The 143,448-nt window shown below is 48.4% G+C and overlaps 1 protein-coding gene across 1 annotated transcript; it reads left to right on the top strand.

The window, feature by feature from the left end:
- Window positions 1-54,827: 54,827 nt before the first annotated feature.
- SLCO4A1 (solute carrier organic anion transporter family member 4A1) lies at window positions 54,828-116,611 on the top strand. Its single transcript, XM_060230622.1, has 13 exons — window positions 54,828-55,050; window positions 55,252-55,354; window positions 81,067-82,049; window positions 85,631-85,721; window positions 86,528-86,649; window positions 94,162-94,273; window positions 102,420-102,574; window positions 103,641-103,836; window positions 106,738-106,903; window positions 109,563-109,735; window positions 110,865-110,929; window positions 113,383-113,531; window positions 116,328-116,611. Exons 3-13 carry the CDS (start codon window positions 81,230-81,232, stop codon window positions 116,475-116,477), a joined length of 2,199 nt encoding a protein of 732 aa, XP_060086605.1. The 5' UTR covers window positions 54,828-55,050; window positions 55,252-55,354; window positions 81,067-81,229; the 3' UTR covers window positions 116,478-116,611.
- Window positions 116,612-143,448: the final 26,837 nt, after the last annotated feature.

Here is a 143,448-nt window from a genome sequence, read left to right on the forward strand (position 1 = left end):
GCCATGTTGGATCAGGCCAGTGGCCCATCCAGTTCAACACTCTGTATCACACAGTGGCCAAAAAAACCAGTTGCTATTGGGAGGTCCACCAGTGGGGCCAGGACACTAGAAGCCCTCCCACTGTGCCCCTCCCCTTAGCACCAAGAATACAGAGCATCACTGCCCCAGACAGAGAGTTCCAACAATACGCTGGGGCTGATAGCCACTGATGGACCTCTACTCCAGATGCTTATCTAAATCCCCTCTTGAAGCTGCTTATGCTTGCAGCCACCGCCACCTCTTGTGGCACTGAATTCCATGTGTTAAAGCTAACTTCTCCCCCCCACACACACACACACTAACATAGGAACATAAGAGAAGCCATGTTGGATCAGGCCAATGGCGCATCCAGTTCAATACTCTGTGTCACACAGTGGCCAAAAAACCCAGTTGCTATTGGGAGGTCCACTAGTGGAGCCAGGACACGAGAAGCCCTACCACTGTGCCCCCCCAAGCACCAAGAATACAGGGCATCACTGCCCTAGACAGAGAGTTCCAACAATACACTGGGACTAACAGCCACTGATGGACCTGTGCTCCAGATGCTTATCTAAATCCCCTCTAGAACTGCCTATGCTTGCAGCCCCCCCCCCCCCGCCGCCACCTCCTGTGGCACTGAATTCCATGTGCTAAAGTTAACTTCTGCCTCTCCCCCCCCCCCCCCCGCACTGATAACATGCAGAGTCATATGGGAGCATCCAGTTCGGTACCCCCCAAAGGCCAGCGCTCTAGGCGATTGCCTAGCCAGGGCTGGCCCTGCATGCAACGCCAAATGAAAGGACGCCTCGGAGGCTCTGCTTGCACCAGAGCATCTCTTCTTCTCTTCCTTTCTCTTGCCTTCCTCCTCCGCATCCACTCGCCTTCCCCTCCCGCCCTCTCCCCTTTCTCTTTCCCTCCTCCTCCTCCTCCTCCCCCCCCCTCTGGCTTTCCTCTTTAACCCTTTCCTCTCCCCCGCGGCTCCGTCTCACTTTGGCTCCCTCTCGCTGGCCGTCGCCGGCAGCTGGCAAGGTGTGCGCCGGCCCTTCGGCGATTGGCTTGGCCGAGATAAGGCCACCACCTCAGAGGCGCGCGGGGTTGGCTCGATCGGAGATCACTCACGCCAGGGGGGTGGGATTACGGAGCTGAATGAAAGGGAGGGGGCGGAGGAGAGAGAGAGAGAGTGGAAGGGTGGGAAAAAAAACCTGACTGAAGACCAGAGAAGCGGCATCTCCAGGAATCCCTTCCCCAAAAAGCAGGTACCTGCGGGACCGGGAGGGCTGCAATCCGAAATATGGGGGGGAGGGGAGCGGAGGGCGAGGGGGTGTTTGCAAGGAATGCAAATTGAATTCATCGCCGTAGTTTAAAGGGGTTCTTAGGGCTGGGGGGGGGTGTTAAAACGCTCCTGCGCGCGAAGCCACCTGCCTTTCTCCCAGAACAGAAAGGCTACAAGCTGTGACTCTCCCCTCCCATTCCAAGAGGCACGTTGATTCCCAGACCAAGGTAAAGGTGCGCGGTCCAACCGAGGAGCGGCGTGGGGCTCCAAGGCAGGGGAGGAACGGGCAGGTGGATCGCCGGGGTGTGGGGGAGAGCAGGAGATGGAACGCCCTACAAGCCTTCGGGGCGGGGGAAGGGGGGTGCCGGGCGGGAAAGCATCTCTGAGAAAGAGAGGTCTGCCTTCGGGACTGTGGAGAGGAGCGCGGGAAAGCCCCCCCCCCCCCCCCATCCCCAGCGTGTCTTCTTCGGAGCCTCCAAACGCCTGCCCGGCGATGGGGAAACCGCGCTTGTGTGCCTGGGAAGGCCCCGAGTCATAAAGAGGACAGGCCCGGCTATGCAAAACCCCCCAAGGAGGCTGGAAATGATTCAGCACGAAGGGAAGGAGCCGGTACGGTCGGAAATGTGGTCGAGAGGAGACGCAGGCAGAAGCCAGGTTGAGTCTCTCTCTCTGTCTTCCCCTCACCCCGCCCCCATGCTGGTCTGTATTTTGGTGCGCCAAACCGGAGAGCGAGAGGGGTCGAGCCTCCAGGTGGGGCCTGGCGATCCCCCGGAATCACCGCTCGTCTCCAGACTACAGAGATCGGGTCCCCTGGAGAAAATGGAGGCTTTGGTGGAGGGAGGGGGATTCTTTGGTGTGGCATTAGGTCCCAGAGTTTCTCAGGCTCGTGGCTCACGATCGCGTGTGTGTGTTGCCTGGATCCGCGAGGCTTAGATGGTCCGGGGAGAGGCCCGTGGGCTGGAAAGCAACCCCCCCACCACCACCTTTGAGAGTCGTACCCCTTAGCCTTCCTTCTGCGTCTGCTCAGAGAGGGGCGGCTGAGCACCGAGAGGCGTGCGTTGCTGCCGTGCGCCAGGCTCAGAAATAATCATCACCCTTTCGAGAAAAAACAAAACAAAACCAAGAATAGGAGTCGTGCGTTCCCGCAGTCGCTCCAGGGCTGAGACGACAAAAGAAAAATCGCGGAGGGTGGGGGGATTGGATCTCTTGAGAATCCGGCTGCAGACTCGACCCCACCCCTGTCTGTCTGGGGTGGCGAGGGTGGGGGGGGGTATTCAAAAGAGGCCAGTGTTTTCCTTCAGCGGGCGAGGGACTCCGCTTTGGAAGGCACGGCTGTCAAAATCATAAGGAGAGCTGGGTTGGGGAACAGCTGAACACATGAAGCTGCCTTCTACTGAATCAGACCTTCGGTCCATCAGAGTCAGTATTGTCTACTCAGATTGGCAGCGGCTCTCCGGGGGTCTCAAACTGAGGTTTTTCACGCCTATTTGCCTGGACCCCTTTTGGTTGGAGACGCCGGGGATTGAAGCTGGGACCTTCTGCTTCCCAAGCAGATGCTCTACTACTGAGCCACTGTCCCTCCCCTAAGGGGAAGGAGAGAACTAATTCCAAACTGCGAAATGCACTGAGAGCCAATGGCCGGGGATTAGAAGGAGGTCGGCTTTCGAAACGGACAAGGAAATTGACAAAGATAGGGGAGAAATGAAACTGACAAGGAAATTGACAAAGGTCGTGATCGTGAGGATGAATCTGCCCCTACCTCCCCCCCCCCCACGCCGCAAGCTAGGGTTGCCACCAGATCCGCCCTGACCCCTGGAGGGGGATGGGGGTGGGATAGGATTCCCAGATCCAAGCTGGGAATCTCCTGGAGTTTTAGGGATGGAGCCCAAGAAAGACAGGGACCTAATGCCACAGAATCCCCTCTCTAAGGTCTCCATTTTCTCCAGGGGACTCTATCTCTGTAGTCTGGAGCCCAGCCGCGATTCCTGGGGATCCCCAGGCCCCACCTGGAGCCCGGCAACCCCGATCTGAACCACCGTCCTCCGGATGTTGCCTTCCGCTCGTGGGCGGATCCGTCGCCGTGACGCTCCCAACGCATGGCACTGCGGCGGTGGCTGAGGCAGCCAGCCCGCGTGGGAAGCGACGGCGGCTCCTTCTCCGGGGCGATTCTCGGATCGGAAACGCGCCTTCCTCTCTCTGCCTGGTGGAAACTCCAGGGCGGGCGGCGCTGCGCAGCGGGGACACACGCGAGGGTGGCGATTCTCGGGTCGGAAGGGATAGAAGGCGGGAGAGCTTAAGGGCTTAACGGAAGCGTGGCGAGTTGGAAGGAAGAGTTCGTCGACCGGGGGAAGCCGGTGCCTGGCTCTCTCTCGCCTTTCTGCTTGCATGGGGGTTATTGTCGGTCACGCACCTGCCGTCGTTCTCTGCCCCAGCTCTCCCTAATTCAGAGGGGGGCGGGGGAAGCCAGTTTGGTGTAGTGGATAAGTGTGTTGACTCTTATCTGGGAGAACCGGGTTTGATTCCCCACTCATAAGAACATAAGAGAGGCCATGTTGGATCAGGCCAATGGTCCATCCAGTCCATGTTGGATCAGGCCAGTGGTCCATCCAGTCCAACACTCTGGGTCACACAGCGGCCAAAAAACAAAACAAAACCCAAGTGCCATCAGGAAGTTCCACTTTGCCCCCCCCCCCAAGAATACAGAGCATCCCTGCCTCAGACAGAGTTCCAACAATACGCTGTGGCTAATAGCCACTGATGGACCTCTGCTCCAGATGCTTATCCAATCCCCTCTTGAAGCTGTCTATGCTTGCAGCCGCCGCCACCTCCTGTGACAGTGAATTCCACGTGTTAATCACCCTTTGGGTGAAGAAGCACTCCTCCACGAAAGTTCCCTTTAAGCTGCAGAGTCTTGTGAGCAAAAATTCTACGTTGTGAGCTACTGGCATGAAAGCTGTGAGCACAATTTTTCTCATAGGCGGTGTCTTGAAATAGAGTCAAATGGAGCTTTAAGATCGATAAATGCCGCAAATAGTTTTTTTTTTGAAGGTCCACTTGTATATTTATTTATAAGGTGTTGTAGCAGAAGGCAGTGATCAAGAGTAGAATGGCCCTGCCTAAATCCAATTTGTTGTGTGCAATCCAATTAACATAAGAACATAAGAGAAGCCATGTTGGATCAGGCCAATGGCCCATCCAGTCCAACACTCTGTGTCACACAGTGGCCTATACACACACACGCGCTGTGGCTAATAGCCACTGATGGACTTCTGCTCCATATTTTTACCTAACCCCCTCTTGAAGCTGGCTATGCTTGTAGCCGCCGCCACCTCCTGTGGCAGTGAATTCCACATGTTAAGTACTTCCTTCTATCCGTTTTAACCTGACTGCTCAGCAATTTCATTGAATGCCCACAAGTTCTTGTATTGTGAGAAAGGGAGAGAAGTACTTCTTTCTAAGTTACCCACATTTCCAGCTTGGATAGAAGATGTCTGGCATTGAGTTTCCCTATCATGTCTAGCAAGCTTATTGGTCGATAGTTAGCTGGATTAGTACGTTCACCTTTTTTATAAATTGGGACAATGATGGAAGAAGTCCATTCTTTAGGAAGTCTACCAGACCTATCAATATTAGCGAATAGAGTGGCCAGCACAGGTGCCCACCAATCGTTGATATATAAATTTTACTGATGTAATGATGTTTATACTTGTATTCTACGTTTTTGGAATTACCCAATTTTTAATTGTTTTGCTGGTTTGATTATTGTATTATGCTCTTTTTACTTTTAAGTTTACTTGCTACGGCTCTTGTTGCTAATGCAATAAAGCTTATGTTACGTTAAAGTTGTGAGCAACCGGCATTACAATTGTGAGCTATTGCATAAACAAGCGGGCTTCTGGGGTCATCCTTCCTGAGCTAAGACAAAAATGTGTGAGCGGGAGGCTAAAACTCTGCGAGCTAACTCAGCTTAGAGGGAACCCTGTCCTCCACTTGCAGCTGCTGGAATAGCCTTGGGTCGGCCCATAGCTCTGGCGGAGGTTGTCCTTGAAAGGGCAGCTGCTGGGAGAGCTCTCTCAGCCCCACCCGCCTCACAGGTTGTCTGTTGTGGGGGAGGAAGATACAGAAGATTGTGAGCCGCTCTGAGATTCGGAGTGGAGGGCAGGACACAAATCCAATATCTTCTTCTTTATCTTCTTTTTCTTGTGTGGACGCCAGTCTGAAAATCTGGGAGGCAGGCTGTTGCCGAGAAAAGGGAGATCTGGCCAGGGAGAAGCCTTGCCTTGGGGGGCGGAGAGCTTGCTAGAACAGGGGTGTTGAACTCATTTGTTATGAGGGACGGATCTGACATAAATGTGACTTTGTCAGACCAGGCCACGTGTGCCATGAAATGTAATGCCAGTAGGGTTGCCAAGTCCAATTTAAGAAATATCTGGGGACTTTGGGGGTGGAGCCAGGAGTCTTTGGGGGTGGAGCCAGGAGACATTGGGGGCAGAGTCGAGAGCAAGGGTGTGACAAGCATAATTGAACTCCAAGGGAGTTCTGGCCATCACATTTAAAGGGACTGCACAAATTTTTAAATTCCTTCCTTCCATAGGAAATAATGAAGGATAGGGGCACCTTCTTTTGGGGCTCATAGAATTGGTCCCCCTGATCCAATCTTTTTGAAACTTGGGAGGTATTTTGGGGAGAGGCACTAGATGCGATACTGAAAATTTGGTGCCTCTATCTCAAAAAACAGCCCCCCCAAAGCCCCCAATACCCGCGGATCAATTCCCCATCATTCCCTATGGGAATTGTTCATAGAGGTGCATGATGGCTCTGGGGGCGGGGCTTCCCCCGCTGGCCAGCTGGCTGAGGGAGGGGGGAAGCCTGTAAAACCGGGGGATCCCCCTCTGGGACCTGGGGATTGGGAAGCCTAAATGCCAGGTAGCAGAGATATAAACTTTATAAAGGACACAGACAAACACAATGGTTGTTTTTTTAAAAGGTTAGAATAAAACATACTTAAAACATTAGCACTCATTGGTCTTAAAGGTGCTTTCTTTGTATCTCTCCCATGCGATCCAGGGAGCTGGGCAAAGGAAGCTCTGGCTCTTCCCTTCGTTCCTCCCAGGGACTAGGAGCGGGTGAAGCCTCGGCCAGTAGAAGGAAGAGAGGCTTGGGTCAGTAGCTCTGCTGTGCGATTGAGCAAGCCTGGCAAAGCAAGCTGTGATGCAGACAGGACTGGATCTACATGTTTTTTGAGGGGGGGCAAAATTAAAAGATGACACCCCCTTATGGGCCATTCTATATTATGGTCCCATAGAATACAATGGACTCCAAACCCAATTTGACACCCCCCCCTCCATCGGCACCCAGGGCAAGCACCCCCCTCTCTCCCCCTCCCAGATCTGGCCCTGGATGCAGAAGGAAGCAAGAGAGAGTGAGAAGGAAGCAGATGACAGCCAGTTACTTGGGAGCCTGATACAAAGCTCTCCGGGGGCCTGATTCAGCCCCCGGGCAACATGTTAGACACCCCTGTACTAGAAAATTCATATGGAGCCTAGTAGGATGCCTGGCCTGAGTGGCAATTACTCGGGAGGAAGCCCCAAGAAAGTGGATGGCCCCATCTCAGAGTAAACTGGCCTAGGAGAGTGCCCGGGGTACCACAGCGTAAGATGAGATACAGGGCCGGGTCAGTCACTATGGAGCAGAGGTCCATCACTGGCTATTAGCCACTGTGTGTGTGTATTGGCCACTGTGTGACACAGAGTGTTGGACTGGATGGGCCATTGTCCTGATCCAACATGGCTTCTCTTATGTTCTTATGTGACACAGAGTGTTGGACTGGATGGGCCATTGGCCTGATCGTCCTGATCCAACATGGCTTCTCTTATGTTCTTATGTGACACAGAGTGTTGACTGGATGGGCCATTGGCCTGATCCAACATGGCTTCTCTTATGTGACACAGAGTGTTGGACTGGATGGGCCATTGGCCTGATCCAACATGGCTTCTCTTATGTTCTTATGTGACACAGAGTGTTGGACTGGATGGGCCATTGTCCTGATCCAACATGGCTTCTCTTATGTTCTTATGTGACACAGAGTGTTGGACTGGATGGGCCATTGGCCTGATCCAACAGGGCTTCTCTTATTGCATCTTTCATGGGTTTCCACCCATGTCTTCCCTATGAAGAAAGGTTGAAACGCTTGGGGCTCTTTAGCTTGGAGAAACGTCGACTGCGGGGTGACATGAAAGAGGTTTACAAGATTATGCCTGGGAAGGAGAAAGTAGAGAAAGAAGTACGTTTCTCCCTTTCTCACAATACAAGAACTCGTGGGCATTCGATGAAATTGCTGAGCAGTCAGGTTAGAACGGAGAAAAGGAAGTCCTTTTTCACCCAAAGGGTGATTAACATGTGGAATCCACTGCCACAGGAGGTGGAGGCGGCCACAAGCATAGACAGCTTCAAGAGGGGATTGGATAAAAATATGGAGCAGAGGTCCATCAGTGGCTATTAGCCACAGTGTGTGTGTGTCGCCACTGTGTGACACAGAGTGTTGGACTAGATGAGCCATTGGCCTGATCCAACATGGCTTCTCTTATGTTCTTATGTGACACAGAGTGTTGGACTGGATGGGCCATTGGTCTGATCCCACAGGGCTTCTCTTATGTTCTTATGTGACACAGAGTGTTGGACTGGATGGGCCATTGGCCTGATCCCACAGGGCTTCTCTTATGTTCTTATGTGACACCAGAGTGTTGGACTGGATGGGCCATTGGCCTGATCCAACATGGCTTCTCTTATTTTCTTATGTGACACAGAATGTTGGACTGGATGGGGCCATTGGCCTGATCCAACATGGCTTCTCTTATTTTCTTATGTGACACAGAATGTTGGACTGGATGGGCCATTGGCCTGATCCAACATGACTTCTCTTATGTTCTTATGTGAAACAGAGTGTTGGACTGGATGGGCCATTGGCCTGATCCAACAGGGCTTCTCTTATGTTCTTATGTGACACAGAGTGTTGGACTGGATGGGCCACTGGCCTGATCCAACAGGGCTTCTCTTATGTTCTTATGTGACACAGAGTGTTGGACTGGATGGCCCATTGGCCTGATCCAACAGGGCTTCTCTTATGTGACACAGAGTGTTGGACTGGATGGGCCATTGGCCTGAGCCAACATGGCTTCTCTTATGTTCTTATGTGACACAGAGTGCTGGGACTGGATGAGCCATTGGCCTGATCCAACATGGCTTCTCTTATGTTCTTATGTGACCACAGAGTGTTGGACTGGATGGGCCATTGGCTTGATCCAACATGGCTTCTCTTATGTTCTTATGTGGTGGGAAGCAGTGCTCCCTCTAAGCCGAGTTAGTGTGAGCTAACTCAGTTTTTTAGACTCCGGCTCTCACAGTTTGGTCTTAGCTCAGGAAAGATGGCCCTAGAGCAAACTAATGTGTGCCATAGCTCACAAATGGAATACCAGTAGCTCATGAAGTGGCATTTTTTGCTCGCAAAACTCCACAGCTTAGAGGGAGCATTGATGGGAAGTGCCGTCAAGTGACCGCCGACGTATTGGCGACCCTGCGGGTTTTTCAAGGCAAGAGACATTCAGAGGCACTTTGCCTCTGCACCATGACCCTGATGTTCCATGGAAGTCTCCCATCCAAGTACAAGCCAGGGTCGACCCTGCTTGGCTTCCAAGATCCAGCTAGAAGAAGACGGCTGTAGATTTATACCCCGCCCTTCTCTCTGAATCTCAGAGTGGCTTACAATCTCCTTTCTCTTCTTCCCCCCACAGCAGACACCCTGTGAGGTGGGTGGGGCTGAGAGAGCTCTCCCAGAAAACTGCCCTTTCATGGACAGGTCTGCAAGAGCTATGGCTGTCCTAAGGCCATTCCAGCGGTTGCAAGTGGAGGAGTGGGGAATCAAACCTGGGGTAGCCAGGTCAATGCCCATCTGGCCTAGCTGAGTCTGGAGTCTTTTGCAGTCTTAGATCTTTTGCTTCTTCCCCCCCACACCCTGTAATTTGCCTGTCCTTCAGGAGCTACTTTGCAATTTTCATAAAAAAGCAGCTGAAAACCCTTACCACAGGGGTGTCAAACTTGTGGCCCGGGGACTGAATCAGGCCTCCGGAGGGCTCCTATCAGGCCTGTGAGCAACTGGCTGTCATCTGCTTCCTTCTCTCTCTCTCTCTTGCTTCCTTCAGTTATCAGAGACTGTTAAATAAAATATTATTTAGGGTTTGTAGAATCTTTCAGGCTCAAGTGCCGTGTTCTACTGGAGAAAGTTTTTCTTCCAGACGTTTCGTTCTCGGCTGGAAAACGTCTGGAAGAAAAACTTTCTCAGTAGAACATGGCACTTGAGCCTGAAAGATTCTACAAACCCTAATGATGTTACCAGCCGTGAAAACCTGAAATCTTTGATAAAATATTATTTATTTATTTTTATTTATTTTATTACATTTGTATCCCGCCCTCCCCTGACGGGCTCTGGGCGGCTAACGAAAATAGAAACAACGTCGTGCTAAAGTAAAATCACAATAAAGCCATTAAACATTCCATATAATTTTGTACAATTTAAAACAATCCTTCCAGTTTCAGTTTCATACCCTAGAGCAAGGGTGGCCAACGGTAGCTCTCCAGATGTTTTTTTGCCTACAACTCCCATCAGCCCCAGCCATGGGCCATGCTGGCTGGGGCTGATGGGAGTTGTAGGCAAAAAACATCTGGAGAGCTACCGTTGGCCACCCCTGCCCTAGAGTCCGAGATGGCGTGGCTGGTTCTTATCGAGCGCTACATGTAATAATGATTTTAGATGTTGTTTAGCGCTCTACATTTATCATGGGATGGGCTCAAATACTAGTGCTGTGGGATGGTGGAATAGCGGCCACCTCCCCGTTAGATGTTAAATGCCAGCCTAAACAGTTCTGTCTTGCAGGCCTGTGGAATTGTGGCAAGTCCCTCAAGGCCCTGATGTTTTCGGGGAGGGTGTTCCGCAGGTAGGCTTCCCCAACCCTCCCGCCCTGGCGGGGGACCCCAGGATTTCCAGCCTCTTCCCCTGCTCCCCCAAAAAATGGAAGCGGGGGGAGGGGGGAAACGGCGCCAAGGAGCATGGCGAGCCGCCCCATCCCGGAGCGGGTGACGCCGCCGCGCCGCTGCTGCCCCCCTCCCCGCCCACCACAGCTGCTCCTCTGAGATGGGCCCAGGCGGAGCCCATCTCGGAGGAGCAGCCACGGCGAGCGGAGAAGAGGCGGCAGCTGCGCAGTGTCATCGCCCGCCCCCCACCTCCGAGCCAAAACCAGAGAAGGGGAGTGCGGAGGCAGGCCAGGAGCATGGCGAGCCGCGAATCCGGGCCCTTCTAGGACCCAGACTCGTGCTTGCCACGCCCCCGGCCCGCCTCCACCCCCCCCTTTGATTCCACTGCAGCTGCTCCTCCGAGATGGGCCCAGCCTGAGCCCATCTTGGAGGAGGAGCCAAGGCGAGCGGAGAAGAGGCGGCAGCTGCGCAGCAGCATCTCTCGCTTCGAGACGGGGCGGCTCGCCATGCTCCCCGGAGCCGTTTCCCCCCTAGCTCCACCCCAGTGTCTCCTGGCTCCACCCCCAAAGTCCCCAGATATTTCTGGAGTTGGACTTGGCAACCCTATCCGCAGGGCAGGGGCTGCCACCAAAAAGGCTCTTTCTCTAGTGGTGGTCAGTCCAGTTTCTTTTGGCCCAGGGATCATGAGGAGATCATGAAGAGATATTAAAAGAGTGCCAATCTTTTTTGCATATTGCATTTAAACCTTTTAAAAAAACCAAAAATGTTGTGTTTCTCTGTGTCCTTTGTAAAGTTCATGTCTCCAATACGTGGCCTTACATTTTATGATGCACATGGCCCGGCCCGGCATTTATGTCAGATCCAGCCCTCATAACAAATACATTTTGACATCCCTGCCTTAAGGTTGGATCCATACAAGGAAAAGAGCAAGATCCCGGCTGGTAGCATCTTAAAGGCTAATGAGATGTCCAAGCACAGAAGCTTTCCAGCTTATCCTTCCTCAGATAAAAGTCAGAACAGAAAACCCCGAGTCTTTCTATCCCAACCAGAGGGTAGGAGGGGGCGTTGCCAATAAGGGAACTAAGATGCAAAGGTATGGTGCAAAAGGCAATCAGCTACCCTAAGCGTTTCTCCCCTTCAAGCTAGTCAGATTCGACATTGCCAGGACTCTTTTTTCTAGCAGGGGCTCCTCTGCATATTAGGCCACGCCCCCTGTTGTAGCCAATCCTCCAAGAACTTAGAGGGCTCTTAGCACGGGGCCTACTGTAAGCTCCAGAAGGATTGGCTACATCAGGGGGGGCGTGGCCTAATATGCAGAGGAGCCCCTGCTAGAAAAAGAGCCCTGGGGCATTTCACCTTTGCATAGCAACTCCCTTCTTTGCAACAGCCCTGGGCTAGAATGTGGTGCTTGATGACCCACCAAGAGGCCTTTTTTTTGCAGCAGGACCTCCTTTGCCTATTAGGCCACACACCCCTGATGTAGCCAATCCTCCAAGAGCTTACATAAATAAGCTCTCTACTAAGAGTCCTGTAAGCTCCAGGAGGACTGGCTGCATCAGGGGTATGTGGCCTAATAGGCAAAGGAGTTCCTGCTATTAAAAAAAGCCCTGCCCACCAGATACTGCCCCCTCTTTACCTACCGGGCAACTCCCTTCCTCTGTTTCATTCTTACAACCACCCTGAAAGGTGGGTTGACCTGGGAGAGGATGACCAGCTCGAGGTCATCGGGTGGGCTTCCATGGCAGTGTGGGGATTCAGGTCACTCTCCCAGAGAGCCAGTGTGGTGTAGTGGTTAAGTGTGCGGACTCTTATCTGGGTTTGATTCCCCACTCCTCTGCTTGCACCTGCTGGAATGGCCTTGGGTCAGCCATAGTTATCACAGAGCTTGTTCTTGAAAGGGCAGCTTCTGGGAGGGCTCTCTCAGCCCCACTCACCTCACAGGGTGTCTGTTGTGGGGGAGGAAGATAAAGGTGATTGTAAGCCACTCTGATTCAGAGAGAAGGGCAGGGTATGATTCTTCTTCTTCTTCTTCTTCTTCTTCTTCTTCTTCTTCTTCTTCTTCTTTCCTCTAACTCCCAAGAGACATCTTTGCCAATAGGCCAGGGGTGGCCAACAGTAGCTCTCCAGAAGTTTTTTGCCTACAACTTCCATCAGCCCCAGCCAGCATAGCCAATGGCTGGGGCTGATGGGAGTTGTAGGGAGAAAAAAAACATCTGGAGAGCTATCATTGGCCACCCCTGCAATAGGCGACCGAGGCAGCTGCATGGGTCCCAGCACTTGGGTGGGGGCAGCAGTGAACAAGGATGGACAACACGAAATGCTTCTTTATTTAACAAGGAATTGAAAAGTGGGATTTGCTGCCAGAAGACGTAGGGGACAGCCACAGGCTCAGGCAGCTTGAAAAGGGCATTAGACAGATTCACAGTGGAGAGGTCTCTCAGTGGCTACTAGTCATGTGGACTAAAGGGAACCTCCACATTCAGGGGCAATAAACCTCAGAGGAAGGCCTCATCCTCCATGCCCTGTTGTTGGCCCTCCAGAGTAGCTGGTTGGCCACTGTGAGAAACAGGATGGCAAACTAGATGGAGTTATTCAGCGAGGCTCTTATATTCTTATGAAGGTCAGTCAAAGGAACTTCTGTGCTCTGTAGCTGGACCTCCAAAATAATTTGTTGGCCGCTGTGTGAGACAGGATGCTGGACTATATGGAACACTGGTCTGATCCTGCAGAGCTCTTATGAAAGTCTCAGCCCCTATGCCTTGTTGTTGACCCTCCAGAAGAACTGACTGTCCTCTGTGAGAGACTGGATGCTGGACTAGATGGACCACTGGTCTGATCCAACAGGGCTCTTCTGATGTTCTTATGAAGGTCTTGGCCTCTATGCTCTGTAGTTGGATCACCAGAGGAACTGGTTGAGATTATTAGTCTCTCCTGTTATTTCTAGAGGAACTGGTTGGCCACTGTGTGAGACATGATGCTGGACTAGATGGACCACTGGTCTGATCTAGCAGGACTCTTATGTTTGTGCGAAGGCCTTTGTGCCCTGTTGTGGCCCTCCAGAAGAAGTGGTTGGCCAGTGTGTGAGACAGGATGCTAGACTAGATGGACCACTGGTCTGATCCAGCGGGGCTGTTCTTGTGCTCTTACGAAGGCCTCAGGCTCTATGTCCTGTTGTTAGCCATTCAGAGGAACTGGTTGGCCCCTATGTGAGACAGGATGCTAGACTAGATAGACCACTGGTCTGATCCAGCAGGGCTCTTCTGATGTTCTTAGGAAGGCCTTGGCCTCTGTACCCTGTTTTTGGCCCTCCAGCGGAATCGGTTGGCTGCTGTGTGAGACAGGATGCTGGACTAGATGGACCACTGGGTTGATCCAGCAGGATACATATGTTCTTAAACATGGAATGAGGTTTAGCCCTGGTGTGTGCATGTGTGTGTGTGTGTGGGGGGGGTCATAGTGATTCTGGAGCCCCATCCTAAACTTTTGCCTGGGACCTGGAAATTTGGTGAGAGCCAGTTTGGTGTGATGGTTAAGTGCACAGACTCTTATCTGGGAGAACTGGGTTTGATTCCCCACTCCTCCACTTGCAGCTGCTGGAATGGCCTTGGGTCAGCCATAGCTTTCATAGGAGTTGTCCTTGAAAGGGTAGCTGCTGTGAAAGCTCTCTCAGTTGCACCTATCTCACAGGGTGTCTGTTGTGGGGGCGGGGGGGGGGGAAGGTAGAGGAGATTGTGACCTCTCTGAGACTCTAATACCGTTTTCGCACACAGCTAACCTCACAGTCACAATCCTGTTCCCTCCGCAGAGTCTGGTCGGATTTCACACCATCTGCGCCGGAGTTACAGGAAGTGCTGCAGCTTTTGCGTAGCAAACATAAACCGCTAAAACCCAGTTTACATTTGCTACGCAGAAGCTGCGGCACTTCCTGTAACTCCGGCGCAGGTGGTGGGAAATCCGACCGGACGCTGCGGAGGGAACAGGATTGTGACTGCGAGGTAAGCTGTGTGCGAAAACGGTATGAGATTCAGAGTATAGGGCGGGATATAAATCCAATATCTCTTCTTTTTCTAAGACCACTTGTATTAACAGCTATATCTCTCTGGCCCTGCCCAGTGAAACAAGCAATCCCAGAGCACATTCAGCTCTGCATGTGATCAATCTGTGGGCCACCGACTCAAAAGGGAAAGTTTAATCACTCTTTTTTCCCAAACTTCTATGGCGTCCCTCTCCCCGGGTCACAGCCTTTTCTGATTATTACTAATTGTTGCAGGGGAGGCGGGAGTCAGAGATGACTCATAAGAGCCTTCCTTTCTGTTAAGATTGACAGCACAGGAGATCTTCGCCCTGACGTTGGTGGATGGGGAAATGAGTAATTCAGATGCAGTGAGGATAACCGTCAAGGGAGGGCCGGATAACAGCGAGTGGAACATTCAGAGCAATAATTTGCACTCAAGATGCGATGGTCAGGAGGTTAATGGGTACAGCATCTTGGGCGCTAAAAGCGTTCTCTAAAGCACACTGCCGCACGACCTCGCAATCTTTAATTGGGATCTGGGCCAGGCTGTGCATAACACAGTTAAGAGCATTTATTTCATTTTTTTAAAGTAGCTTAGGGCTCCCCCGCCCCCACAATGCATCTGAACCTTTTGGCATCTTTAATTCTGAGCAGGGCTTTGTTGGTAGAAAAAGCCCAGCAGGAACTGATTTGCATATTAGGCCACACCCCCTGACACCAAGTCAGCCGGAACTGCCTTCCTGTGTGCTCCTGCTCAAAAAAAGCCCTGATCCTGAGTATGAATTCTGGGCTGTTGGTAACAAGCGGGTTGGTCAGAGACTGATTTTTGTTGGGTCTGGTTTAGGATGGCTGGACTGATCAGGCAGCTGTCCGTACCTTCACCTAGCAGAGTGCTCCTTCTGAGCTTCAGTGCAGCAGTGTGGCCTAGTCTAATGGTTATTACACTATCTCACAAACTGCAGAGAGAGCCTTGCTTTAAGTTAAGAAACCCATAGTGGTGGATTTATTAAAGAAACAAACTGTAGTGGAGAGAAAGTGTGTCTAAACTTTTCTAGCTAACTGGATGGCTTTGGATTGTAGTAGGCCATCTGCTTAGTTCAAAGCAGGAGGAGAGACACCATGCTGTTCCTCCTGATGCATGCAGGAAGGGGAGGAGAACAAAGAGGAAGGGAGTTCTCTGAGATTGCATTCTACCAATTAGATAGGGTAAGTGATAAAGAGTCAGGAAGGAGACTGACTGATATTGCCCTATCTATTAGCTTGCTCTATGGTGTTTGTAGTCTTGGAGGACACCGCCAGTCTGTTCTTCTAACAATTTGTAGCTTTTCATTAAAGACATAAGAAGAGTCTTGCTGTATCAGAGCAGTGGTCCATCTAGTCCAGCATCTTGTCCCATAAAGTGGGCTGATCAGTTCCCCCTGGAGGTCCAACAACAGGGCATAGAAGCCAAGGCCTTCCCCTGGTGTTGCCTCTTGGTTCTGGGATTCAGAGATTGACTGCCTCTGAACATGGAGGTTTAAAGTCTCTCCCCCCATCTCCCATGGATTAATGGCTAACTGCCAATGCTGAAACTTTAAATATTATAATCTGTTAAAAAGAAAAAAAAACCCCAGCCTATCAGTGTCTGTAAAGTCTTTTTTCTCAAAACGTGTTTTTTAATTGGGGAGGTGTGGGGGGAACGAAGAAGCCATGACAGAATGACTTTCAAAAATGTTGTATGTAAAAGGATTCTATGCATGTTTACTTGGACAAAAGTCCAATCCTGAATCTGCCCTGGAAGCTCGCTGGGTGACCTTGGGCCAGTCACATAGGGGAGGGAGGAATTCCCTCGACGGGGCAGGAACTGGCCTGTAGTGGTCCATCTAGTCCAGTCATGAAATGCTTGTCCAGTCTTCCTTCTCCCAGAAAAGAAGCAACTTACAGCTTTTGGTTGTTGTAGATTTTCTGGGTTATGTGGCCGTGGTCTTGGCATTGTGAGACCTGACGTTTCACCAGCAACTGTGACCGGCATCCACAAAGGTGTAATCCAGAAAACTGGAGTTCACTCTGGGTCAAACTGAGAAGAAATTGGTAGGCAGGTAATTTATATCTACTCAGGCAGGTGGGGTAGGGCTGAGTCATTATCTTGTGGGAGCTTCCCGGGCTGTGACACGCTGATGGAGGAGCTTACTTGGGGGGGTTAAGCTTTTCCATTAGTATGTCACAGCCCAGGAAGCTCCCACAGGATAATGATTCAGCCCTACCCCACCTGCCTGAGTAGATATAAATTACCTGCCTACCAGCTTCTTCTCAATTTGACCCAGAAAGAACTCCAGTTCCCTGGGTTACACCTCTGAGGATGCCAGTCACAGTTGCTGGCAAAATATCAGGTCTCACAATGCCAAGACCATGGCCACATAGCCAAGAAAATCTAAAACAACCAATGGACTCTGGCCGTGAAAGCCTTTGACAACATAACTTACAGCTTGTTTCTCTTGAGCTATGATGAGAAGTGAAGAATGAAACTTCCCAGATCCTTTGTTGGCGCTATGTATGCCCAGGGAAAAGTTCCAAGCCATGGTGTGTTGGCGTCCCAATGTCATTGCGTCTTCCCAAAATGCCTTTCAGGTTAAGAACAGGTTAAGTTCTAGCCCTGGCATGGGGTGGCCCATAAGCTGGCAAAGAAAGAAGGTGGCTTCTTTCCCCTGTATTAGTACAACTCAATATGGTATGTTGGTCATGTTCCTCAGCACTTCCAAGCCAATGAAGTTGGAATGCCGGAAAGACTCCTCTCCCCCATGATTCCTTGCAGGTCACTCACACAGCCATGGTCTGTAAAAGAAGTTCTTTTGGTGTCTTGAGGAAGCTGCCCAACCAGAGCAGGAACTTGGTGGCGGAGCTCCAGATGAGTGGATGGGCCAGATGAGTGGATGTGGCTGTTCTCTTTCCTTCTTGGTTTTGTTGCACTTCTCGGTTTGGGGAGATCTAATCTCCAGTGAACGCACGAAACTGCCTTATACTGAATCGGACTCTTGGTCTGTCGAATTGTCTACTCAGACCGACAGCAGCTCTCCAGCGTCTGAGGCAGAGGTCTTTCACTTCATCTACTACCCCGTCTACTGCCAGGGGGGGTTGAACCAGGACCATCTACATGCCAAACAGAGGCTCTTCCACTGAGCAAGGGTTGCCAATCCCCAGGTGGGGACAGGGGATCCCCTGGTTTGGAAGCCCTCCCCCTGCTTCAGGGTTACGAGAAAGTGTGTGTGGGGGGGAATGTCTGCTGGGCACTCCATAATGCCCTATGGAAACTGATTTCCATAGTGTATTATGGGAAATTGATCTGTGGGTATCTGGGGCTCTGGGGGGACTGTTTTTTGAAATAGAGGCAATAAATTTTCAGCATAGCGTCTGGTGCCTTTCCTCAAACCCCCCCCCCCCCAAGTTTCCAAAAGATTGGACTAGGAGGCCCCCCAAAAAGGTGTCCCTATATTTCATTATTTCCAAATGGAGGGAAGGCATTTAAAAGGACCGTGGTCCCTTTAAATGTGATGGCCAGAACTCCCTTTAAAGTTCAATTGTGCTTATCACACTCTTGCTCCTGGCTCCACCCCCCAAAGTCTCCTGGCTCCACCCCGAAAGTCCCCAGATACTGCTTGAGCTGGACCTTGCAATCATACACTGAGCCATCCCCCCCACCAATACTGTCACTAGAGATACTTTTACGATATGTATATATATATTGCCAAGTCCAATTCAAGAAATATCTGGGGACTTTGGGGGTGGAGCCAGGAGACACTGGGGGCGGAGCCAGGAACAAGGGTGTGACAAGCATAATTGAACTCCAAGAGAGTTCTGGCCATCACATTTAAAGGGACAGCACACCTTTTTAAATGTCTTCCTTCCATAGGAAATAATGAAGGATAGGGGCACCTTCTTTTGGGGCTCATAGAATTGGACCCCCTGGTCCAATCGTTTTGAAACTTGGGGGGTACTTTGGGAAGAGGCACTAGATACTATATTGAAAATTTGGTGCCTCTACCTCAAAAAACAGCTCCCCCAGAGCCCCCGAAACCTCCAGAACAATTCCCCATTATACCCTATGAGAATCGATCACATAGGAAATAATGAAGACGTTTCCCTCCCCCCCCCCCTTTTCTGGCCAGTCTGAAGCAGCGGATCAGCCTCTCAACTCACCATTTGCTGCCAGCTTCTTCACAGAAACACACACAGACACACCATCCTAAATGGAAGCCTTTCAAGTCAAGCCTCTGGAGGTGCAAAGGCACATGGTCCTTTGCAGGCGGGGCTCCCTCTCTCCCCCCCCCTCTCCCGCCAGCCAGCTGATTGGGACCGGAAGGAGCCTGGGAAAGCTGAAGAAAGGCTGCTGCGATTGGGGCTGGGTGGGAAGGGCAGGGCAAGGAAAAAGTTGCTGAGATCGGGGCTGGGTGGGAAGGGCCGCCATTCCCCCCCGCTTTCCAGAGTTTTGGCTAGCGGGAGAAGAAGGCTTCAAATCGGGGGTCACCAGGCAAAGCGGGGGATTTGGGAAGCCTAGTATATGCACACTATTAATACATCATCTTTATGCAATGGAGACACCAGTTGAGAAACGTGTTGGTTTGAAAAAACAAAAAATTAGCCCAAAGAGACAAATTGGGTGTAAAAATAGACTCATGTCTTCGTTTCTCACAAAAAGAGAAACAAAATGGAAATGGGAATTCAAATCAGAACAGACTGTTTCCGAAATCCTTCCTCAGTGAAGCAGCAGGAACAAAACTGGGCTGGGGATGACGGATTGTGGTTCCATGATGTCACTTCTGGGTACGGCACAGTGTCCATGACATTCTAGGAATTCCCCTAATCTCTATGATTTTTACCACAGAGATTGGAGAAATTGTTGGGGTTTACAGATACTTTAGCAGAGTTGTGTGGAGAGAACCACAAAAACAAGCCAGGCAGACGGTTTAGCTTAAGAATAAAGTAGTTTACTTTTACTATGAGGAAAGGGTAGACTGGGATTACTAGAAAACAAAGAAGGATTCATTATCCTATCTAGTCTCTAGACTACATCTTGACTCTTCTTGAGTCCAAAATCTAACCGCATGGAGATCTGAGGGCTTTACACAAAGGGCAATAAAACTGACCAAATGGTTTCCCCCAGACCACCTCCCAAATATATGGATTAGCCAATTAGGGCTTTGCTTCAAAGGTCTCTATACATATCGACACCTAGCCTTGGCGGGAAGTACGTGCAAACATTCTCATTGGCTCTATCTCTCACTGGCTAAGCATCAGCATGCATATACATTCATTTAATTAACTCATGACAACAGGAAGTGAAATTGCAATAGAAAACCCAACAGAAATTCTGCAGAATCTCTGATGTTGTGATGTATTCCATCACTTCCCCCATTCTCTGCCCCCACAATGTTCCTGTTTGGCCACCTTTTGCCCCACACTGGCTCTCTAGCCTGGGCCAGGAAGACGGCACAATTGTGTCATCAGGTACAATAAAGGAAACAATGCATTTGTAAGTACAGCTTGGAGGTTAAGATTCTGGAGCTTCCAGAGGCTCCCAGATTTGCTGAAAATCTCTCTCCTGTACAGACGGGCACAAATCTAACAATATGACATTTTTTTTTTAATTCCCTTCTTCGATAAGCTCAGGATTGTGGATACGGGTGCCCCATTCTCCATTTCACCTTCACAACCATCCTGCAAGCTATTCTAGGCTGAGTGTCAAGGCCAGCCTCATGGTAGAAGGCCCAAGTTTGAATCCCTGCTGTTGCTATGGTGGCTTGCTGGGCAACCTTCAGCCAGTCACACTGACTCAGCCTGATCTACCTCTGGGGCAAGTGATGCTCTGAATTCTTGGTGCTTGCGGGCCTGGGGGGGGGGGCAACAGTGGGAGGGCTTCTAGTGTCCTGGCCCCACTGGTGGACCTCCTGATGGCACCTGGGTTTTTTTGGCCACTGTGTGACACAGAGTGCTGGACTGGGTGGGCCTTTGGCCTGATCCAACATGGCTTCTCTTATGTTCTTAAGGTATAGATAGGGGAGGGACGGTGGCTCAGTGGTAGAGCATCTGCTTGGGAAGCAGAAGGTCCCAGGTTCAATCCCTGGCATCTCCAAAAAAGGGTCCAGGCAAATAGGTGTGAAAAACCTCAGCTTGAGACCCTGGAGAGCCGCTGCCAGTCTGAGAAGACAATACTGACTTTGATGGACCAAGTGCCTGATTCAGTATAAGGCAGCTTCATATGTTCATATGAAACACTCAGTCTAGGGCAGTGATGCTCTGTATTCTTGGTGCTTGGGAGGGGCAACAGTGGGAGGGCTTCTAGTGTCCTGGCCCCACTGGTGGACCTTCTGATGGCACATGGTTTTTTTGGCCACAGTGTGACACAGAGTGTTGGACTGGATGGACCACTGGCCTGATCCAACATGGTTTCTCTTATGTTCTTATGGTATAGATGAAACACAGTCTGGGGCAAGTGATGCTCTATATTCTTGGTGCTTGGGGTGGGGGGGCAACAGTGGGAGGGCTTCTAGTGTCCTGGCCCCACCGATGAACCTCCTGATGGCACCTGGACCTCCTGATGGCCACTGTGTGACACAGAGTGTTGGACTGGATGGGCCATTGGCCTGATCCAACAGGGCTTCTCTTATGTTCTTACGTGACACAGAGTGTTGGACTGGATGGGCCATTGGCCTGATCCAACAGGGCTTCTCTTATGTTCTTACGTGACACAGAGTGTTGGACTGGATGGGCCATTGGTCTGATCCAACATGGCTTCTCTTATGTTCTTATGTGACACAGAGTGTTGGACTGGGTGGGCCATTGGCCTGATCCAACAGGGCTTCTCTTATGTTCTTACGTGACACAGAGTGTTGGACTGGATGGGCCATTGGCCTGATCCAACATGGCTTCTCTTATGTTCTTATGTGACACAGAATGTTGAACTGGATGGGTCATTGGTCTGATCCAACATGGCTTCTCTTATGTGACACAGAGTGTTGGACTGGATGGGCCATTGGCCTGATCCAACATGGCTTCTCTTATGTTCTTATGTGACACAGAGTGTTGGACTGGATGGGCCATTGGCCTGATCCAACATGGCTTCTCTTATGTTCTTATGTGACACAGAGTGTTGGACTGGATGGGCCATTGGCCTGATCCAACAGGGCTTCTCTTATGTTCTTATGTGACACAGAGTGTTGGACTGGATGGGCCATTGGCCTGATCCAACAGGGCTTCTCTTATGTTCTTATGTGACACAGAGTGTTGGACTGGATGGGTCATTGGTCTGATCCAACATGGCTTCTCTTATGTTCTTATGTCACAGGCTTGCCGTGAGGATAAAACGGAAGGGAAGGAGAATGATCTAAGCTGCTTTGGGTCCCTAATGGAGAGGAAGGCAGGGTATAAATGAATGAAATAAATCTGTGAACTCAGGTCTCCCTGGTCCTAGCCTGGATCTCCGGCCACTGCCCTGCACGGCCTCTCCGAAATCCAAACGCTTCCTCCCAGCAAAGCAGCTGCCGTATGTGATTGGGAATTGAGGTCATTTTGGAAAAGCATCATCAGAGTGTGCTGGCAATGGAAACATGCCTAGGGCAATGGAGAAATCACTACCCGGTCTCAGCCTGAGTCCCATGATCTCGACTTGACGTAGCACATGGCTGCTGGCTGCAAGGTCAGGGGGTTGACTGGACAGTCTTGCAGGCAGAAGGGGAGGGGCCGTGGCACAACAGCAGAACATCTGCTGGGCATGCAGAAAGTCCCAGGTTCAATCGCCAGCATCTCCAGTTAGAACAGGGGTGGCCAAACCGCGGCTCGGGAGCCACACCTGGCTCTTTCATACACATTGTGTAGTTCTAGAAGAAGAAGAAGACTGCAGATTTATAGTCCGCCCTTCTTTCTGAATCAGAGTCTCAGAGCAGCTATCAATGTCCTTTATCCTCTTCCCCAATAGGCACCCTGTGAGGTGAGTGGGGTTGAGAGAGCTCTCACAGCAGCTGCCCTTTCAAGGACAGCATCTATGAGAGCTATGGCTGACCCAAGGCTATTCCAGCAGGTGCAAGTGGAGGAGTGGGGAATCAAACTAGGGTTGCCAATCCCCAGGTGGGGGCAGGAGATCCCCTGGTTTGGAGACCCCCCCCCCGCTTCAGGGTCGTCAGAAAGCGGGGGGAGGGGAGGGAAATGTCTGCTGGGAACTCTTATTCCCTAGGGAGATTTTTTCCCATAGAAAATCATGGAGAATTGATCCACAGGTATCTGGGTATCTGGGGCTCGGGGGGGGGCTGTTTTTTGGGGTAGAGATACCAAATTTTCAGTATAGCATCTAGTGCCTCTCCCCAAAATACCCCCAAGCTTCAAAACGATTGGACCAGGGGGTCCAATTCTATGAGCCCCAAAAGAAGGTGCCCCTATCCTTCATGATTTCCTATGGAAGGAAGGAATTGAAAAGGTGTGCCGTCCCTTTAAATGTGATGGCCAGAACTCTCTTTGGAGTTCAATTATGCTTGTCACAGCCTTGATCTTGGCTCCACCACTAAGGTCTCCTGGCTCCACCCCCAAAGTCTCCTGACTCCACCCCCAAAGTCCCCAGATGTTTCTTGAATTGAACTTGGCAACCCTAAATCAAACCCAGTTCTCCCAGAAGAGTCTGCGCACTTAACCACTACACCAAACTGGCTCTAAGCCCACACCCCATCCCAGCAGCTGGCTTCCAGAAGGCATGTCTGTCTTTAAAACACTTTTGCAAGCCAAGCCATCTGGCAGCTTGGAGAATGCACTTAAAGTTAAAGCTGCTTTCTTTCTGCCTCTACCTCCCCTCCATCGATTTGCCTTCCTTCCTTCCCTCAGATACCCGATGTTCATGTTTTGTGGCTCTCAGACATTTGATGTTTATTCTATGTGGCTCCTACCTTGAGTGAGTTTGGCCAACGCAGAATTTAGAAGGACCAGGCAACAAGTGATGCGAAAGACTTCAGCCTGAAACCCTGGAGAACGGCTGCTAATCTGAGCAGACGATACTATGAACATATGAAGCTGCCTTATACTGAATCAGACCCTTGGTACTATGTGCGGAATAACTCTGCTCTTAATGTTGTTTATTTTAACACAAGGAATGCAGGAAATATTCTTCTCTTTCTCCTGCCCCGTGAAATAATAGCACCCTGAGGATGATGAAGCTATTCATATATTGAGAGATTCAGGCGGGTAGCCAGGTTGGTCTGAAGCAGACCTGGTTTTTTTTTGTAGCAGGAGCTCGTTTGCATATTAGGCCACACCTCTCTGCTGTGGCCAATCCTCCAAGAGCTTACAAGTATGTTATTGCAGGGCCTATTGTAAGCTCTTGGAGGATTGGCTACATCAGGGGGGGTGTGGCCTAATATGCAAGGGAGTTCCTGCTACAAAAAAAAGCCCTGGCAATCGAACAGAGCAGGGAATCCAGGGCACCTTTAAGACCAACGAAGTTTAATGCTGGGTAGAAGCTTTCGTGTGCAGAAACACTTCATTAGAAGAAGTGGGCATGCGTATGAAAGCTTATACCCAGGCCTCAGATTCAGCAGGAGCTCACTGGAGCACAGCTTCTCAACCTTTCCGAGAGTTCCACCTCCTTGTCCATTGAATTGTAGGTGCAGCTGCATAACAATCCCTAGATGAGCTCCACCACCTATTTTTCTACAAAATGAGCCCTGCTTATACCTTTAAAAAATGTTGGCCTTAGAGGTGCCACTGGACTCAGCTTGGTGCTTGGGGGTGGTGGTGGTGTAACAAGAGTCCCAAAGCACCTTGAAGATCACTCCTCCACTTGCACCTGCTGGAAGGCCCTTGGGTCAGCCATAGCTCTCGCCAGGCCTCGGATTCCATGGCAGCTCACAGGAGCTCAGCTCCTGAACCTTTCTGAGAGTTCCACCTCCTCCTCCCCACCTTGTCTATTGACTAGTAGGTGCAGCTGCATAACAATCCCTGGATGAGCTCCACCATCTATTTTTCTACAAAATGACTCCTGCTTATACCTTTAAAAAATGTTGGCCTTAAATGTTGGCCACTGGACTCAGCCTTGGTTCTTGGGGGTGGTGGTGGTGTAACAAGAGTCCCAAAGCACCTTGAAGACCAACAAAATTTGTGACAAGGCCTCTTGTGAGTCAGTGTTCACTTCCGTGTGTTCCACTGTTCACTGTTCCACTGCATAAATATTGAAGGAAATAGATAACGTTATTTGTTATACAGAGCAGATGGAAGAAGCAGATGGAATATAAAACCGTGATGTGAATGGCAACATCATTGTTTGGAAGGTCAGCTTGCAACTACGTAAAATTGAATATATTTTGGAATTAATTGCTGTAGAGTCAAATTAATTTTATTTTATCATGGATATTAATTTCCTTAGCCTAACCACTGTGGAAGATTTGTATTAAGAAACTGAAATGGAGAAATTAAAGCACCTGAGAGGGCCGGCTTGGTGTAGTGGTTAAGCGTGTGGACTCTTATCTGGGAGAACGGGGTTTGATTCTTCACTCCTCCACTTACAGCTGCTGGAATGGCCTTGGGTCAGCCAGAGCTCTTGCAGGAATTGTCTTTGAAAGGGCAGCTGCTGTGAGAGCCCTCTCAGTCCCACCCACCTCACAGGGTGTCTGTTGTGGGGGGAGAAGATACTGGAGATTGTAAGCCACTCTGAGTCTCTGATTCAGAGAGAAGGGCAGGGTATAAATCTTGAGCTTGTTTGGAGGTTCTAGCAGGGGAGCGCAGCTATCATGTACCCTTGACCAAAGAACGGTACACGCCTTCTATCTGGGATGGTCGTCCTCTTCCACCGAGCGCGCAGCTTTGGGAGGGACGCACATGGAGCGGTGAGGGAGGTAGGGGACACCCGCCTAGCCAGCCAGATCAGCCGAATCAACCCTGGCGATCAATGGGGTGACAGATGTCGCAGCCAGATTGCCCTCACGTCCGGGTATAAATCTTCAGTCATCATCATCTTCTTCCAGAGACTCTAGAGAGCCAGTTTGGTGTAGTGGTTAAGTGCGTGGACTCTTATCTGGGAGAACCGGGGTTTGATTCCCCACTCCTCCATTTGTACCTGCTGGAATGGCCTTGGGCCAGTCATAGCTCTCGCAGGAGTTGTCCTTGAAAGCGCAGCTGCTGTGAGAGCGCTCTCAGCCTCACCCGCCTCACAGGATGTCTGTTGTGGGGGGAGAAGATATAGGATACTGTAAGCCACTCTTGAGTCTCTGATTCAGAGAGAAGGGCAGGGTATAAATCTGCAGTCATCATCATCATCTTCTTCTTGAGAGGCTAAGAAACTGTCTACATGGGACTTTATTTCCTTTGAATGATTGCCTAGTGTTGGGTTTTGATTTTTGGTATTTGTATTGTATGATTACCAGCACTCCATATTGTTTTGTTATATTACCCTGCTAAACTGAACATAGGATGCCATCTGCATATGAAGGCTCCCTACAAACTTGGGGGGGGGAAATAGTAAAGAGCTGTGGCTCAGTGGAAGAGCCTCTGTTTTGCATGCAGAAAGTCCCAGCTCAAATCCCCGGCATCTGTAGTTCTAAAGGACCAGGCAGGAGGTGGCATGCGAAAGACTTCTCTGCCTGAAACCCTGGAGAGAAGCCGCCGGTCTGAATAGATAATACTGACCTTGATGGACCAAGGGTCTGACTCGGTAGAAGACAGCTTTGTGTGTTTGCTTGGTAAAGCAGATAATAATAATTTTAAAAAATCTTCATTGAAGATGTAGTCATGTCTGCTGCATTGAAATCACAGCTTGACTCACAACATTGCCAAGTGGACACATTCTAGCAATGGGTGTGGCTGAGGCACAATTTGTCTTGCTTCTGTTAACACGATGTTCAAGAACTCATTGAACCGAAGCCACCCTCTCCCCTGCATGCTTCTGGTCTCATTTCACTGTGTCTCAGAAAGGCAGACAGAAGGTCACTCGCAAGAGCCTATTGGGATGTTAGGTGCAGACGCCTACAGCCAGGGCTTTTTTTCTAGCAGGAACTACTTTGCATATTAGGCCACACCCCTTGACGTAGCCAATCCTCCAAGAGTTTACAGGGCTCTTAGTACAGGGCCAACTGCAAGCTCCAGGAGGATTAGCTACATCAGGGAGGTGTGGCCTAATATGCAAAGGAGTTCCCGCTACAAAAGAAGTTCCCTGCCTACAGCGGAGCCCTTGAACTGTCATTCACAAAAGGAGTCTTTTTAAAAGAAGCCTCTCCAGAGTGGAGTGCATTGAAATCACACAAAGCTGTCTTTCCCCACTCCTTGTTTCTCCATTTCTCCTTGTCCCACCCAACATGACCTTTCTTCTGGCACAACTCCAAAGGCAATGGGTTCAGGACAGACAAGGAGGAAATACTCCTTTACCCAATGAGCAATGGCTGTCGGAGGATGTTGTGATGGCCATGAGCATAGATGGCTTGAGAATAGGGCTGCCAAGCCCCCAGTGTGGGCAGGGGTTCTCCCGCCTGGAAGGTTCTCAACTCGCTAGCCCACACTGGGCTGGTGGGGGGATCCTCCCCCGATGTTGCCGGCGAGATGACGTCACCTGCAAGTGACATCATCATGCTGGCGACATCGCTCGCCAGCCGCTCTAGGCATTTCTGGGGAAACTCTATGGTTTTCCCAGACGCTCTAGCAATTTGGGAGGGAAAACTCTATGATACGGGGCCACTGGAGTCTGTGGGGGACTTGGCAACCCTACTCGAGAAGGGATTGAGAGAGATTTATGGAGGAGGGCTCCAACATCAGCTACTAGCTAGGATGAGGAGAGAGAACTTCCATGTTCTGAAACACTAAACCCCTGGACGCCAGTGCCAGGAGGCAACACCAGGGGAAGGCCTTGGCCTCTACCCCCTGTTGTTGGCCTTCCAGGGCAAGTGGCTGGCCACTGTGCAAAAAGCCATGCTTAGACTAGATGAACTACAGGATGCTAGACTTGATGAAACACAGGGAGCCTTCATGTTCTCCTTATGTTCTCAAGCTGTTAGCCTTTAATAAACACCCAGCTGTATAAGGCCACAATCCATTCTCTCCTGAGACCCTGTTTAGTGTAGTAGTTGAGTGTACAGACCAGGGGTGGCCAAACTGCAGCTCAGGAGCACATGTGGCTCTTTCGCACATATTGTGTGGCTCTTGAAGCCCCCACCACCCCATTGGCCAACTTGGAGAAGGCATTTGTCTCTTTAAATCACTTCCAAGCCAAACCAGCTGGTGGCTCAAAGAAGGCATTTAAAGCTGCTTTATTTCTACTTCTCCCTCCCCCATCTATTTGCCTTCTTTTGTTCTTTCCTTCCTTCCTGCTTTCCTCACTCCCTCCCATGCTTCATTGCAGCTCTCCAACATCTGATGTTCATGTCTTGTGGCTCTCAGACATCTGATGTTTATTCGATGTGGCTCTTACGTTAAGCAAGTTTGGCCACCCCTGGTACAGACCCTAATCTGGAAGAACCAGGTTTGATCCCCCACGCTTCCACCTGCAGCTACTGGAGTGACCTTGGGTCAGTCTTCACCCAAAGGGTGATTAACGTGGAATTCACTGCCACAGGAGGTGGTGGCGGCTACAAGCATAGCTAGATTCAAGAGGGGGTTAGATAAAAATATGGAGCAGAGGTCCATCAGTGGCTATTAGCCACAGTGTGTATATATATGTATATAAAAAATTTTGGCCACTGTGTGACACAGAATGTTGGACTGGATGGGCCATTGGCCTGATCCAACATGGCTTCTCTTATGTTCTTATGTGACACAGAGTGTTGGACTGGATGGGCCATTGGCCTGATCCAACATGGCTTCTCTTATGTTCTTATGTGACTCAGAGTGTTGGACTGGATGGGCCATTGGCCTGATCCAACATGGCTTCTCTTATGATCTTATGTTATGGTTCTAGAAAGAGCTACTCTCTCTCTTTCTTTCTCTCTCTCTCTTTCTCTCTCTCCCTCAAGAGCAGTTTTTGTCAGAGTTCTCTCAGCCCCACCTCCCTCACAAGGTGTCTGTTGTGGGGAGTGGAAGGGAAGAGATTGTAAACTACTTTGAGACTCAGAGTGAAGGGCAGGATATAAATCCAATCTCCTCCTCTTCCTCCTCCTCCATCCTCCTTCTCAAAGCAGCTAACTAGATGCTTCTAGAATGAGAGGTTCTACCTCCTGCGAGAACATCATGATGGATGTTAGAACCTAAGAAGAACCCTGCTTCATCAGACGAGTGGTCCATCTTGTCCCACATCCTGCCTCGCGCAGGAACCAATCAGGTTTAGGGCTCTATTCTGCAGCATCCTTTTGAGGAGGAGAGCTATTTCCCTTAAACTTGTCACTAGCGTACTTCTGCCTCTTAATTCTTCTTTGCCCAATTTCTCCCTGAAATCTAACAATCCACCCTCCCAAGCTTTTAGGAATTCGGAATCTGTTTCAAATGCATTCTATTTCGATTTAAAGAGAAAGCTGAAAGAGAGGAGGGTTCGGCAGGGAGGTTCTACAACATTTCAGAATTCCACTCCGCCGTTGCTCAGAGGCAGGCAACCATAAGAACATCCGAATCATAAGAACATCAGAAGAGCAGTGCTGGATCAGACCAACAGTCCATCTAATCTGGCATCCTGTTTTGCACAGTGGCCAAGCAGTTCCCCTGGAGGGCCAACAACAGGGCATAGTAGTTGAGGCCTTCCCCTGATGTTGCCTCCTGGCTCTGGGATTCAGAGGATCAGTGCCTCTAAATGTGGAGGCTCCTCTGTGTTGCATGCAGAAGGTCCCAGGTTCAGTTCCCAACATCTCATGTTAAAAGGCCTTCCTAAGAACATCAGAAGAACCCTGCTGGATCAGACCAGTGGTGCATCTAGTCCAACATCCTGTCTCACACAGTGGCCAACCAGTTCCTCTGGAGGGTCAACAACAGGGCACAGAGGCCAAGGCCTTCATAAGAACATCAGAAGAACCCTGCTGGATCAGACCAGTGGTCCATCTGGTCCAGCATCCTGCCTCACACAGCGGCCAACCAGTTCCTCTGAAGGGCTAACAAGAGGGCATAGGGGCTGAGGCCTTCCTAAGAACATCAGAAGAGCCCTGCTGTATCAGACCAATGGTCCATCTAGTCCAGCATCCTGTCTCACACAGAGGTCAACCAGTTCCTCTGAAGGGACAACAACAGGGCACAGAGGCCAAGGCCTTCATAAGAACATCAGAAGAGCCCTGCTGGATCAGACCAGTGGTCCATCTAGTCCAGCATCCTGTCTCACACAGAGGCCAACCAGTTCCTCTGGAGGGATTCGGCGGTTTAGTGTCTCTGAACGTGCAGGTTCCCCTCAGTCACCATTACTAGTAGCCGCTGACAGACGTCTCCTCCATGAATCTATCTAATCCCCCTTTAAAGCTGTTTCTTCTCGTGGCCGTCACTACATCCTCTGGGAACAAATTGCACATTTCCATCACTCGCTGTGTAAAGTGGTATTTCCTTTTGTCCCTCCTGAACCTCCTGTCCGTCAGCTTCACTGGATGCCCTCAAGTTCTAGTCTTTGGGGAAAAGGAGAAAAAAAAATGTCTCTATGTCCATGCTCTCCACCCCATGCATCATTTTATAAGCCTCTACCGTGTCCCCTCTTAGCTGTTTCTTTTCTAAACTGAAAGTCCCAGAGATTTCAGCCTTTCCTCTGGCATAATATATTTATGCATCAGCGAATCAGTGTTATACACTTGATGCTTAGAAATGACATATATGGTATATATCAGTGGTATTGCACTCATGTATAAAAATCATGCGACAGAATCGCAGAGCTGGAAGGGGCCATACAGGCCATCTAGCCTAACCCCCTGTTCAATGCAGGATCAGCCCTGAGCATCCCTGCTTCTCCAGCTGCTGCTTAAAGACTGCCAGTGAGGGAGCTTAACACCTCCCTAGGTAGCGGTTTCCACTCTTGAACAACTCTTACTGTGGAAAAGTTTTTCCTAACATCCATCTGGTGCCTTCCCACCCTTAATTTAAACCCATTCTTGTGAGTCCTCTCCTCTGCTGCCTATAGGAACAGCTCCCTGCCCTCCTCTAAGTGTTGTTGTTGTTGTTGTTCAGTGGCACAGATGAGTCCGACTCTTTGCGACCCCATGGAGCAAGTCACGCCAGGCCCTCCTGTCTTCCACCATCCTCTGAAGTCTGCTCAAATTCGTGTTTGTTACATCAGTCATGCTGTCCAGCCATCTCATCTTTTGCCGTCCCCTTCTTCTTTTGCCTTCTGTCTTCCCCAGCATCAGGGTCTTCTCCAGCGAGTGCTCCCTTTGGTGGCCAAAGTATTTGAGCTTCAGCTTCAGCATCTGACCTTCCAGGGAACAGTCAGGGTTAATTTCCCTTAGGACTGACTGATTGGATCTTCTTGCAGTCCAAGGGACTCTCAAGATTCTTCTCCAGCACCACAGCTCAAAAGCATCTATTCTTCTCTGCTTGGCCTTCCTTATGGTCCAACTCTCACAGCCGTACATTACTACTGGGAATAACATCACTTTGACTATATGAACTTCTGTTGGCAGGGTGATGTCTCTACTTTATATTAAACTGCTTAGGCTTGCCATAGCTGTCCTCCCAAGGAGCAAACGACTTTTAATTTCATGGCTACAGTCACCATCTGCAGTGATCTTGGATCCCAGAAATGTGAAGTCTGTCACAACTTCCATGTCTTCCCCTTCTGTTTGCCAAGGAGTGTTGGGGCCAGATGCCATGATCTTAGGTTTTTTGATGTTGAGTTTCAATCCTACTTTTGTGCTCTCCTCTAGAGTGTCATCTGCATATCTGAGGTTGTTGATGTTTTTCCCGGCAATCTTAATTCCTGCTTGTGACAGCCCTTCAAATACTTCAAGAGAGCAACCATATCCCCTCTCAACCTCCACTTTTCCAGTCCCTCAGCCTTTCCTCCTAGGACTTAAGAATATAAGAACATTAGAGAAGCCATGCTGGATCAGGCCAGTGGCCCATCCAGTCCAACACTCTGTGTCACACAGTGGCCAAAAAAATCAAGTGCCATCAAGAGGTCCACCAGTGGAGCTAGAAACCCTTCCACTGTGCACCTCCCCTCCCAAGCACAAGAATACAGAGCATCACTGCCCCAGACTGAGTGTTCCAATAATAAGCTGTGGCTAATAGCCAGTCATGGACCTCTGCTCCATATTCTTATCCATTCCCCTCTTGAAGCTGTCTATGTTTGTAGCCGCCACCACCTCCTGTGGCAGTGAATTCCACATGTTAATCACCCGTTGGGTGAAGAAGTACTTCCTGTTGTCAGTTCTAACCCAACTACTCAGCAACTTCATTGAATGCCCACGAGTTCTTGTATTGTGAGAAAGGGAGAAAAGTACTTTTTTCTCTACCTTCTGTATCCCATGCATGGCTTGGTCTCCAGGCCCCTGAGGCATACACATGCGTATGCAAAGGTGGCTGGAAAGCCAATGGCAGAAAGGAAAGGTGGGTTATAGCTCTTTCTACAAATAATTTACCCCCTCACCACTACCAGAGCTACTCGAGCTTCAAGCCAGCATCCCACCAGACTGGGACAGAGCAGAGTGAGAGAATGCTGGAATTCCATGGTCTACAAGATCCTTTGGAGGAAGGATTTGTGATTTCCAAGGAACCCAATCCCCCGTGACAGCTGCCACACAACCTTTGCCGTTTCTCAGGAGCGAGGGCCAAGTTCGCGGCTTTCCCACTGTTGCAAAACGAGCCGCTCAGAACGCCGACAGATGTTTGCATCTGACGATGGAAACATTATATACTTTTATTCTCCCTTTATCTTTGGGAAAAAACACGGCATCCATTTGGCAGCAGTTTTCTGCTCTTTGGCATGGGAAAGGAGGCCTAATCAGTCTCTTTTGTTACAGAAGGAGGCACAACGGGAAGAAGGAAGCTTAACTGACCTGGAGCTTATCTCTGATCAGACGCAAGGCAAGGAATGTTAACTGCCCCTTCCCACATGAGAGAGGTTTACAAGATTATGCATGGGATAGAGAAGGTAGAGAAAGAAGTACTTTTCTCCCTTTCTCACAATACGAGAACTCATGGGCACTCCATGAAATTGCTGAGCAGTTGGGTTAGAATGGAGAAAAGGAAGTCCTTCTTCACCCAAAGGGTGATTAACACATGGAATTCACTGCCACAGGAGGTGGTGGGAGCTACAAACACAGCCAGCTTCAAGAGGGGATTGGATAAACAGATGGAACCAGAGGTCCATCAGTGGCTATTAGCCACAGCATTTTGTTGGAACTCTCCATCTGGGGCAGTGATGCTCAGTATTCTTGGTGCTTGGGGGGACACAGTGGGAGGGCTTCTAGTGTCCTGGCCCCACTGATGGACCTCTTGATGGCACCTTGTTTTCTGGCCACTGTGTGACACAGAGTGTTAGACTGGATGGGCCATTGACCTGATCCAATATGGCTTCTCTTATGTTCTTTTGCTAAATAGGTTTTGGGTGTTTTTTTCTTTCTTTGATACTCCTCTTTTTACCTCATTGGGGCCCGAAACGGCTTACTTTGTTCTCCTCTCCTCCACTTTATCTTCACAACAATCCCGTGAGGCAGGTTAGGCTGAGAGCGGGCGACTGGCTCAAAGTCACCAAGCGCACTTCAATGACAGAGTGGGAACTTGAATCTGGGTCTCCTAGACAGTAGTCTGCCACTAGTAAAAAAAGAAAGGTAAAGGTAGTCCTCTGTGCAAGCACCAGTTGTTTTCGACTCTGGGGTGACGTTGCTTTCACAACGTTTTTCACGGCAGACTTTTTATGGGGTGGTTTGCCATTGCCTTCCCCAGTCATCTACACTTCCCCTCCAGCAAGCTGGGTACTCATTTGACCGACCTCGGAAGCATGGAAGTTTGAGTCAACCTGAGTCGGCTACCTGAACCAGCTTCCGCTGGGATCGAACTCAGGTCATGAGCAGAGGGCTCCAACTGCAGCACTGCAGCTTTACCACTCTGCACGACTAGTACATTAAACTATCTCTGTCAATTATTGCTTTGGGGCTCTTTTAATTTCTCCTTTAAACAGTTTTTTTGCTGATGCTGTGGTGTACAGAAGGCAGGTGTCAGACCCAGAGTCAAGGAAAAGACGGTTGAAGTTCAAGATCTTTATTCCAGCTTCATGGGCATACACACGAGTTGTCGGAACTGACCTCTCTGTCAGTTCCCCCAACTTTTAAAACTTTGCCTTGACCGTTATCTCTCGGCTTGGCTTCGCGAACGAAGATTTAAGAAGGGTGCAATAGTCCACGTTTGCTGCAGGCTCGCTGGTGGCTGACAAGACCAATGTGGGACAGGCAGGTCCGGCCACAGCGGCTGCAGGGAAAAGTCTGATTTAGGGTTGGTCCTGTAGCAGTGCGATTCTTCCTCAATCTCCTTTTGTCCTCAAGACCAGCTATGCGTGCGTTCTCAAAGGAAGAGACAGCCTGGTGGATGGTGTGCCTCCATGCTTTGCGATCTGAGGCTAGGTCAGACCACTGGTGATGGTTGATGTGACAGGTGCTAAGGGATTTCTTCAAGGAGTCCTTGTACCTCTTCTTTGGTGCCCCTCTATTTCGATGGCCGGTGGAGAGTTCGCCATACAGGGCAATCTTGGGAAGGCGGTGGTTTTCCATCCTAGAAATATGCCCTGCCCAGCGCAGCTGCGTCTTCAACAGCAGTGCCTCGATGCTGGTAACCTCTGCCCGCTTGAGGACTTCAGTGTTGGTCACAAAGTCACTCCAGTGGATGTTGAGGATGGTGCGAAGGCAGCGCTGATGAAAGCGCTCGAGGAGTCGCAGGTGATGACGGTATAAAACCCACGATTCGGAGCCGTAGATGAGGGTTGTCATCACAACCGCTTTGTAAACATTGATCTTTGTGCCTTTTTTCAGATGCTTGTTGCTCCACACTCTTTTGTGCAGTCGGCCAAATGCACGGTTTGCCTTTGCCAGCCTGTTGTCAATCTCCTTGTCGATCTTGGCATCTGAGGAGATGATGCACCCCAGGTAGCTGAACTGCTGGACTGTCTTCAGAACTGATTCACCCACAGTGATGCAGGGAGGGTGATAATCTTCCTGGGGTTATAATTCAAGCCAAAGTGCCCCAAGCAAAAGCGGGGGTTTTTGCCGGGTTTTTGCTAAGCTCTCATCACCGCAGATGCCCATTATCAGTTCATGGTTCACATCTCCTCCAGCTCTTTGACCTTGGTTACCTAGCAACTAACCAATTCTCAGACATGCCATCCTCCCTCCAGATAAGCAACAAGTTAGTTATATCAAAGGCGTAGCAGCATAGCATTGAAGCACAGCATAGCATTGTACAATTGAATACACATGACAAGAGGAACAAGATGGAGTGACTCTTGACAGCAGGTCACTAATCACCTCTTCAGATACAGCTAGGATGTGAGTACATTTGTCCTTGTATCTTGGAGAGCAGAGTGAGTTCAGATGCTGAATGACAGTAGCAGGCGAATGGCAATAGCAAGTGTGATTGGATTAGGTGTGATACACAGAGGGGAAGTAGGTGTGGAAAAATCAGCATGGGTAATGAGACAGGAAACCTAGGTCTCGATTCAGTCCAGGAGGATGCATTGTCTTCAGCTTCTTTATCAGTGGCAGTTCAGCCATCTCTCTTTCTAATCTCCCTTTGAAGTTCCTTTGTAAGATAAGGGCTGTTATTAGGTTAGCAACTGGATGTCCTGGAAGGTTTAAATGTTCCCCATTGAAAAATGAGTGGAGGAACATTGCCAATACTGATTTCTGAACACCTACTACCCCTCTGCATATCACATCTAATCCAATCACACCTATTATTGTTATTCACCTGCTAATATCATTTGGCATCTGAAATCACTCCATTCTTCAAGATTTAAGGTAGGGCTGTCAAGTCCAATTTATGAAATATCTGGGGGCATTGGGGGTGGAGCAAGGAGACTTTAGGGGTGGAGCCAGGAGCAAGGTTGTGAGAAGCATAACTGAACTCCAAAGGGAGTTCTGGCCATCACCTTTAAAGGGACTGCACACCTTTTTAATGCCTTCCCTCCATTGGAAATAATAAAGGATAGGGGCACCTTCTTTTGGGGCTTATAGAATTGGACCCCTTGGTCCAATTTTTTTTAAACTTGGGGGGTATTTTGATGTGAGGAGTTGGATGCTATGCTGCAAATATGGTGCTTCTATCTCAAAAAACAGCCCCCCCCAGAGCCCCAGATACCCTCAGATCAATTCTCCATTATTCCCTATGGGAACTGGTCTCTATAGGGAAGAATGGAGTGCCCAGTAGACATTTTCCTCCCCCATCCCTGCTTTCTGATGACCCTGAAGTGGGGGGAGGAAACGACGGATCCCCTGCTCCCACCTGGGGACTTGAAGAAAGCAAAAGCTCTGTGTATAGAATGGGTGATTCCGCACTCACATTGGTCCAAGGCGGGCTTCCGTTTTGGGGTGGAGCAAGCTGGCGAATTTGCACCAGTTGCTCCGCGCCGGCATTTTGCATGGGGCAAACCCGTGATTTGCCCCGCCTCAGTGTAAACCTGAAAAAATAGGTTTACACTGCGGCGGGGCAAATTGCGGGTTTGCCCCGCGCAAAATGCCAGCGCAGAGCAACTAGTGCAAAATCGCCAGCTTGCTCCGCCCCAAAACTCAGGTCGTGAGCAGAGGGCTCTGACTGCAGTATTGTATTGCAGTATTGCAGCAACAATGCGAAACAGGAAGTTCAGACAGGAAGTTATGTCTGTAAACTGATGGTACTTGGAAAATATATATGAATTACCTGAGCAAACAGAAAGCTAATCCAGAATGACTATGAATGTTGTATGAACTTCGTGATAACAGTAAAAGAAATTAATTCTTCAATTTTTGGTAGTCAGTATCTTTATTGGAAATTTGGAAGTATTCATTGGTAAATAAGAGGCATTCTGTACACGGAGCTTTTGCTTTCTTCAAACCTCCTATCCGTGTGACTTTTCTTGTGGTTCCATATTTCCAGCTAAGTCATGGCCCCACCTGGGGATTGGCAACCCTAATATAAGGACAGATGGACTCACATTCCAGCTAGAGCTGAAGAAATGAGCAGTGATTCACGAAAGCTCATTTACCCTGCCACACATGTTGTTAGTTATAATATAATGGGTTCAGTGCATAGAAGAGACAAGGTTGCTGTAATCATAGCTCTTTATTGAGTTACAGCAGGATAACTAGTGGCTAAGAAGACTGCTAAATTGGACCAATGGGGCCAACTACGTACAGTCCTGGGTTTCCACGCTAGGACGCCATAGGATCGTTTGACCAGCAGGGGCCTTCTGATTGGACCAGGGCAGCAGGGATTTGGATCCTACTGCCCATTGTTCTAGAGTTCCCAAACTCATGTTCTTAAGGCTCCAATGAGCCAGGCAAGAACACTGGTAAAGAAAATCCACATGATTTAGGGCTGCCAAGCCCCCAGTCCGGGTGGGGATTCCCCCGCCTGGAGGTTCCCAACCCGCCAGCCCGACATCAGGCCAACAAAGGGAACCTCCGCCTCATCGCTGGTGCAATGATGTCACCTGGAAGTGATGTCATCAAAATGCCATTGAGGGTGTGGGGCCGCTCTAGGCGTTTCCAGGAAAACCCTATGGTGCAGTAGGTTCCATAGATTTTTTACCTCCCAAATGGCTAGAGCATCCAGGGAAACCATAGAGTTTTTCCTGGAAACAGCTAGAGCGGACTCGCACGCGTGCTGCCATTTTGATGACATCACTTCCAGGTGACATCACTGTGTCGGTTGAACAAGAGGATTGCTGCCTTAAGGAATCGAAGTGGATTCACGTTACTACCTGCATCTGGAAATACAAGAGTAGAGCAAGACTTGGTACCTTCTTTTTTTCAAGTTAAGCATCCGGATTGGATATCATTTATGTTTATGAACTTTGGGATGCAGGGGACTTGGCAGCCCTAACATGAATCCACATACACAACATTAGTCTTTAAGGTGCTACTAAGAACATAAGAGAAGCCATGTTAGATCATGCCAATGGCACATCCATTCCAACACTCTGTGTCACACAGTGGCCACAAAAAATTATATATATATACACACACTGTGGCTAATAGCCACTGATGGACCTCTGCTCCATATTTTTATCTAAACCCCTCTTGAAGGTGGCTATGCTTGTGGCCGCCACCACCTCCTGTGGCAGTGAATTCCACATGTTAATCACCCTTTGGTCTTCTGAACTCTTGCTCTTTTCTTCTGCTACAGAAAGGCTAACCTGACCACCCATTTTGACCTGTTACGCAAGCAGTTTTCTTTTAGGCAACGCGCAGAAGTTGTGGTTGAGACAGAGCTCTTTTGAAGAGCATCCGGCATTCTCTGAACCTCAGGCTGCTCACACGCCCGACTTCCTGGCGTTTGTGCCTCCTCTGCTCAGTGCTGGAAGATGCTTTCGTGCCCCGCTATTAGGCAGAGCTGCACATTCTGTGCCATTGCACGAGTCTTCTTCTTCAGACTGCAGCTGCTGAGGCTGCAATCCAAATGGGGCTCGTTTGGGCAGGGGGCTCACAGGAGTGGAGCTCTGGAACCTCTCAATTTCATTGTGCACTTTCTTTCCTCCTCCCACCCCCAATAATTGCTTCAGGGCTCCATTGATCAACCCCCGATTTTTGCTGAACTCTAAGATTTGACAAATGTTCTAATATTTCCCCCCACAAAGAATGGGAAAATAGCCAAAACACAGGGCTGGGTTAACAATTTGGCCAAGTAGGCACTAGCCTATGGGTAAGGCTGCCAAGCCCCAGCTCCGGGTGGGGGTTCTCCTGCCTGGGAGGTTCTCAACTCGCTAGCCCATATTGGGCCAGCGGGGGGAACCTCCCCCAGCGTCGCTGGTGCAATGACGTTACCTGGAAGTGACGTCATAAAAACAGTGGCGCCCATGCGGGGCTGCTCTAGGCATTTCCAGGAAAAAACTATGGTTTTCCTGGTTGCCCTAGCTATTTGGAAGGTAAAAACTCTATGGTGCATAGGTACCATAGAGTTTTTAACCTCCCAAATGGCTAGATCATCTGGGAAAAATCATAGAGTTTCCCCAGAAATGCCTAGAACTGCCCCGCATGGGCACCACCATTTTGATGATGTCACTTCTAGGTGACATCATCGCGTCACGCACGCTCTCCATGTGTGAGAAAGAGTCCCCTGCTATGGGAAGCTGGGGTCTTGGCAACCCTACCTATTGGCCCCCATGCCATTAGGGGCCCTGGGCCAGCTCCCCCCCCCTCCGGTTTTCCCCCTGCTTGCAGCCCTCTCAGCCTGTGTACACAACCAGCAACTGAACTGCTCTTTGCCCGACTTGCCTGGTGCAGCTGCTTATGGCGTTGTCACCAAGTTTGCCTCTCTCTGCCTCTCCCCCACAGCTCTGTCAAAGGGGCTTTTGAGAAGGTGCCTGCAGGCTGCAGCAGGGACTGTGGGTGCTCCAACTCTGAGGTAATTTGTGAGAGGGCCCCCAAGATTTTGACTGCCTAGGGGCCTCCCCAGGGTTTAATCTGGCACTGCCAAAACGTATACGGCAAACAGATGGAAATCTTCCTCGTGCCACTGTGGCCACATAGGAGAAAGTCATTTTAAAAGTATGAGGGGAGTAAGGTTTTGTTGTGACCGTTATCATTCAAGAAGCATTTGAAGGTAGATGCTGAGCTGATAGAATTGAGTGCGCCTTCCGGTGATGTCAGGGGTGTGTGGCATATGCAAATGAGTTGTGCCAATGAGCTCCGGCACCTCTTTTCTACAAAAGGTCGCCTGGGGAAGATCAAGGGGTCTCCCTTCTCTTTTATGGAGACCCAGTTAACATGAAACAGCTTGTGAGTCTGGGAATTCTCCAGAACTGTTAATCAGGCAAGATAGTGTGTGTGTAGGTGGTGGTGGGGGAGATGCTAGCCTCAAATCTGCAGGAGGCCTATCTATATCCTGTATGAGATATCAGGAGTCAAGAGCAGGTCATGCCCTTTCTGAGAATGTGGAGGCTGGGCCAGAGGCTTGAAACTTGCTTACTAGGGCTGACAGAGCTCTAGGTCGGGAAACAACTGGCGGTTTTGTGGATGTAGCCTGGGGAAGGTGGGGTTCGGGGAGGGACCTCAGTAGAGTACAATGGCATATTCTACCCTCAGAAGCAGCCATTGTTTCCAAGGGGAACTGGTCTTGGTAGCGTGGAGATCAATTGTAATAGCAGGAGAGCTCCAGGTGCCCCCTGGCGGTTGGCAGCCCTAATCCAGAGGTCCATCAGTGGCTATTAGCCACAGCGTATTGTTGGAACTCTCTGTCTGGGGCAGTGATGCTCTGTATTCTTGTGCTTGGGGGCGGGGGCACAGTGGAAGGGCTTCTAGCCCCACTGGTGGACCTCTTGATGGCGCTTGGTTTTTTGGCCACTGGGTGACACAGAGTTGTTGGTCTGGATGGGCCATTGGCCTGATCCAACATGGCTTCTCTTATGTTCTTATGTGACACAGAGTTGTTGGTCTGGATGGGCCATTGGCCTGATCCAACATGGCTTCTCTTATGTTCTTATGTGACACAGAGTGTTGGACTGGATGGGCCTTTGGCCTGATCCAACATGGCTTCTCTTATGTTCTTATGTGACACAGAGTGTTGGACTGGATGGGCCACTGGCCTGATCCAACAGGGCTTCTCTTATGTTCTTATGTGACGCAGAGTGTTGGACTGGAGGGGCCACTGGCCTGATCCAACAGGGCTTCTCTTATGTTCTTATGTGACACAGAGTGTTGGACTGGAGGGGCCACTGGCCTGATCCAACATGGCGTCTCTTATGTTCTTATGTGACACAGAGTGTTGGACTGGAGGGGCCACTGGCCTGATCCAACAGGGCTTCTCTTATGTTCTTATGTGACACAGAGTGTTGGACTGGAGGGGCCACTGGCCTGATCCAACATGGCTTCTCTTATGTTCTTATGTGACACAGAGTGTTGGACTGGAGGGGCCACTGGCCTGATCCAACAGGGCTTCTCTTATGTTCTTATGTGACGCAGAGTGTTGGACTGGATGGGCCATTGGCCTGATCCAACATGGCTTCTCTTATGTTCTTAATCCCTGCATAGGATGTCAGGCATCAAGAGTGCAGGTCATGTCCTTCTTGGGAGACTGGAGGGATGGCCAGAGGCTTAAAGGCTACTCCCCTTCCTTGCTTCCCCCCACTATATAGAGAGAAAGAAAGGTAAGGTCAGTATCAGGTGTGTGGCCACATTAATCAGCAGTAGAACCCGAAGAGTTGAGTCCAGTAGCTAGAGCTTTTTTTTTTTTTTGAGCAAGAACTCCTTTGTATATGAGGCCACACACCCGTGATGTAGCCAATCCTCCAAGAGCTTACAGGGCTCTTAGCGCAGGGCCTAGTGTAAGCTCCAGGGGGATTGGCTACACCATGGGGATGCGGCCTAATAGGCAAAGGAGTTCCTGCTACAAAAAAAAAAGCCCTGCCAGTAGCATCTTTCCAAGGTATAAGATGTATCTTATGAAGGGAGCTCTGACCCTCTAAAGCTTATACCTTGGAAACCTTGTTGGTCTCGAAGGTGTTCCTTGATTCAAATCTTTCTCTTCTACTTAGGGTTGCCAGGACTGTGTTGGGAAATACCTGGAGTCTTTGGGGGTGGAGTCAGGAGAGGGTGGGATTTGGGGAGGGGAGGGGACTCAGCATGGCGCAGTGCCCTAGAGTCCGCCCTTCCAAGCAGCCATTTTCTCCAGGGCAGCTGATCTCTGCCAGCTGGAGATCAGTTGGAAAAATGAGAAATCTCCAGGCCTCACCTGGAGGGTGGCAATCCTACCTCTACTGCAAAAAAACGTGACTACTGGCCTAAAACCATCTTCACAGAAGGCATGTTTGAATGTATAAGAGCCGGTTTGGTGTAGTGGTTAAGTGTGCGGACTCTTATCTGGGAGAACCGGGTTTGATTCCCCTCTCCTCCGCTTGCACCTGCTGGAATGGCCTTGGGTTAGCCATAGCTCTGGCAGAGGTTGTCCTTGAAAGGGCAGCTTCTGTGAGAGATCTCTCAGCCCCACCTACCTCAAAGGGTGTCTGTTGTGGGGGACGAAGGTAAAGGAGATTGTGAGCCACTCTGAGACTCTTCAGAGTGGAGGGCGGGATATAAATCCAATATCTTCATCTACCTCACAGGATGTCTGTTGTGGGGGAGGAAGGGAAAGGAGATTGTAGGCCGCTCTCTGTCCTTGAAAGGGCAGCTGCTGTGAGAGCCCTCTCAGCCCCACCCACCTCACAGGGTGTCTGTTGTGGGGGAGGAAGGGAAAGGAGATTGTAGGCCCCTCTCGAAAGGGCAGCTGCTGTGAGAGCCCTCTCCAGCCCCACTCACCTCACAGGGTGTCTGTCGTGGGGGAGGAAGAGAAAGGAGATTGTAGGCCGCTCTCTGTCCTTGAAAGGGCAGCTGCTGTGAGAGTCCTCTCAGCCCCACCTACCTCATAGGGTGTCTGTTGTGGGGAAGGAAGGGAAAGGAGATTGTAGGCCGCTCTCTGTCCTTGAAAGGGCAGCTGCTGTGAGAGCCCTCTCCAGCCCCACCCACCTCACAGGGTGTCTGTTGTGGGGGAGGAATGGAAAGGAGATTGTAGGCCGCTCTCTGTCCTTGAAAGGGCAGCTGCTGGGAGAGCCCTCTCCAGCCCCACCCACCTCACAGGGTGTCTGTTGTGGGGGAGGAAGGGAAAGGAGATTGTAGGCCGCTCTCTGTCCTTGAAAGGGCAGCTGCTGTGAGAGCCCTCTCAGCCCCACCCACCTCACAGGGTGTCTGCTGTGGGGGGAGGAAGATAAAGGAGATTGTGAGCCGCTCTGAGACTCTGATTCAGGGAGAAGGGCGGGGTATAAATCTGCAATTCTTCTTCTTCTATAAAGTGGCGCCACAAGGTGCTTGTATGTGGTTGAACCTGCCAGCCTCCAGCTGAAAATATAATCCCCAGTCCAGTGCCTTTCTGACACCCAGTGGAACCCCTGGGTCCCTTTAAGAGGTGGAGGCCAGAGAAAAGAAAAGATGGCAGTTTCTGTGGCAGCAAAAGAGGAGATAACATTTTGGGAAAGAGTCCATGGAAATCTAGTTATATGAAAAAGCAAGCAGTGACTCATGAAAGCTCATAGTCTCGTCATAAAATGTGATAGTTTTTAAGGTGTCACTAGACACTTCTTGCATGAGAGGGTCAGTTTGGTGTAGTGGTGAAGTGTGCAGACTCTTGTCTGGGAGAACTGGGTTTGATCCCCCACTCCTCCGCTTGCAGCTGCTGGAATGGGTCAGCCATAGCTCTCACACAGCTGTCCTTGCAAGGGCAGCTTCTGTCAGAGCTCTCTCAGCCCCACCTACCTCACCGGATGTCTGTTGTGGGGGAGGAAGGTAAAGGAGATTGTGAGCCGCTCTGAGACTCTGAGATTCGGAGTGGAGGGTGGGATACAAATCCAGCATCTTTTTCTTCAAATCCAAAAGGTATCTTGGTTTTCATCCAGACTCATTGCAACGGGCAATATCAGCTCATCATGGGCACTCAGCCAGAAGAGTTTTCTGTCTGAAACGGATGCAATTAGGTCAAGGAAATGCCTTGGCATCTAGAGCCGGGCAATCAAGGATGAAATCATCGCTGAGCATTGAGACATGCCCAGAATGTACCCGTGGCATCTATACCAGGTGTGTCAAACATGCGGCCCAAGGTTCTGAATCAGGCCACCAAAGGGCTCCTGGACAACTGGCTGTCATCTGCTTCCTTCTCCCTCTCACTTGCTTCCTTCTGCATAACAGCTTGCTTTGCAAGGCTTGCTCAATCACACAGGAGCTGCAGAGCAAAATCTCTATTTTCTCCGTCGGTTGAGACTCCTTTCTTGGGGAGGAGGGGGGGGGACTGCTGTGCAGTCGCACAGCAGAGCTACTGAGCCAAGCCTCTCTTCCTTCTATTGGCTGAGGCTCCTCTTCCTCCTGGTTCAGGAAGGAAGGAAGGAAGGAAGGAAAGAGCCAGAGCTTCCATTGCCCAGTTCCCTGGATCCCATGGGAGAGATACAAAGAAAGCACCTTTAAGACCAAGTGCTAATCTTTTAAGCATGTTTTATGTTAGCCCGGAGGTACAGAGTGGTAAAGCTGCAGTACTGCAGTCCAAGCTCTCTGCTCACAACTTGCGTTCAATCCCAGCGGAAGCTGGGTTCAGGTAGCCGGCTCAAGGTTGACTCAGCCTTCCATCCTCCTGAGGTCAGTCAAAAGAGGACCCAGCTTGCCGGGGGTGGGGGGAGTGTAGAAGACTGGGGAAGGCCAGGCCAACCACCCCATAAAAAGCCTGCCATGAAAATGTTGTGATACAACGGCACCCCCATGGGTCGGAAACGACTGGTGCTTGCACAGATGGACTACCTTTACCTTTTTATTTTGTTTTTAAAAGTCTTTAACTGTGTTTGTCTGTGTCGTTTATAAAGTGTAGACCTCTGCTCCCTAATCTTAAATAGCCCGAACTGACAAAGTCTCATTTATGTCAAATCCGGCCCTCATAACAGATGAGTTCGACACCGCTGCTCTATACCAGGACTCACACCTTCCATCTCCATCCCCTTCTGTTCTCTATTGGCGGTGGAAGGGAAGGTCAGAAGAGCTAAATTCATAATGAGGAGAGGTTTTGCATATTATGGGGAGGATCCTGGGAAGAAATATTGGCCACCAATGCACTGGGGATATATGAATGAAGAAGAGACTGGATTTATATCCCACTAGGGTTGCCAAGTCCAATTCAAGAAATATCTGGGGACTTTGGGGTGGAGCCAAGAGACATTAGGGGTGGAGCCAAGATCAAGGCTGTGACAAGCATAATTGAACTCCAAAAAGAGTTCTGGCCACCACATTTAAAGGGACGGCACACCTTTTCAATGCCTTCCTTCCATAGGAAAGAATGAAGGATAGGGGCACCTTCTTTTGGGGCTCATAGAATTGGACCCCCTGGTCCAATCTGTTTGAAACTTGGGGGGTTTTTTGGGGAGAGGCACTAGATGCTATACTGAAAATTTGGTGCCTGTACCCCAAAAAACAGCCCCCCCAGAGCCCTAGATACCCGCAGATCAATTCTCCATGATTTTCTATGGGAATAAATCTCCATAGGGAATAATAGAGTTCCCAACAGACATTTCCCTCCCCTCCCCCCGCTTTCTGACGACCCTGAAGTGGGGGGAGGGTCTCCAAACCGGGGGATCCCCTGCCCCCACCTGGGGATTGGCAACCCTGTATCCCACCCTTCACTACCTGAAGGAGTCTCAGACCAATTCAATTCTCATTGCTCATTTTCCCCCTGTCCCTTCTGCTGGATTTCGCACAAGCTGTCCCAAGGCACATTTCTGTCTTAGCTCAGGAAACATGGCCCTAGAGTAAATTAATTTATGCAGTTTTCACCTCTTTTCAAGTTCCCTCCTCAGCGAGTAGAAACCGGTTTTCAAAGGATCCTGCCTGCTACAGAAGGAACTTGAAGAGAAGTGGGGCAACTCGCTGCCCCGGGGCAGCTTGTGCAAAATCCAGCAAAAGCACTGCGGGAAAAGTAGCAATGAGACTGGAACAAGGTGAACATAAGAGAAGCCATGTTGGATCAGGCCAATGGCCCATCCAGTCCAACACTCTGTGTCACACAGTGGCCATATATATATATATATATATATATATATATATATATATATATATATATATATATATATATATATATATACACATACACACACACACACACACACACACACTGTGGCTAATAGCCACTGATGGACCTCTGCTCCATATTTTTATCTAACCCCCGCTTGAAGCTGTCTATGCTTGTAGCCGCCACCACCTCCTGTGGCAGTGAATTCCACATGTTAATCACCCTTTGGGTGAAGAAGTACTTCCTTATATCCGTTTTAACCCGACAGCTCAGCAATTTCATCGAATGCCCACGAGTTCTTGTATTGTGAGAAAGGGAGAAAAGGACTTCTTTCTCTACTTTCTCCATGGATAAAATGGATAAAAGGAAGTACTTCGTCACCCAAAGGGTGATTAACCTGTGGAATTCACTGCCACAGGAGGTGGTGGTGGCTACAAGCATGGCCACCTTCAAGAGGGGGTTAGATAAAAATATGGAGCAGAGGTCCCTCAGTGGCTATTAGCCACAGTGTGTGTGTGTATATATATATCTAATTTTCTTGGCCACTGTGTGACAGAGTGTTGGACTGGATGGGCCATTGGCCTGATCTAACATGGCTTCTCTTATGTTCTTAACCATGGCTCTTGAGCTTGCAAACATACAGGTGAAACATCGTTCAGAGCTGCTCACCTGCTTTTGTTTCCCATCTGCTTTAAGTTCAGTGGCCTCCAGAAGCAGAACAATTGCTGTAAATCTGGCTTGACACTTTAGAGCTCATGGCAAACCATAGTTAGTCCCAAACCACGGTTCACAAGTCACTTCTGACCATGGTTTCGGATTCTGTTTTGCTGCTGTTTTTTTTTTTTTTTTTAATGAAGAATTACTGCTTCTCATCTTGGGTTGTAATAGACACTTTTTCCCTGTTTGGTGGAATCATTGAAATACACAGGCCTCATTTTGGGCAGGAGCTCATAGGAGCAGAGATCTGGAACCTCTACATTTTATTGTGCTCTTTCTTTCTCGCTCTCCCCCACTCCCAATCATTGCTTCTGGGCTCCATTGTTCAAACCCGCTGGGGAAATTTTGCTTAACTCTAAGATTTGACAAACTTTCTATCCCCCCCTCCCCCCCCCAAAATGGGGGAATAACTGAAACATATAAAGCAGACAGATAGAAATCTTCCTTGTGCTACTGTGGCCACATAGGAGAAATAATTTTAAAAGTATGAAGGGAGTAAGGTTTTATTAGGACAATTGTAATCCAAGAAGCATGTTAACGTAGATGCTGAGCTGGTGTAATTTAGTACACCTTCCAGTGAGGTCAGGGGGGTGTGGCACATGCAAATGAGTTGGGCTAATGAGCTCTGGCTTCTGGAAATAGGAACTACATCCAGCCTATCTGTCACTTTGCATCTTCCTGCAAAGAACTGAGTTCTGTTTTGCTGGCTGGAAGGAAGGAAGGAAGGAAGGAAGGAAGGAAGGAAGGAAGGAAGGAAGGAAGGAAGGGAGGGAGGAAGGAAGGGAGGAAGGAAGGAAGGGAGGAAGGGAAGGAAGGAGGGAAGGAAGGGAGGAAGGGAAGGAAGGAGGGAAGGAAGGAAGGAAGGAAGGAGGGAAGGAAGGAAGGAGGGAAGGAAGGAAGGAAGGAGGGAAGGAAGGAAGAGGTTTTCAGTCCAGAACAGATGCTGCATCTAATCACCGTAACACTTCTTTCACCTTGGTCTGTCGTGCTGTCTCAACTGAGTCAGCATTGTTATAATTTTTTTATGTTCACCTATTTTGATCTGGTAATTGTTGGAATGATTGCATGTTTCCTCAAAAGCTGATGCTTTGTTTACACGGAGCAGGTGAATCATCACCCTTTCATCTGCTTTCTCCTGGGAAAACAGCCAAAAGGAATGTGATTCAAATTGTCAGTCTTTTAACCATGTTTTCAAATGTCCAAGAAGCTTTCCTATGTCTATGGAACGGAGTCAAACTAACCTAATTGTCTATTCTGACTAGAAGTGGCTCTCCAGGGTCTCAGGCAATAAAGGGTCAAGACCCTCTGAGGTCTTTTAATGCCAGGCTGTCAAACATGTGGCCCAGACCCCCCCCCCCCCGAGTGTTCCTATCAGGCCCCTGAGTGACTGTCATCTGCTTCCTTCTCTCTCTCTTGCTTCCTTCTGCATCATAGCTTGCTTTGTCAGGCTTGCCCAATTGCACAGGAACTACAGAGCAGAGCCCCTATTTTCTTCCATTGGCTGAGGCTCTTCCCTTGGGAGGAGGAGGGAGGGATAGCTTGCTTTGCCAGGCTCTCTCAATTGCACAGCAGAACTACTGAGCCAAGCCTCTTTTTATTCTATTGGCTGAGGCTTCTCACCCTTCTGGTCCCCTGGGGAAGGAAGGAAAGAGCCAGAACTTCCTTTGCCCACACAGGAGAAATACAAAGAAAGCACCTTTAAGACCAACGAATGCTAATGTTTTAAGCATGATTTATTTAAAGTTTTGTGGTTGTGTGCTTTATAAAGTTTATATCTCTGCTACCTGGGATTTCATTTTATGACACACAAAGGGCTGCCAAGCCCCTGGTCCGGGCAGGGGTTCTCCCACCCGGGAGGTTCCCAACCCGCCAGTCCACACTGGGCCAGCAGGGGTAACCTCCCCCGATGTTGCAATGACGTCACCCGTGAGAGACATCATCATGCCGGCGACGTCGCACGCCGGCAACTCTAGGCGTTCCCGGGAAAACTCTATGATTTCCCCGGATGCTCTAGCAATTTGGGAGGGAAAACTTTATGGTACAATAGGTACCACAGAGTTTCTCCCTCCCCAAATGCTAGATCTCCAGATGACCAATATTTGTTCCCCAGGATTAGTTCTCCTTAGCATACTTTGGTTTCTTTTCAGAAAGTGGAAGGGCAGCCACCTTCAAACCTCCGGCCATCCCTCCAACCTCTCAAGAAGGACATGACCTGCTCTCTTGAGGATGCTAGGGATGCCAACCTTCAGGCAGCACCTGGAGATCACCCGCTATTACAATTGATCTCCAGGCTGCCAGTATCAGCTTCCCTGGAGGCAATGGCTTTTGGAAGGTGGACTCTAGGGCATTGTACACTGCTGAGGTCCCTTCCCTTTCCAAACTCCACCTGCCCCAGGCTCCACCCCCAAAATCTCCAGGTGTTTCCCAACCCAGAGCTGATAATCCTAGAATAGAGGTACAGAATCGTACTTAGACCAAATGTGTGGGTTTCTCACTCATCGTTACACTCACTACTTTCTCATTCAATTATTCATCATAAACCTAGGAGGGATGGAAGTTAGATTCAAGGTCACCCAATGAGCTTCAGATTTGAGCAACTGTTTAAATTTCAGCATTCCAGAGCCAAAGCAAACATTATCCATCACACCAGATTTTCTTCTTTTACCTGATTTCGCTAATACAAGTGTTAGCTGATGTCCCTGTGACATAAGAACGTAAGAGAAGCCATATTGGATCAGGTCAATGGCCCATCCAGTTCAACACTCTGTGTCACACAGTGGCCAAAAAGCCCGGTTCCATCAGGAGGTCCACCAGTGGGGCCAGGACACCAGACTGGTTCCATTGCTTCTTTATATGGTCATTTATCCCATGAGAAAATCAAATGGGCCACTAATTGTTGAAGGGTTTTGACACATGACGCTGCTTATACTGAATCAGACCATTGGTCCATCGAAGTCAGTATTGTCTGCTCAGACTGGCCTTCACTCTTCAGGGTCACAGACAGAAAACTTGTGTGTCAGAGGAATTGTGGCTTAGATGAATAACCAATCTGATCTCCCATCTGCCATCTTTAAAATTTAAAATTAAAAACAATGCAAAGATTAAATAAATAAACTTTCAAGTTCCTGGGGATTCCTAGAGCTTCTCAGAAGGGGCAAAGAGTAGCTCTAGCAGTCACTGGAAACTCTGTGGTAAAACTGGAAGCTCTTCCAGCAGTTGCAGGCAATAGGACCTGGCAGGGCTTTTTTTGCAGCAGGAACTCCCTTACATATTAGGCCACACCTCTCTAATGTAGCCAATCCTCCAAGAGTTTACAGTAGGCCCTGTAAGAAGAGCCCTGTAAGCTCTTGGAAGCCTGGTGACATCAGGTGGGTGTGGCCTAATATGCAAAGGAGGTCCTGCCCTGGTCTTAAGTTCTATTATGACCAAACATGGGATGTTCCCTCTTAGCCGATAGGATCTGGCTGTAGCAGCTGTGTTCTTAAGCCGTCCTTGACACCTTCTGGTCTACTCCACTGATCACAGCCTAACATAGCCACACTTTGTGACCTTCCAGGATCTTGGTCACTCCCTGTCCTTTGGCTTTGCAGTCGTGTGGCCCTGCTATGCCTAGCTGATGCAGCTCAGCGACCCACAAATCATTCAGGCCTGAAGCAAATGGGACTTTAATAGTTGGCTTAGGCTAATTGGTCACTTGCATCGCTGGTGTTTGGCCCGCACCGGAATCCAAATATAAATAGCTCCGGCCCAGAGATTGTGACGTTAGCGTTGTCGTCTCACTCACAGGGAGAGAAGCCAGAAATGGATTCTGAATCCTTTCCAGTCGCAGCCTGCCAAGATAAATCTATAGGTCACGGACTGGGAACAAAAGAAAGAACAGTCCTGACGCGATTGGCTCGTTTGACTTTGCTACCTGGCACGCAAAATGTAGTAGTAGTTGTTGTGCGTTGTGTTCTGATGCGTGATGAGCGCTAAAAATAACTGCAAAATTTCCCCAACCTTTTCAGCGCTTGCTCAGATAATAATCTGTAGTATTTGGTGTAGTGGTGTAAGTGTGCAGACCCTTATCTGGGAGAACCACGTTTGATTCCCCTCTCCTCCACTTACAGCTGCTGGAATGGCCTTAGGTTAGTCATAGCTATCGCAGGAGTTGTCCTTGAAAGGGCAGCTGATGTAAGAGCTCTCTCAGCCCCACCCACCTCACAGGGTGTCTGTTGTGGGGGAAGAAGATATAGGACATTGTAAGCCACTCTGAGACTCTGATTCAGAGAGAACGGCGGGGTATAAATCTGCAGTCTTCCTCTTCTTCTTTATGCATTGCTTTGTCTGTGAAGAAAGCATTCTCGCACATTTGATCCGGTAATCTTTGCAGCCATTATATTCCAAATAGGCTCTGAAGCTGCAAGAGAGATGCATCCAATGCCTTCTGGCACAGAGTCCCCAACATGGTGTTTGTGGATGCCCACTGACCCCTTAACTGGTGCCCACCAAGAGAGCCAGTTTGGTGTAGTGGTTAAGTGTGCGGACTCTTAACTGGGAGAACCGGGTTTGATTTCCCACTCCTCCACTTGCACCTGCTGGAATGGCCTTGGGACAGCCGTAGCTCTGGCAGAGGTTGTCCTTGAAAGGGCAGCTGCTGTGAGAGCCCTCTCCAGCCCCACCCACCTCACAGGGTGTCTGTTGTGGGGGAGGAAGGTAAAGGAGATTGTGAGCCATTCTGAGACTCTTCGGAGTGGAGGGCGGGATATAAATCCAATATCTTCATCTACCTCACAGGGTGTCTGTTGTGGGGGAGGAAGGTAAAGGAGATTGTGAGCCGCTCTGAGACTCTTTGGAGTGGAGGGCGGGATATAAATCCAATATCTTATCTACCTCACAGGGTATCTGTTGTGGGGGTTGGGAAGGTAAAGAGATTGTGAGCTGCTCTGAGACTCTTCGGAGTGGAGGGCGGGATATAAAACCAATATCTTCATCTACCTCACAGGGTGTCTGTTGTGGGGGGGGGGAGATTGTGAGCCGCTCTGAGACTCTTTGGAGTGGAGGGCGGGATATAAATCCAATATCTTCATCTACCTCACAGGGTGTCTGTTGTGGGGGAGGAAGGTAAAGGAGATTGTGAGCCGCTCTGAGACTCTTTGGAGTGGAGGGCGGGATATAAATCCAATATCTTATCTACCTCACAGGGTATCTGTTGTGGGGGTTGGGAAGGTAAAGAGATTGTGAGCTGCTCTGAGACTCTTCGGAGTGGAGGGCGGGATATAAAACCAATATCTTATCTACCTCACAGGGTATCTGTTGTGGGGGTTGGGAAGGTAAAGAGATTGTGAGCCGCTCTGAGACTCTTCGGAGTGGAGGGCGGGATATAAAACCAATATCTTATCTACCTCACAGGGTGTCTGTTGTGGGGGGGGAGGAAGGTAAAGGAGATTGTGAGCCACTCTGAGACTCTTCGGAGTGGAGGGCGGGATATAAAACCAATATCTTATCTACCTCACAGGGTGTCTGTTGGGGGGGGGGAGGAAGGTAAAGGAGATTGTGAGCCGCTCTGAGACTCTTTGGAGTGGAGGGCGGGATATAAATCCAATATCTTCATCTACCTCATAGGGTGTCTGTTGTGCGGGGGGGAAGGTAAAGGAGATAGTGAGCTGCTCTGAGACTCTTTGGAGTGGAGGGCGGGATATAAATCCAATATCTCCATCTACCTCACAGGGTGTCTGTTGTGGGGGAGGAAGGGAAAGGAGATTGTGAGCCGCTCTGAGACTCTTCGTAGTGGAGGGCGGGATATAAATCCAATATCTTCATCTACCTCACAGGGTGTCTGTTGTGGGGGAGGAAGGTAAAGGAGATTGTGAGCTGCTCTGAGACTCTTCAGAGTGGAGGGCGGGATATAAATCCAATATCTTCATCTACCTCGCAGGGTGTCTGTTGTGCGGGGGGGGAGGTAAAGGAGATTGTGAGCTGCTTTGAGACTCTTTGGAGTGGAGGGCGGGATATAAATCCAATATCTTCATCTACCTCACAGGGTGTCTGTTGTGGGGGGGGGGAGGTAAAGGAGATTGTGAGCTGCTTTGAGACTCTTTGGAGTGGAGGGCGGGATATAAATCCAATATCTTCATCTACCTCACAGGGTGTCTGTTGTGGGGGAGGAAAGGAAAGGAGATTGTAAGCCGCTCTGAGACTCTTCGGAGTGGAGGGCGGGATATAAATCCAATATCTTCATCTACCTCACAGGGTGTCTGTTGTGGGGGAGGAAGGTAAAGGAGACTGTAAGCTGCTCTGAGACTCTTCGGAGTGGAGGGCGGGATATAAATCCAATATCTTCATCTACCTAGCAGGGTGTCTGTTGTGCGGGGGGGAAGGTAAAGGAGATAGTGAGCTGCTCTGAGACTCTTCGGAGTGGAGGGCGGGATATAAATCCAATATCTTCTTCATCTTCTTCTTTTCAGGAAGTGGGCAGGGTCAGATGTGCCAAGCAGCATTTCTGACTGGCCTAGGGTTGCCAAGTCCAACTCACGAAATATCTGGGGACTTTGGGGGTGGAGTCAGGAGACTTGGGGGGTGGAATAAGGTTGTGACAAGCATGATTGAACTCCAAAGGGAGTTCTGGCTGTCACATTTAAAGGGGACCACACACCTTTTGCTTTTAGGGCTCCCAAGCCCTCAGTCCAGGCGGGGGTTCTCCCGTCCGGGAGGTTCCCAACCCACCAGCCCACACTGGGCTGGTGGGAGGAACCTCATCCGACGTCACCAGAATGATGACATCACCCGTGAGTGACGTAAGTGCACCAGTGACATCGTGCACCAGCTGCTCTAAGAGCTTCTGGGAAAACTCTATGGTTTTTCCAGATGATCTGGCAATTTGGGAAAGAAAACTCTATGGTACAAAAGATACCATAGGTTTTTCCCTTCGAAAATGCTAAAGCGTCCTGGAAAACCATAGAGTTTTCCCAGAAGCGCCTAGAGCGGCCGGCATGCGACATCACCGGCATGACGACATCACTCGTGGGTAATGTCATCACACCACGCATGCTTTGCACGCACAAAACAAGTCTCCTGCCGGAGGCTGGGGGGAGATGTATTTAATGGTTTAAATGGTTTTAATGGTTTTATGAATGTTTAATGGTTTTATGAATGTTTATTTAATGGTTTAAATGGTTTTAATGGTTTTATGAATGTTTATCCGTTTTAGATGTATTTAAATGGCTTTAATGGTTTAAATGGTTTAATGGTTTTAGATGTATTTAAATGGTTTATGAATATGTGTGTTTGATGTGTTGGTATGTTTGTGGGAGAGCACCTCATTTCGTTGCTCTCTTTTTGTTGAGAACAATGACAATAAATTCATCTATCTATCTATCTATCTATCTATCTATCTATCTATCTATCTATCTATCTATCTATCTATCTATCTATCTATCTATCTTGGCAACGCTATTTGTTTCCTCTCCATTGGAAATAATGAAGGATAGGGGCATCTTCTCTTGCGGCTCATAGAATTGTATCCCCTGGTCCAATCTTTTTGAAACTTGGAGAATGATTTGAGGAGAGGCATCAGATGCTATGCTGAAAATTTGGTGCCTCTGTCTCAAAAACACCCCCCCCCCAGAGCCCCAGATACCCACAGATCAATTCCCCATTATACCCTATGGGAATTGGTCTTCATAGGGAATAATGGAGTGCCCAGCAGACATTTCCCTTGCTTCCCCCACTTTCTGATGACCCTGAAGCAGGGGACCCCCTGTCCCCACCTGGAGATTGGCAACTCTATCCTTGGTCCTGATATTTGAACCCCCCCCCCCCCCCCAAGAATCCATTCTGACGACTCTGGAAAACCCAGAGTTTGGCCTCTTAGGACAGAAATCTTTGTAAGTGAAAGAAGCCAACCCTTGTTACCTCATGAACTTGCCATTGCAGCGAAGGCCAGGTTATGATGCTGATGCAGGAGTCCTGCTTCATGAGAAGATAAAGATGGCAGGTCATGGCAACCGATAACGTAAAGCTGAAGAGCCGCAGAGTCTCACTTCTGTGATGGGCCGACAACCTTGCTCGCACCTGTGCGCGGCGATAAAGACGGAATGGAGTATGCGGAGCCTTCCTTTGATAAAAATAATGAGCAGGGAGTTTCCAGGGATGAGATCAGTCAAGTTGAAGGCCCCAAAGAAAATAATGAGATAATAAAGTGGGCTAATTGGATTAACGGAGGGGGGGGGGGAGTTGTTTCTCTGAAAAATGTGAGATGGCTAAACAAGGGGAAAGCAGGCAAAAAGATGGGGTTGCCAACCTCCAGGTTTATGATTTAGTGAAGAGTGATTATGTTTGACCACCTGGAGGTTGGCAACCCCAACTTTTTGCCTGCTTTCCCCTTGTTTAGCCATCTCACATTTTTCAGAGAAACAACAACTCCCCCCCCCCCCCCGTGTTAATCCAATTAGCCCACTTTATATACAACAAAGTCTATAGAACATCCTTCCCTGGTTCCCTTGGACTATTCTTAAAAGAAGACTTTGGAGTTTAAACATCATTATGGAGGTTTCAAGCCATATGTGGCATGTATAACGTTTACTCTGGTTGTATCAGAGAATATCCTTTGTCTTGGGTTCCGTTGGACAAAAGCTTAGGCAGTCTGGCAGGATCCACGCCTAAGAGAAGCGTGATTGCCTTATGCAGATGTTGAAGCATCTGTTGGATACATGGGCCTCTCCCTTTGCTGTAATGGAGTCCAGAAAACAAGATGGATTCTGGTGGTGTTAGCCTTTGGTTGCTGGGAGCAGGCTGAAAAGCTCTTCTATTTGACAGCTCCTGGTGGCGCGGCTTCTCCCGCTGCTTTGACTGAGACGGTGCACGCCTGGAGCAGCTGGAAGCTCGGTTGTAGTTCTGGCTAACACCCGTCCAGAGATGTAGAATGTTGCTGTAAAGCTGAGGCTTTTGGTATCCTTATAAGTCTCTCAGAAATAGTGGCCAAAGTCCACTTCTTAGAGCAGATGTGTGCGAGTCAGAACTCCAGGCAGTCTGGCAACCAAGCAAGTGATCACAATGTCCATATAAATAAGGAACTCTTTCTTACAACCCTGCTGAGGCCACTCCCTCCTCAAACACCCTCTTCTCAAGCTCCACCCCCCAAATCTTCAGATATTTCCCAAAATGCAGCTGGCAACCCTATTAAAAGACTAGATCAGAACAGCTGCAACCATTCTTTCTTCTCTGATGTTCTAAAACACTTTTTGGTGTTAAGTGCGCGGGCTCTTATCTGGGAGAATCGAGTTTGATTCCCCACTCCTCCACTTGCAGCTGCTGGAATGGCCTTGGGTCAGCCGTAACTCTTGTAGGAGTTGTCCTTGAAAGGGCAGCTGCTGTAAGAGCTCTCTCAGCCCCACCTACCTCACAGGGTGTCTGTTGTGTGAGGGGGAGGAAGGTAAAAGGAGATTGTGACCACTCTGAGATTCAGAGTATAAGGCAGGATATAAATCCAGTATCTTCTTCTTCTGTCTTGCCTTTAACCCTTACTTCTCCACTCCCTGCCATCTGCTTTTGTTATCTTTTTGTTGTTGCTTCCTTCCAGTTTGGTTTCATTATCCGTTTAAGAGCGTTTGTATGTTTTCTCTTTTCTCCCCAGTTTCTCCTGGTCGGAATATTTTGGGAGGTTCCTCCGTCAAAAGTATTACACCTGTGAACTCAAGAGGAAGGGAAGGCAGCTATGCAAACTGCTTCTGAGTAAGGTAAAAAGAAAACTCCTAGGTAATTTAAGCTGCAGTTCTGAAAATATTTGCGAGTAAGCTGTATTGAATGATATGGGACTTCTTCCAGTAGGGTTGTTGCTAGTTTGGGAAATACCTGGAGATTATGGAGTATTTTCATTTTTCATAGAATTGAAAAGTTAGAAGGGATGTCCAAGGTCATCTAGTCCAATCCCCTGCACAATGCAGAAAATTCACAAATTCCCCTTTCCCCAACACCCAGTGACCCCTGCTCCATGCCCAGAAGACGGCAAAAACCCTCCAGGATCCTGGGGCAAACTGGCCTGGAAAAAAATGCTTCTTGACCCCAAATGGCAATCAGCATTTCCCTGGGCATGTAAGAAGGGGCCATGAGAACTAAGCACTGATGCGACCCTTCCTGCCCTCCTTCCCTGAGTTCACAGAATCAGCATTGCTGTCAGATGGCCATCTAGCCTCTGCTTTAAAACCTCCAAGGAAGGAGAGCCCACCACCTCCTGAGGAAGCCTGTTCCACTGAGGAAACTCACAAATCCCTCCCCCTAAATTCACAGGATCCTCATCGCTGTCAAATGGCCATCTAGCCTGTTTAAAAACCTCCAAGGAAGGAGAGCCCACCACTTCCCGAGGAAGCCTGTTCCACTGAGGAACCACTCTGTCATGAACTTCTTCCTAATGCTTAGCCAAAAACTCTTGATTTAATTTCAGCCTGTTGGTTCTGGTCTGACCTTCTGGGGCAACAGTAAACAGTTCTGCACCAACCTCTATATGACAGCCCTTCATATACTTGAAGATGGTGATCATACCACCTTTTGTGACAGTTTCCCTTCTCTCGCACTAGATTTTTCCCACGAATGTCAATTCATTCTTAGACTATTATTTTCGTGTCGATTGCAGTCTAGAGCCTTCTCCCTATGAAAGAGATCTCAAAGGTGTATAGCAGGGGTGGCCAACGGTAACTCTCCAGATGTTCTTGCCCCCATCCTCCATTGTTCCCATCTTTCATTGTGTCCCTTTAAATGCCTTTTACAAGCCACTGTTGAACTCTGAAGGCATTTGGTGCCTCTACCTCAAAATACGGCCCCACCCCCCAGAGCCCCAGATATCCGCAGATCAATTCTCCATTATCCCCTATAGCAGGGGTGGCCAACGGTAGCTCTCCAGATGTTTTTTGCCTACAACTCCCATCAGCCCCAGCCAGCATGGCCAATGGCTGGGGCTGATGGGAGTTGTAAGCAAAAAACATCTGGAGAGCTACCGTTGGCCACCCCTGGTGTATAGCACCCTTTGTAGGGCACCAGCTCCAGGTTGGAGAAAAACCTGGGGGTTTTGGAGGTGGAGTCTTAGGAGAATAGGGTTTGGGGAGGGGAGAGACTTCGGTAGGATAGAACCCACCTTCTAAAGTGGCCATTTCCCCCCCACAGTCACCTGGAGATCAGATGTAATCTCAGGAGATCTCTAGCCACCACCGGGAAGTGGGCAACGTCATCTTCCAGGCAGACCTGTTTAGATGGGTTCCTTAGGAGGCCTTAACTTAGTTTTCAACTAGATGGATTGAAGGGTGGGTTGCCAACCTCCAGGCAGGGCCTGTTGTTCTCCTGGAATTACAACTGATCTCCAAACTACAGAGATTAGTTTCCCCGGAAACAATGGCTGCTTCAGAGGATAGACTCTCTGGCGTCACTCCTGCGCTGCGCTCCCTCCCTTCATCAAATGGGTATCCCTAGGCTCCGCCCCCAAATCTCCAGGATAGGGTTGCCAGGCCCCCTGGTGGAGGAGAGGATTCCCCAGTTTGGGGTACTCCTCTCTGCCTCCCCAGTTGCTCCCCCAAAAAAGAGGCAAGGGATGGGGGGGCGCTCTGTTTTTTGGGCAAAACTCTATAGCAGAATTAGCTTCGACCATAGAGTTTTGCTCAAAAAGTCTAGGGACGCTACCAGTAACGGGAATGTCAGAAGGTGGTGCCTGTTAAAGTTTTGTGCTGGAGTCCCCGTTTACAAATAATTGTTGATATTAGGACGCCGTGACGCATTGGTTGGTGTAAAAGTCTACAAGTGAAAAAGGCGTGGCCGAAACTGGTATTGTGGACTATCCTGTTGCTACGTTGATGGCTACTCTCCCTGGATTCACATCAAGGAACGACAGATATTGAGGACTTTATTTCTAACAGGACTTTTTCATGATATTAACTGATTGGTTTGTGAGTGGTATTATATCTTTAAGAATACATGTGTTTTGTGCTACTCAGTCTTTGCTGTTTTTTCTAATCCATACTGAGTATCCATTTTTTGTACCCACCAAAAAAGAGGCAAGGGATGGGGGGCGCTCTATTTTTTGGGCAAACCTCTATAGTAGAATTAGTTTAGACCATAGAGTTTTGCCCCAAAACCAGAACGTCTCTCTCCTGATGTCACCGATGTGCCTATGTCACTTCCTGGTGATGTAGGCATGTCAAGTTTATTTTCAGGGTTCCTCCCTACCCTTGGTAAGTTCATTCTTCACCCCCTGTCAGTAGATCCAAGGGACCGGGCAAGCCGACTCCAGGAATTTCCCAGTCTGTAATTAGAAACCCTAGAAGAGCCCCATGGCACAGAGTAGTAAAACCTCAATATTGCAGTTCGAGCTCTCTGCCCACGATCTGAGTTCAATCCCAGCGGAAGCTGGGTTCAGGTAGCTGGCTCAAGGTTGACTCAGCCTTCCATCCTTCCAAGGTCGGTAAAATGAGTACCCAGCCTGCTGGGGAGAAAGTGTAGATGACTGGGGAAGGCAAACCACCCCATAAAAGTCTGTTGGGAAAATATAGTGATGCAATGTCACCCCAGAGTCAGAAATGACTGGTACTTGCACAGAGGACTACCTTTACCTTTTATTGGAAGCCCTAACTAGAGGTTACTGGAGGATAGGCTACTGTTCTGTAATCGTTAGATATTGGTCTATCTGATTTCTTTTTGCTGTGCATCATTGTGTTTTTTTTCCTGTGGGATGTAAAACTGCTTTACCTGAAATGCATTACACTTCCCCGCTCTCCATGTTTTAAGCATTTTTGGATCTTTTCTTAGTTGAAGGGTTTATTGCTTTGGTGTTAACTTGATTTGCTGGGCTCTACATTGTGCTTAATAAATCATTTCCATTTATTTCCATCAACGAATTAATCCAGGGCTGCCGATTGCGCAGTGATGTAGTGACCTCAGCCCCAGTCCTCCACCCTCAAGAAACTGAGGCATGGGAGGAAAACAATGGCCAGAAAACAGTCTCCATAGTGACATTCTAGGATTTTTTCCTCTCTGTTGCTATGGTTTTTTAGCATAGAGATCTAGGGAAATTCCTTGACTTTTGCCTGACATTGTGACATCACATCCTCTCCAATTCTCTCCCTTGCCATACACCCGCCCTCACAGTCTTCTGGGATTTGCTGAGGCTGTGCTAGCAACCCAAAATGAGTCTATGTGTTTTCCTTAGGAGACACTATTGACCCACTGGGCTAAATTAAGGCCCAGACTTTCAGGTTTTAGCAAAGGCAGGGAGCAAAACAGGCCGTAGCTAGAGATGGGTGAGCTCTTTCCCACTCATCTGCATTGTTCTCCCCCCCCTTTTGTTCCTCAGTACATTCTGGGAATTGTATGAACATCAACATATGAAGCTGCCTTATACTGAATCAGACCTTTGGTCCATCAAAGTCAGTATTGTCTTCTCAGACTGGCAGCGGTTCTCCAGGGTCTCAAGCTGAGGTTTTTCACACCTATTTGCCTGGACCCTTTTTTGGAGGTGCCGGGGACTGAACCTGGGACCTTCTGCTTCCCAAGCAGATGCTCTACCACTGAGCCACCGTCCCTCCCCAAAGGTTTTCAAGGCAAGAGTCCTTCAGACCAGTGAGTCCAAATGGGTAACAAGTAGGGTTGCCAAGTCCAATTCAAGAACTATCTGGGGAGTTTGGGGGGTGGAGCCAGGAGACATTGGGACCAAGGGTCTGATTCAGTATAAGGCAGCTTCATATGTTCATATGTTCTGGGATAGCCATAACTCAGCTATGACATTGGCGGGAGGGTGTGGGGGGGAGTCAAATCAAAGTCAATGGGCTTAGAAGGGCATAACTCTACTGAGAACTGGCCTATTAATGCTCATGGTCGATGAGCTGTGTTGTGTGCAGGGGTGAAATTCTAGCAGGAGCTCCTTTGTGTATCAAGTCACATACCCCTGATGTAGCCAATCCTCCAAGAGCTTACAGGACTCTTTTTTTGTAAACTTGGAGGACTGGCTATATCAGGGGTGTGTGGCCTGATATGCAAAGGAGCGCCTGCTAGAATTCCACCCCTGTGCTTTATTACAAATTGCTCAGGACAGAGCAATCATGAGTGTGAACAAAACATCCGTTTAGGGTCGCTAATCCCCAGTTGGGTTAAAAAGAGAAATACAACGAGAGAGGTCATTCTGTAAGGCTAACAATGTAAACCCAAAGGGTTCCTTTGACCCAAATTACAATGATAACAATAAACATGCATTTATTACACGAAAGACAGGCAAAAAAATGACAATCCTCCATATATAGCCATAGAAACTCAGTCCAATAATAAAATACTCAGCTCACAGCAATCACATAGATTCCAGCAGAGTCAGTGTACGCAATCATGTTCCAATCTCATGAAAAAAAATGTGTGTGCGACAGGACAGCTGGAATTCCACTTCCTGTTTCATAAATTTCCCTACTGGACGGGGGGGGTCTCTCTTACCTGCCGTCTCCTCCCAGCTCACTCGCCTTCTCCCCCCGCCCCGCATCAGCCACCCCGCCGCCTGCAGCCATTGCCCGCTTCTCCATCAGCTGTTCCCCGTGCGGGAACAAAGAGGAATCACAGAAGCCCAGGTCCTGCCGCGGGGCATGGCGGGAAGCATAGCTCCCCGTCTGGAGCTCAGCCCCACAAGCCAATGGGAGGCGAGCGGCCCAGAGAACTACAAGGCCGGAAAGTTCTGCCGCGCTAGGCACGCTGGGAGTTGTAGTTCTTTCTAAAGGTGGGGAGAGGTATCGCAGACCGGGGAAGGGAAGGGGGGGAAAGGAAAGGAAACTGAAAGGCTCAAGGCTTTGCAAAAGGGGCACCAGGCGGGGGCGGGTAGTTCTTTGCAAGGCCTCCCTGGCATTTTTTTTTTGCCATTGCAATTTGCAAAAGGCCACCCCACCTCCAAATGCCCCAAGAGCGAGTGGCACCAAAATGGCGCCATTTCCCCCCCGCTTCGGGATTTTTGGAGAGCGGGGGAGGAGGCTTCAAATTCGGGAGACCCCCGCCAGGGCGGGGGGGGGGGGTTGGGAAGCCTACTTGGGTCAGCCATAGCTCTGGCAGAGGTTGTCCTTGAAAGGGCAGCTGCTGTGAGAGTCCTCTCAGCCCCACCCACCTCACAGGGTGTCCGTTGTGGGGGGGAGGAAGGGAAAGGAGATTGTGAGCCGCTCTGAGACTCTTCGGAGTGGAGGGCGGGATATAAATCCAATATCATCTTCATCTTCTTCTTCTTCTTAAAAGGTGTGTGGTCCCTTTAAATGTGATAGCCAGAACTCCCTTCAGAGTTCAATCGTGCTTGTCACGCCCTTGCTTCTGGCTCCACCCCCAAAGTCTCCTGGCTCCTCCCCCAAAGTCCCCAGATATTGCTTGAGTTGGACCTGGCAACTTTACATCCATTGTTTCACCGCCACCCCCTCAATTCGTTAACTAAGATGGCCATCAGTTTTGCATTGAACTCTCTGTGAAGCCTTGGCTTTTTTATCAAAAACCTGTGGCTTCTTTCGTGACAAGAGCCGGATACTTATCTAAGATGGATATTAATAGGGTAGTTACAAGCCTGCCAGTGAAGTCTTATTTGGTTTAGCGTCTCAGAAGTAAAACTGCTATTAAACCAGACCCAAAGTGACATGAATTTCAGGCTCTGTAGGTTCTCTGCTTGTCGTGCTAGGCTAATTGCCATGGAAAACGAATGGCTTCCCGTAAGCCAACCTGGGTAGCAGACGGCTTTTGTCTGGAACGCCTTCAACATCTTTGCAGTCTGTAACCCGGAGACGGCTCTCAAGTGCACTTTTATTACTCTTATCTCCATCAGGAGGAGAGGGCATGAAATATATCCCTTTTGTACTTCGGGATGCCATTAAAGTGCATTGGATTCTCTCTCTTTCTCTCTCCCTTTTTCCCATCCATTTATAATGCTGCATTTTCAATTTGCGCTGCCAATACAGTTCACTCAACAAGGCAATGGCAAACCACCCCGTAAAAAGTCTGTCGTGAAAACGTTGTGAAAGCAACGTCACCCCAGAGTCGGAAACGACTGGTGCTTGCACGGGGGACCTTTCCTTTTCCTTGTATGTCCTTTTGAAATTCACAGATTGCACTCAAAGAGTGCTTGTGAATGGTTCCTCATCCTCTTGGAGAGGAGTGACAAGTGGAGTGCCTCAAGGATCTGTCCTGGGACCTGTTTTGTTCAGCATCTTTATCAATGATTTGAACGAAGGAATAGAGGGAAAGCTTATTAAATTTGCCGATGATACTAAATTGGGAGGGGTTGCAAACCCAGTAGAAGACAGAAACAGGATACAGGATGACTTTGACAGGCTGGAAAACTTGGCTAAACTCAATAAAATGAATTTTAACAGGGATAAATGTAAAGTTCTGCATTTAGGTAGGAAAAATCCAATGCATGGTTGTAGGATGGGGGAGACTTGTCTTAGCAGTAGTATGTGCGAAAAGGACCATATGCTGAACATGAGTCAACAGTGTGATGCAGTGGCTAAAAAGGCAAATGCAGTTTTGGGCTGTATCAACAGAAGTATAGTGTCCACGTGATGTGATGGTATCGTTTATTCTGCTCTGGTAAGACCTCACCTGGAGTATTGTATTAAGTTTTCATCACCATATAGGATATAGACAAGCTGAGTAGGGTGACGAAGATGGTGAGGGGTCTGGAGACCAAATCCTATGAGGAAATGTTGAAGGAGCTGGGCATCTTTAGCCTGGAGAGGAGGCGGCTGAGAGGTGATATGATCACCATCTTCAAGTACTTGAAGGGCTGTCATATAGAGAATGGTGTGGAATTGTTTTCTGTGGCCCCAGAAGGTAGGACCAGAACCAATGGGTTGAAATTAAATCAAAAGAGTTTCCGGCTCAACATTAGGAAGAACTTCCTGACCATTAGAGTGGTTCCTCAGTGGAACAGCCTTCCTCGGGAGGTGGTGGGCTCTCCTTCCTTGGAGGTTTTTAAACAGAGGCTGGATGGCCATCTGACAGCAATAAAGATCCTGTGAATTTAGGGGGAGGTGTTTGTGAGTTTCCTGCATTGTGCAGGGGGTTGGACTAGATGACCCTGGAGGTCCCTTCTAACTATGATTCTAAGATTCTATGAAATGTGGGGGATGGATTTTTTTTAACAAGAAAATAGAATTCCTTTGAGCATGTGCAGAGTGCCTTTCCTTACCTACTGAGCAACTATAAAGAGCCTGATGAATCTAGGACCAGGGAGACCTTCCAGGTTATAAAATGCCTTTTCAAGGAAGGTCTAAAGCCCAGCTTAGCTCACCAGAGCTTGGAAGAGAAGCAGGCATGGCCACAGCTGCTCTGCCACTAGGGCCCTGGTGGCAAACCTATTTCATGCATGCCAGAGGCGGCACTCAGAGCCCTCTCTCTGGGCACGCTCACCGTTGCCCGTTTTTGCCTCTCCCGCTATCCACACCGACCGTTTTCGCTTCCCCTGCTCCCCTGCCAACCGTTTTCGCCTCTCCCACACTTCCCTTTTTTCTAAACTACAACCTCAGTATTCAGGTTAAATTGCCGTGTTGGCACTTTGCGATAAATAAGTGGGTTTTGGGTTGCAGTTTGGGCACTCGGTGTCTAAAAGGTTTGCCATCACTGACCTAGGGCATAAGGTTGCCAATCCCCAAGGTGGAGGCAGGGGATCCCCCAGTTTGGTGGCCTTCCCCCCGCTTTAGGATCATCAGAAAGCTGTGGGAGGGGGAATGTCTGCTGGGCACTCCATTATTCCCTATGGAGACCAATTCTCATAGGATATAATGGAGAATTGATCCGCAGGTATCTGGGGCTAGGGAGGGGGTTGTTTTCTGGGGCAGAAGCACCAAATTTGCAGCATAGCATCCAGTGCCTCTCCTCAAAACGCCCTCCTAGTTTCAAAAAGATTGAACCTGGGGGTCCAATTCTGTGAGCCCCAAAAGAAGGTGCCCCTATCCTTCATTATTTCCTGCAGAATGAAGGCATTTATAAGGAACACAGTCCCTTGAAACGTGATGGCCAGAACTCCCTTTGGAGTTCAATTGCGCTCGTCATACCCTTGCTCCTGGCTCCACCCCCAAAGTTCCCAGGTATTTATTGAATTGGACTTGGCAACTCTACTAGGACACCGGCCTTTGGGGAAGGGGGGTGCTGAATTGGGCACCCCCCCTGTGTAGGGTTGCCAAGTCCAATTTAAGAAATATCTGGGGACTTTGGGGGTGGAACCAGGAGACATTAGGGGTGGAGCCAAGATCAAGGCTGTGAGAAGCATAATTGAACTCCAAAGGGAGTTCTGGCCATCACATTTAAAGGGACGGCACACCTTTTCAATGCCTTCCTTCCATAGGAAATAATGAAGGATGGGGCACCTTCTTTTGGGGCTCATAAAATTGGACCCCCTGGTCCAATCGTTTTGAAACTTGGGAGATATTTTGGGGAGAGGCAGTAGATCCTGTACTGAAAATTTGGTGCCTCTACCTCAAAAAACAGCCCCTCCCAGAGCCCCAGATACCCGCAGATCAATTCTCCATTATTTTCTATGAGAATAAATCACCATAGGGAACAACAGAGTTCCCAGCAGACATTTCCCTCCCCTCCTCCTGCTTTCTGACGACCCTGAAGCAGGGGGAGGGCCTCCAAACTGGGGGATCCCCTGCCCACACCTGGGGATTAAATAACCCAATATGAATAGAGAATCACAGATAAATGACTAGCAGGGGAGCCCCTAAGGGTTCTGTGATTAAACCAGCCTCCAATAGAAGAAAGCCAACAGTAGCAGACAGCGACGAAGGCGGCGCCTCTCTGCTGGAGCACCTCATTATAAACATAACTTTCACTGTACCTGAAGGATTGATTTCCATTGTCAACTTTGTAATCTTTTGCATTAAGCCTGTGGAAGCTTCAGAGAAACGGAGGCAGAGAGGCGCCGCCTTCGTCGCTGTCTGCTACTGTTGGCTTTTTTCTACAGCAGTTTGACTTGTGAAGAAGACTCAACTTTGCCAGTTCTTGGCTGAAACCATTGGGAGGCCTACTGGTCCCAAGAAAGACTGTGCATATTATAATACTTCACCTCATTTTGTCCTTATAAAGGACTGATCATACTGTATGACTTCACCTTATGTACAATTCACTGCTTTAAGTGGTTGTTTATGTTTCCTTTATAAATTTCAATGAAAATTTGTTGATTATATTTGAGGCTGGTTTAATCACAGAACCCTTAGGGGCTCCCCTGCTACCCACCTGGGGATTGGCAACCCTACCCAGTTTGGTGTAGAGAGCCAGTAGTGGTTGAGTGTGCGGACTCTTATCTGGGAGAACCGGGTTTGATTCCCCACTCCTCCACTTGCACCTGCTAGCATGGCCTTGGGTCAGCCATAGCTCTGGCAGAGGTTGTCCTTGAAAGGGCAGCTGCTGTGAGAGCCCTCTCCAGCCCCATCCACCTCACAGGGTGTTTGTTGTGGGGGAGGAAGGTAAAGGAGATTGTGAGCCACTCTGAGACTCTTCGGAGTGGAGAGCGGAATATAAATCCAATATCTTCATCTACCTCACAGGGTGTCTGTTGTGGGGGAGGAAGGGAAAGGAGATTGTGAGCCGCTCTGAGTCTCTTCAGAGTGGAGGGTGGGATATAAATCCAATATCTTCATGTACCTCACAGGGTGTCTGTTGTGGGGGAGGAAGGTAAAGGAGATTGTGAGCCGCTCTGAGACTCTTCGGAGTGGAGGGCGGGATATAAATCCAATATCTTCTTCTTACCCCTGTGACTCGGTGATGTTATCAGTGCAGGAGGGGGACACCAGACGTTAGCCTTGTCTAGGGTGCCAGAAAGTCTAGGGCCGGCCCTGGGGAGCCCGCCAAGGAAGACAGAAATAGCTTCTGTTAGGAAGTTAGTGGCAGACCACCTCTGCTCATCTCTGGCCTAGAGTGCCCATGGATTAGTGGCAGACCACCTCTGCTCATCTCATGGCCTAGAATGCCATGAGCCGGTCGCTGCCCGACAGCCTGTTCTTCTTCGCATCCTCGCAGGCCGCTCTCGATTTAGAAAATAAGCCGTGCGGTCATCTCTGATTAGCTCAAGCACGTGCTCTTCTGTGGGGCCCGGTCAAAGGGTGCAAATCCTTAGCCTGCTGAGCGGAATTATTTGAAGGCTTGTCCTCCTTTCAGGACCAGCTTCTGATTAGCAGGGATTAAGGTTTCTTCCCAAAATAAACAAAGAGCTTTTAAGCCAGTTTTCAAGAAACCCATCCTTTCCCCTGCCCTCCTGGCAAACGGCAAAGAAATTAATTTGGTGGGCAAAAGGACATCAAATAGCCCTGAATGGGTTTTTTTAGAACTGATAAAAGGAAGTCCTTCTTCACCCAAAGGGTGATTAACACGTGGAATTCACTGCCACAGGAGGTGGTGGTGGCTACAAGCATAGACAGCTTCAAGAGGCGAATGGATAAGAATATGGAGCAGAGGTCCATTAGTGGCTATTAGCCACAGCTTATTATTGGAACTCTCTGTCTCGGGCAAGTGATGCTCTGGATTCTTGTGCTTGGTGGGGGGGGGGGGCACAGTGGGAGGGCTTCTAGCCCCACTGGTGGACCTCCTGATGGCACTTGATTTTTTTTGGCCACTGTGTGACACAGAGTGTTGGACTGGATGGGCCACTGGCCTGATCCAACGTGGCTTCTCTTATGTTTTTTTTTTTTCCAAAATAAGATAAGTTTCTTGAAAAACTCTAAGCTGTACATAGCATTGTAAAATGAAGTAAGATCAAAGAAACTGATTCAGCGTGTAACAAAATTCTACTGCGCATAGAGAAGATATAACAGTAGATATAACTAGAAATAACATTAGAACAAAGCATGAGTCAAGTGGCACCTTTAAGACCAACAAAGTTTTACTGAGAACATAAGCTTTCATGTGCTAGAAGCACACTTCAGCACACAATAGGATGGAATGGTAAGCAGTTCTGAATATAGAGAAAGTGGGCAGTGAATTAGTGTGCAAAATCATAAAAATGTTTATTAGCAGATTAAAAGAATCACAAGTTAGGGTCTGGTGATTGTTAGTTTGTGTTGACTGAGCTGAAACAACAACAAAGGCAATATGAGTTGGAATTGCAGATTGATGTCTATGTCATTAGGTATCCTGGTTGTGTGAAGTGCAATAAATAAGAGTCTGTTGTAATGTTAGCCCTGGATTAAAATGAGGTAAATAAAATCCAGTCTGCCCCTCCACCCCCCCCCCCCAAAAAAATCCTAATAACGGTAATTAAATTGATAATTGGGCCAAGGGTACTGCTATTTAAGTCAAGAGTATTACCTTGCACCATCGCAACCTAAAAAAAGGAAATAAGCAAGCCTCATTTTGGGCAGGAACTCACAGGAACCTCTAAATTTTATTGTGCTTTTTCTTTCTTACCCCCCCCCCCCAAAAAAAACCTTTCTTCTGGGCTCCATTGTTCAAACCCCCTGTGAGAATTTTGCTGAACTCTAAGATCAGACAAACTGTCTAATATTCCCCCCCCCTTCCCCCCAAAATGGAGAAATAACTAAAGCATATAAGGCAGACAGATGGAAATCTTCCTCATACCTCTGTGGCCGCATAGGAGAAAGTAATTTTAAAAGTATTATGTAAATAAGGTTGTATTGTGACACTTATCATTCAAGAAGCGTTTTAAGACAGATGCTGAGCTACTAGAATTGAGCGCACCTTCCGGTGATGTCAGGGGTGTGTGGCATATGCAAATGAGTTGTGCTAATGAGCTCCAGTACCTCAGTATATATATACATACTGTGGCTAATAGCCACTGATGGAGCTCTGCTCCATATTTTTATCCAATCCCCTCTTGAAGCTGGCTATGCTTGTAGCCGCCACCACCTGCTGTGGCAGTGAAGTCTACATGGTAATCACCCTTTGGGTGAAGAAGGACTTCCTTTTATCCGTTTTAACTTAAAAGGAGAAGTTGAAAAGGTCATTGAAAGGGAGTGACGAAAATCCATTGATTTCGAGGGAGCGTGCTGAAAAGGCTTGTTGGTCTCGCAAAGACATCTTTACAAGCGGATCCAGAAATAGCACACTTGGCATCGATCCCCCAAAGCAGTTGTGGAACCATGTGATGAGGGAAAGGAAGGAAGGAAGGAAAGACGACGTCTGCTTTCCAAGAAATAATTTAGTCTGCAAAGGCTTCTGTGTTTATCAGCCGATGCTTTATCTGTTCAGCTCTTCAGGTTTGAGGATGCACGTAAGAGCAATAAACGGAAATATAAGAGGAGATTGATGATGATGATGAAATTAACAAAAGTACAAATATAATAGCATATATTTTATTGAGCCATATTTAGAAGAAGAAAAAGAAGATAGAAGATATTGGATTTATATCCCGCCCTCCACTCCGAAGAGTCTCAGAGCGGCTCACAATCTCCCTTACCTTCCTCCCACGCAACAGACACCCTGTGAGGTGGGTGGGGCTGGAGAGGGCTCTCACAGCAGCTGCCCTTTCAAGGACAAACTCTGCCAGAGCTATGGCTGACACCAAAGGCCATGCTAGCAGGTGCAAGTGGAGGAGTGGGGAATCAAACCCAGTTCTCCCAGATAAGAGTCCGCACACTTAACCACTACACCAAACTGGCTCTCCAGTTGAAGAAGATATTGGATTTATATCCCACGCTATACTCTGAATTTCAGAGTAGCTCACAATCTCCTTTACCTTCCTCCCCCCGTCTGAGGTGGGTGGAGCTGAGAGACCTCTCCCAGAAGCTGCCCTTTTAAGGACAGCTGTGCGAGAGCTATGGCTGACCCAAGGCCATTCCAGCAGCTGCAAGTGGGGGAGCGGGGAATCAAATCTGGTTCTCCCTGATAAAAGAGTCCACACACTTCACCAACCTGGCTCTCAGTTTAGGGGATGGGCAATATATAAATTGAATAAAATAAATAATGAAATGTTAGGAGGCAGCTGGGGCCTGGGTTATTTAGGGCTGCATTTCATTAAAGCAGTCCTAAACTGTGATTTTAAATTTCGGTTTTATGTTTTTTTAAAAAAATTAGAATCATAGAGTTGGAAGGAACCCCCGGCGTCATCTAGTCCAACCCCCTGCACAGTGCAGGCACTTCACAAACACCTCCCCCTAAGTTCACAGGATCAGCATTGCTGTCAGATGGCCATCTAGCCTCTGTTTTAAAACCTCCAAGGAAGGAGATCCCACCACCTCCCAAGGAAGCCTGTTCTACCGAGGAACCGCTCTGTCAGGGAGTTCCTCCTCATGTTGAGCCGGAATTTCTTTTTGATTTAATTTCAACCCCTTGGTTCTGGTCCTGCCTTCTGAGGCCACAGAAAACAATTCTGCACCATCCTCAATGTGACAGCCCTTCAAGTACTTGAAGATGGTGATCGTATCACCTCTCAGCCGCCTGCTCTCCAGGCTAAAATGTATTAATAACATACATTTTAAATGTATGTTATGAATATTTTATATTACTATACAGGCCTCGGATTCAGTGGGAGCTCACAGGAGCGCAGCTCCTGAACCTTTCTGAGAGTTCCACCTCCTCCTTCTGAGAGTCCCACCTCCTTGTCCATTCAATAGTAGGTGCAGCTGCATAACAATTCCTGGATGAGCTCCACCACCTATTTTTCTACAGAATGACCCCTGTTAATACATAATATTATATATTAATATTGTACTGGAAGGAAAGGAAAAGCCTAATCAATATTTTAAATAAATAAAATGAATAATAAAGAACAGGCCTTGTTATGAACAGAATTGGCCTTGTTATGAACAGACTTGGTACCGTGAGTTTACTGCACTGAATTCACTGCTTTGCAGTAGCTTTTGCGGGCATCTGGGAAATCGCAGGATTGCCTATAGACTCCATTAAACCGGTTCCTCAGTGGAACAGGCTTCCTCGGGAGGTGGTGGGCTCTCCTTCCTTGGAGGTTTTTCAACTAGGGTTCCCAAGTCCAACCCCAGAAATATCTGGGGACTTTGGGGGTGGAGCCAGGAGACTTTGGGGGTGGAGCCAGGAGACACTGGGGTGGAGCTAGGGGGAGGGGGGGAAATGGCGAGCCGCCCTGTCTTGGAGCGGGCGAAGCCGCTGCGCAGCTGCCGCCTCTTCTCTGCTCGCCGTGGCTGCTCCTCCGAGATGGGCTCAGCCTGAGCCCATCTCGGAGGAGCAGCCACGGCGAGCGGAGAAGAGGTGGCAGCAGCACGGCGGCCTCACCCGCTTCGCCTCTGGGGTGGAAACGGAGGGGGGGTGGAGGCGGGGCGTGGCGAGCCGCGAGTCCAGGTCCTAGAAGGGCCCGGATTCACGGCTCGCCATGCTCCTGGCCTGCCTCACCCTCCCCTGCGCTGCTGCCGCCTCTTGGCTGCTCCTCTGAGATGGGCTCAGCCTGGGCTCATCTCGGAGGAGCAGCTGCGGTGGGCGGGGAGGGGGCAGCAGCGGTGCGGCGCGGCGGCCTCACCGGCTCCGGGATGCGGCGGCTCGCCATGCTCCCCGGCGCCGTTTCCACCCCCTCCCCCGCTTCCGTTTTTTGGGGGAGCGGGGGAAGAGGGTGGAAATCATGGGGTCCCCCGCCAGGGCGGGAGGGTTGGGAAGCCTATTTTCAACAGAGGCTAGATGGCCATCTGACAGCAATGAAGATCCTGGGAATTTAGGGGGAGGTGTTTGTGAGTTTCCTCAGTGGAACAGGCTTCCTCGGGAGGTGGTGGGCTCTCCTTCCTTGGAGGTTTTTCATCAGAGGCTAGATGGCCATCTGACAGCAATAAGGGTCCTGTGAATTTAGGGGGAGGGATATGTGAGTTTCCTGAGTGGAACAGGCTTCCTCCTTGGGAGGTGGTGGGCTCTCCTTCCTTGGAGGTTTTTCAACAGAGGCTAGATGGTCACCTGACAGCAGTGAAGATCCTGTGGATTTAGGGGGAGTGATTTGTGAGTTTCCTGCATTGTGCAAGGGGTTGGACTAGATGACCTTGGAGGTCCCTTCCAACTCTATGATTCTATGATTCCAATTGATTTGAACTCTGAACAGCAACCAATGAGCAGTCTTGGTGTGAAACTTGTCCGCTGTGATTTGGTATGAGGCTTGGCGGGGAGGAGCGTTTCTATTGCATGGATATAAGCGGGGTCTCGGCCCCACCATGTCTTCTTTTTGTATGTAGTTGCCAATAAAGCTAGTTCTGTGTGAACGCAAAGGTACTGAACCCAGTACTTAACAGGCCTCAAAAAAGAGTCCATTGGATCTGACCACCCTTGTTCGTGTGTGCAAGTGATGCTTTCACACACACTATATAATTCAGTTTCAGTTCACTTCAGAGACCATTTGCCAGTGTTTTTTGCCATTTCACATGGTAAAATCCAGTTGCAAAGTGCATTGAAAATGGATTGAAAGTGTGTTATTTAGTGTCATCATCATCATCATCATCATCATCATCATTTTGCCATAAGTTACAGTTGACTTATGGAGACCCCTAGTGGGGTTTTCAAGACAAGAGACATTCAGAGGTGATTTGCCTTTCCCTGTCCCTGCATAGAGATTAAGGTTGCCAGGCAACTGCTGGGGGGCGGACGTGACTTACCAGGAGAAAGGTGAAAACCCAGGCCACATTGCTAGCACTGCACAGGAAGTGACATCATCATGCTGCAGCATCTCTGTGACACTCCGGTATTTGGGCAAAAACGTTAGGGTAAAAACAGCTTCTACCATACAGTTTTGGTCCAAATACCAAAGCGTCGCCTGGGCGGCACTGGAGTGATGACGTCGTTGTGGGGGGTAGGCCCTGGTGGAGGAACATCCCCCTCTCCTGTGAGTCTGGCAACCCTAGAAGCAACTCTGGACTTTCTTGGTGGCTTCCCATCCAAGTACTAACTCATGCCAACTCCACTTAAGTTTCAAATAGCTGACAAGACTGGACTAAGTTTGTCAACCCCCAGGTGGGACCACAGAGATCAGTTCTCCTGGAGAAAATGGCTGCTTTGGAGGTTAGACTCTAAGGCATTTTACTACACTGGGTCCCTCCACTCCCCAAACCCTGCCCTTCCCAAGGTCCGCCCCTAACTCTCCAGTAATTTCCCAACCTAAAGTTGGCAACCTTCCTTGATCCCAAATGAATGCTGGGTAGGGAAATGGCTCTAACTTTTTATTTCCTAGATAGGGTACGGAATTAGAGGAGATGTCCCATAAACCCCATTCCAATCAAGGTACAAAGATGCCAGCCTCCTGGTGGGACCTGGAGATCCTCTGGGATTACAGTTTATCTCCAGACTACGGAGGTCAGTCAGTTACCCTGAGGAAAACTGATGTTTTGGAAGGTGGACTGTATGACATCATACCCCACTGAGGTCCCTGTCCTCACCAGGTTCAATCTCCAAATCTTGAAGACTTTCCCAATCTGGATCTGGTAACCCTACCCCACCCCCACATTCCCCACTGGTGGCCAGGGGGGGGCACTTGGGAAGCCTAGACCAGAATCATAGAACGTAGAATAATAGAATCACAGAGTTGGAAGGGACCTCCAGGGTCACCTAGCCCAACCCCCTGCACAATGCAGGAAACTCACAAACACCTCCCCCTAAATTCACAGGATCCTCATTGCTGTCAGATGGCCATCTAGCCTCTGTTTAAAAACCTCCAAGGAAGGAGAGCCCACCACCTCCCGAGGAAGCCTGTTTCACTGAGGAAACTCACAAATCCCTCCTCCTAAATTCACAGGATCCTCATTGCTGTCAGATGGCCATCTAGTCTCTGTTTAAATACCTCCAAGGAAGGAGAGCCCACCACCTCCCGAAGAAGCCTGTTCCACTGAGGAAACTCACAAATACCTCCCCATAAATTCACAGGATCCTCATTGCTGTCAGATGGCCATCTAGTCTCTGTTTAAATACCTCCAAGGAAGGAGAGCCCACCACCTCCCGAGGAAGCCTGTTCCACTGAGGAAACTCACAAATACCTCCCCATAAATTCACAGGATCCTCATTGCTGTCAGATGGCCATCTAGTCTCTGTTTAAATACCTCCAAGGAAGGAGAGCCCACCACCTCCCAAGGAGGAAGCCTGTTCCACTGAGGAAACTCATAAATACCTCCCCATAAATTCATAGGATTCTCATTGCTGTCAGATGGCCATCTAGCCTCTGTTTAAAAACCTCCAAGGAAGGAGAGCCCACCACCTCCCGAGGAAGCCTGTTCCACTGAGGAAACTCACAAATCCCTCCTCCTAAATTCACAGGATCCTCATTGCTGTCAGATAGCCATCTAGCCTCTGTTTAAAAACCTCCAAGGAAGGAGAGCCCACCACCTCCCGAGGAAGCCTGTTCCACTGAGGAAACTCACAAATACCTCCCCCTAAATTCACAGGATCTTCATTGCTGTCAGATGGCCATCTAGCCTTTATTTAAAAACCTCCAAGGAAGGCGAGCCCACCACTTTCCGAGGAAGCCCGTTCCACTGAGGAACCGCTCTAATGGTCAGGAAGTTCTTCCTAATGTTGAGCCGGAAACTCTTTTGATTTAATTTCAACCCATTGGTTCTGGTCCTACCTTCCGGGGCCACAGAAAACAATTCCACCCCATCCTCTATATGAAGCCCTTCAAGTACTTGAATATTTTTGCCTGTGCCACCAGAAAAGCTTCCACACTTATTTTCCACCTCACAAACACCCAACTTTGCAAATATAAAGAAACCATAATCTCATTCTGGCGTACAGACAGTCTGTGTATCAGCACCACACACACTTCAGTTCCTCTAATCCTTTCCTCAGCTCTCTATAAAACTTCCATCTGCCAAATTTCCCACGGACCTTGGACATTCCTGGGAAGTCCACCCCCTCCTGGTTTAGAAACGAAAGATGGGATTACGTTTCTCCGTATGGAATTCATCCTCCGTGGCAGAAAGAATATGGACAATCCTTTTAGGCTGTGGAAGAATTTGATACACGTTACCCATGTAGTAGGAACAGATGGAGTCGGATGAACTTCACCGCGTTTGTCAAGAATGGGAGATCAGCAATGTTAAGATAGGACATATTCTGACGCCTGGATTGTTTAGGTTCAGGTGGGTAACTGTGTTGGTCTGAAGAATAAAGTTTGAGTCTTCAAGACCAACAAGTTTAATTCTGGGTTTAAGCTTTCAAGTCATCCCCAGTGTAGGGTTGCCAAGTTCAACTCAAGAAATATCTGGGGACTTTGGGGGTGGAGCCAGGATGGGGGTGGAGCCCGGAGCCGGGTTGTGACAAGCATCATTGAACTGATCTGACCATCAGATTTAAAAGGACCGTGCTGCTTTTAGGGTGGAGCCAGGAAATAATGAAGGATGGGGCACCTTCTTTTGGGGGCTCATAGAATTGGACTCCCTGGTCCAATCCTTTTGAACCTTGGAAGGTGTTTTGAGGAGAGGCACCAGATGCTATGCTGAAAATTTGGTGCCTCTACCTCAAAAAAAAGCCCCTCAGAGCCCCAGATGCCCGCAGATCAATTCACCATTTGCACTATGGGAATCAGTCTGCATAGGGAATAATGGAGTGAACGTATGAACATATGAAGCTGCCTTATACTGAATCAGATCCTGGGTCCATCAAAGTCAGTATTGTCTTCTCAGACTGGCAGTGGCTCTCCAGGGTCTCAAGCTGAGGTTTTTTCACACCTATTTGCCTGGATCCTTTTTTGGAGATGCCAGGGATTGAACCTGGGACCTTCTGCTTCCCAAGCAGATGCTCTACCACTGAGCCACCATCCCTCCCCAGTATCCGGCAGATATTTCCCTCCCCCCCACCCTGTGCTTTCTGATAACTCTGAAGCAGAGGGAGGGCCTCCAAACCAAGAGATCCTCTGCCTCACCTGGGGATTGGCAACCCTACCCCAGTGTCGATGGGACATACCCTGAAGTCAACGTTCAGGTGGGCAGCCGTGTTGGTCTGAAGCAACAGAACCAAGTCTCAGTCCGTTAGCACCTTTAAGACCAACAAGTTTAAATCTGGGTAAAAGTTTTTGTGACCTTGCATTGGTTTTTGAGCATTGGTTCCAGTTAAACTGTAGAACTTTGGTGATTTTTGAAACTACCGGACTTGGAAGAATTGGACTGATTGAGATATTGCAGGGATGGCCAACGGTAGCTCTCCAGATGTTTTTTTGCCTACAGCTCCCATCAGCCACAGCCATTGGCCATGCTGGCTGGGGCTGATGGGAGTTGTAGGCAAAAAACATCTGGAGAGCTTCCGTTGGCCACCTCTGAGATATTGTAATAACTTGGGAAGTGCTTTATGATGTTTGTATTGTATACGAAGGGCACTGTTTGTATGTATGCAATAATAACACATCAGTATGGCCTCATTTTGGGTAGGAGGCCATAAGAGTGGAGCTCTGAAACCGCCCCCCCCCCATGTGAGAATTTTTCTGAACTATAAGATTTGACAAGCTTTCTAATATTTTTCCCCACAAAAAAACCAAAATGTATAAAGCAGACAGATGGAAATCTTCATGCCACTGTGGCCTTATTGGAGAAAGTAATTGACAAAGTATGATGGGAGCAATACTCTAAACTGTGGAGTCTTATGAGCAACAATTCTACTTTGTGAGCCAGTGGCATTAAAGCCGTGAGTTACTGCATCAATTAGTTTGCTCTGGAGCCATCCTCCCGGAGCTAAGACAAAAATGTGTGAGCCGGTGGCTAAAAAACTGTGAACTAGCTCACGCTAACTCAGCTTGGTGTAGCTCACACTAACTCAGCCAGTTTGGTGTAGTGGTTAAGTGTACGGACTCTTATCTGGGAGAACCGGGTTTGATTCCCCACTCCTCCACTTGCAGCTGCTGGAATAGCCTGGTGTCAGCCATAGCTCTCTCAGAGGCTGTCCTTGAAAGGGCAGCTTCTGGGAGAGCTCTCTCAGCCCTACCCACCTCACAGGGTGTCTGTTGTGGGGGGAGAAGATAATGGAGATTGTAAACCACTCTGAGACTCTGATTCCAAGAGAAGGGCGGGGTAGAAATCTGCAGTCTGTTTCTTCTTCTTCTTAGTGGGAACATTGGATGGGAGTAATGTTCCCTCTAAGCCAGGGGTAGGGACCGTTGGCTTTCCAGATGTTTTTTGCCTACAATCTCCATCAGCCCCAGCCAGCATGGCCAATGGCTGGGGCTGATGGGAGTTGTAGGCAAAAAACATCTGGAGAGCCAACGGTCCCTACCTCTGCTCTAAGCCATAGAGTCTTGTGAGCAAAAATTCTACTTTGTGAGCTACTGGCATTAAAGTTGTGAGCTGCTGCATAAATTATCTTGCTCTGGGGCCATTTTTCCTGCGCTATGACAACAATGTGAGAGCTGGAGGCCAAAAATCTGCGAGCTAGCTTACACTAACTCAGCTTAGAGGGAACACTGGATGGGAGGAAGGTTTTATGATGACCATTATAATTCAAGAAGCGTTTTAAGGCGGATGCTGAGCTGATACAATCTAGTCCACCTTCCGGTGGTGTCAGGGGTGTGGGGCATATGCAAATAGGTTATGCGAATGACTTGTGCTAATGAGCTCCGGCACCTCTTTTTCTGCGAAATGACCCCTGACCTTAGTACTTATCATAACGTGGGGGTTGGCTTCCGTTGTTGCTGTTGCTGTTATTTGTTTATTTATATTCCGCCCATTCCCTCTTTGGGGCTCAGAGCGGAGTACATCGGTTTAAGATAAAATCGCAATAAAATCACAGTAAAACCAGTCTCAGCATTCAGTAAGGCGCAACAAGATGATACAACAGGATCAGACGACAGCAGATGATTTAGTACAAGATGGTATCACAACACAGTGGTGCAGTAAGACAATAGGGGGAGGCCCTACTTGGTCCCTACCTGGGGACTGGCGACCGATGTTACCTTAGCACCCTGAGTTGGATCTCTGCTGTTTCTGCAGTTGGTTCACTTCCTTTTCAAGCTTCCTTTTTAATATATATTCTGCCGTATGATACAATGCTGTCATTTCATTTCATTTTTTCTTTTTCTTTTTTTGCGCGGTTATAAGCCGCTCCCAGCCATGAGAAAATGCCGGATAAGAGCGAATCTCGTTTGCTCTGGTAATTCCTTATCAAAGTCACAAAGCCGGCGAGAGTGAAAGAGAAGATTACCTACCACCGAGCAGGGGCTTGGGAAATGGGATTACTCAGCGTGCCGTTTGACAGCTCAGTCATAACATTCATTTCGTGGAGCCTCCGGGGGGGGGCTGAGTTTCGACTTTTAATTGGCCCTGCGGCTCGTTATGCTGATTAAAATGATAAGCTGGTGAAAAGCTTTGCCATCCCGTTTCTTAAAACATTGGTCGGGGGCCAACAACTGTATGGATCACATCATCGAGCCAGAGGGCGAACTTTTCTTATGGCAGCAGTTTTAGGGGGAAGTCTTGCTTTGCTGCTTTTTTAAAAAAGCTATTAGATTGTCAATCATTTTTGCAACATTTTTTTTTTTGTTAGCTTGAATCGAAGGGTGCATATGTCCAGGCTAAGGTCGCCAATCCCCAGGTGGGGGCAGGGGATCCCCTGGTTTGGAGACCCTCCCCTGGCTTCAAGGTCATCAGAAAGCAGGGGGGGGGATGTCTGCTGGGCACTCCATTATTCCCTATAGAGACTGATTCCCACGCGCCAGCTACTCTAGGAGCTTCCAGGAAAACTCTATGGTCTTAGCTTGGGAACAAAGAGCAGTAGGATCCAAATTCCTGCTGCCCTGCTCCAATCGCAGGCCCCCTGCTGGTTTAAATGATCCAATGATGTCCTAGCACGGGAACCTTGAACTGTATATAGTTGGCCCAGTAAAGCAGTCTTCTAGTTCAGCCGTTACAGTGCTGTAACTCAATCAGGCCTCGGATTCAGCAGGAGCTCACCGGAGCACAGCTCCTGAACCTTTCTGAGGGTTCCCCCTCCTCCTCCCTGTCTTGTCCATTGAATAGCAGGTGCAGCTGCACGACGATCATAGGATGAGCTCCACTACCTATTTTTCTACAAAGCGACCCCTGGCTATGATCACTGCAACTGTGTCTCCTCATCACATTGAACCCACTATATACCGAGTAGTCAACTAAGGGGTGCCATTTTTCAGTTTAGTTTGTTTAGGGATTTGGGATGGTAACATATGAAGATGAAGAAGGTAAAAATATTGGATTTATATCCCCGCCCTCCACTCTGAATCTCAGAGTCTCAGAGCAGCTCACAATCTTCTTTATCTTCCTCCCCCACAACAGACACCCTGTGAGGTGGGTGGGACTGAGAGGACTTTCACAGCAGCTGCACTTTCAAGGACAACTCTGCGAGCGCTATGGCTGACCCAAGGCCATTCCAGCAGGTACAAGTGGTTTCAGCCAAGAACTGGCCAAGTAGAGTCTTCTTCACAAGTCAAACTGGTGTAGAAGAAAGCCAACAGTAGCAGACAGCTCATGGTCGCTGGAGCACCTCATTATAAACATAACTTCCACTGTACTGGAAGGATTGATTTCCATTGTCAACTTTGTAATCTTTTGCATTAAGCCTGCGGAAGCTGCAGAGAGGCGCCGCCTTCGTCGCTGTCTGCTACTGTTGGCTTTTTTTCTACAGCAGTTTGACTTGTGAAGAAGACTCTACTTTGCCAGTTCTTGGCTGAAACCATTTGGAGGCCTATTGGTCCCAAGAAAGACTGTGCATATTGTAATACTTCACCTCATTTTGTCCTTATAAAGGACTGAGCATACTGTATGACTTCACCTTATGTACATTTCACTGCTTTAAGTGGTTGTTTATGTTTCCTTTACAAATTTCAATGAAAATTTGTTGATTATATTGGAGGCTGGTTAAATCACAGAACCCTTAGGGGCTCCCCTGCTAGTCATTTATCTGTGATTCTCTATTCATATTGGGTTATTTAATCTCCAGGTGGGGGCAGGGGATCCCCCAGTTTGGAGGGCCCCCCCACTTCAGAGTCATCAGAAAGTGTCGGGGGGGGGATGTCTGCTGGGCACACCATTATTCCCTATGAAGACCAATTCCCACAGCGTATAATGGAGAATTGATCCATGGGTATCTGGAGCTCTGGGGAGGCTGTTTTTTAATGTAGATGCACCAAATTTGCAGCACAGCATCCAATGCCCCTCCTCAAAACACCCTCCAAGTTTCAAGAGGATTGGACCAGGGGGTTCAGTTCTATGAGCCCTAAATGAAGGTGTCCCTATCCTTCATTATTTCTAATGGAAGGAACGCATTTTAAAAGTGTGCGGTCCCTTTAAATGTGATGGCCAGAACTCCCTTTGGAGTTCAATTATGCTTGTCACAGCCTTGCTCCTGACTCCACCCCCAATGTCTCCTGGCTCCACCCCCAAAGTCCCCAGATATTTCTTGAATTGGACTTGGCAACCCTAGTATTAGGAAGTTTTGTGTGAATGACTTAAGATGGGTTGAGTTGATTATTATGATGGTGATAGTAGACTGCCTTAATGGGAAAAGGTAGTATAGAAGTGTAAGGTACTGAGTTGTTGTTTTTTTAAGTTCCATGAGTGTTTTTTTCCCCTCAGAGAACACTGACCAAGGAAATCATTGCGAAGTGCTGTGGAAAAACTGAGTCTTAGATCCCTGCTATCATTTCCGTGGGTAGAAATGTTTTAGCCTGTGAGCATCATCTTCCTGCTTTCTGCTTTGAGAGGAGCACCAGATATCTCCCCCAAATTCTGTTCTCTGTCCTCTATATATTGTGATGACTGCTTGGGGTGGCACACAAGTGGGACACAATGGAGCCCATCTTCTCTGGGGGATATCTGGGAACCTCTTATGCTATGGACCCCTGTGTGGTCTTCTCTTGGACCCAGTAAGTGGCAGGACAGTAGGAGTATTGTGTTTGAGATGATAAAATACTCCAACATTTTGATCCTGTGGACACCGTTGGAATTCTGACAGAACATGGTGGGTGCAGCCACAAAATGGCTACCACAGGAGGCAAAGCCAACCACAAAATGGCTGCCATAGCATTCCTTTAGTGAGACAATGAAGATCTTTTTTTAGAAACCTGGAAAGCTTGAAGAGCCAATCAGAAGCCTTGCTGGGAAAATGTGCACTTGGCCCCACCCACTTTCTAAAAGCATTTGGCAAGTGCCAAGAAAGGTGTAAGTAGAGGCCATGGATTGCATGGGTACCATGTCGGGACTCATGCTTCAACCCAAAGAGACGTGATAAGTAAGGAGAATTTTAGTATAGCATTGGGTGGCCAACTGAGCTCACTGAGGCAACCTGACTTGCATATTTAAGAACAGCAGAATTTGTAGAACTCTACCAGTGAAGTTTTCCTTGGTAATGGTGGTAGAAAGTACTGTAAGTCATGACTGACTCATGGAGACCCCATAGAGTTTTCAAGGTCAGAGATGGACAGAGGTGGTTTGCCCTTGCCTGCCTCTGAGAAAAAGCTTTGGACATCTTGGTGGTTTCCCATCCAAGTACTAACTGGGGCTGATCTTCAGAACATAAAAGAAGCCATGTTGGATCAGGCCAATGGCCCATCCAGTTCAACACTCTGTGTCACATGGTGGCCAAAAAAACAACAACAACAGGTGCTGTCAGGAGGTCCATCAGTGGGCCCATGTGGTTAGCTTCTGAAATCCGACATAGGCTTTTCAACCCCCCCCCCCGCCCTGCCGAGGGACCCCTGGATTAGTAGCCTAATCCCCCGCTCTCTAAAAATCTGATAGCAGGGGTAGGGGGGGTGGAACGGCACAGTGTCTCTTTCCCTGCCTGGCTTCAGGCTTCTCCCTTCCTCCAAGTCACAAAGACCCACCCACTGCTGGCCTGCTATTCATTCCAGTCCGGCCTCCCTTCGCGAGGTGCATGCTGGGACTTGCAGTCCTTGCATCCTCTCCGGCTGCCGGGTGGCGTCTCCTTGGGGAGTCTGGACCATGTGCGTTTCTACCTCCGGAGGTTTCAGTCGCTGATTGAAAGGCTTCCTCTTGGGATGGTGTGTCTGTGTTACTTTGAAGAAGTTGGCAGCATCCCCTTCAGAGTCGCCAGAAATGGGGGGGGGGGGGACACATCTGCTGAGCATTATTCTCTATGTGGAGATTGATTCTCATAGGGTATAATGGGGAATTGATCTGGAGGTTTCGGGGGCTCTGGGGGAGCTGTTTTTTGAGGTAGAGGCACCAAATTTTCAGTATAGTATCTAGTGACTCTCCCCAAAGTATCTCCCAAGTTTCAAAATGATTGGACCAGGGGGTCCCATTCTATGAGCCCCAAAAGAAGGTGCCCCTATCCTTCATTATTTCCTATGGAAGGAAGACATTTAAAAAGGTGTGCTGTCCCTTTAAATGTGATGGCCAGAACTCCCTTGGAGTGTCCTGGAGGATATTGATAAAGGTGGCTGAATAAAGCTTACCCCTGTCCTCCTGACTGGGTATTTCATGGAGATCTCCCATCCAAGTACTAAACAGAGTCGACCCTGCTTAGCTTCTGAGATTGGATTTGCCTTGGCTATCCAAGTCAGGGAACTTGCTAACTCTTCTTCATGTTCTCTCCACAGAATGAAGTGGTCTGAGATCTCTCGTTTGGCCCTCCTCTTGTTTGAGCTTCTATCCCCAAATTGTCCCTTTTGAAAAGCCAAGATCTCAATACGCCATTGCAAGAATCCAAACCAGCTTGGGGGAATAAAAGGAAGACAGCCCTGAGCCGTTGGCTCCCCTCTGATGGAAATGCCTCACAAGTTGTCAGGAGAAAATGGCTTCGACTTCACCCAGAAACTTATTTTTTCTAGCACCTCAGACCCAGTGGAGAGTAGCCTTAGTTTTGACATCCCCACTCCCAAGGAGTCTTGCTCTACCCCTCTAAGCAACGGCACTTTATACTCCAACGCCAACAGCCCTTCGGACTCGTGCGCAAAACCTCTCTGCGAGGCCAGATCTGAAAGCAAAAGCCCATACAGCACAGGGATTAAATATGTCTCCTCCGAAGAAGAGGGGCTTGAGTGTGGGTGGGGCGCCTTTACTCCTAGTTGTTTACAGTTCTGCAATACCCCAAAGGGGGTCTTGTTCTTCCTTTGCACGGCCTCCTTCCTGCAAGGCATGACAGTCAACGGCTTCATCAATACAGTCATCACGTCCATCGAGCGGCGGTTTGACCTGAGGAGTTACGAGAGCGGACTGATCGCCAGCTCGTACGACATCGCGGCCTGCGTATGCTTGACGTTTGTCAGTTACTTTGGGGGGAATGGGCATAAGCCGCGATGGCTTGGATGGGGAGTCTTCATCATGGGGATTGGATCCCTGGTCTTTGCATTGCCCCAGTTCACCACCAGCCGGTACGAAGTACATTTCTTACAGGACACGGACATGTGCTCCTCCAACCAGAGCGTGCATTGCTCAGGGAGCGCCTCCAGCCTCTCAAATTACCGGTTCATCTTCATGCTCGGACAGTTCCTACATGGGATTGGAGCGACGCCTCTGTATACCCTTGGGGTGACCTATTTGGATGAAAACGTCAAGTCAAACTATTCACCTGTGTATATTGGTAATCAATGTGTTGAAACTAGTTTCTCCCTTTGTCTCCTTGGTCTTTTCACCTCTCCAAAGAGGTACCCCCGTTGATTGTAATTGCACAGATCGCCGGTACTCACTCGGCAATACGGTTGCCAGATCCAATTCAAGAAGAAGAAGATATTGGATTTATATCCCGCCCTCCACTCTGAAGAGCCTTAGAGTGGCTCACAATCTCCTTTACCTTCCTCCCGCACAACAGACACCCTGTGAAGTGGGTGGGGCTGAGAGGGCTCTCACAGCAGCTGCCCTTTCAAGGACAACCTCTGCCAGAGCTATGGCTGACCCAAGGCCATGCTAGCTGGTGCAAGTGGAGGAGTGGGGAATCAAACCCGGTTCTCCCAGATAAGAGTCCGCACGCTTAACCACTACACCAAACTGGCTTAAGAAATATCTGGGGACTTTGGGGGTGGAGCCAGGAGACATTGGGGGTGGGGCCAGGAGCAAGGGTGTGACAAGCAAAATTTAACTCCAAAGGGAGTTCTGGCCATCACATTTAAAGGAACCGTGCATCTTTTAAATCCTTCCATTGGAAATGATGTTATTGAACCTTAGTGTTTATAATAATATAGTCTCCAGGTGAGACCTGGAGATCTCCCACTTTTACAACTGATCTCCAGCTGGTTGAGATGAGCTCCCCTGGAGAAAATGGCTGCTAAGAAGGGTGGACTCTTATGGCATTGAACCCTGCTGAGGCCCCTCCCCTCCCCAAACCCCGCCCTCCCCTAGATCCACCCTCAAAGTCTCCAGGTATTTTTCAACAGACCTGGCAACCCTACACCCACGGTGGTGGAAAGTGCTATGAAGTCACAGTCGAGTTATAGGGACCCTGTAGGATTTTCAAGGCAAGAGATAATCGCTGGTGATTGGCCGTTGCCTGCCTCTGTACAGAGACCCATCCAAAAATACTGGCTGACCATGCTTCGCTTGAATAATCTAAGTCAGGGCAAACTCTTCTATACAACGATGTATTGTTAAATATATAATTAAGTATTAAAATAATTATTTAAATTAATTAAACCATTCATTCATTCATTCATTCATTCATTCATTCATTCGTTATTGGAATGTATGATGGTACAAAAACCAACAGCCAACAACCAGCGGAGGAAAGTGATCCCAAACTACAGCCCGGGCTTTTCAGCCACAAGGGACATTAAGGGAAAATAATTAGCAACAGTTCAATAAGGGAACAAACCCAAATTCACAACTTGCCACTCTATAAGAGTAACCTTTAAAAATTATCAGATGACTTCTGAGCAGGGCTTTTTTGGTAGCAGGAGCTCCTTTACAGATTAGGCCAGACACCCCTGATGTAGCCAATCCTGGAGTTTACAGTAGGCCCTGTACTAACAGCCCCGTAAGCTCTTGGAGGATTGGCTACATCAGCGGGGTGTGGCCTAATATGCAAAGGAGTTCCTGCTGCAATAGAAACCCTGCTTCTGAGCATGTAGGATGGTCTCTCCCTACCACTGTCTTTGTGAATCTGGAGGAAGGAGGATGGCTTCCCTATCCACATGGCAAAGCTCAGGTGAGAGAGTGGGTGTGTTCACACCAGGGCTTTTAAATTTTTTTGAGCAGGAACGCAGTTCCAGCTGGCTTGGCATCAGGGGGTGTGGCCTAATGTGCAAGTGAGTTCCTGCTGAGCTTTTTCTACAAAAAAAGCCCAATGGTGATGTCAGGGGGTGTATGGCCTAATATGCAAATGAGTTCCTGCTGGGCTTTTTCTACAAAAAAAGCCCTGGGTCACACTACACTAAATAATGCGTTTTGCAACTGGATTTTTACTGTGTCAGAATAGCAAAAATCCAGTTGCAAAATGCATTACTTAGTGTAGTGTGAATGCCCTCAGTGAGAGTGCCAAAGTTCCCAGAGGAGAGCAAGCTGGCTGTGTAGAAAGCACCTTGTGGTTCAAATACACCCTGAAGATACTTAGTAGCACATGTCAAATATCTTCCAAAAGAAATGCAATTCTCTTGGAACCTTCCGGTCCTGCCACGATCTGCTCTTACTCATCTAATTGGCTCTTCAGTACACAAAAGTGAGCATTAGTCACAAAATGCAGCTGTTAGCCAACCTGAGTGCCAAAGAGGACAGTTACAGGCAAAGTCGATAATGGCTTTTCTTCTCATAATCAGCTTCCTCCATGTCATTCATGAGTACACAAATTATGGACAAGGAACATCCAGCCTGTCTTATCTGCAAGTATGGGCAGCTTAGGGCTCCCAGCTCTCCTGGTTCTTTGCCATAGCTCCAATGGGGGCACTTTTTTCTATCACATAGACTGCAGACCGGTTCCCTCCACCACAAAATAATAAGAAGAAGAAGACTGCAGATTTATACCCCGCCCTTCTCTCTGAATCAGAGCGGCTTACAATCTCCTATGTCTTCTCCCCCCACAACAGACACCCTGTGAGGTGGGTGGGGCTGAGTGGACTCTCACAGCAGCTGCCCTTTCAAGGACAACCTCTGCCAGAGCTACGGCTAACCCAAGGCCATTCCAGCAGGTGCAAGTGGAGGAGTGGGGAATCAAACCCGGTTCTCCCAGATAAGAGTCCGCACACTTAACCAAACTGGCACCACCACCACCCACGAAAGAGGCGAGTGAAAGAAGCAGCTTGGCCTCACTTTGAAGCACCACCTCTTTCCTTCACCCAGGTCCCAGGTGGGCAGAACAGGCAGTGTGGCAGCAACCTTTGCCTACCCCTCATTTAAAGACCCCCATGGGGGGCAGGGACAGAGTGTGGGTAGGAGGGGCAGCCTGGGGTGGCAAAAACCCCAACAGCACAACACTACCGGTCTGTGAGAAAATTGTCTTCCACAAAACTGGTTCTGGTGCCAAAAAGGTTGGGAGCCCCTGGCATTGTTTACATGTGATGCAAATACAATTGCCAACTCTGGGATGGGAAATTCCTGGAGATTTGGGGGGTGAAGCCTGAAGAGGACAGGGTTTGAGGAGGGGAAAGACCTCATATGAGTATAATGCCAGAGAGTCCACCCCCCGAAGCCAGTTTGGTGTAGTGGTTAAGCGTGCAGACTCTTATCTGGGAGAACCGGGTTTGATTCCCCACTCCTCCACTTGCAGCTGCTGGAATGGCCTTGGGTCAGCCATAGCTTTTGCAGAGTTTGTCCTTGAAAGGGCAGCTGCTGTGAGAGCCCTCTTAGCCCCACCTACCTCACAGGGTTGTTTGTTGTGGGGGAGGAAGGTAAAGGAGATTGCAGTTGCTCTGAGACTCTGTGATTCAGAGTATAGAGCGGGATTTAAATCCAATATCATCATCTTCTTCAAAGCAGCCCTTTTCTCCAGGGGAACCGATTTCTGTTGTTTGGAGATTTGTTTTGATTCTGGGCGATCTCCAGGTCTCATCTAGAGGCTGGCAGCCCTAAATGTAAGCCCATCCCAATCAGCAGGTGGCAGAAGGTTAGAGAGTCTGAAATGAATACTTCCACAAACCAAACAATTGGCAAATTTTTAGAACTTTGGGAGGGGGGGGGACATTTGATATATTTGCAGACTGTGCTTCTGATGCCTCTCTCTTTTCCACCCCCTTCCAGCAATTTTCTACACGGCTGCTATTTTGGGGCCCGCGGCTGGCTATCTGATCGGAGGACTCTTCCTAAATATTTATACTGATATAGGCCAACAGTAAGTTAGCAAAACATGGTTATTCCTTGTGCACTGCATTTCTTCTTCTTCTCCTCCTCCTCCTCCTCCTCCTTCCTCCTCCTCCACCACCTTCTCCTTCTTCTCAATGACTCAAGCAGCAACATAATAAAATCATCAGATTTCTAGATGGGCCATTTCATACATTTGCTTTTTACCTCATATTTTAAGGTGAATTCTTTAAAAGCATCTTAACCTGGGCTTTTTTTGGATCAGGAACGCACAGGAACACCATTCCGGCTGTCTTGGCATCAGGGGGTGTGGCCTAATATGCAAACGAGTCCCAGGTGGGCGAAATAACGCTGATGTCAGTGGGGTGTGGCCTAATATGCAAATGTTTTTTCTGCTGGGCCTTTTCTACAAAAAAAAGCCTTGATCTTAATCCTGGTATCACAGTCGTTACACTTACCCTCATGTGTCTGACGCAGAGAACTGTGTTTTTTGAAAGCTTTCGCTACAATAGAATTCAATAGCAGCTGGACTCTTTACTATTTTGCAGCAACAAACTAACTTGGCTAACTTCTCTGGATTTAGTGAGGAAAGTCAGTCCTCAAAGATTTCAGGTTTTCACGGCTGGTAACATCATTAGGGTTTGTAGAATCTTTCGGGCTCAAGGGCTGGAGAAAGTTTTCCTTCCAGACAAAATGTCTGGAAGGAAAACTTTCTCCAGTAGAACACGGCACTTGAGCCCGAAAGATTCTACAAACCCTAAAGTCAGTCCTGCTGGCCTTTCACTGATGCATCCTGGGAACTAACGGCCTCTTTCTCCTCATTTCTTCAACTCACAGAGTCGATCTCACGCCGGACAATACGCTGTGGGTCGGAGCATGGTGGATTGGGTTTATCGGTGCTGGTGCTGCTGCCCTTTTGACCGCCATCCCCATCTTGGGTTACCCTCAACGCCTGCCAGGTATGCCAGAGTTCAGGTCACATCCTTCCCGAGAAACTGAAGGGCTGGCCAGAGTCTTGAAGACGGCTGCCTTTTCTCTCTTCCCCCTGCTTTCTGAATACAAGCGACGGAGTTTACTCACTGAAGTTGCTGAAAACATTTTAATGCCGCTTTCCCACCTCATCAAGGTCCGCAAGACGGCAAACAAACAAACAAAAAGCAATTAAAATGCAATTAAAATTTCAAAGGGAGATTAGAAGAAAAGGATCCAAATAGGCAGCTGCGTTGGTCTGAAGTAGTAGAACAAAATAGGAGTCGATTGCACCTTTAAGGACAACTTAGTTTTATTCAGAACTTAAGCTTTCGGTTGCATGCGGACTTCTTCAGACGAGGAATGAGGTACAGGAAGCAGAGCCACATGTAGCTATGTGGAAACTGCTTTAAGCTGGAATGGAAAAAAGCAATATATTAGGGAAGAGAACAGTGCACTATTGTTCACCTGGCATTAATGTGCCCCCTTTGCCTTGTCATTTAAGCCTCTGCCCAGGTTGAGGGAATTGTCCTCCTGCTGGGCCAATTTGCCTATGCAGGAGTCAAGAAATTCAATGCAAATTTCACTCCCACACCTCTGTGTTTCTCTCTGTGGGATTCTTTGTGTATGTCTGTAGGTCTTTGCATAGGCTTCCTACCTTCCCACACATATATCTGGGTGCGGGTGTGTTTTTTTTCTCCACGATCCTGGCTTCTGCATTGTTAGAAACAATCTTGTGCACTTTCCCACCCAGATTAATGCAACCTGCAGGTCTAAGAATGTTTTCTCCACCTTGTGAAACTTTATTCCCTTGGCTTTTAAAGAACATAAGAACATAAGCCATGTTGGATCAGGCCAATGGCCCATCCAGTCCAACACTCTGTGTCACACAGTGGCCAAATATATATATTTAGGGAAGAGAACAGTGCACTATTGTTCACCGGGCATTAATGTGCCCCCTTTGCCTTGTCATTTAAGCCTCTGCCCAGGTACATACACACACACACACATATATATATATACACACACACTGTGGCTAATAGCCACTGATGGACCTCTGCTCCATATTTTTATCCCTTCTTGAAGCTGGCTATGCTTGTAGCCGCTGCCACCTCCTGTGGCAGTGAATTCCACATGTTAATCACCCTTTTTTAAAAAAGGATTGTTCTTAAGGATAGATGCTGGAGTATTCAAGCTTTCGACTGAGCAAGGACTCAAATGTTTATGTTTGCAGAGAATTGTCTCAGCTGTCCTTTCAGACCTTCCTGGTCCCCATAGCTTCCAGTTTTGCATCTCCTTTCACTACTTCCTATAATAATTGAATACTATCAAATCACAACCAGCTTATGGTGACCCCAGAAAGGGGCGTTTAAGACAAGTGAGGAGCAGAGAGCCAGTTTGGTGTAGTGGTTAAGTGTGTGGACTCTTATGTGGGAGAACCGGGTTTGATTCCCCACTCCTCCACTTGCACCTGCTGGAATGGCCTTGGGTTAGCCATAGCTCTGGCAGAGGTTGTCCTTGAAAGGGCAGCTGCTGAGAGAGCCCTCTCCAGCCCCACCCACCTCACAGGGTGTCTGTTGTGGGGGAGGAAGGTAAAGGAGATTGTGAGCTGCGCTGAGACTCTTCGGAGTGGAGGGCGGGATATAAATCCAATATCTTCATCTTCCTCACAGGGTGTCTGTTGTGGGGGAGGAAGGGAAAGGAGATTGTGAGCCGCTCTGAGACTCTTCAGAGTGGAGGGCGGGATATAAATCCAATATCTTCTTCTTCATCTTCTTCAGAGTTGGTTTGCCTTCCTCTGCAAAAGCTTCCTTGGTGGTCTCTCATTCAAGAACACACCCTGTGTAGCTTCCATGGTCTGATAAGATTGGGCTATACAGTGCTACAGCTCATAGCAGAAGACTGCAGATTTATACCCCACCCTTCTCTCTGAATCAGAGACTCAGAACAGCTCACAATCTCCTATATCTTCTCCCCGCACAACAGACACCCTGTGAAGTGAGTGGGGCTGAGAGGGCCTTTCAAGGACAGCTCCTGCAATTGCTATGGCTGACCCAAGGCCATTCCAGCAGCTGCAAATGGAGGAGTGGGGAATCAAACCTGGTTCTCCCAGATAAGAGTCTGCACACGTAACCACTACTCCAAATTGACTCTCCTGCAAGACCTGAGCAAGGCTGTTCATGAAAGCATGCTTTGGAGTTCGTGAATTCATAGGGTCACCATCAGTTGGAAGCGACTTAACAGTACTGAACATGCATCCAGCAAGGGGCTTTCAAAGCAAGTGAGAAGCAAAGGGGACTGCTGTTGCCTTGCTCTGCAGGCTCTGCCTTGGTTGTCTCTCATCCAAGAACTGACCCTGCTTAGCTTCTGACTTATAGTGATCCCAGTAAGGGGCTTTCAAGGCAAGTGAGAAGCAGAGGCGGTTGGCCATTGCCTTCCTCTGCACAGTCTCCCTTGTGCATCTCCCTTCCAAGCACCAACCCTACTTAGCTTCTGACTTATGGTGACCTCAGCAAGGGACTTTCAAGGCCACTGAGAAGCAGAGGTGGTTGGTCATTGCCTTCCTCTACAGAGCCTCCTTAATGGTGACCCCAGCAAGGGGCTTTCAAGGCCCATGAGAAGCAGAGGTGGTTGGCCATTGCCTTCCTCTGCAGACTCTTCCTTGATTAGGTTTGCCAATCCCCAGGTCCTAGCGGGGGTTCTTCCGCTTTCCCAGACTCCTTCCCGCCCCTAGTCAGCTGGCCGGTGGGGGGAAGCCCCGCCCCCAGAGGACCATGTGGCTTCAGTCTTCGATTGAAAGGCTTCCTCTTGGGATGGTGTGGCTGTGTTACTTTGAAGAAGTTGGCAGCAACTCGTGAGTAGAGACGCCAATCCGTCGCTTCAGAGTCGCCAGAAACGGGGTGGGGAGGAGGGAAATGTCTGCTGAGCACTTCATTATTCCCTATGTGAAGATCGATTCTCATAGGGTATAATGAGGAATTGATCTGGAGGTTTTGGGGGCTCTGGGGAAGCTGTCTTTTGAGGTAGAGGCACCAAATTTTCAGTATAGTATCTAGTGCCTCTCCCCAAAGTACCTCCCAAGTTTCAAAATGATTGGACCAGGGGGTCCAATTCTATGAGTCCCAAAAGAAGGTGCCCCTATCCTTCATTATTTCCTGTGGAAGGAAGACATTTAAAAAGGTGTGCTGTTCCTTTAAATGTGATGGCCAGAACTCCCTTTGGAGTTCAATTATGCTTGTCACACCCTTGTTCCTGGCTCCACCCCAAAGTCTCCTGGCTCCACCCCCAAAGTCTCCTGGCTCCACCTCCAAAGTCCCCAGATATTTCTTGAATTGGACTTGGCAACCCTATCCTTGCTGGTCTCTCATCCAAGTACCAACCCTGCTTAGCTTCCAAGATCTGACAAGATCAAGCAACACTGTATCATCCTGCATCCCAGCACCGTCTTGTCATTGTCACAAGATGTGATTGATGACTGCTATATCTTAGAAGACTTTTAAAGAAAGGGTTGCACAAAAGCCATGGCTAAGCTATTTAAAAATGAACTCTCCGTTGCGGGAGACAATAGACCTTTGAATACCAAATGACGGCCTTCATACCCGACATGTGATTTTTCCAGTGACCATTAGGTAGTCACTGTTAGAAGTAATGTGGGACTAAATAGACCAAGGTAGTTCTCACATTTGTATTAGCTTCGGAAACATCACTGAGCTGGCTACCTGCCAGGGAGAAGGATCATCCCAGTGCTTAAAGAAAGAGCTGGGATTTATTTGGAAAGCAGCGATCCCTACTCATGAAAGCACTATTCTCACCCACAGGGCTTTTTTTGTAGCAGGAACTCCTTTGCATATTAGGGCATCCCCCCCCCCCCCTCGATGTAGCCAGTCCTTCTGGAGCTCACAGTAGGCCCTGTAAGAAGAGCCCTGTAAGCTCTTGGAGATTGGCTACATCAGGGGTGTATGGCCTAATATGCAAAGGATGTAGCCAATCCTTCTGGAGCTCACAGTAGGCCCTGTAAGGAGAGCCCTGTAAGCTCTTGGAGGATTGGCTACATCAGGGGTGTATGGCCTAATATGCAAAGGATGTAGCCAATCCTTCTGGAGCTCACAGTAGGCCCTGTAAGGAGAGCCCTGTAAGCTCTTGGAGGATTGACTACATCGGGGGTGTATGGCCTAATATGCAAAGGATGTAGCCAATCTTTCTGGAGCTCACAGTAGGTCCTGTAAGTAGAGCCCCTAAACTCCTGGAGGATTGGCTACATCAGGGGTTTGTGGCCTAATAGGCAAAGGAGCTCCTGCTACAAAGAAAGCCCTGCTCACCCAAATATCTCGGAAAGCAGTTGTGGTCATGATGGGTTTTTTTTTTTAATGGGCTCTTTCTAAATAACCAGTGGGAAATGAACAGAAGAAGATTCATTAGGGGTTGGATCCCTTTTTCATGGGAAGCTTCTTTGACTCAGAGGAAAGCCCCACCACCAAAAGAATGGCTCCACAGAATCTAACCCTAAGAACCCAAAACGACTCAATTCGGTGGACAAAGCAGCTGGAAGCAATGATAACAGAAGAGAAAGGGATTTACATGTAAGTGGTTTTAACGGGGACACTTTTAATTTTTGGTCACTCACTTCAGCATCCTCTCCATGTCGATTGGGTTTTAATTCACACCGATTCCCCACTAGTCTTACGCCCCTCTCTCACTCCTCTTCTCCGTGGGGCTGCTGTTGTATTTCGCACAAGTTGGCCCAGACCAGCGAGTTGCCCCACCTCTTTTCAAGTTCCCTCCACAGCAGACAGAAACTGGTTTTCAGAGGATCCTGCCTGCTGCGGAGGGAACTTGAAGAGAGGCGGGGTAACTCGCTGGTCCGGGGCAACTTGTGCGAAATTAAGCAGCAGGCCCACAGCGAAGAGGACAGTGAGAGCGGCATAAGACTAGTGGGGAATCGTCTTTATAGTGGCATCTTGGTCTTTGACTCTTACTTCTATCTAGGGTTGCCAAGTCCAACTCAAGAAATATCTGGGGACTTTGGGGGTGGAGCCAGGAGACCTTGGGGGTGGAGCCAGGAGACATTAGGGGTGGAGCCAAGATCAAGGCTCTGACAAGCATAATTGAACTCCAAAAGGAGTTCTGGCCCTCACATTTAAAGGGACGGCACACCTTTTCAATTCCTTCCTTCCATAGGAAAAAATGAAGGATAGGGGCACCTTCTTTTGAGGCTCATAGAATTGGACCCCCTGGTCCAATCTTTTTGAAACTTGGAGGGTATTTTGGGGAGAGGCACTAGATGCTATACAGAAAATTTGGTGCCTCTACCCCAAAAAAGAGCCCCCCCCAGAACCCTAGATACCCACGGATCAATTCTCCATGATTTTCTATGGGAATAAATCTCCATAGGGAATAACAGAGTTCCCAGCAGACATTTCCCTCCCCTCCCCCCGCTTTCTGAGGACCCTGAAGCAGGGGGAGGGCCTCCAAACCGGGGGATCCCCTGCCCCCACCTGGGGATTGGCAACCCTACTTCTATCTCCTGTGTCTTTTGTGTTGTCGCTTGTGACTCTTTCCTGAGATCCTCAATCTCTTTTTTAATCTCTTTCTTGACTTCTTCAGCACTAGAATTTATTTCTTTAGTTAATTGTTTCTTGCTATCAGTTATTAATTCTTTCATCACCTTCACCAGTCTTGCCTCCATAGCATCCAGTTGTTCTTGAACTTGTTTAGCCATTTTTCCTTCCCCCAAAGAACTTGCTTTCAAACGTGTAAGCCTTGGTCCCTGCTTTTGGTCAGACGTCGCTGTCCTCCCATTGAACAAAATGGGCTCTAAGGTTGACTTCTCCAATCATCAAACCAATGACAGAAACCAATAGATCAGAGCATGCCCTTTCCAACAAGCCCAAAATCGCCATCCTCTGAGCTTCCTAACTCAAGATATTAATTTTTAAAGTTCTTATTATATCCAAAATGGCGGCCGCGACTTTTCCAAGCCCCTTTTTAAAAAAGCTTTCCTTTCTCCAATAGTCCTTAAATTTTAATTTCAAACATATAGTCCAGGGTATTTCACCTTTTTGGTCTCAGGGATCCCCAAAGTAGTGATCCCCAAACCATCTACCAGTAGGTTTCCTGGTGCCCATTTTTTTCTCCCCTGAAGCACATCTTCTCAAACCCTTTTCGCTACTTCACTGGAGTAAGGGAAGCTAGAAAGAACTGACTTCGTAACAGGAGAATGCTCGGCTTGCAACTTCCCAACATTTTATATTTGGCCTCAGCGACCCCCAATGGCAGCCATTTTCTGATGGGCCCCAGCCTTCCACAGCAGTCATTTTGTGCCAGCACACATTCCCTGTTCTTAGGGAGCCAATCTATTCTCTAGAGACCCAGTTTGGTGTAGTGGTTAAGAACGTGGACTCTAATCTGGGAGAACCGAGTTCGATTCCCCACTCAGTTCAGTCACGCGGTTCAGTCACAGTTCTTGCAAAACTGTTCTCTAAAGAGCAGTCCTTTCAGAGCTCTCTCTCAGTCCCCCTACCTCACAGGGTGTCTGTTGTGGGGAGAGGAAGGGAAGGAGATTGTAAACTGCTCTGGGACTCCAACTGAAGGGCAGGGTATAAATCGAATCTCCTCTTCCTCCTCCTCTTCTTTTCAAAGTGCTACAGGCTCAACAAGATTGGGGGCTCTTGTTGTAGTCAATCCATATATGACTAGCTTGTTAGGAAAACAATAAGCAAATGAGAAACGCTTGGGACTCTTTAGCTTGGAGAAACGTCGACTGCGGGGTGACATGATAGAGGTTTACAAGATAATGCATGGGATGGAGAAAGTAGAGAAAGAAGTCCTTTTCTCCCTTTCTCACAATACAAGAACTCGTGGGCATTCGATGAAATTGCTGAGTAGACAGGTTAAAACGGATAAAAGGAAGTACTTCTTCACCCAAAGGGTGATTAACGTGTGGAATTCACTGCCACAGGAGGTGGTGGCGGCCACAAGCATAGCCACCTTCAAAAGGGGTTTAGATAAAAATATGGAGCAGAGGTCCATCAGTGGCTATTAGCCACAGTGTGTGTGTGTGTGTGTGTGTGTAAATTTTTTGCCACTGTGTGACACAGAGTGTTGGACTGGATGGGCCATTGGCCTGATCTAACATGGCTTCTCTTATGTTCTTATGTGACACAGAGTGTTGGACTGGATGGGCCATTGGCCTGATCCAACATGGCTTCTCTTATGTTCTTATGTGACACAGAGTGTTGGACTGGATGGGCCATTGGCCTGATCTAACATGGCCTCTCTTATGTTCTTACCGTGCATGAAATTCACTATATGAATACTCCAGATTAAGCTGTTTGGCTGGCAGAATGCAGTGAGGGTCCAGCCAACTCTACAGCGTCTAAAATTGATCCCTGCTTATCTCTAATACCAAAGTACCACTGAATAATGTAGTAGTCTAACAACGAAGTAGCTCAGTGGTGCTGTGGTTCGATCCTCTGGCTGCATTGATTCTTGTTCCTGTTCAGGATCCCAGCGCTACGTCGTCATGAGGGTCTCGGAAGTCCATCAGCTGAAAGACGGCAGCCACAAAACCGCCTCAGATCCTGATTTTGGGAAGACGGTGAAAGACCTGCCCCGGTAAGATCTTCTGCTTGAACCTGAAATCTCATTTGAGTAGCGCAGTCCTCACCTTATGCTTATTAAATGCCAGCAATCAGGGCCACGCCCATGATGATACTTCCAGTGGTCAGAACTAGGTACAAACTCAGTCAGTTGGGCTTGCTCACGCATCCCCTCTTTCCCTCCTCTCTCACACCATCTTGCATGTGGAGCTTAATTCAATGATGTCCTACTCTGAGATGTCTTCAGGTTCCAGTTTGCTGTGATGTCTGAATTTGGGCAAACCTGGAGTTTGTTTTCCACTACCCACAGCCTGGGATGAGGCTTGTTGTTTAGAGTCCCATTTTGTGTTGACCTCCAGGTATCTGTATGGTGGCCAGATGAATCCTACTTGAAGGGATAGATTTGAGTCCAGAAGCACTTTAGGGACCAACAAGATTTTCAAACTATAAGTTTCAGGAGTCAAAGCTCCTTTTGACAGGCTTCCAGACGATGACTCAGATCTTCGTTGCTTTGGCAAAATGCTGGTTTGTTGCCTGACTAGGTATTTTTAGAGAGCCAGTTTGGTGTAGTGGTTAAGTGCACGGACTCTTATCTGAGAGAACCGGGTTCGATTCCCCACTCCTCCACCTGCAGCTGCTGGAATGGCCTTGGGTCAGCCATAGCTCTCATAGGAGTTGTCCCTGAAAGGGCAGCTGCCTTAAGAGCTCTCTCAGCCCGACTTACCTCACAGGGTGTCTGTTGTGTGTGTGCATGGGGAGGGGGTAAGGTAAAAGGAGATTGTGACCACTCTGAGATTCACAGTATAGGGCAGATACAAATCCAATTTCTTCTTCTTCTTTTGAAAAGTATAAAGCCATCACTGGGGATCCAACCAGGATTAAGCCATGTTGTCTCCATTTGTTTATCATAGAACAGGGGTGGCCAATGGTAGCTCTCCAGATATTTTTTGCCTATAACTCCCATCAGCCCCAGCCAGCATGGCCAATGGCTGGGGCTGATGGGAGTTGTAGGCAAAAAACATCTGGAGAGCTACCGTCGGCCACCCCTGTAATAGAAGATGGGAAATAAACCAATTCCAAACCACGGCTTCAACTCCAGGGTTGACATGTTCTAACTAACTTGACTTACCAGAGTGGTCCATGTGCAAACAATCACATTAACCACAGTTTTTTTGTTTTTGCTGCAGTCCACTTACGGTGACATTGTAGGATTGTCAAGGCAAGAGATGGTTTGCCATTGCCTGCCTCTGCATAGCGACCCTGAACACTGATGGTCTCCCAACCAAGTGCTGACCAGTGTTCCCTCTAAGCTGCGTTAGCGTGAGCTAGCTCACAGCTTTGTCGCCTCCAGCTCACACATTTTTGTCTCAGCTCGGGAAGGAAGGCCCCAGAGCACAATCATTTATGCAGCAGCTCACAACTTTAATGTTAGTAAACTCACAAAGTAGAATTTTTGTTCACAAGACTCTGTAGCTTAGAGGGAACATTGGTGCTGACCAGGGCTGGCCGTGCTTAGCCTCTGGGATCTGTTGTGATTCAGGCTAGCCTGGGCCATCCAGGTCATGGTTAATAACTGTGCGCTATCACAAAGAGTCAGACTCGACTGTGCGACTGAACAACAACAGCGTCAAGTAGCAGCAGACGTATGGCACTGGCAACCTCACAGGGTTCAAGGGAAGAGCTGAACAGAGGTGGTTTGCTGTTGCCTTCTTCTGCGTATCAACCCTGAACTTCCTTGGTGGTCTCCTATCCCAGGGGTGGCCAACGGTAGCTCTCCAGATTTTTTTTTGCCTACAACTCCCATCAGCCCCAGACATGCTGATTTGGAGAGCTACCGTTGGCCACCCCTGTCCAATCCAAGTGCTCACCAGGGCTGCCCATGTTTAGCATCTGAGATCTGATGAAATTGGGCTAAGCTGGACCATCGAAGTCGGGGCAACCTCATTTAAACTATGGTTTCATACTTATGTCTGTAGGGTTGCCAGGTCCAATTCAAGAAATATCTGGGGACTTTGGGGGTGGAGACAGGTGACTTTGGGGTGGAGCCAGGAATAAGGTTGTGACAAGCATAACTGAACTCCAAAGGGAGTTCTGGCCGTCACATTTAAAGGGATCACACACCTTTTAAATGCCTTCCCTCCATTGGAAATCATGAAGGATAGGAGCACCTTCTTTCAGGGCTCATAGAATTGGACCTCCTGGTCCAATCGTTTTGAAACTTGGAGGCTGTTTTGAGGACATGCATTGAATGCTATGCTGAAAATTCGGTACCTCTAACTCAAAAAACAGCCCCCCCCCCCCGCCAGAGCCCCAGATATCCGCAGATCAATTCTCCATGATACCCTATGGGAATTGGTCTCCATAGGGAATAATGGAGCGCCCAGCAGACATTTCCCTCTCCCACTTTCTGATGACCCTGAAGCAGGGGGAGGGGCTCCAAACCAGGGGATACCCTCCCCTCCCCTGGAGATTGGCAACCCTATAATGTCTGAGATGAGCACCAGTAACATGGCAAGAAGATATAAGTGAACTAGAAACTGCAGCAAATTGCCAGTGTTCCAGATCTAGATTTATCTTTTGGCATTCTCCAAATCCAACTGAAATTCAGGAGTTTTTAACATAGTCGAGTGAAATTCTGGAGCAAGGCAAGACTGGTGCAAGGGAAATCCTCTCAACTGGTAATAAAACAGCCTCACGGAAACCCTGCTTGTCAAGGGTTAAAAATATATGTACAAAGAGGTGTTTTGCAGCCAAGGTGAGGTTCTTTGAGGCCACACTCTGAGTTCAGCACACTGTTTAGCTTGCTTAACTTCTTGATCCCAACAGCACGCATATCCTGGAGTGTGACCCACATATACTGGTAGCCAGGGGGAATTTTTTTTTTTTTTTGCAAAAATATTATCCTGAAGAAGTTGCAGCTTGGTTATTAAGTGAAATTCTTGATTTTGTGCCACTTTCTGAGATTATGACCTGACTCTCCTTCCTCAAAAGGAAATTAAATACAGAAATAGCATTAAAGTGCTGAACCCTGAACAGTGCAGATATGAAGAAAGCTGAGCTGCTGCTGCTGCTATTATTATTATTATTATTATTATTATTATTATTATTATTATTATTATTATTATTATTATGGATTTTTTGAGGCATTAATGCAGCTTCCATCACCCAAATGGCTTAAGAATATGAGCACAAGAAAAGCCATGTTGGATCGGGCCAATGATCAAACGTCGGCTATCGCATTTATAGGGACCACACCTTCTTTTGGGACTCAAAAGAAGTCCAATCCTTTTGAAACTTGGAGAGTGCTTTGAGGAGAGGCACAAGATGCTATGCTGAAATTTGCTGCCTTTACCTCAAAAAACAGCCCCCCCCCCCAAGCCCCAGATACCCACGGATCAACTCTCCATTATGCCCTACGGGAATCAGTCTCCATAGGGAATAATGGAGTGCCCAGCGGACATTTCCTTCCCCCTCCACATTCTGATGACCCTGAAGTGGAGGAAGGGCCTCCAAACCAGGGGATCCCCTGTCTCCACCTGGGGATTGGCAACCCTACTTCTCATGTTGTTCACCTTGTGGAGGCAACAGAACCCTGCCGGACTGATCCTGCTCTGCTACTTCCATTTCTGAGTAGGTAAGGCTGGGCGATGGTTTCCAGAGAGCTGTACGAGAAGCTTCAATGCGGCCCCAGTGAGATCAGCATCCGTTTGAGTCAGCATAAATTCAACCGACCTTAATATCTGAGAGACAGAAGGATAATTGGGACCATCTTGCGTTCCCCCAAGGCCCTTTCAGTACACAGAAGACAGAGTCACAGCTGGAATTGCTTTCTGAGGAGAAATTCATAATCACCTCATCAGATATTCTGAAGGATCCAAGGCCTTACTGATGTGTTGTGCTTCAGGGTTCTGTTTAGCTCTTTGGGACAATGTTTTACTCAGGTCTCGATCAGTGCTGGTTAGGGTTGCCAAGTCTAATTCAGATAATATCTGGGGACTTCGTGGATGGGGCCGGGAGACTTTGGGGGTGGAACCAGGAGACTTTCCCTAAAATAAATAAATAAAAACACAGCAGTGGAGTTCCCCTGAATATAGTGTTCATTTCCTCACCCAAGCAGCTGCAAGTCATCGCTCTCTCTCTCTCTCTCTCTTTCTCTCTCTCACACACACACACACAGAAGCAAAAATAAAACAGTTTGCAATCCCACACTCATGTAGTCTCACTGGGGCAATTTACTCACAAGTTGCTGAACTTCCAAGAACACAGGGAAACCAAAGATTCAAGTTTACCCTTTACTATGCAAACAACCTCTGAAAAGCTTGTCCAACAAAGGGAGGATCTGAGCTGCTTTCACAGCTACTGGGAGCAGCCATGTTGTTCTGCCTGCTCACCCCGCCCCCATTCAGCCTTAAAGACACAGACACGCCATCCAAAAAGGAAGCCTTTGCAAGCTTTCTCCTAGGGTTCTGAAGGCGAAAGGCACATGGTAGCTGAGGGAGCGCAGCTTTCCCCTGCTGGCCAGCTGACTGGGGGCGGGATGGAGCCTGGGAAAGTGGGAGAAGTGCTGCTGGGACATGGGAATTGGCAAGCCTAGCGCTGGTGCTGAGGAGCCAGTGCAAGACTGGAGCCCCAGACCAGACATCCCCCGCCACCCCTTGCTTCCTTGGCGAAGGCAAACTTGGTAGCGGTCACAGTGGGGCTTCTGGCCTCAGAATGCATGCAGGCATGCACAGCATTGCTCTGCCCCTCACGTCTGGGGGTGGCGTGACAGCAAGCAGCTGCGGCCAAGCTCAGTATTTCCCTTGCTGAGGTAGTAAAGGTGGGCAGGAGTGGGGAAACCAGTGCCCTCCCCCTTGGAGCTTCACTCCAGGCAGCCGCCTCATGCTAATAGACTCACCGGATCTGGTCTTGATGTCAGGCTTAGTGGTATATAATTGCCTCAGATTGTTCTTTGTTTAAGGGGAAAATTATAGTAACTTTTACAGGGGTCTTCTGTCACCACATCAGTCCTTCACCCTTCCTTCTCAAAGGGCATTCCTAGAGCTTCTGAGGTTTGAAATTTGTCAACAGTATCAAGAAATGTATGAAATGTTTTTTTATGTGTTTTCTGTTGTTTTAATTGTTTTAGAACTGTATTCTTGAATTGTTTTAAACTGACTGTTAGCCGCCCTGAGTTCGCTTGTGGAGAGGGCAGGATATAAAATCATCATCATCATCATCATTGAAATGCATAGGCTGCGATCATGCACACTAAATAATGCACTCTCAATACACTTTCCATGCACTTTCCGACTGGATTTTACTGTGTGAACTGGCAAAATCCAGTTGAAAAGCACATTGAAAGTGGATTGAAAGTGCGTTTTTCAGTGTGTGGAATTGCAACCTTAAGCGAGACCATAACTATAAATGATTATAAGCAAAGACAGCTTCAAGAGGGAACTGGATCAACATATGGATCAGAGGTCCATCAGTGGCTATTAGCCACAGCATATTGTTGGAACTCTCTGTCTGGGGCAGGGATGCTCTGTATTCTTGGTACTTGGGGCGGGGGGAGCAACAGTGGGAGGGCTTCTAGTGTCCTGGCCCCACTGATGTACCTCCTGATGGCACCTGGTTGGTTGGCCACTGTGTGACACAGAGTGTTGGACTGGATGGGCCATTGGCCTGATCCAATATGGCTTCTCTTATGTCCTTATGAGACACTCAGGCTTAGAATCTATAATAGTTAGTCCGAGAGAGGAAAGAGAGGCCGGGATATGGTCTGAAGGCATGTGATGCAGAAAATCTGAGAAAGCTTAGGAGGTCTAAATCTAGTCAGTGTTTGGCTGAGAGCCATGGTGACTAAAGGGAACCTCCACATTCAGAGGAAGTAGGCCTCTGAACCCCAGTGCCAGGAGGCAACATTAAGGGAAGGCCTCGGTCTGTATGCCCTGTTGTTGTTAGGAGGGCTTCTAGTGTCCTGGCTTCACTGGTGGGCCTCCTGATGGCACCCAGGTTTTTTGGTCATGGTGTGACAGTGTTGGACTAGATGGGCCATTGGCCTGATCCAACATGGCTTCTCTTATGTTCTTATGATTGCCATCTCTGGCTTGGGAAATACCTGGAGATTTGGGACATGGAGCCAGAGAAGGATGGAGTTTAAGGTGAGGAGGGTCTTCAATGTCATATAATGCCATAAAACCCACTTCCCAAAGTAGCCATTTTCTCCTGGTGAACTAGGGCTGCCAAGTCCAATTAAAGAAAAATCTGGGGACTTTGGGGGTGGAGCCAGGAGACATTGGGGGTGGAGCCAAGAACAAGGATGTGACAAGCATAATTGAACTCTAAGGGAGTTCTGGCCATCACATTTAAAGAGACAGCACACCTTTTAAAATGCCTTTCTTCGATAGGAAATAATTAAGGATAGGGGCACCATATTTGGGGGCTCATAGAATTGGACCCTCTGGTCCAATCGTTTTGAAACTTGGGGGGTATTTTGGGGAGAGGCACTAGATGCTATACTAAAAATTTGGTGCCTCTACCTCAAAAAATAGCCCCCCCAGAGCCCCCAATACCCATGGATCAATTTCCTATTATTCCCTATGGGAATCGTTCTCCATAGGGAATAATAGAGTGCCCAGTAGACATTTCCCTCCCCCCCTACACTTTCTAAAGGGGGGGAGGGCCTCCAAACTAGGGAATCCCCTGCCCCCTCCCTCTCTTACACACACACACACTTACCAGATCTTCCTCCGGACAACTCTACTTCCCGTGAAAACGAAAGCAAAAGAAAGGGAGGGGCCCTTCTCAGAAGCCCTTCCTGCTTCCTGCCCAGCCTTAAAGGGGCAGACATTTTGCAAACGGCTCAGGAGCTCTGCAACATGAAGCCTACAGGTATGTTCTCCCCCCCCTCCACCCCCCACCCCCGCTTCCAGAGTTTTGAAGAGCGGGAGATGAGGCTGCAAACCCAGAAGTCTCCCGCCAGAGCGGGAGGTTTGGGAAGCCTATGGTGAACCGATCTCCGTTGCCTAGATATCGTCTGTAATAGAAGGAGATCTCCAGCCCCCTATCTGGGGGTTGAGAAACGCAAGAGAGGTCAGGCAGGAATATTTAAATAACCACAACCCACAGGTTATAGTGACTACAATGACTAAATGTGGGTGTACAGGTAAGGACAATATTGCAAAAATACATTCACAAAAACTAAGGTACTAAAGTCCAATATGCTGGTAGGGACCCAATGGTCAGGAAGTCAACTTAGTACTCTTGCTTCCGAAAGTTCTTCCAGCAAAGGTACGCCACCTTTTTTTCTCCAATGACGACAGCTTCAATAAATGAAGTCAGTTTCACAATCTTCTTCCTTCGTGCATAAAAAGTTACAATAGTTCTAAAGTGCATCTGTACAGGACACGAAGTCCCATTACAAGTTGTATGAAGATGGGCGAAGGCCTTGAGCCAGTTCGGAACTGTTGCTCCAAGAAAATCTGCAACAAGACTTTGTGTCCTGTATAGATGCACTTTAGAACTATTATAACTTTTTATGTCGACTTCCTGTACTTTTTATGTCGACTTCCTGTACTTTTTATGTCGACTTCCTGTACTTTTTATGTCGACTCTACCACCTTATTGGACTGTAGTATCTTAGTTTTCGTGAATGTACTTTTGCAATATTGTCCTTACCTGTTAATTTCGAAGTACACCATTATTTAGTAATTGTGGCCACTATAACCTATGGGTTGCATTTATTTATTTCTTTATTTTAAAAAAAAGCTACATGTGGGTTGGCAACCCTATAAAAGGTCCTCCAGAGGATCTGGCTGGCCATGGTGTGAGAAAGGACTAGATGGACCACTGATCTGATCCAGCAGGGTTCCTCTTAAGTTGTTTATGCCCTGATGACTTTCTTCATTGCCCTGAATTTCATGATGGAAGAAAAGTGGTCCAAGCAACGAATAAATCAACAAGGAGAGAAAGACTGGGGGCTTATAATAAGAAATCCGCTGGCCATGAACAAACCAGTTGAGATTTGAATGATGCTGAATGGAAAGACATCACTGAAGAGATCACGGTCAAGGCTGAGGAGCTTCACATTGCTGAGGAGTCTGTTCTAACATGTTTCTGAATTGATTTTTCTGAATGGTCCTCCTTTCCACCCCCACCCCTGTGTGTTCTGGATCTTGCAGGTCAGTCCTGCTGCTACTGAAGAACCCAACCTTCATCTTCCTCTGCTTAGCTGGTGCAACGGAGGCCACACTCATTGCTGGGATGTCCACCTTTGGCCCCAAGTTTCTCGAATCCCAGTTTAGCTTAAGTGCCTCAGAAGCGGCAACCTTGTTCGGTAAGAAATGCTTGTGAAGAGAGCAGTTTGTTATGCTGGTAATTAGGGTTGCCAAGTCCTCCCCGTCCCCTCAGGCTCTATTGTACCATAGTCTTCCCTCCCAAATTTCTAGAGCATCAGGGAAAACCATAGAGTTTACCTGGAAATGTCTAGAGTGGCTGGCTCGCGATGTCGCTGACACAATGACATCACTCATGGGTGATGTCATTGTGCCGGCAATGTGGGGGAAGTTCCCCCCACCAGCCCAGTGTGGACCAAAGGGTTGGGAACCTTCCGGGTGGAAGCAGCCCCACCCGGACCAGGGGCTTGGCTGCCCTATTGGTAGTCCAAGATTTTGGGAGGACCTGGGGCTATGGAGACCAGGGGGCTGGTCCCCTTCTGCCCACCACCAGAACCCCTCACACTTCTCTTTCCACTCAACCACCTCCTTGCCCCCCCCCCCCCCGCAGCTGACTGTGCATGCTTCCCCACTTCCACTGTCCTTTCCCTAATGACAGTGTGGCTGGTGCTCATCACCATTTGACACCACCATTTTACGCTAACCACATGCACTTCCTGATCAGTTCTGTAGAAAAGAGCCAGAGTCCAGTAGCACCTTCCAGACTAACCAAATTTGTGGCAGGTGATGAGCTTCCATGACTCACTGCACACTTCTTTCACAAGAACATAAGAGAAGCCTTGTTGGATCTAGGTAGGTAGGTAAGTGGATGGATGGATGGATGGATGGATGGATGGATGGATGGATGGATGGATGGATGGATGGATGGGTATATGGATAGATGGGTATATGGATGGATGGGTATATGGATGGATGATAGATGACAGACAGATAGATAGATAGATAGATAGATAGATAGATAGATAGATAGATAGATAGATAGATAGATAGATAGATAGATAGATAGATAGATAGATGATGGATGGATAGATAGATGGATAGAGAGACAGATATTATGGAGGAGGAGGAGGAGAGAGAGAGAGATTATGCCAATAAAGGCTAACTTGACTTGACTTGAGGGAGATACCCTTTGATGCTAACCTCCAGACTTCTTTGTTGCCTTGGAAGGTTACCTGGTGGTTCCTGCAGGAGGAGGAGGCACGTTCCTTGGAGGATTCATTGTGAACAAATTTAAGCTCCGTTGTTCGGGAATCATCAAGTTCTGTCTGTTTTGCACCCTGTCAAGTCTGCTGGCAATCTTCATCTTTTTTGTGGACTGCCCCAATATGCCCATGGCTGGAGTCACACAGATGTATGACAGGAGGTAAGTCTTACAATAACCCTGTCTCCTGGGTGATGTCTGAAGAAGAGGCAAAGAGAAAAGTCAAGCTTAACTAACTCTAGAATTTGTTTTTAAATGTCCAGGGCCATGCTACCTAGATCAAGGGTGCCAGACATGTGGCCCACAGACTGGATCAGGCCCCCAGAGGGCTCCTGTATGGCCCTTAAATCACTGCTGTCTGCTTCCTTCTTCCTCCCTTATTGTCTTACTTCCTTCTACATCACAGCTTGCTTTGCCAGGCTTGCTCAATCACACAGGAGCTACAGAGGAAAGCCTCTATTTTCTCCAGTGGCTGACCAGCACATGAAGCAGCTTATGTACAAAAGCTCACAGTGCCCAGCCATTTCATGTTTTCCTCTGGGTCTTAGGCTCAAAGCATCGACCATGAGATTTCTGTAATGAATGTCAGTGAATCAGAAGTAGGGTTGCAACTTACTCACCCACACCTGAACAAGTATACTCAAGATTGCTACAGCACAGATTTTGTCCAGATTTTGTCTCCAGGTTTTGATGCAATAATTCAGAGCAAGGGGTGTCAGCTATTAGAAACTGTTGTATAAACAAAATATTCCAAGAGTAGTAATGTTTTAAGCATGGTTTTTTTTTTTCATTTATAAATTTTATTGAATTTTGAAACTATACAAGTTAATATCAATATTAATACTCATACAATTAATTAATCTTATGGAATCAGGTTATAAACAAGCATAAATAGTTGTATACAAACAATAAAATATTTAGTAAAAATTTTAAGTTATATAGATGTGTTTAGATATGTAGGCCATTTTCTATCCAAGGAGAGAGCTCAAGATGAAAACAAGATCAATGTTAAGGCAATAATTCCTGCGTCAAAATGCAATCAATCTAATTGAACCCATATTACCATTAAACTATAAAGTAAGCATTGCTAGGAATTCTTAACTGCCTCCATATTTTTTTTTGCAAGCTATTCCAGATTATTCCAAAAATTACTATCGAGTAATTACTATTAGGTGTGATCCACGACTAAGACCGTAAAAGAAAAGGAAGGCAGAGAAAGAGAGAAATAAAAAAGTACTAGTAAAAGGGAAAAGAAACAAAAAACAAAACTGAAGAAAAATATTAAAAACGTGTTTTATTTTAAGGGCTTTTAAAAACTTTAATTGTGTTTGTGTCCTTTAAAAAGTGTTTATCTCCGCTACTTGGCATTGCATTTTTATGACACTTATGGCCTGGCCCGGCAAGGTCTCATTGATGTCAGATCCAGCCCTCATGACAAAAGAGCTGGACACCCCTGATCTAGATCATGTTTTTGTTCAGCATGAGATTTTGTTGATTTATATTTGTTGGATGTTACCCTCCTGGATCTTACAGTAGGCCCTGTACTAAGAGCCCTGTAAGCTCCGAGAGGATTGGCTACATCAAGGCTGCCCAGCCCCTGGTCCAGGTGGGGGTTCTCCTACCCAGGAGGTTCCCAGCCCGCTGGCCCACACTGGACCAGCGGGGGGAACCTCTCCTGATGTCACCGGTGCGATGACGTCACCCACGAGTGATATCATCATACTGGCGACGTTGGGAAAACTGGGAAAACGCTATGGTTTTTCTGGACGCTCTAGCACTTTGGGAGGAAAAACTCTATGGTACAATAGGTACCATAGAGCTTTCCCCTCCCAAAATGCTAGAGCGTCTGGGAAAACCATAGAGTTTTCCTGGAAACTCCTAGAGCGGCCAGCACACAATGTCGCCGGCGCAATGACATCACTCACAAGTGACGTCATCACAGGGCGTGCACTTTGCGCATGTGAAACAAGTCCCTCGCTGGTGGCTGGAGGGGACTTGACAACCCTAGCTACATCAGGGGTGTGTAGCCTAATATGCAAAGGAGTTTCTGCCACAAAAAAAGTTCTGATTGTAATTCTGCATGCAAGAGGATCTGGAAGGGAAAAGGTTAAGAGAATTCTCTCAATGGAGTACACTTGGAAGTTGGCTCCACCCTTTCACTGGCCCCACCCATTCATCTAAACAATGAGTTTAGATGTTGAGGCTCTTTGGCCCTTGTGTGGCTTCTGTTTTTTTCCATCTTATATAGGACCTCTCTTCTTCTCTCTTACCTGGGCTTGGAGCTGTAGCAAGTTAACCTTTTTAAAGGTAGCTGTTCACAATAAGTTATATGCACCAACATGAATATGCCATGTCAGATGTGCTTCTATTTTTGTATATAGCATTTCTTTCTCTTGTTGCCACGGGAGTCAGGTCATCTTTGTAATTTGTTTGAACCTCATTTTCCTTTAAGTGGGAAAGCTGGAGAATCAGGGATACTGCGAAAAGCTTCTGGGCTTCTAAATCGTAGGAACTGCGGATGTGTCTTTGAAGGATGGTCATTATCCTGACAGATTAGGCTGAGAGATGGTGGTTGGCCTAAAGTCACCCATTTTGCTTTGATTGAGGGAGGACTTGAACACAGGTCTCTGCAGTCAGAGCAAACAGCTCTAGCAGGGCTGCCAAACCCCTGGTCCGGGTGGGGGTTCTCCTGCTTGGGAGGTTCCCAACCCGCTGGCAATGCTGCATGGCGGCTGCTTTAGGCGTTTCCAGGAAAATTCGATGGTTTTCCCAGATGCTCTAGCAATTTGGGAGAGAAAACTCTATGGTACAATAGGTACCATAGAGTTTTTCCCTCCCCAAATGCTAGAAACAAGTCCCCCACCAGAGGCTGGGGGGGACTTGGCAACCCTAAGCTCTAGTCACTGCAACAGACTGCCTCTTCTTTGTGGTTGAGGCCTCACACCATAGTATCAAATTCTCTGGAATATCTTGTGGCCATAGGGCTGGGCTCAAAGTTTTCAAGAGCCCCAGGCTAATAGATGACCAGTCTGACATCTGCTCTCTGTGTTATGTTGCGTTTAGCTACCTGCCCGAAGGCCGCCTCAACCTGTCTGCCCCTTGCAATACTGAGTGTGACTGCCTGAGGGAAACATACAGCCCTGTGTGCGGAAGCGATGGGATCATGTATTACTCCCCCTGCCATGCAGGATGCAAGAGAGTGTCAACAAATCAGAACAATGGGAAAAAGGTATGTCGTAAGCAATGGGCGGGAACACCGTGGCGCAGAGCGGTCAGCTGCAGTACTGCAGTCCAAGCTCTGCTCACGACCTGAGTTCGATCCCAGGTAGCTGGCTCAAGGCTGACTCAGCCTTCCATTAGGCTTCCCAAACCTCCCGCCCTGGCGGGGGACTCCAGAATTTCCAGCCTCTTCCCCCCCTCCCCAAAAAAACAGAAGCGGGGGGAGGGGGAGGCTGAGGTGAAGGAGGAGGCAGCCAGTGGCCCGTCCGCGCCGCCACCAACCGGCCCTCGACATGGCCTTGACTGGTGGCTGCTGGGGCCGGCGGGGGGCTTCTGACGGCGCGGGCAGCTGCTGGCCGCGGCCTCGGGGCTGCCCGCGGTGCTGCTGGCGCTGGGCCTGGTTGCGGGGCTCCTGCTCTCCGCCATACCACCCCACCGGAGAGGTAAGTGGTCCCACTGGCTTTCCGCCACGCCAAGGCAGCCTCCCCTCCCCTCTCTTCCCCTCGGGGCTGCAGCGGCGCATGGCCTTGACTGGTGGCTGCTGGGGCTGGCGGGGGGCTTCGGATGGCGCGGGCGGCTGCTGGCCGTGGCCTCGGGGCTGCCTGTGGTGCCGCTGGCGCTGGGCCTGGCTGCGGGGCTCCTGCTCTCCGCCACGCCGCCCCTCCGGAAAGTTAAGCGGTGCCGCTGGTGCTGGGCCTGGCTGCGGGGCTCTGAGGGGAGGCTGGGGGTTTTAATAGTAGTCTGCTCTTCTCGGGGAGTAGGAGGGATCTCAGGGCAGACTGGTGCCCTCAGCCCTGTCCGCTTCCCTAATGATGGGGGCCGGTGGGGCTCAACAAGAGCTGAGTAGCCTTTGCTCCCTTAGCTTGGTTGGGGATGTGAGTGAAGTTCTGAGGAGTGGGCTGGTAAGGAAACCAGTGACTAAGATAAAGATCAATGTAAGCACGTGTGCTGTCCCTTTAAATGTGATGGCCAGAACTCTCTTGGAGTTCAATTATGCTTGTCACATCCTTGTTCCTGGCTCCTCCCCCAATGTCTCCTGGCTCCACCCCCAAAGTCCCCAGATATTTCTTGAATTGGACTTGGCAACCCTACCTTCCATCCTTCTGAGGCCAGTAAAATGAGTACCCAGCTTGCTGGGGGGAAAGTGTAGATGACTGGGGAGTGGCTATTAACCACAGTATATATATGTGTGTGTGTGTATATATGTGTGTGTATATGTATGTATGTATGTATATGTGTGAGCGTGTCTATACCAATCCAACACACTGTGTCACACAGTGGCCAATATACGTGTGTGTGTGTGTATGTATATATATACACACAGCGTGTTTTATTTTATTTTTTCATTTATATATTTTACTGAATTTTGAAACTATACACGTTAATATCAATATTAATATCATATACAATTAATTAATCTTATGGAATCAGGTTATAAACAAGCATTAATAGTTGCATACAAACAATAAAATATCTCAATGCACAGCAGCCAAGAAGGTCAGAGCGCCTGCTCCGGCTACAACGCCACTGAGGATGTTCTCCGCAGCCGATAATGAAACATCTGGAAGAAAAACTTTCTCCAGTAGAACACGGCACTTGAGCCCGAAAGATTCTACAAACCCTAATGATGTTACCAGCCGTGAAAACCTGAAATCTTTGATAATAAAATATCTAGTAAAAAGTTTAAGTTATATAGATGTGTTTAGATATGTAGGCCATTTTCTATCCAAGGAGAGAGCTCAAGATGAAAACAAGATCAAAGTTAAGGCAATAATTCCTGCATCAAAATGCAATCAATCTAATTGAACCCATATTATCATTAAACTCTCTCTCTCTATATACACACACACACACACACACACACATATATTGGCCACTGTGTGACACAGAGTGTTGGACTGGATGGGCCATTGGCCTGATCTAACATGGCTTCTCTTATGTTCTTATGTGACACAGAGTGTTGGACTGGATGGGCCATTGGCCTGATCCAACATGGCTTCTCTTATGTTCTTATGTGACACAGAGTGTTGGACTGGATGGGCCATTGGCCTGATCCAACATGGCTTCTCTTATGTTCTTAATAGCAAACCACTCTGTTAGAAAAAGTCTGCCAAGAAAACGTCCTGATGTGACGTCACCTCATGCGCTGATAATGACTCAGTGCTTGCACAGGGGACTACCTTTACCTTTAAGCAACGGACCGATCGATTTGCATCTACAGCGATGGCCTTTTTTTATTATGTGGAAACAGTTAAACCCGTCTTGACATTTAGCAGTGCTTTGACTACACCGCAAACAAATGGGGACGGGAGGGAAATTCTTGAGCAAATACCTCCCCGAATTTGTCAGTAAAAGTTGCTGTATGTAACCTTTCCTTGTTTAATTTTTATTAACAGTGTTTGCAGAAGCTGGAGGCATTAGAGCTTTGAGTGGGATGAGGTGGGGTCAAATGCTCCAGAGGCTACAAAAAACCCTGAGCGAAACAATGATGCTGCCAGGGGGTGTGGCCTAGTATGCAAATGAGTTCATGCTGGGCTGCTACAAAAATCCCTGTGGGAAACAATGGTGATGTCAGAGGGTGTGGCCTAATATGCATATGAGCCTCTGCTAAGCTTTTTCTACCCCAAAAGCTCTGTGAACTTCTGATGTGTTTCCCCCCCCCCCCCAAGATTTACTTTGGGTGCAGCTGCATTCTTGGAAGCCCTCCCACGGTGCCCGGCTCTGCTACAGCGGGAAAGTGCTCCTCCTCTTGTGAGAAACGGACCCTCCTTTTGCTTTTTGTGTTTGTCGTCATCATCTTCACATTCCTCAGTAGTATTCCTGCCCTGACGGCTACTTTACGGTAAGCGAGAAGAACCTCGTCTTCGTGTTGATCCCTGTTAACAGTGCAATTACAAAATGTGTGGTGTACCAAGAAGAAGAGACTGCAGGCATGGCCAGTGCATGGGAGTAGGCAAAGCAGGCACCCGCCTAGGGCACCACGTGACCTAGGGGACGCTGCTGGGTGCTCCCTCCCCACCACACATCTCTGGCTCCTGAGCACCGCTGCCTCGTCCTCTCTCACAACCACTGGGAAAGATTTGTGTAGACTGTTGACTTTGCAGTGCTGTTGTGCCACCCCATCTTTCTCCCTTGTGTTCCCCTGCCCAGCATTGTAAACGAAAGATGCCTTTCTTTGTCAGCTGATAGGAGCCTTACCTACCAAGGGGACAGGATCATGGCATTTCCTTCAAGCAGAGGATCCAGAATCCTTTTTTTTTTTTTTTGCTAAGAATTGTGTTTTTGGTTTGCATTTAAGGAACATTAGAGATGGGGAAAAGACTCCATGCTACGTTACTACTTTACATTAATACAAAGAGCACCAGAGATGGGGAAAGACTACCCAAGGCTCCATCACCAAACCTCGAGGAGTTTCACAACCTGGTTTTCAGTTTTGTAAAATAAATTGCTTATTCTCACAATTTTTATAACATCGCATTTTTTTAAAAAAAAATTAAAAATTAAAAACCAGTAAATTAAAAATGTGAAAAGTTTCAAGTTTGGTGCTCTTCATATTCCCTAGGAATTTTTTTTTAATAATTGTGGGGGGGGGGAGCACAAGTGGGTGACTTACCTAGGGTGCTAGAAAGCCTAGCACTGGTCCTGACCACAGGAAGGGCAGCGAGGAGACAGACAGGACAGCGATGGCGACACCTTCTCTCCTGTTCTGTGTCACTGCTTGTCTGTCTCCAGATGGCTACTCTTCGGGCAACCTGCTGGTTCTTCTTGGAAGTTCCTCCCACTCCCTCTCTCAGGTAGTAATGTAGTTAGGACCTGGTCTTTGTCTCTCCTCTTCACGATCGAGGATGTTAGTTTCCCAAATAAAGCTTTGTCTACACTTTAGTTGAAAGGTGCTCTTTTGCTGAGTTAATTACTCTGCCAACAGTTTTTTGCAAGCCACCACTGGTTAACGTTTGTGTCGTGTTTCCTAGGTGCGTCTCAGACAGGCAGCGATCCTTTGCTCTGGGAATCCAGTGGATTGTCGTGAGGACGCTAGGTAACGTACTAAGTCAATAACTAACAGTCTGCTTCTTACATACATTCAGCAAGCGATGGTGTCACTCTTTTGGAGAGCCAGTTTGGCGTAGTGGTTAAGTGCGTAGTGGTTAAGTCCGGGTTTGATTCCCCACTCTTCCACTTGCAGCTGCTGGAATGGCCTTGGGTCAGCCATAGCTTTTGAGAGTTGTCCTTGAAAGGGCAGCTTCGGAGAGATCACTCCGAGCCCCACCTACCGCACAGGATGTTTGTTGTGGGGGAGGAAGATAAAGGAGATTGGGACCACTCTGAGACCAGTGTTCCCTCTAAGCTGCAGAGTCTTGTGAGCAAAAATTCTACTTTGTGAGCTACTGGAATTAAAGTTGTAAGCTACTGCAGAAATTAATGTGCTCTCTCAGCCCCACCTACCTTTCAGGGTGTCTGTTGTGGGGTGGGGGTAAATGGAGATTGGGACCACTCTGAGACCAATGTTCCCTCTAAGCTGCAGAGTCTTGTGAGCAAAAAATTCTACTTTGTAATCTACTGGCATTCAAGTTGTGAGCTACTGCAGAAATTAGTGTGCTCTGGGGTCATCCTCCTTGACTTAAGACAAAAATGTATGAGCTGGAGCTCATGCTAACTCAGTTTAGAGGGAACACTGTCTGAGACGCCTAGATTCAGAGTATAGGGTGGGATATAAATCCAATATCTTCTCCTTCTAGAGTGTTGCACCAGGGACACTCTAGGATTCGCAATAAAACTCTATGGTACCATAGAGTTTTAGTGCAAGTCCTAGAGCATCCCTGGCCGATAACGTCACTTCCAGGTCCTAGAGCATCCCTGGCCGATAACGTCATTATGCCAGGGATGGCATGCAGCAACGGGGCTCTTCAGGGGCAGAGATCCCCCTGGCAACCTGCTCCCTGCCGGCAAGTTGGGGCCCTCCAGACCGGGGGATCCTCTGCCCCCGATGGGAGCTTGACAGCCCTACACCAAAGGCCTGGGCACCAAATGCTGCCCAATCACCCAACTCCAACACCACTGCCTGCCTAGCTTGTTGACAGGTGGCTTGGGGTACACCTGCTTTGAACTGCCTGACCAGCAGGTACACCAACTAGGGTTGCAAGGTCCCAATTACAAGCTGGTGGGGGACTTACCGGGATGCTCCAGGAGAGGGGAAGAAGCACACCATGCCTGTGCAACCCAGAAGTGATTTGGGCATGTTGACGACATTGGGTGGGGGGGGGGGGTTGACGCTCTGGTTTTTGGGCAAGCCTCTATGGTTTGAAGCTAATTCTACCATGGAATTTTGCCACCAAACCAGAGTTGTCACCCTCCACCCCGACATCACCCAAATTTGCCCATGTCACTTCCGGGTGAGTTGGGCATTTCACATGTGGGGTGGTAAGTCTCCTTCAGAGGCCAGCTGCTTGGCACCTGGGGGAGTGCTGGAAACCAGGGGATTCCACACACACTGGGGGGGCGGGAGGGAAACCCTAGTACTCATCCTGGCTAGCAGGCAGATCAGGGCCAGCCTGCCTAGGGCCCCTTGGGTTGGCCCTGCTGATACATTAAGCCCATTATCAGTTATGCATTGGGCCAAAAGACATAGAATGCGGAGTCTTCCATTTTGAAAAAAGGAATGTCACTGGAAAAACCTTTCAAGATTGGGTTAGTTGAATATAATTATTTGGTGCTGAGAACCCTCCAGATCCTCTAGACTCTTCACCCAAAGAGCAATTAACACATGCAATTAATTGCCACAGGAGGTGGTGGTGGTTACAAGCGTGGATGGCTTCAAGAGGGAATTGGATAAGCATATGGAGCAGAGGTCCACCAGTGGCTATTAGCCATAGGGTATTGATGGTATTGATGGAACTCTCTGTCTGGGGCAAGTGATGCCCTGTATTCTTGATGCTGGGGGGGCAACAGTGGGAGAGCTTCTAGAGTCCTGGCCCCCCTGATGGACCTCCTGATGGCACCTGGGTTTTTTTGGCCACTGTGACAGAGTGTTGGACTGGATGGGCCATTGGCCTGATCCAACATGGCTTCTCTTTTGTTCCCTGTGTTACTCGTGTAGCTGTTGTATTTTCATGGCATTTGAACTTCTAACTGCTGAACAGAGATTGCTGTGTTGGATTATATAACAGAAACTTCCATTCACCCTAAGAATACAAATTATGCTGTTATCCAAGGGAGTGTGCTTATGTTAATATAAAACATTGATCTTGGAGCAGGTATTTCGGAAGATATTATCACCCAATAGGCATTGTCTGATTCTTCCCAAGTAATCATTTCTGGTTAATGATTGAAGCTGGCCAAATTGTCCATGGCTAGTATTTTCAGAACTTCAACAAATACAATGGAGAACGTCCCACTGAGTTTCATGGAACCAGAATTCCGTGTGGGTGGGAAGCTTTTTGCGTGCAATATCTATTTTGGCAGCTGAGGTGTCTCAATTCTGTCTTTACACAGGCGGCATTCCAGGCCCAATTGCTTTTGGGTCGATGATTGACAAGTCCTGTCTCCTCTGGCAGAATCAGTGTGGAGAGCAAGGGTCATGCTACGTCTACCAGAACTTCTCCATGAGCCGGTACACCTTGATTGCTGGTCTTATCTATAAGGTAATCCCAAATGATCAGTCATTTGCTTCAGTGGTCTTTTGCTGAGGTCTTCTGTAGCTTTCTGTGCCACTCTCCTTTCTTAAGGAGGCAGGTCGACCTCCATCTGTGGGAGATGCCAAAGGCCAGGGCTTTTCTTTTTGTAGCAGGAACTCCTTTGCATATTAGGCCACACCTCCCTGATGTAACCAATCCTCCAAGAGCTTACAGGGCTCTTAGTACAAGGCTTACTGTAAGCTCCAGGAGGACTGGCTACATCAGGGGTGTGTAGCCTAATATGCAAAGGAGTTCCAGCTACCAAAAAAAACCCTGCCAAAATTCAAATTAGGACCTGTTTCTTACTAAGGTGATAACCAGGTATCTGGATGACTGTACCATTTCAAGCTGTAGCGAGGGCTTATACAATCAAAAGCTCCTCAATACAAAGTATTTTTCTCTGTAGAAAACTAGATGGGTTCTGGCTTTGCTTTCCTGTGCTCAGGAAATCTGTTTGTGTTTTTTTAATGCATGAGCATTATGTGAGCCCCCCACCCACACACCTATATCCTGAAGTAGTATAGTTACAAATTTAGGCTCTTGGTCAGAAACAGGCCCAGTGGGAGTTCCCCTGCTTTGGGGGGCGTCAATCCGTCACCCCCAAAGAGGGATGATGACATCCAGTGTTCCCTCTAAGCTGCAGAGTCTTGTGAGCAAAAATTCTACTTCGTGAGCTACAGGTATTAAAGTTGTGAGCTACTGGCATTAAAGTTGTGAGCTACTGCATAAATTATTGGGCTCTGGGGCCATTTCTCCTGAGCTAAGACAAAAATGTGTGAGCTGGAGGCTAAAAATCTGTGAGCTAGCTCACGCTAACTCAGCTTAGAGGGAACACTGATGATATCACTTCCAGGTGATGTCATCGCACCAGGAATGTTGCACAGTGATGTTCTGGTTTTTGGGCAAACTCTATGGTCTTGAAGGCAAAAAAACGATAGAGTTTTCGCCCAAAACCCGAGCATTACGTGTGACATTCTACCAACCCTTGAATGCCCCCCAAATCCCCCCCACCATGGCAGTGAGGGGACCTGGCAAATCTAGGAGGGGAAGAAAATTTAACAAGAAAAACAAGGCCTTGTCTACTTACAGGAAGTTCTTACCATAGAGTTTGTCTATTTATCAATCACATTTATATCCCTCTCCCACGAATGGGATTCCAGGTGGCTAACAGCCTAGTTATAAATGTTTGCAAATCAAGTTTAATAATAAATTTAAATGGGGGGGGGGGTTCGTCGCAGGATCTTCTTTGCATATTAGGCTACACACCCCTGATGTAGCCAATTCTCCACGAGCTTACAGTAGGCCCTGTAAGAAGAGCCCTGTGAGCTTTTGGAGGATTGGCTACATCAGGGGGGTGTAGCCTAATATGCAAAGGAGTTCCTGCTACAAAAAAAAGCCCTGGACTTGGGAATGTGGAATCCTTTACCTGCATTGAGGACTTGACAAGCCTAATGGGTGAAGTTCTGGAGATTATACAATAGCACTGCACCAGTCTACTCTTTGACACCTTCAGTCAGGACTGGCATGTGGGAGTAGGCAGCCTAAGCAATTGCCCAGGGCGCCGTCTCCCAACAGGGGTGCAAGGCGGGCACCCTCTCCCTGCTCGCACCGTCCCTGAGCCTCCAACTGGATGCTGAGGGGTTGGAGAAATTTCCCCACCCCTCAGTGCCCAGTAGGGTTGCCAAGTCCAATTCAAGAAATATCTGGGGACTTTGGGGGTGGAGCCAGGAGACTTTGGGGGTGGAGCCAGGAGACATTGGGGGCGGAGCCAGGAACAAGGGTGTGACAAGCATCATTGAACTCCAAGAGAGTTCTGGCCATCACATTTAAAGGGACAGCACACCTTTTTAAATGTCTTCCTTCCATAGGAAATAATGGATAGCGGCACCTTCTTTTGGGGCTCAAAGAATTGGACCCCCTGGTCCAATCATTTTAAAACTTGGGGGAGTACTTTGGGGAGAGGAACTAGACCCTGTACTGAAAATTTGGTGCCTCTACCTCAAAAAACAGCTCCCCCAGAACCCCCGAAACCTCCAGATCAATTTCCCATTATGAGAATCGATCTCCCCATAGGGAATAATGAAGTGCTCAGCAGACGTTTCTCTCCCCCCCCCATCCCATTTCTGGCGACTCTGAAGGGGGATTGGCCTTTCTACTCACAAGTTGCTGCCAACTTCTTCCAAGTAACACAGACACCCCATCCCAAGAGGAAGCCTTTCAATCAGAGACTGAAGCCTCCAGAGGTGCAAAGGCACATGGTCCTTTGGGGGCAGGGCTTCCCCCTGCCAGCCAGCTGACTGGGGGTGGGAAGGAGTCTGGGAAAGCAGAAGAACCCCCGCTGGGACCTGGGGATTGGCAAGCCTAGTGCCCAGAAACAATGGTGCTTTCAGGCCTTGGTGTTCTCCGAGTTCGGAGAATGCCGAGGCCTGAAAGCGCCACTCGTTGTTTCTGGGCACTGAAGGGTCAAAGGAATTCCCCACCCCTCAGTGCCTAGAAACAACAGCGGGTGACATCATGCTGTGTGTGCGCTTTGCGCATGTGAGCAAAAATCTACCCCCGTGGGAGGGGGGTGGGCACGCATTGGGATTTTGCCTCGAGTGGCAGAACCCCATGTGCTGGCCCTGCCTTCAGTGTTTCACTCAAGAAGACAACAAATCACCAGTGAAGTGATTTATTTTTGCCCAGTTCTGAGGGAGACCGGACAAGCAATGACCATATCTCAAAACCGCGCATCTCAAATGCTCACATCTTCTTAACTTGCAGGTGATTGGATCGTTCTTCTTCCTCCTTGCCTGTTTCCTCTACAAGCCACCCCCACCAGAGTCCCTCCCAGGTAGCTCCGATGCCTCCGAAAACGGCAACTGTGACCTCAGAGAGAACAGATGTCCTCTCCAGTCTCAAGATGACGTATAGCACTGTGGTTACGCCAAGTGACTTTCCACACAATCTCAAAGATACTGTGTCAGGAAAAAAAAATGTTATTTGTTATTAATTACTGATATTATTTTAAGCTTTTTTCCTCCCTTTTGAGAAGAATTATTTAATGATGTTCTTGTCTAAGTTAGTATTTTATGAACAGCAAAAGCACACTGCAAATCCCGCGTACTTCTCCTTCCACCTCCGAATTAGGGGGTCACAAGATTTTGGGAACTTCTCCCCAGTGAGGTGGATGGGAGGTGAAATGGAGCTCTCAGAACTTGATGCTGCAACCTTGATTTTTTCTTTTCCCTCACGGGCACCACCATTTTGAATCTGGGTGCCATCAAGATGTGTATTTCCTGCTTGGTCCAAGTAAGAGATCCTCATTGTATGAGGCATTCCGAGCTTGTGTTTTGACACCTTCGTTGTGAGTCCGCAGACCTCTGTGATACTGAGTTCTTAGCCAACGTCTCAGTGTTAAAATTTAATTTATTTAAAGAAGGGCTAAACATAGCTTCAGACCATTCCTGTAACAAAGCACTTAAGAAAGCTGCTCGTGGAGAGCCACCTAAGGGCGGTAGGTTCTTTACTGGTGTGTATGTGAATCCATGGGCCCATCGTGGCTCCCGGGAAGAAAAGTTCTGAGGTCTTGAATCCTCTGTCTGCTGGTCCATCGCTCGATAGCTGCGACATAGTGGCACCTCAAGCTCCCAGCTCAGCCATAAAGTACAGGTTTAGATCTTTCATATCACCTCGCAGAACCTCAAGCTCAATAACGTCCGGTGGAAGGATTCTCATGTGCAGCTGTGACTCGTGGAGCAATGTCATCAAACGAGGCCTGGAGTGACGCATGTGTGAATCCGACAAAGACCGCAGGCAGGCTTCAAGCCCAGAAACCTCTTGATCTCTTTTTTTTTTTTTACCTGACCTCTCCCATCTCTTTCATTGTTATGTGGCTCTGTTAGTCTTTGTTCAGACAGTAACTTCCTGCCCTGTTTCATGCATTCAGAAGCGTAGGAGGTTCTCCATGGAAAACAGGTTCTCAGAATTGCTTTAAAAAAAAAAAAGTTCTGTATTGTCTGTTGCTACCTTGCCTGGGACAATTGGAGCCAGGGTTGCTGGCTCTGGGTTGGAAAACATTTGGAGATCTTAGGGGTGGAACTAGAAGACAGTGGAGTTTGGAGAGGGAGATCTTCGGGATAGACCTGAGGATGGTGGAGCTTGGGGAGCAGAGGGGCTTCAATGGGGTATGATGCCATAAAGCACACCTTCCAAAGCAGCCATCTTCTCCGGGTGAGGTGATCTCTGCCAGCTGGAGATCAGCTGTAAAAGCGGGAGATCTCCAGACCCCAGGGCACTTTTTGTAGCAGGAACTCCTTTGCATATTAGGCCACACCCCACTGATATAGCCAATCCTACAGGAGCTCACAGTAGGCCTTTTACTAAGAGTAGGGTTGCCATATCTAGCTGGGACCTTGTCGGGGCACCCCACCCCAACTCCGCGTTGCCCAGAAAGTAACGGGAAGGCAGTTGGGTGAACGTTAATTTGTTTACCTGAGGCGCACGCCGCGGCTGCTCCCCCGCGACATTCTAAAGGGGGTCTCGCGCCTCGTCTCAAACTGCCTGAAGAGCACGCACCTCTACCGCCACTGCAGCCGCGGCTGCCGCCACCGCCACTGCTGCTGCTACCTCAAATGCCGGTTTCAAAGTGGGAGGGGCAGGGGGAGAAAATGAGCCAAACTCTCCTTAGTTGTCCTCATCCTCCCCCTCCTCCTGGCTTTGGCACATGCGTAGAAGAAGCAAGCATTTCACCGGCTGCTGTTGCCAGGCTTTCTACTCCTCCAAAAAAGCCGCTGAACGGGGTGGAGGGGGCGGGGCTGTGTCGAGAAGCCCAAGAGCGGTGCGAAAAGGCTGCTGGGGGCTGTAGTTTAGCATTTCAGTCAGTGTTCAAAGCGCTTTGCACGGTGCAAATCGGGACAAAATTGGGTCTTGTCGGGATGTCGGGACAAGAAGGTCCATAACGGTGACGGTCCCGATATATCGGGATGGATGGCAACCCTAACTAAGAGCCCTCTAAGCTTGTGGAGGATTGGCTACATCAAAGGGGTGTGGCCTAATATGCAAAGAAGTTCCTGCTACAAAAAAAAGCCCTGCCAGGCCCCATCTGGAGGCAAAGTAAGCAACCAAAGTGAAGCACGGATAAGGGTGGCAGAGATACCAAGCAACGCTTCCGTGTATAAATGAGTCTCAATTGTGCTTCTGAAAGGTAACACAAATAAAGTTACTCTAAACACAAAAATATAACTGGCCTTATCAAAATATATAGCAAATGAAACATCAGCAGGAGAAGAGTCAAACGCCTGATGAGCAAGGGTCGTTTTGTAGAAAAATAGGTGGTGGAGCTCATCCAGGGATTGTTATGCAGCTGCACCTACTATTCAATGGACAAGGTAGGAACGAGGAGGTGGAAAGGTTCAGAAACCTCAGAAAGGTTCAGGAGCTATGCTCCTGTGAGCTCCTGCTGAATCTGAGGCCTGGTCATTGTAGTGATTGGAAATCTATCAAATGTATATGTGAAATTGTATATGGTTTGCCAATTTTATGCATTCTGATATTCAGACAATATGTTTTATGCTGAATATATATATAAGTCCACAGAGGCCATTTCCTTTTCCTGAAGTCAATTTTGTAGACGGTGCAGGTTCAGAAGGTGCAGGTTCAGTCTCCTCCGAAGCAAATAGAACGAAGGACCACCTTAAGAACGCCAAGGGGAATGGGCAAACATCAGCTGGCCAATGTAGTTTCTTAGACATGCAGAAAATTTCTATTTTTACTGCATAAGAGCTAAATGAGATATCCGGAAATTCAGAACCCGTTTTCGCCTTCGAGGCTTTCTCTAAGCTCCAATCATGACAAGGCACTTCTCACTAAGATCCATAGCTTCAGTTTTTTACAGTTCCACCTAGGTTACTAACTCCTTCTAATTGTGTTAGCGTTCAGAAGCACAATTGAGACTAATTTATTCATAGAAGCGTTGCTTTGTATGTCTACTACCTGGAGGCTGGCAACCGCAGTCGGAGCCCATGTGCCCTCACAAGCCCTTTTTCTGCTTCTGTAAACCAAGTGGTGCTTCCCACCCCACAAGTGACACAAAGTGTTGCTTCATCAGATTAAAGGAGTCTTGACTCGAAAGTTTATACCTTCAAAGTCTCGTAGGTCTCTAAGATACTATTGGACTTGAATCTGAACTGTTTTTTTGTCTTGGACTCAGTCTGTTGGAACAAAAACTGCACTGAGAACCAAGGTTGCCAACTCCGACTTGGGAAATACCTGGAGATTTAGGGGTGAACCCTAGGGAAGGTGGGTTTTGGAGAGTGGTGGAACACAGTAAGGTAGATTCCACCACCAGTGCAGCCATGTCCTCTAGGACAAAGTTAGATTTCAATGGCACCTTTAAGACCTACAAAGTTTTATTCAGGGTGTGGGCTTTCCTGTGCATGGCTCTACACCAAAGAGCTAGTTTGGTTTAGTGGTTAGGAACATGGGCTCTAACCTAGGAGAACCGGGTTTGATTCCCCATTCTTCCACATGCACCTTCTGGTGTGACCTTGAGTCAGTCACAAGTTCTCTCAGAGCTGTTCTCTCAAGAGCAGTTTTCAAAAGAGCTCTCAGCTCCATCTACCTCACAGGGTGTCTGTTGTGGAGAGAGAGGAAGGGAGAGGAGATTGTAAGCTGCTCTGAGACTCTGAATGAAGGGTGGGATATAAATCCAGTATCCTCCTCCTCCTCTTCTTCTTCCTTAGACAGAATGAACTTCGTTGGTCTTAAAGGTGCCATTTGACTAATTTTGTTCTATTGCTTCCGACCAACATGGCTACCCACCTGGATCTATGTTCTCTAGGAAGAGCTGATCTCTGTCACCTGAAGATTAATTCTGATTTGGGGAGGTCTGGAGAACCCACCTGGAGGCTGGCAACCCTACTGAGAATAATGAAGTTTCTCTTGTATTCTTGAAGGCATACTTATGCCTTTCCTCTCCTCTGAAATGTAGTACCACCACCAAAGAAACACCCTGCTTCTGAAACAGGCCATGGCTCTACACCAGAGACTTGAGAGATTTTGTGTACAATGTGAATTCTTGTGAGAACAAGCCCTGTAGGTGGTGGACAAATACTAGCTTGCAAACCTGAAGGAAATCTCAGGGGGGAAAAAGATGACATGAGGGTACATAGTGTGATTTTGTAGCAAGATCTAATGCAAATTGGCTGGGGTGGGGGGACAGGAATTTCCTGCTCTTATGTGGAGAATATTTGCAGGAAGGGACCTTTGGTGATGTACTTCAGAGCCGTGGGAAGATTTTACCGGAAGGCCGTGTTGGGAACTGAGCTTTGGAGGGACTCCTGAAAGAATGGAAATGGTGCCAAATCAATTTCCTCAGAGCTTCAGAATTTTGGGAGGGGAAAAAGGGGCAACGTTGCCCCTATTAATTTCCGCCGCAGTCAACTGCCATGGTTTGCTCTGAAATTTGAAACTGTGGTGGGGAAAGCAACATTATCCCTTCACGTTTCATTAACTAGCTTGCTCTGATTTAAGGCCATGCTACCGTTGGCAAAATTGTTAGGTAAAACTGTTGTTGGATTGTACCTTTTTCAGAGTATGGGGAGGGGGGAGGGTAGAATACTGGAATATTCCTCCATAGATGGAAAAGGATGCCCCTACCCATGGAAAACCAGAATAGTAGGGAGAAAATTGGTGGAACCCTTTCCTTTCACAGGCTACCTGTTTTTGTGCAGGGAGGATATTGGGTAGAGGAGCATTCAAAGATGCAAGCCTCCGTTTTGATGAGTGACTGCGTAATCCAGGGAACATATTTATTTACTTCATTTTTGCCCTATCTTTTTCCTGTCTGGGGACCCAAAAAGTCTTACAATGGTTCTCATCTCCTGTATCAGTTTCAGAGCCAGTTTGGTGTCATGGTTAAGTGTGCAGACTCTTATCTGGAAGTCTGATTCCCCATTCCTCCACATGCACCTGCTGATGTGACCTTGGGCCAGTCATAACTCTGTCAGAGGCTGTTCCTCTCTAGAGCAGTTTCTGTCAGAGCTCTCTCAGCCCTACCTACCTCACAAGATGCCTGTGGTGGGGAGGGGAAGGGGAAGGAGATTGTAAGCCACTCTCCTTTGGGTAGTAAAGGGTGGGGTATAAATACAGGATTCAAATATCCTGTCAGTCATGAAGCTCATGGAGTGACCCTGGACATAGTCTAGTCTACCTCACAGGTTGGTTGTGAGGACAAAAGGAGAGGGAGAACCGTGTATGTCCCCCTGAAGGATTTTTTTAAAAAGGAAACAAACTTATGTTAACTGTTCCATATATTCAATTCCTGCTTTGAGCCTCCTGATGACTTTCAACAGGGGTCCCCAAATTGTTACCCACTGGTACTGTGTGACTGAAGGGAGACTGTGGCAGCCATTTTGTGGCAGGTCCGCCTCCTGTGGCAGCCATTTTGTTGCTGCACCCATCACGCTGTGCCAGATTTCCAAGTTTTTAAGCAGCAGAGCCCCCTCCAGAAATGGTTGGGTCTTAAACATCCTCCCCCACCCTGGTTTCCACACTGAATCTCAAAACACCAGGAAAATACAGAGTGAAGACCAAAACCACCTGCTGGGTCTCCTTTCCACTATAAACCCGTACAAGATTGTCATTCTTTGTCCTGTCAGTGTTCCGCTCTTTGTTTATTCACGGCCAAGAGAGTTTCTTGTTACTCTGCAACAAAAGAAGGGTGAGAGAAGGGCAAGGATTATCCAGCAAGCTAGCAAGAAGATTGTCTTTTGCAACGTCACCATCTATTTTTCAGCTCGCTGATTGCTCTTTCCAACTCGCCACCAAAAGTGTTGTCCTCCGGCCGAGTTTCTTTCCCTCTAGGCAGCCACCACAATCAACTTTTGTCCTACCGTTCCGAAGACACTTCTCTCTCTCTCCTTTTTTTTTTTTTAAATGTACTGTAACTGAGGTTTGACTGATCAGTGATATTTGTGCAGTAGCCTCCGAGGCTGTCCGGATGTGGGAAATGTGTTAAAAAAAGAAATGGATCTATGCAATTTTTTTTCCTTGCTGTACTCTGTAAAAAAACCTGTTTTTAGATACATGGGGGGAAAAGAGCTATTCCTTGCGAGGCTGTGGTTTTTTTTTTGCACTAGTTAATGCCCAGAGAGGGGTTTTGTGGAGCTGATCTTAAACATGCATACAGACATGCACGGGGCTTTTTTTGTAGCAGGAACTCCTTTGCCACAGCCGGCACCGGCTCGTGGGCATGTGGCGCACCAGGCAGGCTCCTTACCCATGCCCCCCCCCCCCGCCGCTTCTGTCCTTCCTCCCATCGTGGGAGGATGAGTGGAAGCGAAGTCCCCTATCACATTGTGGGCTCTTCAAAGAAGTAGAAGCCATGCCAGCTGCACTGAAGTCAGTAAGGACCAACCTTGGAGAAGGAGGGGGGGTTGTGGTGGAAGGCTTGCGGAGGGGAGGGAGGCAAACTAGGTGTTTGCTGTGGGCAGCAGGAGGGGGGGAGCCCAATTCGGTGCCCCCTACCTCCTGGTGCCATAGGCAATCACCTAGTTTGCCTAGTGGGCATGCCAGCCCTCGCCACAGCCCCTAATGTAGCCAATCCTCCAAGAGCTTACAGAGGCTCTTCTTACAGGGCCTACTGTAAGCTCTTGGAGGATTAGCGGTATCAGGGGTGTGTGGCCTAATATGTAAAGGCGTTCCTGCTACAAAAAAAAGTCCCGGACATGCATACATGTCCTGATAACAGTTTACCTGGCTTTAAAAAAGAATTAGACACTCGGAGGGTTTCATCAGTAGCAATTAGCTATGATGACTGATTTGAAACATGGTGCTGGAGGAGAGTTTTATGGATACCGTGAACTGCCAAAAAGACAAATAAATGGGTTCTAGATCAAATCGAGCCTGGATAAATGGAGCAGAAGTCTATCAGTGGCTGTTAGCCACAAGGTATAGATGGGGCGCTCTGTCTGGAGCAGTGATGTTCTGTATTGCTGTTGCCCAGGAGGGCGGCACTGGGAGGGCTTCTGGAGTTCTGGCCCCATTGATGGACCTACTGATGGCCCCTGAGTTTTGGCCACTGTATGACACAGGGTGTTGGACCGGATGGGCCACTGGCTTGATCCACATAGCTTCTCTAATTTTCGTATAGGTCCATCTGTGGCTATTAGCCGCCAGGTATAAAAGAAACAAAATGTCTGGGTCAAGTGATGCTCTGCATTCTTGGTGCTTGGGGGAGCAAGAGTGGGGAGGGCTTCTGGAGTTCTGGCTCTGCCGGTGGACCTCCTGATGGCACCTGGATTTTGGCCATTGTGTGATACAGGGTGTTGGACTGGATGGGTGATTGGCCTGATGCAATATGGCTTCTCTTATGTTCTTAACGGTGGGAGGGCTTCTGGAGTTCTTACCTCACTGGTGGACTTCCAGAGTGTTAGACTGGATGGGCCACTGGCTTGATCCAACATGACTTCTCTTATGTTCTTAATGTCTGGGGCAGTGATGCTCTGTATTCTTGGTGTTTGAGGGGGGGCAACAGTGGGAAGGTTTCTGGAGTTCTGGCCTCACTGGTGGACCTCCTGATGGCCCCTGGGTTTTGGCCACTCTGTGACACAGGAGTGTTGGACTGGATGGGCCATTGGCCTGATCCAACATGGCTTCTCTTATGTTCTTAACTCTTCCTATAAGCTAAAACGACTAATCTCAGGCTATCACACACTTTGGTCACGTTATGAGAAGACAAGAGTCACTGAAAAGGACAACGACGCTAGGAACAATTGAAGGCAGTAGAAAAGAGAAAGACCCAACGTGGAGTGGATGGACTCCATCCAGGAAGCCGCAGCCCTCAGTTTGCAAGACCTGAGCAAGGCGGTTAAAGGTAGAACCTCTAGGAGGCCATTCTTTCATAGCCCCACCATAACTCAGAAATGACATCACTTAACAAACACACAGGATGACTCAACAGAACCCCCATATTCAGAGGCACTGACCCTCTGCCTGCCACTGCTGGAGGGAGGGGGGAACAACAGGAGTAGACCTTGAACTCCATGCCCTGCTTGTGGTCCTTCCAAGAGTATGTAGGTAGACACTGTGTGAAACAGGAATTCACACAGCATCTATTATAGGATGCTGGATCAGATGGACCATTGTTCTTATATTCTTAAAGTGGGGGGGGAGGGGGAGGATCCAGTTCTCCAAAGGCTTCCCTTCCACACATCCCTCACACAGTGGTCCATTTTCTCCATTTCCTCTATGCCTAGGGTTGCCAAGACCAATTCAAGAAGTATCTGGGGACTTTGAGAGTGGAGCCAGGAGACTTTGGGGGTGGAGCCAGGAGGCACCGGGATGGAGTTTTCTCCATTGGCAAACCAGCACATGAAGAAACTATCGTACGAAAGCTCACCCTGCTTAGCTTCCAGCTTCTGGTGACCCCAGCATGGGGCTTCCAAGGCAAGCAAGAAGCAGAGGTGGTTGGCCATTGGCTTCCTCTGCAGAGCTTTCCTTGGCGGTCTCCCTTCCAAGTACTAACCCTGCTTAGCTTCTGACTTATGGTGACCCCCGCAAGGGACTTTCAAGGCCATTTCATGTTTTTCCCAGGGTCTTAGGCTCACGTTGTTGACCATGAGATTTCTATAATGAATGTCAAGTAGTGTTAGGGTTTGTAGAATCTTTCGGGATCAAGTGCCGTGTTCTACTGGAGAAAGTTTTCCTTCCAGACGTTTCGTTCTCAGCTGCGGAGAACATCCTCAGTGGCATTGCAGCCGGAGCAGGCGCTCAGACCTTCTCATGCACAGCAGCCAAGAAGGTCTGAGCGCCTGCTCCGGCTGCAACGCCACTGAGGATGTTCTCCGCAGCTGAGAACGAAACGTCTGGAAGGAAAACTTTCTCCAGTAGAACACGGCACTTGATCCCGAAAGATTCTACAAACCCTAATGATGTTACCAGCCGTGAAAACCTGAAATCTTTGATAATGTCAAGTAGCTTTGCAACTTACAGACGCACACCTGGACAGCATACTCAAGACTGCTGCAGCACAGACATTGTCTCCAGATTTTGATGCAATAATCCAGAGCAAGAGGTGTCAGTTATCAGAGACTGTTAAATAAACAAAATAATACAAGAGTGCTAATCTTTTAAAGCATATCTTGAGGGTTTTTTTTAAAAAAAAAAATAACCTTTCATTGTGTTTGTCTGTGTCCTTTATAAAGTTGATATGTCCACTACTTGCCATTACATTTTACGATGCACACGGCCCAGCCCAGCAAGGTCTCATTTCTGTCAGGTCCAGCTCTCATAACAAATGAGTGCGACACCCCTAGATCTAGCATCTTTTTCTCCTTCCCTGCAAAACATCCCCTGAACTGAGGCAGTAGCATTTAAAATTTCAGCACTCCCAGTAGCTTTCTAGTAGAAAAAGAGCAAGAGTCCAGTAGCGTCTTCAAGACTCACAAAATGTGCGGCTGGGGATGAGTCGCTGCTCACTTCTTCAGCAACTTTCTAGCCTGTTTGAGTCCACCTTTAAGATCGCTGAAGTTCTCTTCAAGGTATGAGCTTTTATGTGTATGCACATGTGTACACACTGAAGCTCATGCCTTCTGTTGGTTTTGAGCCCCTGGACTCAAAATCTGTCCTATAGCTTCAGACCAATGTGACTGCCCACCTAGATCTTTCTCGTTTGTGTTTAAGGAGAAGAAGTTAGATTTATATCCCATCCTTCACTACCCAAAGGAGTCTCTGAGCAGTTGAACATAGGAAGCTGCCTTATACTGAATCAGACCCTTGGTCCATCAAAGTCAGTATTGCCTTCTCAGACTGGCAGTGGCTCTCCAGGGTCTCAAGCTGAGGTTTTTCACACCAATTTGCCTGAACCCTTTTTAGTTGGAGATGCTGGGGATTGAACCTGGGACCTGCTTACCAAGCAGATGCTCTACCACTGAGCCACCATCCCTCCTATCTTTACCATCTTCTTTCCCTCCCCCTCCCCACAACAGACACCCTGTGAGGTAGATGGGGCTGGGAGAGCTCTGACAGAAACCGCTCTTGAAAGAAACAGCTCTGAGAGAACTTGTGGATGACCCAAGATCACACCAGCAGGTGCATGTGGAGGAGGAGTGGGGAATCAAACCCAATTCTCCCAGATAAAGAGTCTGCGCACTTAACCACTACACCAAACTGGCTCTCTTAAGCCAAGTCCTTGCACAACTTAATACCTTGTGGCAATTTCCATCAAGAGCCTCGTGGTGCAGAGTGGTAAACTGCAGTACCGCAGTCCAAGCTCTGCTCACGACCTGAGTTCGATCCCAGCAGAAGTTGGGTTCAGGTAGTAGTAGTAGTTGAAGAAGAAGACCGCAGATTTATACCCCGCCCTTCTTTCTGAATCAGTCTCAGAATGCCCTACTATCTCCTTTATCTTCTTCCCCCACAACAGACACTCCGCAAGGTGGGTGGGGCTGAGAGAGCTCTCACAGCAGCTGCCCTTTCAAGGACATTCTCTATGACAGGCCATTCCAGCAGATGCAAGTGGAGGAGTGGGGAATCAAACCCAGATTCAAGTAGCCGGCTCAAGGTTGATTAAGCCTTTCCACCCTTCCATCTGAAGGTAAAATGAGTACACAGCTTGCTGGGGGGGAAGTATAGATGACTGGGGAAGGCAATGGCAAACCACCCCGTTTCAGCCATGAAAACGTCATGATGTGACATCGCCCCAGAGTCGGAAACGACTGGTGCTGGCACAGGGGACTACCTTTACCTTTCATTTCCATCACCCCCCACCCCCACCCCCCATCCAACTTAGTCCAAACATATTAAATCAGTCATGACGAGGAGAGCTGCTGTCTGAATGGTGATTTAAAGGTCAGGCTAAGACTTTGGAAGAAAACATCATCCCGGAGTGCTTCTCTCCTGCCGCTAGATGGCAGCCAAGACAAAGCTGTCACACAACTCCTCCGTTCAGGGAACTGGAAGTGTTTTGCATGAAGTGAACATATGAAGCTGCCTTCTACTGAATCAGACCCTCGGCCCATCAGTCAGTATTGTCCACTCAGACTGGAAGTGGCTCTCCAGGGTCTCAAGCGGAGGTTTTTCATGCCTACTTGCCTGGACCCTTTTGAGTTGGAGTTGCCGGGGTTTGAACCTGGGACCTCCTGCTTACCAAGCAGATGCTCTACCACTGAGCCACCGTCCCTCCCCTTTTACTAAGAGAAGAGTGCCCAGCCCTGCGTAGCCCAGCTTAGCCCAGGCTCATCAGGTCTTGGAAGCTAAGCAGGGTCAGCCCTAGTCGGTATTTGGATAGGAGACCACCAAGGAATACCAGGGCCACAGAGGCAAACAGTCTCCGAACATCCCTTACCTTGAAAATCCTATGGGGTTGTTATAAACCAGCTGTGACTTGATAGGGGAAAAGGGGAAGGGTGGTAGAACAGTCAACTTGAACGGACTAGGACAGGGGTGGTCAAACTGCAGCTCGGAAACCACACGTGGCTCTTTTACGTATATTGTGTGGCTCTCGAAGCCCCTTCTGCCCCATTGGCTGGCTTGGAGAAGGCACTTGTCTCTTTAAATCAGTTCTCCCTTAGATTATCATAAGAGACAGGGGGGGTTTTGAGCGGCAACGCACAGGAACACAGTTACAGCTGGTTTGGCATCCAGGGGTGTGGACTAATATGCAAAAAAAGTTCCTGCTGGGCTTTTTCTACAAAAAAAGCTCATGTGAAACGATGGTTGTGTCAGAGGGCATGGCTTAATATGCAAATGAGTCCCTGCTAAGCTTTTTTAAACAAAAAAACCTGTGTGAAACAATGGTGACATCAGAGGGTGTGGCCTAATACGCAAGTGAGTTTTCGCTGGGCTTTTTCTACCAAAACTCTGTACAAAACAATGTTGACATTAGGGGGTGTGACCTAGTATGCAAATGAGTTCCTGATGGGCCTTTTCTACAAAAAAAAAGCCCTGGTAAGAGACATGCATACTCAAAACCCCTGAGGAAAAATCACTCTACAAAAAGAAGAAGATATTGGATTTATATCTCGCTCTCCACTCCAAAGAGTCTCAGAGAGGCTCGCAATCTCCTTTACCTTCCTCCCCCACAACAGACACCCTGTGAGGTGGGTGGGGCTGGAGAGGGCTCTCACAGCAGCTACCCTTTCAAGGACAGAGTCTCAGAACAGCCTACAATCTCCTTTACCTTCCTCCCCAACAACAGGCACCCTGTGAGGTGGGTGGGGCTGAGGGGGCTCTCACAGCAGCTGCCCTTTCAAGGACAACCTCTGCCAGAGCTATGGCTGACCCAAGGCCATGCTAGCAGGTGCAAGTGGAGGAGTGGGGAATCAAACCCAGTTCTGCCAGATAAGAGTCCACAACACCAAACTGGCTCTCCAAAAGCCAACTGAATCTTTCCATGTGATATTCCAATAGTGGTATTTTGCCTCTTGTGCTCACGTCCTGCTTTCCAAGAACCTGGGGATGGGGGGAGGCTGGTCCCTGAGAAGAAATATGCCTGCAAAGCATAAAACTGTATTAACATCTCATTGTCATAATGGAGGAGATTTGGCCAAAAATGGAGCGAAAGTGCAGATTATCGCAACATCCGCAGGAGTGCTCGGCAGACCATTTAATTACTGCGAGTTGTGCAGGCGGGAGGGGGCACAGAAGGAAAGTCTGCCGATTGGAGGAGCAGACTTAAGAGCATTAATGTGCTGGAAAAAACGGTCTTGGCAGGCAAGCGGGTCAGCGGTGTACGTGTGGTGTGTTGCCTGGTGTCACTGCTCCTTCGGTGCCTCAGACCTGGTGAAATCGCCTTACGCACGAGGTCACTTGGTCTGCACTCGCCTGACTTCACAATCCCCTGAGGAATCTTCTTTGGTAAATTCCTGGGAAACCGTTGCCATATCTGAAAGGTAGGATGTCTCGGGTAAGATTGACGGCAATCGGATTTTTCAAGACTGTTGATGTCTCATGACTGGGGAATGTTCTCCCCCCCCCCCCCCCCCGGGAAGGAAACCAGAATTAGATTCAGAAAAGCTGGGCACAACGGCAACACAAATTGGCCACGTTTAATGTTGACATCTAAAATCTCTTTTTTTAAAAAAAAAGAGGGCAAAATATCCTCCAATGCTAAATGAACACAACACTTCTCTAAACAAGATATAAAACTTTCCTTATTTCCCCCAACGAGGTAGGCCTATTCTGTTAAAAGACAGCGCAACTTTGAAAGCTTTCCGGATTCAATATCTTCTGCCTTCTGGGGCTCGGAATACACAAGCTAAATCAGAGGTGTCAAACATGCAGCTCAGGGGCCGAATCAGACCCTCAGAGGGCTGCTATCAGGTCCCCGAGCAACTGGCTGTCATCTGCTTCCTTCTTCCTCTCTCTTGCTTCCTTCTGCATAACAGCTTGCTTTAGCAGGCTCTGTCAATCACACGGCTGAGCTACTGAGCCAAGCCTCTCTTTCTTCTATTGGCTGAGGCTCCTCCCCCCCCCCCTACACACACACACGGTTCCCTGGGGAAGGAAGGAAAGAGCCAGAGCTTCCATTGCCCAGTTCCCTGGATCCCACGGGAGAGGTACAAAGAAAGCACCTTTAGGACCGAGTGCTTCTTTAAGAATATTTTAAGTGTTTTTTTTTAAAAAAAAAAATCTTTAATTGTGTTTGTGTCCTTTATAAAGTTTATATCTCTGCTATCTAATCGTAAATAGGTACACACATGGCTCAGCCCGACATGGCTAGGCCTTGGCCCAGTTCTACATGGCCCAGCCCAACAAGGTCTCATGTTATGTTACTTCCGGCCCTCATGAGGTTGACACCCCTGCACTAAATAATGCACTTTCAATCCACTTTCAGTGTTCTTTTTGTGTAAACTGGCAAAATCCAGTTGGAAAGTGGATTGAAAGTGCATTATTTAATGTGTGTGTGCACTGCCTAGGAGTTTTTTGTTTGTTTTTGCTCTGTGATGCCTTCCTTCCTTCCTTCCTTCCTTCCTGTCTGTCTTCCTTCCTGTCTGTCTGTCTTCCTGTCTGCCTGCCTGCCTTCCTTCCTTCCTTCCTTCCTTCCTTCCTTCCTTCCTTTCTTTCTTTCTTTCTTTCTTTCTTTCTTTCTTTCTTTCTTTCTTTCTTTCTTTCTTTCTTTCTTTCTTTCTTTCTTTCTTTCTTTCTTTCTTTCTTATAAAGGTAGTCCCCTGTGCAAGCACCAGTCGTTTTCGACTCTGGAGTGATGTTGCTTTCACAACATCATGACCTTCCCCGGTCCTCTATACTTTCCCCCCAGCAAGCTGGGTACTCAATTTACCGACCTCAGAAGGATGGAAGGCTGAGTCCACCTGGAGATGGCTACCTGAACCAGCTTCCACTGGGATCGAACTCAGGTCATGAGCAGAGGGCTCCGACTGCAGTACTGCAGCTTTACCACTCTGCGTCACCTCCAAATTGCAAGATATCATAGTCCTGCAACACACCAGATTCCTAATAGCCACATCCCTAATAGTTGAGAGCCAGGGTGGTATGCTGGTTAGAGGGTCAGGCCAGGCCGGTAGCTACATTAGGGGCATGGGGGGCACGGCCCCTCTGTTTAACCCACCCCCCTTCTCTATATAGGGCCTCTCCATTGGAGCCGCCCTCTAGGAACCCGACGCACTTTCTTTCCAAGCAGGGTCTGCTGAGCGGAGGTGGTGAAGCCGAGTTAAAAGGGGGGGGCAGCGAGAGAGTGAGCAAGAAAGGAAGAGCAACAGTGCGGGGGGGGGAAGCGAGAAAAAGACGGACAGCGAGAGCGAGCGAGGCGGAGAGTGAGAGAGAGAGCGACAACACCTGGGGGCTGCGAAGGCCACAGACATCTTGGGGCCCCAAGTGAACAGGGGCTCTGTGCTACCATAGGCCCTTTTCCAAACTGTCCTCTGCCTCTGAGGCGGCGGCAAAGATCTGGAAAGGCAAACGAGCTGAAGGAAGAAGTGGTTGCCCCTTGGGCCAAACAACTTGCATCCTAAAAGGGGAGGGGGAGAGTTATGTCCTCCCTGAAGCCCTCAGCAACAAATGAAAGTCTGCTCAGCACGGCATGACTGGCGACTGTCACTCAGCACTGGCGGCTTAGTTAAAACGACAGCGACTTTGCTGAGGACTTACGCACACTGCGATATCTTGCTCCTCCCTGCTATAATAGCACGTTCCAACCTGACCTTCTTAGAGGGCTGAGAGCAGTAACTAGGGTTGCCAAGTCCAATTCAAGAAATATCTGGGGACTTTGGGGGCGGAGCCAGGAGATTTTGGGGGAGGAGCCAGGAGACATTGGGGTGCAGCCAGGAACAAGGGTGTGACAAGCATAATTGAACTCCAAGGGAGTTCTGGCCATCACAGTTAAATGGATTGCACATCTTTTAAATGCCTTTCTTCCATAGGAAATAATGAAGGATAGGGGCACCATCGTTTGGGGCTCATAGAATTGGACCCCCAGGTCCAATCGTTTTGAAACTTGGGGGATACTTTGGGGAGAGGCACTAGATGCTATACTAAAAATTTGGTGCCTCTACCTCAAAACATAGCCCCCCAGAGCCCCCAATACCCACAAGTCAATTCCCCATTATTCTCTATGGGAATCGTTCTCCATAGGGAATAATAGACTGCCCAGTAGACATTTCCCTCCCCCCACGCTTTCTAAAGTGGGGGGAGGGCCTCCAAACCATGGAATCCCCTGTCCCCTCCCTCTCTCACACACACAAATACTTACTAGATCTTCTTCCTGCAGAACTTTACTTGATCTGAAAACGAAAGCAAAACAAAGGGAGGGGCCCTTCTCCGAAGCCCTTCCTGTTTCCTGCTTCCAGCTCAACCTTAAAGGCACATATTTTAGAAATGGACCTGCAGGAGCTCTAAAACTACATGGTGACTGTGGGGGGCAGGGCTTCCCCTGCCGGCCAGCTGGCTGGGGACGGGGAGAAGGCTGTAAAAACGGGGGATCCCCCACTGGGACCTGGGGATTGGGAAGCCTAGCGGTAACAAATGTTACTGCCTGAGCAGAGGGGGAGACCGAGAGGGTCGCTAGGAGCCTAAACCCCGCCCATCAATGGTCCGTCCCACTTCTGTAAGCAGCTGACTGTTCCACGGACTGCCAAGTGATTCATGGGGGAAAGCATCACTTCTCAGTACAAGGATTTTAGCTGCCTGCCATAGCAGTGTGAAAATTAGTCATTTGTGATCCTTCAATGTAACTGGTTTTGTAGGAGCGCTGCAAATGCGCATACTAGGTGTGACAAGGTTGGGGGGGGGGCTTCTTCCCTGTTAACATTCCTCCCCCCCCCCGTTCCCCCCCACCCCACGTTTGGACTCTGGCCTGCTGCAGGCTGCTCAGGCAGGCATGGGTTTTCTCTAGGGTTGCCAATCCCCAAGTGAGGGCAGGGGATCCCCCGGTTTGGAGGCCCTCCCCCCGCTTCAGGGTCGTCAGAAAGTGGGGAGAGGGGAGGGAAATGTCTGCTGGGATCTCTAATTATTCCCTATGGAGATTTATTCCCATAGAAAATCATGGAGAATTGATCCACGGGTATCATGACTGGGGAATGTTTTTTTTTCCCCCCCGGAAGGAAACCAGAATTAGATTCAGAAAAGCTGGGCATGACGGCAACACAAATTGGCCACGTTTAATGTTGACATCTAAAATCTCTTTTTTTTAAAAAAAAAAGAGGGCAAAATATCCTCCAATGCTAAATGAACACAACACTTCTCTAAACAAGATATAAAACTTTCCTTTATGGGGCTCTGGGGGGGCTGTTTTTTGGAGTAGAAGCACCAGATTTTCAGTATAGCATCTAGTGCCTCCCCCCAAAATATCCCCCAAATTTCAAAAAGATTGGACTAGGGGGCCCAATTCTATGAGCCCCGAAAGAAAGTGCCCCTATCCTTCATTATTTCCTATGGAAGGAAGGAATTGAAATGGTGTGGCGTCCCTTTAAATGTGATGGCCAGAACTCCCTTGGAGTTCAATTATGCTTGTCACAGCCTTGATCTTTGCTCCACCCCCAAAGTTTCCTGGCTCCACCTCCAAAGTCCCCAGATATTTCTTGAATTGGACTTGGCAACCCTAGCTTTCTCTTGAGTAGGGGGAAGTGATCCTCGCCTGGGGGCAGGTGGAGGTTGAAAGCAGAACCGGGAAGAAGCAGTCAAGTCCTGCGCCCCCCCTACCAATTTTTTTTTTCACCTGGGCCCCTCCACCCAAATTTTTCTGGCTACGGGCCCGGGTCAGGCTATTATTAAATACTGGGTTCGGCGGTAAGAAGGAGTCCAAGCATAGAGATCAGTAATTTCACTACTGATTTCAGCAGCTACGTACAAGCATGCAAGCCCCAGACCATGGCCTGGTTAAATTCCACCCTGCTCCCAATCCATAGGCACATTCAAACTGGCTCTCACTCCCGTTTCTTTCCAAATGGCTGACAACCCTGGTCCCAACGGGCAGGGCTTTTGGTTGTTGTTGAAAAAGCCCGATGGGAACTCATTTGAATATTAGGCCACACCCCCTGATGCCAAGCCAGCTGGAACAGCATTCCTGTGTGTTCCTGCTCAAAGAAAAAAAGCCCTGCCAACAGTTATTCCTAGAGATATTTTTTTACTCCCCTCCATTAAGATTTCCATGCAGAAAAACTCCTTTACTGATCTCTGTCTCTCCCCCACCCCACCCCACCCCGGGATTTGTCTAATAATTTTAAAATAACTCCGTTATGCCATTTAGCTATTCTTCGGCACATTTTCAAGCAGTCTACTCCAGCACAAGTCCGATTGTACTGGATCCAGACCACATTTTCTACCAGCCTCCCACCTCCCCGGGGCTTTTATTTTTTAGAGAAAACCCAGCAGGGACTCATTTGCATATTAGGCCACACCCCTGATGCCAGCACTGCTTCCTACAGGGCTTTTTTGTAGCCAAAGCCCAGTGGGGACTAATTTGCATATTAGGCCACACCCCTGATGCCAGCACTGCTTCCTACAGGGCTTTTTTGTAGCCAAAGCCCAGTGGGGACTAATTTGCATATTAGGCCACACCCCTGATGCCAGCACTGTTTCCCACAGGGCTTTTTTATAGCCAAAACCCAGCAGGGGCTCATTTGCATATTAGGCCACACCCCCAGATGCCAAGCCAGCCAGAACCGCACTCCTGTGTGTTCCTGCTCAAAAAAAGCCTTGTGCCTTTCCCATTTGATTGCAGCCCACTGATCTCCACCAAATACTGCTGCTGGGATATATGACATAAGAATCATATAATCATAGAGTTGGAAGGGACCTCCAAGGTCATCTAGTCCAACCCCCTGCACAATTCAGGAAACTCACAAATCCCCCCCCCCCTAAATTCTCAGGATCTTCATTGCTGTCAGATGGCCATCTAGCCTCTGTTTAAAAACCTCCAAGGAAGGAGAGCCCACCACCTCCCGAGGAAGCCTGTTCCACTGAGGAAGCTCACAGATCCCTCTTCCTAAATTCACAGGATCTGCATTGCTGTCAGATGGCCATCTAGCCTCTGTTTAAAAACCTCCAAGGAAGGAGAGCCTACCACCTCCCAAGGAGGAAGCCTGTTCCACTGAGGAAACTCACAAATCCCTTCCCCTAAATTCACAGGATCTTCATTGCTGTCAGATGGCCATCTAGCCTCTGTTGAAAAACCTCCAAGGAAGGAGAGCCCACCACCTCCCAAGGAGGAAACCTGTTCCACTGAGGAAACTCACAAAACCCTCTCCCTAAATTCCCAGGATCTTCATTGCTCTCAGATGGCCATCTAGCCTCTGTTGAAAAACCTCCAAGGAAGGAGAGCCCACCACCTCCCGAGGAAGCCTGTTCCACTGAGAAGCCTGTTCCCCTTCTGCTACGGAAGATTTGTCTGGATCTAACCTACTGTTTTTAATGAAGATTGCTACCTTTGTGTTTCACCTCAGGCATTGTTATTGAAATCCCTGTTTTAATTTTAGATTTAATAACGCTTCTCTTGCTTTCCTGAAAATAGAAATTAAGAGGCTGAGATTAAGCCAGGCAGGTTAGTAGCAATCACAACATCCTGCAGTAATTAATTCGGTGAGTTAATTACCTATTATGTAAAGTAGCGCTTCCATTTGTCGGACGTGCTCTCGCTGCCAATCAACGGCACCGGGCCAGTCCTACTGCTGGGAGAAAGGAGCTTTCTTGCCAACTTACTTCCTCACAAAGTCTCTCTTTGTTACTTCAGTAAGTGTAAAGGTGATACCAAATACACAGCATACAAAAAATTACACAGGAACAGGATCCACCAGGAACTGCAAATACAAAATCCTCAGTACTTAGTCCTTCAGTCCTTTTGTTCAATTCTCTGTGTAGGGTTGCCAAGTCCAATTTAAGAAATATCTGGGGACTTTGGGGGTGGAGCCAGGAGACTTTGGGGGTGGAGCCAGGAGACATTAGGGGTGCAGCCAAGATCAAGGCTGTGACAAGCATAATTGAACTCCAAAGGGAGTTCTGGCCATCACATTTAAAGGGACGGCACACCTTTTCAATGCCTTCCTTCCATAGGAAATAATGGATAGGGGCACCTTATTTTGGGGTCCATAGAATTAGACCCCCTGGTCCAATCGTTTTGAAACTTGGGGGGTATTTTGGGGAGAGGCACTAGATGCTGTACGGAAAATTTGGTGCCTCTACCTAAAAAAACAGCCCCCCTCAGAGCCCCAGGAACCCGCAGATCAATTCTCCATGATTTTCTATGGGAATAAATCTCCAAGGAAATAACAGAGTTCCCAGCAGACATTTCCCTCCCCTCCCCCTGCTTTCTGACGACCCTGAAGCGGGGGGAGGGCGTCCAAACCGGGGAATCCCCTGCCCCCACCTGGGGATTGGCAACCCTATCTCTGTGGTATCCAGACTTTATATTGAAGGTAAGGTGAAGGTAGTCCCCTGTGCAAGCAACCAGTCGTTTCCGACTCTGGGGTGACATTGCTTTTACGACGTTTTCACGACAGACTTTTTACGGGGTGGTTTGCCATTGCCTTCCCCAGTCTTTTACACTTTCCCCCGAGCAAGCTGGGGACTCATTTGACCGACCTCGGAAGAATGGAAGGCTGAGTCAACCTGAACCGGCTACCTGAACTCAGCTTCCGCTGGAATCGAACTCAGGTCGTGAGCAGAGAATTCGGACTGCAGTACTGCAGCTTGACCACTCTGCGCCACGGGGTCTTTAGACTTTATATTATTGTGTTTTTATTGAATGTTTTGTACACAGTTGCTGGTTTCTGCTCCTCCTGGAGGTTGGCAACCCTCTATTTGTTTTTTAATCTCAGACTACTGCTATGGGGTGTGGGAGGATAGAAGGAGGATTGCAAGGGGCAATCCATGAGTGGCGAAGGCACCTGATACCCCTCCTGCTCAACGATTCTCCCCAGTCTGTTTTGTTATCGCTTTTGCAGCTTGCTTCTGAGAGCGGATTTTTAGCAGGTGGGAGGAGCACGGAGGCATTTGCTGTCAAGAATATCTCAGATTTGCCTTTCAAATAGAACATACTAAGCCATTATTATAAGGCTCTCCTCCAGCGTCAGAGAAAAGGCACTAGCCGGCTATGAAGAACTGGAACTCAATTTACCCTGCAGTCCTAGGGAGACAACTAAGGAAGACAATGGCAACCCACCTCTGTTTCTCGCTTTCCTTGAAATCCCCTGGTTCAGGTCATCATACGTTGGTTAAACATTACAAAGAAAGTGTAAAATAAATCATAAACCAACATACATGTATTTATTGCAGAAAGCTAAACCCATTTAAGGGCCCATCATAAGCCTTTATCCTATGTACAATCATAAAACCACAATGGGAACCCATTCAACTTGACCTGATGCATTTCGACCTAGACTGGTCTTCTTCAGCGGTCAGAAAGGTAAGTACACAGATTGGCTCATAATACAGAACAGAATAAAACAATAGAACAATTCTGGACCACAAGGAAATTTAATGAAGTGACAAAGGCTTAGAGATATTCTTGGGGCCTCTTATTCTATATCCTTATATCTTAAGAACATAAGAGAAGGCATGTTGGATCAGGCCAATGGCCCATCCAGTCCAACACTCTGGTCGTTTTCGCACTCACCTTAATCAGCAGCGACGACCCTCTTCACCGCGCAGGATCTGCGCGGATTTCGCACTAATTGCCGTGGAGCACCCAGAAGAGCCGGAAAGTTCAAACTGGAGAAAGCTTTTACATTTAAGCCTCCCAGCACTAGTGTGTGTGTGTGTGGCAGGTTCTTCCCTTCCCAGCCTCGCTCCCTCCCGGGTGGCGAAGCTGGGATTTCCTCCGCGCTCTTCCCCCTCCCCGGCTGGCGCTTGCAGCTGCAATGGGGACCTAACGAACTAACGAAATAACGCAACAGCGGAAAAGCAATAATATCGCTATTACGCAAGAAATATGAAGTTAAAAAAAAATGGCCGTGCGGGCACTTTTGGGAAGCGCCGCGAAGGGCTGATGATTGGCCAAGGGGGTGGATGGGGTGGGAGGACGGAAAGGGAGAGGGTGACGCCCACAAAGCAGTCGATCCGGCGTGGATGGATTTCCCACAGCAAACTCCGCGGAGTGGATCCGGAGGTTTTCAAAAACTCCGGAAGCAGGTGGATCAAGATACTCCGGCATGAAACCCCTGCAGCACCGGAGCAAACCACAGCGCTGGAGCAACAGGTGCGAAAACCAGGAAAAGATCCGGAGGTAAATGGGGTGCTACGCCGGAGTAAACGCTAGTGCGAAAACGGCCAAAGGCCGTTTTTTTGTTTTGTTTTGTTTTTAATGTTTGGCCCTTTAATTGCATATTAACCTTTCAGGTTTCTTACTCCAGTTTTTGGGTTAAGTTTCTTTCCCTTCTTTGTTTTTCTTTCATTATAAATTGGTTGCCATTTGATGGCACAATTTAGGGTTGCCAACCTCCAGATGAAAGGCCAACGGGATAGCACAGTAAGGTAGATAGCCTGGAGAGAACCGTGCAATGACCAATTATTATACTCAATCACTAATACAGATTGCAATTGTTTATTTCAATTGGGTATTATTACTGAATCTCACAACAATCTTGAACGTGTTTCAAAAATGAATGAAGACACAACGCTAACAGCATCTCAGTGGGGTTCCTACCTTGCAATCCTCCTTCTATCCTCCTCCCACACCCCATAGCAGTAGTCTGAGATAAAAAAACCAACAATGATTCACAGAAATGAAATGCAAACAGATTATTAATCCAAGAATACAACGAATAGAGTCTACAAAATTAAAGAGCAAAGCTCTATAGAGGTGAAAGGACATGCTGATAATTTCGTTCCACAGCAGATGAAGTGATTTTCAAAGCAATGGTCATATCGTGACATGCTTCCTGTAACTCTGCATGCTTTGGACACCCTTCATCTGACACAAATTGTTTTAAGACCTGGAACCAATGCTCAAATGAATGCAGAGGGATTAGTCAATTGGTCAGTTTCCTCAAAGCATTAGCGACTCTCCTTGGAGATCTCCTGCTATTACAGATGACTGCCAGACAATCAAGGTCAGTTCCTGTGGAGAAAATGCCTGCCTTGAATCACAGAATCATAGAGTTGGAAGGGACCCCCAGGGTCATCTAGTCCAATCCCCTGCACAATGCAGAAAACTCACAAACACCTCCCCTTAAATTCACAGGATCCTCATCGCTGTCAGATGGCCATCTAGCCTCTGTTTAAAAACCTCCAAGGAAGGAGAGCTCACCACCTCCCAAGGAAGCCTGTTCCACTGAGGAACTGCTCTAAAGGTCAGGAAGTTCTTCCTCATGTTGAGCCAGAAAGAATGGCTTTATACCCTGCTGAGGCCCTTCCCCTCCCTGAACCCCACCCTCCCCAAACTCCACCCCCAAAATCTCCAGCTATTTCCCAATCCAGACCTGTCAACCCTATGGCACATAAGTGCTATCTGATCATTTAAATGGCAGATACTGGGGTGGGGACTGAACCTCTGTATACTGAGTGCAGGCTCTGTCACTAATAGGCTTGCCAGCAGTGTTCCCTCTAAACTGAGTTGGCATGAGCTAGCTCACAGAGTTTTAGCCTTCAGCTCACACATTTTTGTCTTAGCTCAGGAATGGTGATAAATCCGGTAGGGCCCAAATCTCCATGGGGAGCTGATTCCACCAGGTTGGGGCCAGGGCCAAGAAGGCCCTGACCCTGGTCGAGGCAAGCTGGACGTCCTTTGGGCCAGGGATGGCCAACAGATGTTGGTTAGCTAATATGCAAAGGAGTTCCTGCTACAAAAAAAGCTCTGGGTGACATTATCCCCTAGGGTGAGAGATTGCTCCCTGGGACAATCTGGTTATCTCTGTGCAGTGGAACATATCCATTTCCCCGGCTTCCAAATAAATCTTCATTTCCCCCCCCCTCGCTAATTTTTAAAGCTTTTCTTCCAGAAGGACAGCAGCATTCTTGTCTTGAAAGCCTGAATACAACAGTAAGATGTCTGCGCAAGCCTGCAAATTCAAAGACAAAGCAAAGGAACAAGAACTCCGCGAGGTAATGATGAGCTGTCGGCTCTGCCCATAAAAACAGCCCCCAATGTAATCATATCCACCCACCGGTCCGCCTTATTAAATTCACCTGAAGAAAATGTAGAAAGAAATTTGACTTACAAGATACAAATCAGTGCGGAGACAGGATGTTTTATTCCGCAGCTTGTAAGGGCCAAGACAGATGCAGAAACAATAAAAACAGAAGAGGAGCATTTCTCTGGTCTAGTTAGGGTTGTCAATCCCCAGGTGGGGGCAGGGGATTCCCCAGTTTGAGGCCCTCCCCCCCACTTCAGAATAGGGTTGCCAATCCCCAGGTAGGGGCAGGAGATCCCCTGGTTTGGAGACCCTCCCCCCGCTTCAGGGTCGTCAGAAAGTGGGGGAGGGGAGGGAAATGTCTGCTGGGAACTCTATTATTCCCTAGGGAGATTTATTCCCATAGAAAATCATGGAGAATTGGTCCGTGGGTATCTGGGGCTCTGGGGAGGCTTTTTTTGGGGTAGAGGCACCAAATTTTCAGTATAGCATCTAGTGCCTCTCCTCAAAATACCCCCCAAGTTTCAAAAAGATTGGACCAGGGGGTCCAATTCTATGAGCCCCAAAAGAAGGTGCCCCTATCCTTCATTATTTCCTATGGAAGGAAGGCATTGAAAAGGTGTGCCATCCCTTTAAATGTGATGGCCAGAACTCCCTTTGGAGTTCAATTATGCTTGTCACCGCCTTGATTTTGGCTCCACCCCCAATGTCTCCTGGCTCCACCCCCAAAGTCCCCAGATATTTTTTTAATTGGACTTGGCAACCCTACTTCAGATTCTTCAGGAAGTGTGTGGGAGGGGGAGGGAAATGTCTGCTGGGCACTCCATTATTCCCTGTGGGGAATGGATATCTGGGGCTTGGGGGGGCCTGTTTTTTTGAGGTAGAGGCACCAAATCTGCAGCATAGGATCCAATGCCTCTCCTCAAAACACCCTCCAAGCTTCAAAAGGATTGGACCAGGGGATCCAATTCTATGATCCCCAAAAGAAGGTGTCCTATCCTTCATTATTTCCAATGAAGGGAAGGCATTGAAAAGGTGTGTTGTCCCTTTAAATGTGATAGCCCAAGCTCCCTTTGGAGTTCAATTGTGCTTGTCACAACCTTACTCCTGGCTCCACCCTCAAAGCCCAGTGGCTTACAGAAAGTTCTTCAGAATCCTGTGGTTTCTCAGAAGCTATCAAAAGCTCCTGGAGCAGGTTCAAGGTCTTTTGTTTTCTTTAAGCAAGGGATATCCCTGGCCTCCTTCCACAGTGACACAGGACCACAGCTTGGACCCAAGTGTTCACAGCACAGGAGATGATGTCCCCTAAGCAGGGCTTTTTTTGTAGCAGGAACTCCTTTGCATATTAGGCCACACACCCCTGATGTAGCCAATCCTCCAGGAGCTTACAGGGCTCTGAGTACAGGACCTGCTGTAAGCTCCAGGAGGATTGGCTATATCAGCAAGTGGCTGTCATCTGCCCCTGAGCAAGTGGCTGTCGTCTGCTTCCTTCTCCCTCTCTCTTGCTTCCTTCTGCATCACAGTTTGCTTTGCAAGGCATGCTGAATCGCAGAGGAGCTACAGAGCAAAGATTCTGTTTTCTTCATTGGCTGAGGCTCCTCTCTTGGGGCGGAAAGGAGGGAAGGAGAGCTTGGTTTGCCAGGCTCTCTCAATTGCACAGCAGAGCTACTGATCCAAGCCTCTCTTTCTTCTATTGACTGAGGCTCCTCCCCCTCCTGGGGAAGGAGGGAAAGAGCCAGAGCTTCCTTTGCCCAGTTCCCTGGATGCCATGGGAGAGATACAAAGAAAGCACCTTTAAGACCAATGAAGTGCTAATGTTTTAAGCATATTGTATTTCAAGGTTTAATTGTGTTTGTCCTTTATAAAGTTTATATCTCTGCTAGCTAATCTTGAATAGGTACACAAACGGCCTGGCCTGACATGGCTCGGCCCAACGAGGTCTCATTTATGTCAGATCCAGCCCTCATAACCAGGGCTTTTTTGGCAGAAAGAGCCCAGCAGGAACTCATTTGCATATTAGGCCACCCCCCAAAAAATGTCACCATTGTTTCACATGGTTTTTTTGTAGCGAAAGCCCAGCAGGGACTCATTTGCATATTAGACCACACCCCCTGACACCAAGCCAGTCGGGACTGTGTTCCTGTGCATTCCTGCTCAAAAAAAGCCCTGCTCGGAACAAAATGAGTTCAACACCCCTGCTCCATTGGGCAAGAAGCTTGTCTTGATGGGTGACAGGAAGATTCTTTTGTTTGGGGAGGAGATGTTGCAGCAGATCATTGTTAGCAGTAGTACCTCCATATCTGCATTCCCAAAGTGCTGGCTGGTCTCTGGAATGTAGTACGTGGTGAAGAAACCTCTGCATGGTGGTTTGCAAGAGAGAGTGTTGTCTTCTTGGGACATCCCAGGAACATGGCTCATCTCAGGGCCGCTTCCGGTGCTGTCTTCTCGGTGACAGGGATACAGTTGCTGTTCTGCGGGGCTGAGCAGCTTGTCAGTGAAGCGCAGTCTGGTGTCCCCTTAACATGGCAGGCATAGGCAATTCACACAATAACAGGCACAGGCAGGACGTTTGGTAGGCTTCCCAACCCCCCTGCCCTGGTGGGGGACCCCCAAATTTGCAGCCTCCTTCCCCGTTCTCCAAAAATCCAGAAGCAGTGTGAGGGGGGGGGGGGAGAAACGGCACAAATTTTGGTGCCACTCGCTCTGGGCCAGTGAGAGAAAAGAACATGCAAACTGATCCGTTTGTAAAATGTGTGCCTTTAAGGCTGCGCAGGAAACAGGAAACAGGAAGGGCTTCATTGGAAAGGGTCAGTAATAGTTTCCATGGAGAACGGCCCCTCCCTTTCTTTTGCTTTCGTTTTCACAGCAAGTAAAGTTCTGCAGGAAGAAGATCTAGTAAGTATTTGTGTGTGAGAGAGAGGGAGGGGGCAGGGGATTCCCTGGTTTGGAGGCCCTCCCCCCCCCTTTAGAAAGTGTGGGGGGAAGGAAATGTCTACTGGGCACGCTTATTCCCTATGGAGAACGATTCCCATAGGGAATAATAGGGAATTGATTTATGGGTATTGGGGGCTCTGGGGGGGCTATTTTTTGAGGTAGAGGCACCAAATTTTAGTATAGCATCTAGTGCCTCTCCCCAAAATACCCCCCAAGTTTCAAAACGATTGGACTAGAGGGACCAATTCTATGAGCCGCAAAGGATGGTGCCCCTATCCTTCATTATTTCCTATGGAAGAAAAGCATTTAAAAAGGAGTGCTGTCCCTTTAACTGCTGTTGGGTGACTTTCACTACCATCATTTATAAATGGAATTAGCACCTGGAAATTTGTATTGTATTTGGTTAACTGGAATGTTTTAAAGTTAATGTGTTTTTAAACTTTGTATAT

This window comes from Heteronotia binoei, chromosome 2 (genome assembly GCF_032191835.1).
Source record: "Heteronotia binoei isolate CCM8104 ecotype False Entrance Well chromosome 2, APGP_CSIRO_Hbin_v1, whole genome shotgun sequence".
Taxonomy (NCBI): domain Eukaryota; kingdom Metazoa; phylum Chordata; class Lepidosauria; order Squamata; family Gekkonidae; genus Heteronotia; species Heteronotia binoei.

What these genes read in the sequence shown, in the direction of transcription:
- SLCO4A1 (XM_060230622.1), top strand. Translation starts at nt 81,230, where the DNA reads ATGGAAATGCCTCACAAGTTGTCAGGAGAAAATGGCTTCGACTTCACC. An exon ending in TTACCCTCAACGCCTGCCAG is followed by an intron (nt 86,650 to 94,161) that starts GTATGCCAGAGT and finishes GTTCCTGTTCAG; the next exon opens with GATCCCAGCGCTACGTCGTC. An exon ending in TTGCTGGTCTTATCTATAAG is followed by an intron (nt 113,532 to 116,327) that starts GTAATCCCAAAT and finishes CTTAACTTGCAG; the next exon opens with GTGATTGGATCGTTCTTCTT.